Source organism: Rhamphochromis longiceps, linkage group LG1 (assembly GCF_057381845.1).
Source record: "Rhamphochromis longiceps isolate RC_006_pf linkage group LG1, R_longiceps_female_GT1.1, whole genome shotgun sequence".
Taxonomy (NCBI): domain Eukaryota; kingdom Metazoa; phylum Chordata; class Actinopteri; order Cichliformes; family Cichlidae; genus Rhamphochromis; species Rhamphochromis longiceps.
Window position 1 is genome coordinate 30,597,817 of NC_140557.1, and position 144,179 is coordinate 30,741,995.

Sequence of the window (144,179 nt, forward strand, 5' to 3'; positions counted from 1 at the left end):
TTAGAATACAATTTAGATGTATCCTTAAGATATAATTATAAATATTCAATTATTGAAATTGTAACTTTTAATATAATAACTTAATTTATTTGCATCTCTACTGATTTCCATGGATCCACTGTTCTAATTTCTTGAAGTCCATGGTGCCATCTTTACGTTACAAATCAAATATATTCAGTTGTTAATCAAATATGAGGGGAAAAAAATATAAAAGTGTCAGAAATGAAAAGCTACAACCAATAAATGTTTTTATATTTTCTAGAAATCTAGAAACTGATAAATGGCTAAAACCGATCACCATTTATCGACAACTGATTGATAATTGCATAAATCTATAGCTTCATTAGACATATCTATTCTTTATCTATTCTTCATTAGGCTGCTGTGTTCATGTCAAACCTCTGAAAAACAAAACAAATCAGGAATTTAAGAAAAAAAATGCTTTTATTTATTGATTTTTTTTTTTTTTTACATCTTTAAAAAGCAAAACCTTAAAGCACAAAGATTTACTCTGTATATAAACACCTCTCTTCATTGGACTAAAAAAATGGTAGCATTTGCACATTGTGCTTCGGTTGCAAAGTCTGTACAACAACTCTGGGTCTCTCGTAGTGTCACGACCCCAGTAAACATTTTATTGCATAAATCACATTTGACCTCAGTGGCCATTTGCTGACGTGTTGAAACAAGGAGTGTAGAGACAGAGGAGAGGGTACCACTGAAATGAGGAGAAAGAAGCTCTCATACCTGTTACACAGTGAATAACAATAGCAGCTTTCTTAATGAAGGCGTTGCACATTGTCCTGAAAAGGAAAAAAGTAATCCATAAAAGAGAAATACAACTAAACTCATGTGACGATAATCGACAGTTGTGCTTTTGTCTAACTAGAAAAACTCTTATTCCTCTGCAGAGGAAAAAAAGAAATAAAATTAAATAAAATAAAAAAAACTCAAGGAGAACCTGCAGCTATTGGCTCATTTCCCTTTAAACAGTAGCTTACTAAACACTAATCTCTAGTTGCACACAACCCCTTTTACAATAAGCATTTACATATCTACTCAACCTACATCTGAAAAAGTAGCATTTCTCAAAAGGCAGTGTCTCTCCATGACATCTCCAAGGAGACTTTACATCATTAAAATGCTGAATGGAAGTCGGTTTTTGCACAAAAATATACAAATACACCTCGAATCAATGACTTTGGTATAAACAACATGGAGCTCGTTATTCTCACACAAAGACTTCTACTCCTGAACGTTACCCCCCCCCTCCCCACCCCCGGCCCTCAACGGACATATTTCTGCTCGTCGTGTATAAATTATGCAAGTGTTTACAGGAAGAAAAAGCCAACAGGAAGTAAAGAAAACTAGAATCAGCAAAAACAACAACAACAACAAAAAGAAAAACCCTAACAGATTACCCAAAGATCTCAAACATCTTTTATGGTATAAACATTCCCACAACCTATAAAGGAGAAAAATGAATAAAAATGAATATAATCATTAAAAAAAAAAGGATTGATGGAAAATAAATGTTAAAAGTTATAAGGTTTCCTCTTTATTGGACACAGTTGTAATTTTTCAATTATAAAACAAGAGTACAAAAACAATAAATGACAAAGCAGGGTTATATAACAAATAGATTAGAGACATGCTTACACATTAGAACCATTATTTTGAGAACCAAACGTTTTTTTGTGATTAAACTTGATGTTTAAAAATGTGCATTATTGTGTTCTGCTTTTCTACTGAAGTCAGGATTTGTTAATCAGTTTGGAAAAAGGGAACTTGGATGTATTTTTGTCCTGCCAGTGCAAACTCAAACAACCTGAAACGCTGGCTTTGTGGGAAAACGATTTTTGTCTCAAAAAACTGGCGTTATATATATATATATTTTTAAACAGGATTCAGAAGAAACCAATCTGCAGCTTCTTTAAATCTTCAAAGCTGGATCAATGAAAGCCTCATTGCTGCTGAGGGCTCCGCTTTGTGTTGTTTGTGAGTACGACGCCGGTGAACGCTGACTCATCCGTGAGCAGCGACTGTACCGTGAACAGGCTCTCCAGCCTATTAGCCGGGTGAATTGTTAGAGCACAGGCAGGCCTCTTTCTCTGCGCTCGGCGGTCAACAGGGCAGCGCTCAGATTAAAAGCGCCGAGTTCATGCACTCGCAGCGGCTGAGAGGAGCAACGAGAGCCTGCTGGGACCGAGCCTTTGCATGCTCGTCAGGAATTTACCTCCAGCTTTAGTACTTCCTGGCATTGTCTATTTAAATGGTGTGAATTAACATTGTAGTGAGATGCAGCTGTGCTTCTGCTGCCCACGTTCATCTCCTCCAATACACAACAGAGACATCTACACCACCTACGCTTGTATCCTGCAATTATCATGTTCCAAGTATGAGTTACAGAAGAAAGGCTTTTCAGACGAGTTCCCGAGTAAACAACGAGCTGAAAAGGTCAAAAAGGAGGAGGGGAACGAGGGGGGTGGGCACAAGAATGAATTAAAATGTGGCTACGACTGACGGTGCTGATATTCACACCAAGCAAAAAACACAGATCTGAAATTATAACAATGACGTGGGGAGCTGGAGTTTGGCATTTAAAGTTTCACATTAGTATCACCTTTTAACTGATGCCTCTTGGTTAATCTAGTATTAAATGTTTAGCCTCGTTCAGGCCTGCGATCACGCGTGTAAGTAGGAAACACAGTTTTTCCTTTTGAAACAAAACTTTAGATTGTGCAGCTGAAAAGAAGCGAGCATTTATCCTGGTCTTAAATTCAGCCAGCTGGGATTTCTCACATGGGACACACATGTGTTAATAAACACGCTGAACTCAAAGTTAATCATATGTGAAGTTGCAACCTTGAACAAAAACGGTTACACGGTGGTATCACTGCCTGACCATCGGATACAGGTAGCAACATTACAGAAGCTACAGCTAATTATGATAACTTCCTCATTTTTAAGCATTATTGCAGGGCTGCATTGATTTATCTCAGTGAATACCACAGGAACAATCACATTGCTACTGAGAACGAGCTCGATTATTACTCAGAGCAGCTTTCAAGCAGCTTAACAGAAGCCTCACATTTACTTTAGAGGGGAAAAGATAAATCTACTAAAGACATAATACTATAATTATTGGCTAACATTAATCTGTGTTTAGACAGAATCATAAAACGTTTGATTTTCTAGCATTTCCACAAAGGGATGAATTCTCTAATAAACATCTCTAACCAAACATTAAATGTGAGACACTTAAAAAAAAAAGTCCTGCGTTGTAATTTAAAACTGTTTAGTATTGAAGGGTTTGCATTAAAAATGTTGTGGTGAAATATTCGAATGCTTCTTATATATTGAAAAGATGCGCTTTTTTGTTTTTTGGCAACGTTCTCCTTCAAATAATTTATAATATATTCTGTTATATACAGTTTGTTTTAATAAACTTTAATCTGAAATGACGTTAAAAAAAATACAATTGCAGAAGAAAAATGTGCTGGATGCATCGAAGAATGTCTGAAATGTGATTCACAGAGTTTTTAATCTTTCACCAATGTCATATATTCTTTTTAAAAACGCACACACACACGCACGAACACATACACACTTTCTTCCTGAATGCAGACACTCTCACTTTGAAATGAGGTTTGTGCATAACTACAAACACTAACTCAAGAGGTGAAGGAAAAGAAAAGAAACAGGGAGAGGAGAGCTACAGTGGATGTTGCAGAAATTAAAAAACCTGCAACAGAGCACACGAGAGAGTATTGAGAGCTTCAGCTGATTAAACTCATACTTCAGATTTTGGACTTCAACCAGATCGAGGACGTGCACGCGAGCATAGGCCGCTCATTCATTCCTTCAGTCGCACAGAATATATCGATCTTCTTCTCATCTCAGCCTTTATAGTGTGTGGGTTGGAGTTTAGTCTAATTGTGCTTGGCACGAATCCCCTTTAAGTAGGTTTTCCAGCGCTTGACCACATCCTTGAAGATGGGGGAGTTGTCTATGGATGCCAGCAGCTGTAGCTGATTAATGTGTGTGGTGTGATAGTCCCAGCGAGCCAAGTTGGGCGCAGTGCCCAACATGAAGTGACGCAGGTCATAAATGCTCCCAGACCCGGTGTCAAAGAGCGGCAGCATGGCCTTCAGCGACTCCATGCCGCGGCTGAACAGCTGCCCTGCCTCCCTGCCGAGCTTCTCTCCAGCTGTCTCAGTCAAGTCGTAGAGCCCCAGCAGGGAGTAGATGAAGCCGTTGAGCACAAAGGAGCTGGGTGTGGTGGGGTATTCTTCATACCAGTCATACTTGTTCATGAACACAGCTTTGACCCCATGCTGTGCTGAAGGCACCTTATAAGGTCCTACTGCCTTCAGGGCAGCGTTGAGGTACGCCTGGTCCTTGGTGAGGAGGTAGGCTCTCACAAGGGTGGACATGGCCTGGCCCTGAGCCATGGCCGAGTACCAGCCGGGCTCCAGAGGTCTGAAGCCTTCGCCTAGTTTACGGGTGACCATGATAGGCCATCCGCCTCGCTCGTCCTGGTTGCGCAGCAGCCAGTCGCTGGCGGCAAAGAAGGCGGCCATGTGCGCAGTGGTGGAGATGGTGATGTTGTCAACAAATCCACGCCCATGCAGGACTAATCGCACCACACGTCTGGGCATAATCTGAAAAGAGACAGTAGATGAAGGGAGTTAGGACTTGGCATTCATGAGTTCAACACACTGCAGATTTAGTCTTCATAAAGCCAAATAATAACAGTATTTAGTTCACATACATGGAGTTAAATCTAACACAAAGAAACCCTCTGACACAATACAAGTGGCAAAGACTTGTAAGTAGCTTTGATAATGAAAAGCATACATCACCATAAATGTAACTATACTTCCTTAATGGACTGTTTTCTATAAAATGTGAGAAAGTAGTGAAAAATGTACAAAAAGTACATTAAAAGGTTTTTCTGTGGAACTTTTGCTTTTAAAATGAGAGCTGCCAGTTCAACTAATCAACTAATTATCCCAGCTGCAAGTGCATCGTCACTAGACCACAAATATTTGAGCAGAGGTGCTTTTTGAACCAGCGCTTTGAGTTGAACGGACCTTTGTGGCCTTAACAGCCTTTGTGTTGGACAGCCCGACGCCCTTCCTGAGGTCGGTGAGCAGATCCCGGGTCAGAGTGCTCCAAGCGGTTCGCGGTCCAATCCCGTAGGTGATGTCACGCTCTCTGAAGGCGATGAGCTGTGTGCTGGTCACGTAGTGGATTGTGAAGGGAGGGCCCTTCTCTGTGGTTTCAAGGATTACAGACACGCTGCCGTTGGAGATAAACTTGAGGTCCAAGCTGAGGATGAAGTCTTTGGAGTTGCCCATCTGGAGGGACACGCCTTCGGAGGAGTCTGTGGTAATGGGAAGTGAGTGGGGTGGGTGCAGCAGATAAATAAGTCAAAATTGCGGGAGAAAAAACATTTATTCAAAGACACTTGGTCTCATTTGACTGACTTCTTTAAGAACTTGATGATTACTGGCTGATAACGTGCTATTTTTAGTTTACTGGAAGCTTTTTAAATCCGAGTCTGTCTCTTAATACACTCCTCTGGTGGTCTGTTTATATAATGGCTCATCTTTTTTTTCCCTTTTTTAATACTCTCAATGATCAATCACAATGAGCCTACTTTAGAATCAATCACTGGTCAGAAGCTTAACATTTTAACTACCCTGGATTTTGTATTATTACCCATGTGATGTTCCTTGCTGTTTGTGTGTGTGTGAGAGAGAGTGCACACACACACACACACACACACACACACACACACACACACACACACACACACACACACACACACACACACACACTAGGACGAGCTTCTCCTGGGATGTGCAGTACGGCTGTGTCTCTGCACACTGAGCTTAATAAGGAGGACAGAGAGGAGAGAGAAGACAGTGTGGAAAGGAATAGAGGAGCAGTATGAGGGAACAACAGAGTGAAAGAAGAAGTTGATATACTGCAACTTCTCTATTTGCATCCCCGCATCTCCTCCAGTCAGAGCTTAAGTAGAAACTCGGATGATTTTTACTTTCCACACTGCCACCTCTGACACTGGATCACCTTTGTGTCACTATAGTTCAGCTCCGACTTCATTTCAAGACCCCGAAGCAGCGAGCGGTTCAAGAATGATCTCTGCTTTTGCCTTACTCTTTGGTGTGCACAGCAGAAAAACAACAAAAAAAACGAGGAGAATGTTTTCTAATCGAGGCTCCTCCAAGGATAAAGAAGAGAAAGGGTCAAAAAGTCAAGGAAAAGGAGAGTAATGGAGTGATGGCTCACACAAGAGCTCTTAAAGCCAGGCCTAGATGGGAGAGGGTGAAAATGAGCCAATAGTGAGGAGACAATTGAAATCAGAAGACGGAGAGATCTCACATCACATACGCTGAGAAAGCAGAAGCAGATGAGGCCTAGTGAGGCTCAAAGACAGTCGATCAGGAAGAGAATGAAGGAGAGAGACAGTCTGGCAGGGGCCTCTGGATGACTACGGCTATTTAATGCACTCATAAATCCATTACTTAAGGCAATGCAGAGAGTAAGTGGATTTGTACTCTGGCCCTGTGATTACTCTGCCATCAATAAAGGATGGGCAGGGAATATAGACGAGATTCCACCTCCACCGCTCGGGCTCCCTAGCTGTTTAGCAATAAGTCTGGAGACGGGGAAGACACGCGGCTAGAAATATGCCTGTGTAAATCACGCTTGTGTACATGACCGAGTGTGTGAGACGAACACTTGAAAGCGTGCACAGTGCCTGCAGTACATGTGCGGACAACAAAAGACCTGACAAGTGACGAGACAACAGTCGATGGAAGTGTGATTTTTCCATCACTACAGCACACGCACAGCTAAAACAGCAAATTTAATTAAAAAACAATAATAAGTGGTGTTTTTTTTGGAAAGTTTTAATGTATTTAGGACTGCAAAGTGGGGTTTTTTTTTTTCGATATTGATTAATCAGTCAGTTTTTTCCCCCCAAACTGTGAGAAAATTCCTCTTTGGTTACTTCAGTCTTCAGTCTGTGCAGAAAGCTCTTCAGCAGCTTTACACCTAATGCTCTGAAATTCCCCTGCACCATTCTTCTTTGAAACTTTGTGTTATTTTGCACGGGGATTGTGAGCAAACAGCATTTTTCCAAGACCCTAGAAGATCTCGATAAATACTCAGCCACGACAGACACTGTTGACTTTGATATGAAAAGATACAATTCTAAAGACTTTTTTGAAAATCACACCTTTCTCTGCAACACCACCTCAAAGTATTTACATGCAGGATAATCTCTCGGTATAGTTGCATTCTTTTTCCTGTGATGGGTTCAGATTGCTTAATAATCCACAAAGGATTCAAAGAAAGACGTTTCACGCCTGTGACCCGGCGCTACCGCTTTTGATGTCGAATCCACCGTTTACAGTTCAGTCTCCTTCACCTCTATCAGAGCTGTTTTTAAGCTGCTCAAATGCAAACGCCACATCTCTTATCTCTGCAGCCTCACATTCAGCCATCAGACGAGAGGTGGGCGACTTCTCATCAAGAGCGCCCACAAAATAGGACTATAAGAATTAAAATAAAAACAAAAAGCACCAAGATTTGCAAGGATGTAACGGAGCAAAGAGCAGCTGCTGGAAGTTAACCAAACTAAATGATCCCCGCTGATCTGGGAAAAACTACTTGTTCTGTTCGAAGCATGAAATCAGATTGTGGTAGCAGTTATTATTGACTGACATATTTATTAGATCACTGACTGGGTTTGGTTGAAAAAGGAAGAAAAATTCCTGAAAGGATATTTTGTGTTCATACATTAAAAAAAAAGACAAAGTAAGCCGACTGTGGTTCAGTATCATCACTAAACCTCATGTAGCTGATGTTAGCTGTTCTTCCTCTCCATCTACATACATTATTATTAAGTATTTACTAAAGTGAAACCATGGCTCTGTACTAATCTGAGACATGTCAACCATAATGCTTATCCTACAAGCAGTGTAGCTATTAGGGCTGCCATGATTTGTCGACTAGTCACGATTACGTCGACTATCAAAATCGTCGACGACTGATTTAATAGTCGACGCGTCGTTTGAAGCTTTGTAAGATCACAAAAGACGCAGGAATAAGTGGCAGGATTTAAGAGTGTAATAACGGACTGAAACAGAAGATGGCAGCATTGCATGTACAAGGATGTCAGCTACCGTTAAACCCCGAAGAAGAAGAAGAAGCAGCTGTGTCCCAGAATTCATAGCGCGGCCCAGCGCAGTTTCCAACAATGGCGGCAGCTGGTTAGTTTTAATGTTACTCTTATTATTCTTTCTGGGTCACAAAATAAACGTTTAACATATTTTCAGGCGAGAATGTAGCTGTGTAAACCTCAAATATCTGCTCAGTTTATCAGGACACCACATATTTTCAAAAGGGCTCCGACGTTTTCGGAGACATCTGTTACCCACTAGCTCGTTAGCGAGCCGGGGGCTAGGCTCACTAGCGCCGTGAGAACACCGGACTCCCCGCAAATCGTTTTCAAACCCACCGCCGTCTTTCGCTACTCAGGTTAAATATATATGAGTCACTTAGATAACTTAAAATGTTATTGTTTGGCTTTTTTTTTTTAGTATTTTATTTGTTCCTGAGTAAATCAGTTTGTCTGAGATTAAAGTTATAGTTTTTACACAGCTGAATAAACGTCAAGCAGACAGCTGATTATCAGAAGTGTGAGATGCTCCAGAATATACTCCGGTGTCCTGTTATATTTTAGATAGCAAGGAGTTTATTAAACTTCACCGAAACAATCCGCAAATTTCATTAAAATTTAATAAACTATCATCTTGTCTTTATTTTTAGTTAGCACAGACCTTAATCAGAATCAGAATCAGAATACTTTATTGATCCCTGGGGGAAATTATTTTTTGTTACAGTGCTCCATTTTAAACCAACATTAAGACAAGACAGACAATATGCTAACTAAGAATAAACACTTAAAGCTGTAAGCTAATGATAGTTATATAAGAGCAGATGCTGCTGGTGCAATAAGCTGTAGTTTTGCGTCCAGTGGATGATGATCTGATTAGTCGACTAATCGCAAAAATAATCGGTGACTAGTCGACTATCAAAATAATCGTTTGTGGCAGCCCTAGTAGCTATTAGCCATTTCTCATGAGTAACACCGTTTCTGTAGCAAAACTAGTAAGTGTATGTAGTTGCTGCTCTTTTGCCGAGGGACTAGGCTGCTCTTTAACCGGTCTCAACATGACAGTAATGATACAGTACAAGTCTGGAAACTCAGACACAGACACAGGCTAACTCGCTTTTCCTCGATTGAACGAGTGGTGAAGGGTGACTCGTTGCGGTCACAAAGGATGGCACTGTTCATGCCAAAGTTGCCGTGCAGATTGTACCACAGATACCCGCGCAGGGTCGTCTGCACACACCACAAAAGCTATTTTTCTTTGATAGCGTGATTCCACCTTATCAGGGGAACAAAGTGCATTTCTGAACTATCAACCAACCACAAGGGGATTGAGAAAATAAAGGTGCTCAGTGGCAGACAGCGTTTGGGCAGGAAAGTGCAGATGGTGGATGGTAGGTTATTATCAGGGGACTGACGATTGATCCAGTTGTCAGAGGCTTGGAGAGATTGCTCAACACTCGTGCCCTAGATACAGTAAGGAGGAAAGAAAAAAAAAGAAGGACTGCAACAGGAAGAAGGGAGTAGGAGGAGGAAGTGTAGGGAGGCAGAGACAGAAAGGAAAACTGACAGCAGAGGAAGAAAATGAGGAAAGTTTGATGAGAGACAAGAATAAGGCATCAGAATGGATTGGGGAAATATGACTGCAATGTTTAGGAAGCACAGGAGTGCTGAGGGGCGATAAGTGGGTGGAAATAAGTCAACAGAGGTGGAAGACTGACAGAAATCTGGAGTAGACAGGGAAGATAAATTGAGAATGAAGGCTACTTAGTGAGAAATGATCATGATAACATGAAGTCAAGGTAGGAAAGAGCAATAATGGTGAGCTCAGCTTTAAAGCAAAGTGAGCAAGCAGCAGGGAGGAAAAAAGTGGAGGGTGGTGGAAAAAAAGAAATTGGTGATGATGAGAGGTTGAAAGTGGAAGAAGGGGGGGGGGGAGATTACTGTAGAGACAGGAGCTCGGCAGAGGACGGGACGGAGAGTGTGTCCTGGAAACATCAGCAGGAGATCAGAGGAGAATAAAGACAGCTCACAGTCAGCACCGGGTATAAGATGTTGACTTCTTCCGATCCCCAAAATAACTCTGCCAGCTATCTCCTGGCCTCGGTCACTTTAAAGCTCTAAAACTAGGCCAAGATCTCCAATCTTTACTGTAACAACCAATCTGATGAGTAGAGCTTTAATTTACCACTCGAAAGATGCACAGAGGTGCTGCATTTCCTGTTTCACAACATAATAACAGAAAACACTGCACACTGTCTAGAGTCTGATCATGTGTTAACAATAGAGCCTGACCAAGTTTTAAGACCATTACTGATATTAAAGTTTATCTTATCTTATATTTGGTGACTTAAAAATCTCCTATCAGCTGATGTTTTTTCACCGTTTTAGACACATGAAATGAAACATTTATCAAGCTGGTAAGAGTATTTATTTGAGCATCAGTGTGAATCCCAAAGCAAAAGAACACGTTTGGAGTCCCCAGCCTTAGCTGAGACCACCGTTTCATGCTCTGCTACCTTACAGTTAACCTAAATGAACATTAGCCCGTGCAAATCCTGCTTTTCCTGGGAATATTATTTGTGTCAGTGGTTGATGCTTTTATTATAGAGATACTCTGCAAATGTGACTTTTACAACAGCTAGTGCATAGCTGCCGTTTCACACTGTGTATTTTGTACTTGTTGTTAGATCATCGTTGGAATAAGGTATGCTACAGAGTGAACATCTCAGGTGCAGTGCTGTCTTCGATAGTAAAGTATAGTGTCGAGAAAGACGCCCATATTGCAGCATTCCCAAGGGATCCTCTATATTTATCATCCCCTAGGATTCTCAGACTATTCTCACACTTCCAATTTTAAACTATAAACTCTTGCAAAAAAAAAAAAATAACAAACTGAAACAATTTGAAATAAATGTACTAACATATTTGTGACAAGTATTAAATCATAAGATTAATGGTTCTGTGGGAGCATCTGTGCTCACTAGTTTTCTTTACAGTGTTAAATCCAATAACTTTGTGCTACCTGCAAGCTTATCTGAAACAAACATAAGGTCGTTTGTTAATGTTTGTACTTCTACAAAGAATCTAAAACTGAGTGTAAAGCTACACAGAAGAGCACATTAATCAAACACCAGCCGAGTCTCCTTTTTTTTTCTTAATTTGCCGACTCACAGGATTAACACGGACATGACAAGAGTTGAGTAAATACGTCACAGAGAGTTAATAAATCATAATACAAGCTACAGTCTAAGCACTCTTAGATCAACAATTTCAGTCTAAATATGCATATATGAAATTATTCAGGCATACTCTGAAGCAGATGTAACAGCAATTTATTTCTCCCTAAATGGCACCGCGTCTCCTCCAAGTCAACCACACGGTGAGAATAAGAGTCGCCTGCTCAAACTTGCAGTATCTTATCCATACCCACCACATGCTGCAGCCCTCAATACAACTCTGTTTGGAACAATGTAAAAACATGAAGTGGGAGACTTGTTCCTTTTTCTTTTTTACCCCTTTTTATAGATCAATTTTTAGATGCATAAGAGAGAAGGCCATATGAGTGAGTGAGCTGAATGAAATTAGATTCCTCATAGTTGAAACAGTGCGAAATGGCAGCAAGGACAGCCCCATTATTCAGTCTGTTTTATTACAAGTGATGAAATTCTCCATTTTCTGAAGCCCTATTAACTAAGCACTTATGGAGAAATAGGCAGTATATGTTAATATTCATCAGTCTCTGCTGCGGTTCTTACTGCAACATTCAAATCTCACTGAAACCTCGACAACAAACAAAGAAAACGTCTTCGGTAGCCTTCACTTATCACGAGCCTTCATAGATTATTAATAACACATTCTGTTATGATACTGCTAGTACTGTGTTACTAAAATACATTTTAATTAAGCGTTAAAAAACTAATTGTTGATGAATAAACTCTGGGCAACAGTGATAAAATCATTAATACATCACTTCTGACAGTGTGACAGTTATCTGATGACCACTCAGTGACACTAGCTTGCCACTGCAGCATAGTGAACTACCATTAGCTTCACAGCTATTAATGCTTGTACTAGTATACCGTAGTAGGCAAATCAGCATTAAAAACAATTTGCTTTAAAGGGTTAATCTATTCTACATATGTTTATTAACACATGCAATGGAAATACCCACATACAGTCTAGTAGAAATGTACTTTGAATCGGCTAAAACAGATACTTTTTATACTGACTGCTACAACAGGTCCTGGCAGGAAATAGCTCCTTTTTAAATGGTATAAGTACTCTTGTGTTAACAAAAAGTGACATAAAACAAGTCCTTACAAAGAACACAATAACCTATAATGGCTTTATTTTGCCTGCGACTAATAAAGATGGTGAAGTTCCATTTCAACACCTACATTTACATACTTATGTTTTACCAGAGAGGGAAAAAACTGAACTAATCTCATCAAAATGTTTTTGTCTCTAACACCAGCTGCAATTTCAGTGTCTGATTAATAGGACAAAACAGGATGAAATGTGTGCTTCTTTAACCATCACACTGTCTAAGAATATCATTATGTTGTGGGTCCACTGTCAGACCAGACAGCCTGTCAGCGTACTCTTCCTGTGGCGCTGACTCACTGCAGACTATCATCCTGTCCTCAGGGGATGCTTGCTACAGCCACAGTTAACACGAGATAAGCTTCTTGCCCAGAGGCCATCTGGGCTAATGGAAGGCTTAAATACCTGGAGCGCTGAACTGCCGCACGGAGGTAGCCCTGGTCTTGTCATAGACGCGGCTGAGCCCGCAACCTTTCGGTACACTCCAGGTCGCGGCGTTGGCTCGGCTGTCCCTCTCCTCGGCCGTGTCATAGACATCAACGTGGGGAGCGCGCTCGGTCAGGTTTTTGCTGTAATGGCTCAAACCGTACTGGGAAATCTGGATGGCGTAAAAGTAGCCCTGAGGGCCCCACTGAGTGGACAGAGGCACGCCTGGGTGGAAAGAAAGAAGGAAGAAAAGGAGGATATTAATGTTAAATAAATACTGGAAATAGCCTGATATGCAAGAAGTGCAGTCGCTTTAAAACTGGCTGGAACTTTTATGAAGCACAGCGATGGTTCTTAATCTTGGCTGACATGATAAGCTGGGTTTTCTTTTAAGCTCTTTGCAGTTTATTTCAAGCAGATGTTCTTTTTAAGATGACACTTGTCATAACATTGCCTTACTTTTTTTTTTTTAAACTTTGTTGAAGAATGACTAAATCTGTTAAGTGCAGCATGACACCGAGTTCATAACCACAGTATAAAAAGAAACTGGTCCAAAATTAAATATTAATACAAACACTGTACAAAAGGGTTAGGGTTGTGTATGGGATTTCCTATGCCCCCTGAATGCACCATCGGGGTGCATGTCCGCAACTTTAGTTCAGAGACAAACGACAGCCAAACAACGGACAGTGTGTGCGTTCATAAGACCGTAAGTTAATGTTTTGCTTCACTCAGTTATGTTGGTGTTCAGCCATGAGTGTATTTGATGACTTACCAGCAGTTTCTGCTTCTGTTTAAGTGACGTTATGTACAAGTGGCAGTTCGCTAGCATAACAGATTTGTTTGCTAATTAGCTTCTAGCAGAGAGATTCGTTGTTATCGTGTTGTTGATTCTGTGCTCTGTGTAACAGATGATAAACCGATGTAAAGTTGCCTTCAGTGCATAGTTGTATGCGGTGTGTTAATGCATAATGTCTGACTTTAAGTTTATGTAACCAGGCTGAAGTATAATGTCAGCTTATTTAGCTATATACTGTACTTGAGTACACCTCAGTTGTATCTTTATGTTTATTATGTAATCTGATTCCTAATTGATTGTATTATTATGCTTTGTCTGCAGAAACCACACATACACACACACACACACACACACACACTCTATTTCGCCCAGCTGCGGGCACATTCTCAATTGAAAATACAAAGAATGACAACTTTATTCCTGGACTCTGCCTGTTTGTTCCTCTCACATCTGAACATTTGCAAGTGTCCTGACCCGACACTCTGAAGTGATTGCTGCCAGCTCAGATTTCTTTAACCCTTCTGAACAAACACTATAAATTTTAGAACTTCTCATCTCCTGGAGACTAGAGGCCGACTAGGGCAATAAAAAAAAATACCTTTAGTAAAACAAAAACAAAACAAAAAAATTGTTTAAGAGAAGAAGAAAAAGGTTAGAAAATAAATGCCACCAGCTACAATAAATGATTAGACGGTGCGGTGAAATTCAACCTAATCTATTGCATTTCACTGGAGGCGAGCTTCCATGTTCATGCAGCCAAAAATAGCTCAGCCAGGAGAATCACTCTGATTAACAGATAGCTCATTTTAAGACCTTGTGACAGGGAATGCACACGTGCTACCCAAACCCCATCTTTCTAAGAAGAATGTAATAAACTCAGATTAGGGCTGACAATACGCCGCCTCCTTCTAAACTAATCACCACCGCATACATAGCAAGTCCATTTTAGTATCTCCTGTTGTACAGTGTAGAAGTCCAGCTGCCCGACACCAACTCAGGAAGGAAGCTCAATCTTTTTATGACTGAAATGACTTTTTAGGACCCTGTGCACATAAAACTCAGCTCACAAATAAGAAGGAAAAAAAAAAGAGCAGGCAATTTCAACAGCAGTTAAAAAGACAATGGATGATTATTCACACACGTAGAAAGGAAAGAATCCATTTGCACACATACAGGCACACTCTGGTCAAAGTAGGATCATGCAGCAGTCTTTCAGTTCTTACCCCCATTAAATATACAAAGAAACTAATTATTCTCCTTTTATTCAACACACAATTCTTCCTTTTACTTGGCAGCAAGGAGATTTATCGAAACCTCTCCACCTCGATTGATCCTCCGCACGGGGCTCCCAAACACTGCACCAGGAGTTAATGCAGCAACAAGGACTTATTGATGTTCTATTCAAAAACACAGGTATTAGTAACCAATGGCTGCCCATCCATTACGAAGCACACTCGCAGGGGTCTGACCACATGTTCTGTTTACAGTCTACTTCTGCACGCAGAAAACTTGACACAAATAGCTCTTAAGAGATTAATAGCTTACATTTCACGGGCTGCATGTGCGTAAGTGTGAAGAATTATTTCAGAGAGAATTCTTCTTCTTAACTGCAGACTGGCAGTCACACTGACAGGCAGAAAATGTGGCACAATTTTCAGCTGCTCCCCGCAGTGTTTCCAGCGCAGCCTAGCTGCACACATTCACTCCGATCCACAGAGGATTTTCCACGTGCCTGCACTCATGGTTTCCCTTTCAAAAGTCAACGTGACATAGAAGTGGCCATCAATAAGTTGTGTGAGCAGTCCGTCCTTGCTGCAGCAGGTCAAGCAGAGCTAAAGCTCTTCCGCCAACACCCCCACCCATACCACTCAATTACGTGCTTTGAACCCTGTGAGGCACGCTTAAATTAACAGTTATGCTTTATAACAGCTTTATCACGATGCACTTCATTTTTCTTGTGTTAAAAAGTTCACGCATTAGTGGGTCGCAACATGCACGACTAAAATATTTTTAATAGCTAACATTAATCGGGGGCACATGGCTTCAATAAATACGTGCCATCCGACTGCTCCAATTATCCTCCTCCTCTTAATTTTGGATGGCAGTAAAAACAAGTTAGGAGGCACTGAACAAGTTCATGTGGTGTCTTTGACTCAACGATGTTCTGAACTCTGTTAATAACCTGTCAGGAACTTATTTTAGTGTTTAGATTTCAAGAGACAAGCACAAAGGATGCAGTGATGCCCCAAGAACTGATATTTCACTATACTGTCCATAAATAAGAGCCCAGAAAGACAGCTTGCACGCATTTATACATTCCCACACACACACTTCCATGCCTTAACTCCCTGCCTGGCTTGTTACCGGCATCTCCCTTGACAACTTAAGGAAAATGACTGTCAAAATCCTAACGCTGTGCTACCCACTGCATAACACCAAGTAATCCATATGGAAATGACTGTTAAGCCTCCATATATTTTGCTGACTCCAAAGAGCAGACTTTTCTAGAAAAAGATTGGTCTGTAAATTGCAGTAGGCTCTGAGGCTCGATGCCTACTGGAATTTACACGGAGAGGAAAACTGATACAAATTTTTTTTCTCTCATTTAAAAAAAACCAAACAAAAGCTTTGTTTTTGACCTCTACCAGGTCAGGAATATGTAAGCTCCACTGAGCATTTCTTTAATATTAAACAGTGAACCACCGCCGGTAATTTGTAACTTGCTGTTGTGCTGAACTTAGAGGGATTTCAAGCACTTTTGCAGATTTTAGCTTTGTCTAAATGAAATATTTCTTTTCTAAAACACCTCAGAATAACTCACTGTCAAGACAGCCAAAGTACATTGATGGAGAACATTCAGCATGTAGGAGCTAAAGGTAAAGATGTTTTCCTCAGGAGTTGGTGGTTGCCTAAAGCGGAGCTAAAGAAAATAAATATATCTGAATATTCAAGTGCCTTCTTTCTCAGTTTGTCAAAAATATGATGTCAGTGGGATTTTCATGTTGCTCCTTTTCTGCTGGGAGCTAAAATAAAGTAGAAAACAGTTACTAACAACTTAATAAATGAATGATATATTAAGGTTGTGTTTCTGTGAGGTTTTGTTGCAATTCTACTGTATGATAACTAAAAAAAGACTTAATGCAGCTTTAACTTTTGCATCATGGCTGTGTATTTGAGCTAAATACATCAAGAAGCACTTAAGGGAAATGATTTTCTGTTTATTCACATGGACATTACAATTTCTGCAAGTGTGTATAAGAACCTGCTCTAAATGCAGCATATGCTGTAGGTGGAAGGCCGGTGGATAATTATACAGATCAAAAGAATGACTGTATTTTGATTTAATTTGTCAGGACACAGATCAACTTGTTCAGTCTACTTGACTGAATTATATTATGGCTTCTGTGGACTAACTGTCTGATACATCACACTGGTTTGCACCAATATCCTAGATTCTTTTCAGAGAAAATTCATCCAAGTAGTAGAAGTATCTATTAGTGAGTGTGCGCAGGTGCTAGGTAAAATATATCAAGCGTCACGTACGTATGGGCACAGTGTGCAAGTAATAAAATGGCTGTTTGAAAAGGTCATAAAACGTTTAGATATATATATATATATATATATATATATATATATATATATATATATTAGGGGTGCAACGATACACACAATTCACGGTTCGGTTCGATACTTTGGTGTCACGGTTCGATATTTTTTCGATACAAAAAAATGTTCATGCCTTTTTAATTTGTCATTTATTAAAATTATAAATATATATTATAACTCAAAAATACATATTTTAAATTTAATGTTGTTGAAACAACAAAGTAATAAAATAATTAATCTATCTGATCGAGAAATCACTCATCTTTGGAAAAGAGAGTTTATTACAGAGAAATGGCTCTTTCCAAAATAAAAGCTGTACTATACGCTTCTTCTGGGCTATATTCTCAGCAGCATATTAAACATATCAGGTCCCCATAAGGAGAATCATGTGCTAACGGCTGTCTAAATGACTCGGGTAAAGTTTGTAGCATGCGTGCTTGTTGTTTTTGTCTGCTTCCACTTGTCTTTGTACTAGGATGATGTCGGAGTAAATGTGCAGTCATATTCGTTGTGTTCCCACTAGTGCTGTCAGCGTTAATCTGAAATGACGTTAACGCCACAACACTGCAAATCTCCATTAACCAGCTACCCCTGATCGCCCCGTGCGTGGGGCTGGACGGCGTCAACACGTTAACGAGCTAACTGCGCTAACACACTAGTTCCCACCAATGTAATTGAGCATTGCGTGGCACATCCGACATACTGTTTTACTTTAGTCCATGACGTGCTTACCTTCAGGGTCATACGTCACATGAAAACCAAAATAGTTCCAAACGCCAGATCTGAATGAGGGTGGGGGAGGTTCAATTTGCCATGTTGCAACCAGCTTAGCTTCTGCCTTGCTAGCTTGCGCTGCGCTCAGTGGATCTGCGCTCGACAGTGTAGCCTAGGCGGAGTAGTCGAACGCAGATCCACTGAGCGCTCAACACAGACAGCATCGTCAGAAGAAAAGTTGATAATATAAATTAAAAATTTTGTATTGTTCATACATATGAGTACCGAACCGAAAGCACTGTATCGAACGGTTCAATATAGATACGAGTATCGTTGCACCCCTACTATATATATTTTTTTATTTTTTAAGGGCTCTTTTCTTGTGCATATATTGGAGTGACGTTGGTCTGCACCAAAACAATCAACAATCAGAGGATAGTGGAAGGTGGAAAAAATATACCAGACAAAAATTAGACAGAACGTGATTTAAGGTTGTGTTACTGCAGAGTATTATAACTACAGTGGTGTGAAATTTTTTTGCCCCTGTCCTGATTTCCTAGTATATTGAATATTTGCCACACTTACATGTTTGAGATGATCAAACAAATTTTAATATTAGACATCGATGACAAGAGTAAATACATATTGCAGTTTTTAAATGAAGATTTCATTGATTAAGGGAGAAAAGTTATCCAAACCTATCTGGTCTTGTTTGAAAAAGTAATCCCTCCTCTTGTTAAATCATGAATTAACTCTAATTACCCACATTCTTTGGAAAGCTGAGTTTAGTTTCACTAAAGACACTCAAACCTGATTACTGAAAGACCTGCTGAATCAAGAAATCACTTAAACAGAACCTGTCTGACAAAGTGATGATGGCTAAAAGATCTCCGGAAGCAGCACCTCATGCCGCGATCTAAAGAAACACCTGAGAAACAAAGTCACTGACATCTACCAGTTTGGAAAGGGTTACAAAGTCATTTCTAAGGTTTTGGGACTTCAGTGAACCATGGTGAGAGCCGTTATACACAAATGGAGAAAATCTGAAACAGTGGTGAAACGTCCTAGGAGTGAACAGCCAACCAAAATTACTCAAAGAGGACAATGACAACTCATCCAGGAGGTCACAAAAGACCCCAGAACATCATTAAAGAACCACAGGCTTTCAAATGTCTCAGTTAAGGTCAAAGTTCATGAATCAACAATAAGAAAGAGATTAGGAAAAAGGGCATCCATGGGAGAGTTCAAGGAGAACAAGGCCTGTTTTGCTGCCCCAGGACCAAGTAATGGGAAATGGTACCATGAATTCTGGCTGTCTACCAAATCATCTTGAAGGAGAATATCGGCCATCTGTTTGTGACCAAAACACACCAGTAAAGGCTGAATGGCTTTAGAAAAACTAAATGAATACTTTGGAGCGACCTAGTTAAAGTCCTGACCTGAATCCAATTGAAGTGCTGTGGCACAACCTTAAAAAGGCAGATTATGCTTGAAAACCTTCCAATGTGGGCCAAAATTCCTGTGCAGTGGTCCCTCGCTATAACGCGGTTCACCTTTCGCCATTTCACTGATTTTTTTGGGTGGAATTTTACATGCTTTTTTTCCCTTTCTTACAGCGCTTTGTGTTCTGGGTCTTGAGTGGCTGTAGACCATTGTCAATCAATCGCATGCAGTGTCTTCTGTACAGTACAGAATGAGTTCAGCTTGTCAAATTACATAAATCTTCGGTCACTAGCAGTGTGACTCTGAAGTGCTGTACTGTATGTTTGTAAGTTTTCTCCCCAACAAACAACAAAAGTGTCCTTGGTTTCATTCTATAATACTGGACTTATTTTTCCACGAAGGTTTGAACTTTGAGTTTAAACAAGAGAGAAAAGTGTGAAAATGTTCCTGCCTGTCTGAGAAACGTGTATAAAGTGTGTAGTCCGGTGTTTTACAGCCTTAAAACGTCTATAATAATTGAAAAAAATAAAGTTGGTTACTTCGCTTATTCCACCTATTGCGGGTTATTTTTGGAATGTAACTCCCGCGATAAACGAGGGACCGCTGTACAGCGCTGTAAAAGACTCTTTGCTAGTTATCGCAAATGCTTGATTGCGGTTGTTGCTGCTAAGGGTGGACCAACCAGTCATTAGGTTTAGAAGAAGTCAGTTTTTCACACAGGGCCACGTGGGTTTGTATTTTTTCCCCCTTAATTATAAACACCTTATTTTAAAAACTGCATTTTGTGTTTACTATCTGTAAGCAAGGAAGCCAAAAAGAATTTCCACTTGCATGTCAGGATTTATTGACACACAACATTTAAGCAGTCTCTGTATGCAAGCAAGTAAATGTTCAGTCTTGAGTAAAAAAAAAAAAAACAAAGAAGATCAGTTAATGCCTTTTAAAATACGCCTGCATTCATAGTTGGACTGTAAAATTCACCAGCATATGAAACCGGACGTTTTGTCCCAGATAGTCGTTATCTGTCATTGGATGGTCGCAATTGAAGCCCTGAAACACTGGCTTATGCCCCTTGTGGCTAAATCATGAGAAGATAGCCAATGGGTTTTGTGACTGTGTACTCTGACAAATGCATTACTTATCAATATACTCAGCTGCGTCCTCTTTGTCTTGGGCTGCAGCTGGCGACGGCAGTCAGCCATCTCATCACAAGCTGAGGGTGATGTGCTGATCGCAGTAACATCCTCCGGCACTGCAGTTAATCAGCAGAGCGGGTGGGCCAGGTCATAAAAATTAACATGATTAATAGCATCTGATTAGCAGCAGATGAGTTGTGAGTGAGTGAAATAATACAACATTAATGAGGGGGGGAGGGGGGGGGCGATCTACCTTTCTAAAATGCTTTCAATTTGTTTCCATGCACAAATTAGCAAAAGTCTCCTGCTGTGTTGGCTATTTATATTGCTCATAACCAGTCTTAATTATAAAGTTACTATTCTATAACATAACAAACCTCCTATTGATAAATAACGTTAATGTGTGAGGGTCTGTAAATGAAATTTGTTTTGTGTAGGGTGGTGAGCTCGGTGTGGCAAATCAACCAATGTCCTTTGTAATAATTTGCAGTGACTCTCTCCTCTAAGGCACCAAGAGGACCCAAACCATCAAATAGACCCCACACCATAAGAGAACCACTTTATCCCCTCACGTGCCCCCATGTATGTTTAAGGTCAGGTCAAGTTTCTCCTTTAGTTTTTCCACCCGTCTCACCTTTAAATAGTGGGGAAAAAATTCCAGTCAGTACTCCAGTCACCACAGTCAGTGTGGTGAGCTGCCTCAAATAAATCGATATATGGGAAAGACTAGATTGTGGATGGGCTCATTCACTGGGCCAGATTCTAAAATAAGAATTAAAAAAAAGAAAAAAGGCTAAAATAGGCCACTAAATATACTTGGTCAGGCCTGCCTGAGTAAAATCTCTATGAAAACACTGGTGCTGTTAAATAACCTTTTCATGGTTAACAGGGGTGCACTGAGGAAAAATCTTTCATGACCTTGTTTAAGCCCTGCGGTAAATCTAAATGTGACAGGCTAATTAATGAACGCCTATTTTCACCTGTAAAAATGTTTAGTAGAACACTGATGTTTATTCCTTCACATGTAAAAGCACAAACAGTAAGAAGCCTAGAGCTTCATTAAATGACCTTGGTAAATTGTGTGTGCAGTAAGTATGTGCTTGTCCTGCATATATCAACATACATACATACAGCTGAACAACTAACTTCAGGATTAGACAGATCAGACAGTAGCCAACTAAGTACTGCTTCTATAGGAAATGCTGATCAAATGAAGCTGATTAACTGATCAGCAAATGTGAGCCTTCTTTAAAAAAAAAAAAAAAGTATTTAGGTGGTCAACACAATGCCACAATCTACCCAGGGGTGGATATCCCTTCAAATCTAGTGGACAGTTAGACTGTATAACACTCAGAAAAACTGCAAAAACCCAAAAGCTACAACTCTGACTCTACAGGCCTCAATTAGCATGTTCAAAATGATTCAAAATGATTGCTTCTAAAGGTGGTTTTGCAAGCCACTGAATCATTTTTCCTCTCTTTTTTACATGACTGTATATAGGACACATAACCTGATACTGAATGCGCTGAATTATTTTTAGTACTTAAAAATTGGTTTCTATAACCCCCAGCCAGCATCGGTCAGGCTCTCAAAACAAGTGCTTTGAATGCAACTCACTGTGCTTTGTGGACAAACTGAGAAAATAATAAATTATTTAATTTGATAACTAAAATATTGCTAAGTTGCAGAGCTAATAAAAACAAAAGAGAAATTGCTGAAAACCAAATAAACATAACAGAATTATTGCTTTAAATGTGACCTTCTGACCTACCCAAGCCTTTTAATGTCATTATTCTCTACTGTTTTGCTTGAAGCACAATCTCTTAAAGAGTTTATGAAGAATTTGAAATAAGAATTTAAAATAAGTCCCAATGAAATCGTGATGTAAAAAAATTAAATAAAATAAATTGTGGGGATTCGCAATTTCCATTTCAGCAGCTTCAGCCACAAGTTAAAAAACAAACAAAAAACTAATTTGCTGCTGTGACACTGCTCTCACAGACAGTAGCCATCATTATTCATAAAGCTTACCAGACATTTTGCTACTGAACATTTCCTCCTTACATTTACCCGCCACCACAAGAGCTTTCTTCTCAGATGGGTAAAGGACTCAAAACTGTGAATCCTTTACCTCCTGCTTCTGTCATTTCCAATAAGAACACTGATATGTCTGGATTTATAAGATTATGTTTTGGGGGAAAAACAAACACCATATTCTGTGTTCATAGCCGACACAATCTCCTTTCCCCCTTTTTTGTGCCTGTAGCTATTTGACAAAATAAGAAAGATAATAAATATCTATTTTGTAATTTCAAGCAAGTACAAAGAGCCACTTCTTCAAGCAAGCGAGGAACAGACCTATATTGATGACAAAGTGGTTTCAACTAATAGGCTTTTAAAATGAGCTATTGATCTTTCCTGGCCATTATCTTAAAAGGAACCTTCAAAAGAAAACAGCTTTCAGGACAGACCAGAAGCATAGAGGAACATGGACAGATATGGTCACTTAACAGACCCCCAGCTGCTTGTATCAATACAGACTAATACTGACAATGAGTGACGAAAAGAAACATTTTTAATGGATTCGACACAAATCCTATTTAACAGTGTTGGTGTTAAAGAAAGGCAAAAGATGTTTGGAACCGGGTGGCAGAGAGTGAGAAGGTGCTCTGGAAATCTTTTTGAAATCTGGCCCAGCTTGCTAATCAAGTCTCAGCTCACTTTCTCACAGTTTAAACAGGTGATTTACAATGTGCCATTTTACGGCAATATGCTTAATTAAGCAAATTACACATTTCTCTGAGATGTGTGTTTGGGTTTTTTTTTTTTTAAAGAGTTTTTTGTCTGTTTGATTTTTTTCTTATGAGATGAGCTTCTCATTTTGGCTGCACACATCAGACACTACTTGTGCAAAGCCTTAGTTCAGTAGGATCTCAACAACAGAAAGAACATTAATATTCAGATGCATGAGCACTTCTATTAGGAATTGAAAACCTGAAACCTGCGTGCAATCGAAACCTAAACAAACAAGACTTACCTTCCACTCCGCTGATACACTTGACCCGGTCACGGACCTCCACGTTGTATCCCTCAAACGACATGAAGACTCCATTGGGGTGGTAGGGTTCTCGCTGGGCGTAAACCTTTGAATAGCTGTGCTGAAACTCAAAACGATCGTAGCCATCGTACTGCACTATTTTGCCGTACACTTCAAAGTACTTTTCCACCCAAGAGAAGGGCAGGTAGACTTCTCCCCCCTCTCGCCGGCCTTTGACAGTCGATTCATCATTGATTAAGCAGTCAATTTCTTCATACTTGATCCCCCCGACAACTCCGACAACAGGCGGGGGCTCGGGAGGTTGCGGGGGATGCTGCTGGCTGCTGATGCTAGCATCGCCGATCTGAGAACTCGTGGCCACCGGTGCAGCACGGGGCAGGAAGCGTATGGAGGTGTCACTAGAGCAGCGGTTCCACAGCAACACAGTGATGAGTGTGAAGAGGGCGCAGATAACGATGAGGGTCTTGTAGTTCACCCGAGCAGCCAGGCAGCGCATTATCACAACCTGCCTGTACAGCACAAACAAAAACAACTCATTAGAAGACTCTCATTAGAGTCAGAGTAGCCTGCAAATACATTTATGCTTAACGTCTGCTATTATACACCAGCAGCCTGCTCTTTATGCTCTAGGTTAAAAAGCAACCACCTTGCACACACCTAAAATCTGCCTTTATAATAAAGCAGGACTGCATCAGACATTTTTATAAAAAAGGTGTTTTCATCTGAGCAACTGGAGGAAGAAGGAAAGAAACTATAGTGTGAGTTTGTTTTTCTTTTTGCAAGCATCTGTTTGAAATTTATAGACGGTGAAAAGTTTACCACAAGGATCGCACTGCTGTGTGAGCTTTCTTTTTATCCCGTGGTGCCAAACACATGGCCGCGACATCAGCTGTGTGCAGGAGAAATCTGTAATCCCATACCGCCATCACTGAAACCTTGTTCCTCGTTTACAATCGCTTTAATGGAGAGAGCTGACTAAAGTGGTTACTTAAGTGCATGTGAGTAACATAACTGCTCTGATCTTTTACAATGACTTCAATTTTACAAATGAGTAAAGTCAGCTGATTCACATTAATAGCACTTGCACTGAGTAGATAAATGGAATGAGGTCATTATTGCACTAAAAAAAAGTCAGAACATAACCAAGCTTTATGGTGAATGTCACAGTGTGTAAGTGCCTGGAGAGTGTAAAGTGCTACTGTTCTCCAGTGATTCTCTCACCAGATCATCAAACTCCAGATAAACCTGAGTGAAAGCCGCTTGGAACAATTTTCCCTAAATAGATGACATGTTGTAATTTGTGTCAAACACAGAGTTTTGCCTACTTTTGTCTGGTGAGGAGGCCGTGTTGCCGTGGATGAGTCACGAGCACCTGAAGACAGAGCTGGTGCATTCATGTTGTAATTAAGACTGAACAATGTGAAGAAAAAAATAATTTTGTGTAGTCTAACTGATTTTTATTTTTCCCTTCTCTTTTGCATCGAGTCAATTGTGGTCTTCACTGCAACTCAAACTCCTCTAATCAGGACACCTGCATATGAAGGGGTAGTACAATATGTTGAGCTTTCCATGCAGTAAGAGCCAGCTTAAGTCCACATCACGTCTGAAGTAGCTCGCCTGGCTCAGATCACAGAATCCACCAAGCAGAACCTTTAAATCTAACTAATAATAATGTTATAGCTTTTTAACTCCCACAGTAGCTTACATATATGCTGGGCTACTTCTTGGCCAGCAGCAGTTGCCAAGCAACCAGCAGGGACTCTGGAAAGTTATAGCTCCTGCCCAAGAAACACAGTTACTACAATTACGATTATCTTAAATAAAATTTTATAACCAAACTAAAAATAAATCTTGTATTTTAACTCATTCACTGCCAGCCATTTGAAAATGGCTGGCAGTGAAACACAACAAGACTTGCACCACATTTTTGTCTCACTGCGCAATCCCTTACGTGCGCAAACCCTGCACCTCCTTGCAGGTCTACTTTTACTGCTGGTGGGCTTCAGTTCAACTTACGTTGACTGCCATTGACGTCTATAGACGTCAATGGCAGTCAACGTAAGTTTTTCAATTGACGTCTATAGACGACAATGGCAGTGAATGAGTTAAACTGCAAATTTCTTTAATTTCTAAATATAATTGAACTAGTGAAGAGCAGACGGTCATTGGTAGTGGGTTAGTGCCAGGTGGGAGCTTCTTTTTCTTAAGTCCATCTCATAATGACCTGAGCTGAACTAAACCAAAGTCCTTTAGTAAACACCTCCAGGGACTTATCGAGCTTCAAAGGTCACAGAGTTAAAATAGGCTGTGTAAAGATGCCCCAGAGACAATCCAGCACATAACAGCAGGGTGCAAGATGCTAGCAGGCAAGGCATACATGGAACGCCATAACCAAGTGGCCGGCATAGTGTACAGGAACATCTGTGCCGAGTATAACCTAGAAGTCCCGAGGTCAAAATGGGAGATGCCCCCAAGGGTGGTGGAGAATGACCGAGCTAAGATCCTGTGGGACTTCCAGATACAGACGGACAAAATGGTGGTGGCTAACCAACCGGACATAGTGGTGGTAGACAAACAGAAGAAGACGGCCGTAGTGATCGATGTAGCGGTTCCGAATGACAGCAATATCAGGAAGAAGGAACACGAGAAGCTGGAGAAATACCAAGGGCTCAGAGAAGAGCTCGAGAGGATGTGGAGGGTGAAGGTAACGGTGGTCCCCGTGGTAATCGGAGCACTAGGTGCGGTGACTCCCAAGCTAGGCGAGTGGCTCCAGCAGATCCCGGGAATAACATCGGAGATCTCTGTCCAGAAGAGTGCAGTCCTGGGAACAGCTAAGATACTGCGCAGGACCCTCAAGCTCCCAGGCCTCTGGTAGAGGACCCGAGCTTGAAAGGATAAACCGCCCGCAGGGGCGTGCTGGGTGTTTTTTTTTTTTTTATATATATATATATATATATATATATATATATATATATATATATATATATATATATATATATATATATATATATATATATATATATATATATATATATATATATATATATATATATATATATATATAATATTTTATGGATATATATGGATCTGTAGAATAAACAGTCAAATCTGGTGAAGTCAAAAAGTCTACCCCCCTTGAAGTTACACTTGTACAACAATATTTGCTGCAAAGTTCTCCCACAGATTTCACATCATCACTCTTTGACTGTCATACTTCTCCTTAAACGGTGTCTCTGCCTAAGCAGTGAGTGACCTTTAGGACTGGATAAAGAGCACAGATGTAACAGATGTGACTCTGAATTTATAATGAAACAAAATGAGGACGACACTGCAAAAAACTCTTTTAAAAATCAAAGCCACACCTTTATGATCACTTAACCTCAATACATCAGACATGCACTTCCCATCATGACAATGCTCAACTTCTGCTTAGATAAATACTAGAGGCAAAACAAACCATATCCTCCTGATGCTGGCTTACCATCAGTCGCTGCAGACAAAATTTAATTTAAGGTCATTTTGTTTAATTTTAAAGCATTGCATCCTGCTCAGGCCATATTGCAGGTCCCTTAGAGGTTCTCCTCAATTACCCTTTCAAAAGGTTTAAACCATCTCTCATGTCTTAAATTGACATTTTTGATTCCAGTCTTAAGAGATATTTTCCCCCCTAATTGAATCTACATAAAGGTTACTGTCACTATCATTTATATTCTGTATCAAATTATGTGCTCTGTGCATTTCCACCTTATGGATGTTAAATTTATTACAGTAAACTATCTGGGTGCACTTTGGTTGATATGCTGCTTTTCAGATTTTGAATTAAAAAGCAGCATGCAAATCAGACGTGTTACTTTCTGCATCAGTCTTCTGTTTTCATGTCCTCTGTGTGTCTCTGACATTTTCGCCAAGCAAACAAGAAATCAATACACATCCTTAGGCCTCGCCTCTTCCTCCACACTGATTACAGCTTACTGCTGATAGAATTTACTATTACACTGATGACAGCGCCCCGTCCTCTGATGACAGAGGAGGGAGAAAATCACTATTCGCCAAGTTCATTTCACTATCTCAGCTTAAACTAGCCACAACTGAAGGTCAGCTCAATCAATGGGCATTAATTGGACAAAAGTAATCTTCTGTAGCGTTGCAAAGTCAAATAATCACACTAGTGGCCTCTTAAGAAAGTTAAAGTGTTAGATTACTTGCAACGAAAAAATGCTTTGAAATACAAACACAGAAGGAACGCATGCTGTAGCAGATGAAGCTGCGGCTCCGTGCACGACAGGGGGGAGTATTTTCTCCATTACTGGATGGAAAAAGTTTTCAGCTGGATTTTATGAGAAAGAAAAGACTTTGGTGCATCTCTGCAGCTGGTTACTTACTGCCACACGTTAAAAACCATCACTGATATTTAGAGAAATGACAGCGCGGTACAATGATAAAAGATGAGGCTGATGGGAGCTCTGACAATGTTGAAAATGTGAGGCGGAAAGACTGGGGACTGCACCCTGAAAGATAAGTAGAAACAGCCCTGTCAAGGATTCCAACTATAAATAAAAGGCTCTTTTTATAGTGATTCGTTGCTAGCGTTGAGGCTTGGGCTAAAGGTGGATATACATGGGCTTTAAGTGTGGCAGCATGAGGAGTATCCTAAAACCTCTTGCTCACTTGGTTTACCTAAAGGCATGTCCCATTTCTCAAACGTAATTTACATCTTCACGCTAGAACAGTAGGCACACTGGAAGAGAGGTTAATGTCACGGGTGAGCAAATTACAAGATGCGGTTTGTTTACGGATCACAAACCATGAATGTTCTGTCTGAGGAGATTTCGCACTCTGCCACGTCTTACACCCAAATAAGCATTTGCAACGTTTCTGTAAGGTTGGGACTAGCTGTAGAAAGCCAAAATACCCCTAAAAACTGTAAATAACAGCAGAGATGGAGAAAACCGAGAGACTTAAAAACTGTTTATTCTAAGAAACTGGAAAGCATGCCCTCCTTAGAATGTAAAACTTAATTTCCATCAAATTCTTGGCAATAAATATAAGCAGAAAAATGAGACAGTGTTGAAATTTTATCAGTGAAAGAGTGGTGTAGCACTTGCAACATCAAGCATGTTTAAATCAGAAAGTTAACAGTTTTTAAGAATGGGCATCTGTCTTTTCACAACAGGTGAAACAGGGCACCTTCTGAAGCATGCTCTTACCTGAGCACATCAAAACACCTTATGTAAGACACGCCCATATGTTTTCTCTGTTGTCACCATGATTTTTCTTTTGTCACGATCACGGCAGAAATATAAAATGAGCGCATAATTTACAGACCAAATGTTTACCTTTTGCTTTTCTAGTTAATCTTTAAACAAAGAATCTGTTACTTTGTGTCAGAACACAGGACTGCTTTTTGTCCGAATCCCCACTTAGTCAGAAGAAGCGTTATATTTATTGGAAAACACCGTCCAAATGAAAAATGTGAACTGTCTGTATTACAGTATGTAAACCAAGTTGACACAAAAAAAATTAGTTTGATTTATTGTTCCCTCAACTCCGTTTCCACAAATGAACTTCTTTGCAAATCATCTCTGCCGCTATGTTAATTACAAGACAAAAACAACACTTCGTTATGCAGACACTAGCTGCGTTGTCTCTGGTGTATTTTGACCCAAATTCACTTCTATCTATCAGCAATCTGTTTTCATCAGAAAAAACAAATAAACAAAAGACAGCAGTGTTTTTTTAAAATTATCATTGAAAAGACTTGTGTTTATGTCTTCCATATGAATTAATGTAAATGAATGGCTGCTATGACACAGCAGAACAGGCAGTAGTTGTATGGTATTGACGGGGGACAGCTGAGTGAATTCAGCACTATGAACTCCAGTGATTCGATTTGATGGAGTTTATTTATTTAAGCATTACCTTAAAGATATTAAGATTAAACGGTTAAGAAATCCACATTTGTTACTTAGTGGAGGGCATGGAGGTGGAAGATCAGCAAAAGCCGTTCTGAGGACTTGTTTATACGATACACATCTGTGTAATCCACTGGTTATCAGATAAGCTCCGGAGGTTTTGCATAGATGCACTCCCTTGGGTGACAGTACCGCTGTGATCTGGAAGAAAACTACACTGTACACGACACTAAAACATATCTTTACAACAGGCACATATAGCTGGACAGCAGGTGAAAGACAATCCTGTTGGAGGATAAAAGTCTTCCATGCCTGACAGATTAGGGAGAAAGCCACTGCAAAACAAAAGCAGCTTTTCAGCTTACAGGATCCCAGTGTTCTGGTTATGGAAAATGAGAAGCGACTGTAGGTACAGGTGAAGGCTTTTCTTCTATATTCTATAGTATAATACGATGGCACTAGGAACTTACAACAGTAAATTGTTTTTGAAATTATGTTTTGTATTTTTGCCCACATCAACTCTCATGTCAATCTGTATCCTTCATTCCAACAAGACCAAGAACAAAACCTGTAGTTTTACAAAGTAATTTTCCCTTCACTCGACATGACTAGAAGAATGCTGGAATCACAAACACAGCACCCAATTAATGTACCGACAGCCCCCTGCAATACAAATGTGAGCAAACGTGTGGTAGAGACTGAGCAGTGAATCTGCACAGATGCAACTCTCTGCACTTGAGTGCAAGAATATAATTAACTGAATCCTTTTCGTCTTTTTCTGACAGATGTGTCAAACACGCCGGCTTTTTCCAGTGTCAGGCATTGGCACTTTTATTTTTTAACTTGCAAAGATTGGAGTTTTCTGTTGGTGCCACAAAACCTCAAGAAACCTTACAGAAGTCTCTGATACAATCATTGGCTACTGGTGTTTTTTCACTCTTTCCTATTTTTTTTTTCAAACAGAGTCAAAGACTGACAACCCACACGTTGACAGGTATAATTAATATTATTCAGTTGTTATTGTTAATTACCAGAATATTATAAAAAGCCACTGTATATGCAACTACATGTAAAATCAAAAAGCTGCTGGTAAATCACATCTGACTTTACACCCAACTGAAAACTCCTAAATGATACTGCTGACAGTCGTCACTGTAGTCGGCTGAGAAAACATCTGCTTCACAAACACACAGGTCTAGCAAATTCACAGTCACGAGTCCCTGGGGTCACAGGGCACTCGTATGTCTAACAACACACAGATTCTCTGCTGCTAATGCAGATCAGAGGCTTGAAAATCTACCTTAAAAATCCCCATAAAAATCACATCTCTTGAATGGGGACTTCAATTTAAACTAACTACAAATCTCGGTCCAGGTCTCCAGTGCAGAATGTACAACATTTATACCGAGTGAAAACTGTTGTGGCGTTGGGCTTACAGATGGGTGAATGGAGTTGTTTTTCTTCTCCAGCTCCAGGGGTAACAGTCACAAGCAGTCATCACAGCAATAAAAGCTTGAGTGCTCATGAGATATCCTTGGGGAGCTGTTGGAGCAGAAGCCCAGAATGCGTGAGGTGCAGGTTTTTGTAGCCTCAACTAAACTCCTGGCATTTCACAGCCTTCCTCCAGGGGTAAAGTAAGGCAGGGGTTTGAGACTGCCTGTAAATTATCAGCTTATGCTGAAGCTCTGAGGCATGTTAGCTCCTGCAGAGATGTGATGGAGTTTGTGTATGTGTGTGTGTACACTCTGGATGTGTTTTTAAGCCTGATTATGATAGCGTAGGCAACAGAACAATTCAAGGCAACAACTGACAGGAAAAATAAACAACTTACATCTTTATCCATGAACCGCTGAGCATGCAGCAGAACTGCGTGTATCACCCGTTATATGAGGCACAGTCTATACTCCTATAATCCTCAGAATATTATAATGTATAATTGATTTTGCATGCAAACATAAAACAATCTGTCATCAAGATATGTAAATACTCTCTCAGCAATGTAATCAATTGTATATTTAAGACAGGTTAAACTTTAGAGGTGGGAATCACCATACATCCCACGATACGATATTATCACAATACTTAACCCACGATACGATATTATTGCAATTTTAAAAAAAATATTTTGCAATATTCAGATTCTGTACATAAAGTTAAACTTTATCAATATTCATTTTATCTAATATCAAAGTCTCGCACTCAGTCTTTCTCTCATTTCAGTCAGTTTTATTGTTGACAAACTGAACGGTTTGTTTTACAGTCTAGTCCAACTTAACTGAATGCAACCATCTGGTACAATTATAGCTGTTCTGAACTATGCAATTTATGAAAACTATGCAGCCCATTCAGCAACTGAAGAATTTGAAAGTAAATTAAAACAAAATATAAATTTACATTAAATAAAAAAAAGTTTTAAAATTAAAATAAAACATGTCTTAAAGTAAAATAAGTAAACTGTCATGTTTATTGCTGCCAAAAAAAAGTTAAACACATTTGGACAGTGAAGGAATGTCAGGATTCTTCCTCAGAAAAAAGGATCAACATGCTCTGAGCACAAAAACCTTTTTTGTAACAAAATATCGATTTCTGCTGTCCCTGTATCGATACATTATTAGCAAACAAAATATCACGATACTACACAGTATCGATTTTTTCCCCCACCCCTATTAAACTTATACAAGGTCAAAGCACTCATCATGCTACCACAAACGTAAAGGGGCATGAGACAATCCAAATGACTGACTTAGTCGGATCAGACATTAAACAGCCTTTAACATGCCAACTCCCTAGTGCAAAGTCTTTGTTATGTCAGACTGCATCCACGTGAGAATACCCGGGTAGCTTTCATGGTGACCCCAGACGGTTGGTGAAATCCTCAAGCCTCAAGCTCAGACTCATCTTTACATACAGTCTACAGCTTGATTTAAAGAGAGTATTTTTTTTTCGTTACCAAGAACAACAATATTTAACCTCCTAGGACCTGGCGTCCATATATGTGGACATCACATTTTGGGTTATTTAGACCAAAATACTCAATTTTGCTCTACAAGGACCTGATATCCACTTACGAGGACATTATACTGCTACTGTTCTATCAAAATTTTAAATGAATATCCTCATATGTGGCTCTTATTTTTATTAAAAACAAAAATAAGGTGAAAAAAAAAATCTGGTAATTCTTTGTTTTTACATTCATCTGGCCCCAATATTGTCCAAATATCAAAGAGAAATTTAAAATGCATGCTGTGGAAGAGTTCGGCTCTTAGGAGGTTAAGGAAGTAGAAGTATGAAGTCACTTGAGTACAACACTTCATTTCACCTAAACCTATATCAATATCTGTCCAGAAAAGGTATGCCTATCACTGTCGCTTCAAATACTCAGTAATAGTAGATCGCAGCTATCAGTTCTAAACAGACATGAGAAACCTTGAAACCCTCATCACGCAAAATTATTCCGTTTTGTTTGGAGGCAGCGGAAAAGTGAGTGCACTGCTTTGAAGTTAATGCGCCTGTGTGTTTAATCTCTGCTTGGCGGATTAAGCAGGTCATTACTAAAAAGCTTATAACTAAGGTCTGCTGAGATTTTTAGCCAACTCTCAATCAAATGGAGGGGAGACGAGAAAAATACAGGGTCATGCCTGGTGCTACAATACCATAGAAACAAATGCAGGTTTACTAAACACAGAGAAGCAAAGGGATCTAAAATAAGGGAATGAAGTCTAACCTATGGTGTACAGTTGTAGCAGATTATTGGGGTCAAGTAATTTCAACTCAAAGTAAAAAATAAATCATCGCCAGCATTTAAAAAAATAAATAAATCATTTATTTCTGTAATTTTATCCTGTTATTTAATGGTCTTCTTCTTCGAGGAACAAATAACTTGACAGCAGTGATGGGCAGAAATGGCATTGTATGTCTTATATTAAGAAGAGATGCACTGATTGAAGTGTGACCTGCTGATCGCCAACTGTCATTTTCTTTTCTCAGAACTATAATTACCAGCACACAAAAACAAAAAAATCTACTTCTGTTTTACTTTTTCTCTTCTGTTCTGTTACTGATTTATAACTAGGGATGGGTATCGTTTAGGTTTTATCCGATACCGGTGCCAAATCGGTACTTTTGAAACGGTGCCGGTGCTCAAACGGTGCTCAAACCGGTGCTTAAAGAATGGAGAACACAAAATTGGTCCAAAAACCTCTCATGTTCAGCTGTTTTTTGTAAAAATATAACAATGTTAGCCTTTTCTGCAGCTATGGGGCATATATGGTATCACTCTTGGCTGGAAGCAGTGCTTAAACAATGGAAAAAACACAAACTTTGTCCTAAACCTCTCATGTTTAACTGTTTTCCACTTTTTCTTTGGTCATTTTAGCCTTTTTAGCCAGGGTGAAGGGAGTATCTGCCATCAAACAAGAGGACAGCCGCATGTAGCTATGATGATGTTTGCTAGTTCACCTTACATGCATTAATGTAATAACGTGGTTAGCCTACTCAACGTAAATTAGCTACTCATGCAGAGAAGAACGGCTGCTGCTGCCATCATCCGTCATCATTTCTGCTACACTGGCAGGGCTAGGGGCCAGGACTGTCCTCTTCGTGTTTTTGGGGGATGTTGCATAACAGGCAACCCACCCGCAGTAGAGGTCTCGCAGCAAGCTATCAAATACGGCGCATTTCTGGGCTTTTAAAAAAAACGCTATGCGTCGCCAGGTGTTTCATCGGATTTGAGGTGTTACCTCCTTTGACAGTATCACAGTATCAGCTTAAAGCACTTGTTGCAGGCTGCTGAGTTTGCATATTTTGCTATGAAGTACAGCCAGACTTTTGACCGCTTCGCCTTGGACATTTTTAATCTGTAGCTCTGCTCTAACAGAACGTATGTACCTGGCCCCGCCTACTATCCTCGGAAACGTAAAATGATTGGCTAGAATCTAAAGTGTATCACAGCTCAGGAAAAAAAAGCACCGAAATAAAGCACCGAAATGTGCGCTGCTTTTCGGTCTGGTTACTACCGTTTATGTCAGAACCGGTACCCATCCCTATTTATAACTACTACTTTTCTTCAATGCAACATTTTATTTTCATAACAATATTATTAATAATAACAAAACAATAAATTAAACTTTAAATATTCCCTAAAACTGCTATAATTAACAGGATTGGCTCTTGTTGAAACAAATATAAAGCGCTCTGCTCCTGGAAAAAGGCACAAATATCATAGAATTGGGTGGTATAAACGGTATAGAGTAGAAATGATATGAATTTGGCCAACGGTAGAGATTTTTACTATACCGCTGCTATCAAACTGTGCCTGGTCAAAATCATCGCAATCGCTGCAAGCATGGAGCTTACACGTGGGGAGGAGGAGGAGGTGCCCATGAAGAAGAACGTCGGTCACATGCACCTGGGTTTGGGTTTAAGCAGTTTGATGTTAAGCAGAAAAATATCATCTGCAAATTATGCCGGGTGACAGTAATAGTGAAGAGACGAAGCACGTTCTGGAATATGAGAAAAGCCAAAAACTGCGCTCTCCTCAAACGCCCAGTCAGTCAAGTGGAAAGAAAAAAAGGTGGCCCTACACACCGGCAGACTGATCTTTTCCAAAGGCACATTTTATTTTAAACAACTTAGAATTTAGTGTTCTACTGATATTCTACATGTATTTTTTATTCAAAGATTTTTGCGCATTTATCTTCATTTTTATTTGTTATTTAAGAATTTTGTGTTACATTGTTTGGAAAAAGATCTATTACATCTTAAAAATCATTTTAAAAGTTTTATAATTAAAAAACAAACAAACAAAAAAAACGTTTGCACAATAAATGTTCTTAAAATGGCATTCTATACTCTATCTATATACAGAAGAAAAGAATATATCGCAATATAGATCATTACAGCACATGCTTCAAATTATACCGCCCAGCCCTAAAATATCATATAACATATTTTAGCTTACCAAGCAAAAGCAGGTGCAAGAAATGTATGTAATTACACAAATGTGTGTTACTCACATAACCTTCCAGCATGTTTATAACTATAACACCAGATAACAAGACACCGACCCTTTGCCTTTTTTTACTCATCTCCATTATTTCCCTTGTAACCACTTTGATTCCTTGCTCATACCGAGGCTGCTGGCTAGCTTTAGCGTTGCCCACTTTGCCTTTTTTAGTTTGCTTTAGCTGGGTGAGGGTGATTTAACTGTCTGGACAGATTTGTTGTTGTGAACTGTTTTGTGGTGTTCACGTGCCGTTTACTTTGTCGAACTTCGTGCCTTCACTCATAGAATACTTCCATGCTAATGACATGTTAGCATGTGGCTGTGAGAATATGTGCAACTATATTACAAGATGTTCTTCATGTAAGTGTTTCATGTAGGTCTCTCAGTACTTCCTTAAATAACTGATTTAAATGGACACCATGTACTGAATCAATTATTTATTTAGTGTTACTCTAAAGAGAATAATTCAATCTCTAAAGAGAAACACTGCATAACTGGTTTAAAGTTCAAAAGCATACAAAAACATCTTACGCAGCACTACAATGTGATATAAGTTACAGCCTTAAACATCAGCCGTGGATTGAAATGCTGTGCGATTATCTAGCACTTAAAACAGGGCTGCATGGGGGTGTGTTTCAGTATCTCAAGGCCAGCACTTTATCCTCACACAGATGCACAATTACCTGTTACGCAAGCAAATGAACAGTTAGTTCCAAGAGCTCCGTCTTTCCCCATGCTATCAAAAATGTTTCAGAAGAGAAATGCAGCGCTTAAAGGGACTTGTAACAGATATGCCTAATAATTTCATCATACAAGCGAGACCAGGCCATTTTTCACAGTGGATATAAGAGCAGATTTAATTTGCCCATGTAATGCAGTTAAGCACCAATCTGCATGTGGAAGAGGTTTTAGTGCACATCAAGTGTGTTGGTTAATTTCATTATTTATTTATTTTTTTAATATCGACAATGTTAAAACTTGTCACAGTCAAGGAGCGTGCATGAACCAAATATTTACACAAAATGTCATTTAAAGAACAATCTCTCCCCCGTCCGTGCTTCCTGGACCACAAATATAACTGTCTCACTCTAAATCTTGACGGTGACGTCTGTAAGGACAGTGATACTAACCTCTTCTATTCATTTAGAAAGAGATAAACAACTGGCTGAACATCCTGTCACACTTCACCCAGCGTCCTGTCCCGGCTCGCTCTTCTGGTACTTTCTGTCTGCAGTATCTGTAACACCAACAAAGGAGACACAAAACATGAAAAGTCACTATTGTTTCTCAAAGGTGAACTCATATTTTTTTATTTTGCGTGCATGATGAGGACAATGTATGTGTAGGTGTGTAAAAGATAAATACTCCACAAAAAACATCTTTTTTACATGTTAAATGCAAGCTGACAGATTTCATGGGATGTACTGCTTTTTTTAATATAACTGAATTGCTTTTATTTGAACTGAGCTCTTCACTCAATTCTAATCATTTTTCATTAATGTAGCCACAAAAAACCCCACAGCCTCATAAGCAGACCTTGTTACTCAAACATTTTTTTTGAAATTCATTTCCCAAAATCTGTTATTGCTATTGAGGGTCACATGAAAGCAAAAAATGCACCAAGTGAAATGCACTAGGCAGCTGTTGGTTACAAGCCCACTTCAGACAGGTAAAAATACTCACATGTGAATGGGAAAGGTTCAGTTAGCATTAGCTGATAGTAGAGAAGAATGAATTCCTCCTGTGCACTGGTTTAAGCAGGCTCTACATCGCTCAAATGAAATCCTTTAACTGGCTAAACGCTTCCTGGGGTAAATTATGACTGATTGCTCCTAAGCGGCTTTTCAATACCACCTTTTCACAGAGCAGCAAAATTAGCCAGTGTATCTTTTTTTTTTTTTCCCTCAATGTGGCAAATTATAACTTTAAATCAATGCTACAAACACAGATGCACAATAAATTACGATAAGAAAACCGATGCATATTTGTAATTGCAGCTATTGCAGGGTCACTAATGTACGCCAATCTATCAGTCCAAATATGCAGTTACATGGATACTTCACTCTGCAATTAATCTTACTAGTTTATTTCTAGCTGCTGCAGTGGCAAGCTATTAAATTAAAGAAGGTACTAAATCGCTACGTCAAAGAGAATATATTGATCTTTTTTATGAAAAGTGCTTATTGACAGAGCAATTAAATTAGATATCGAAGAAATTAAACCAGCAGAGCTTCATTCTGTCAGTGCACGGCCAACTGCAATGTGACAGACACAGAACGACAAGGCCACTAACAATTTGAAACTGGCAAATCAACAATAATTACAATATTTTAAAATATAATGGTATCCAGTTACACAAGAGTAAAATTGTCCCAGTGATGTTGAGGTATCTACGTAGATCCTTCTAGATCACTCAGTCGGGAACATTTTAAGCAAAACTATCTGATGGCTACCACTCTAGTGCAAGTATATTTTTGCTTTTTTCCTCTTTAGCTTTCATCGTCGAGTATGCTGATGACCTGTGTTGCCACAATTCTGTCTATTCATACAGCTGGTCTATAACAAGTTGCCATAAAAGATGTATCCTGGCTAAGAAACAAAAGAAAATACGTTAATGAAGTATTTCAATGACACTCTTGATTCTTTAAAGGAGGACAGGACATGCGTGTTTGTGGCCTTTTATTTGAAAGAAAGCATACTGCTACCAAGCCTGAGTGAAAAGGAGACAGAAATATCATCAGTCTTAATCAATATTCTCTGGCTATTTTATGAGGATACTGATGTTTTTAGAGGCAGGTGTGCTGCAGGCAGATGGTAAGAAATGAGAGTAAACATCAGCCTGGAGCAGCTCATTTTTCCCAGAGCGAATCCTGCAACAGCCATGCCAGCATTTCATTCTACACACCTCTCTCTGAACATCTGGATAAAATGTTGCTTTGCTTGAATAAGCATCTTTGTAGCTGGCCTAGTGCACATGCACTGTAACCCACACGGACAACCGCACACACGCGCTTGTACTAAATGCTTCAAGATGACTGTGAAGGTGCCATTATGTTTCCCCATCTCTTCTCCGCAACCCTTCTGTCCAAAGTGGATAACCAGTTTCTTAAAAAATAAAAAATAAAACAAACCCACAAACAAACACGTTTCAAGCATCAAATGGAACCAAAAGCACTAGGGCTGAACGATATATCGCATTTGCGATAATATCGCGACATGATCAAGTGCAATTTTCTAACCGCAAAGGCTGCGATTATACTCTGGACATGTCCAAATTCATGGGCTGCATCCTCCTGAGGCCGCATTTGTAGACCGATTACGTCACAGCGACGCGCCGAAGGCTGTCCAAATTACTACCATATCCCAGAATTCATAGCGCGGCCCAGCCAAACTCCAGTTTCCAGCAATGGCGGCCGCTACTAAGTTTTAAAATTACTCATACTAATCTTTCTGGGTCACAAAATAAACTTTTAACATATTTTCAGGCGAGAAAGTAGTTGTGTAAACATCAAATATCTGCTCGGTTTATCAAGATATCCCATATTTGCAAAAGTGCTTCGACGTTTTCAGAGGCGTCTGCTACCCACCAGCTCGACAGCTAGCCGGGAGCTCGAGGGTTACTGATGCGGCCGAGAACGGCACAACTCCCGGCACATCATTTTCAGATCACCGCGGAGTTTCGCTGCTCGGGTTAAACGTAATATATAAGTCACTTAGACAACCTAAAAATGTTATTGTTGGGCTTTTTTCAGTGTTTTGTTTGTTCGTGAGTAAATCGGTTTGGCTGAGATTAAAGTTATTAGATTAGATAAAATAAAACTTTATTAATCCCCCGGGTGGGTTCCTCCTTGGTTTTCACACAGCTGACTAAACGTCAAACAGAAAACTTATTAAACAGAAGTATGAGACAGTCGAGAATTTACACCAGTGTCTGGTTATATTTTAGATAGCAAGAAGCAGACGGCCGAGTTTAATAAACTCCACCGAGACAGCGGTGACGCTAATCAGAAGGCTAGACCGTCCAATTTCACGCCTTTAAATTTTAAAGGCGTGTTTGTGTGTGTGTTTATACAATTGCTATTATGTTTGCACTTTATGTGTAATGTTACTGACTGCAGAGATCAGTAAGATGTGTGTATTTTTTATTTATTAGTTTTATTTATTTAATATTATTTTTTAATTGAATGACTGTCTAGTAGTTCACAGATGTCGAAAAACTGAGTGTGGTAAAGCCACTGATTTTGTTTATGTATATTTCTGCAATCTGCACATTGTACTGACTTTCATTTTAATGTTTACACCAGGGTTCCTTGTCAGCACTTTATGCTCAGATGTTTGTAAGCTAAAAATAAACTATTGTGTATGTTCAAATATACTGTTGTGATTGAAGAAGTTAAATAAAAATGTCAGTCATCAATTCATGCATCACCTCATGTCATCATAACAGAGGTCTGTCTTCCAGGAAAGAACAGTTTAAAATTAATGTAATATAGTATTGGCCATACTATATGATGTATTGCTTGTCTTTGTTTAATAATACAGAAGACAAAGACCTTAAAAAATAATCGCATCGCAATCGCAATATTGGGGCAAAAAAATCGCAATTAGATTATTTTCCATAATCGTTCAGCCCTAAAAAGCACAGTGTAAACTTGAGCTCAGAGGTGCCTTTAGTGGTGTTTTGAGAGTGTATAAACCTTATCTGTCCTTCTCAGATGGTTTATGATTGTGGCAAAAAAGGCTTGGCTGGAGGAAAAAAAAATCCACGTATATCAGATGAAATTAATTAAAACATAATATGAAGGATACTGAGCTTCAAGGAAAATGATCTGTTGCACTGCATCAACAGTAAAGGTCATGTATTTAACAACTGAGTGAGGTGACTACTACACTGAGAGATTAAATACTCTAGATCTGTCTGTTTGGGCTCAGGGGGTGATTGAATACTAACACTAGTGACCGATTTCCTAGGGGAAATCCTGTGTATGCACAGATCTTATAAAACAGGCTTTGAAGGACTTGATGAATGAGTTTATACTGTGTAAGAGAACAGACTGAAGGAGGGACAGATATTTTTCAAGAAACACCAATATTTGAAATTCTAAGAAGTTAAACGCTCAATCAGTATGAGTTCTAAAAATATATATAATCTCTTAAGGATGTGTAATCAAGAGCAGAGGAAGCTGAGCAGCACTCCAACTCCTCTTTAAGGCGGTTTAGCATGTCCCAGCTTTGCTCTGTGCTGACACCGTTTTAACAGCCTTTACATACTGACCCATTCAATCGACCTCTCCTAAGCAAGGGGCTGACACCTTGCATATGAATCACGGACATCAACTTTATGGCTGTCTCCTGTGAATACATTTTGAACATTATCCTGAGGATATTTCTTTTATGATAGTTTGACTGAGAATGATATTGGGCCATTAATTACTCAAGTCGCTACTCATTTGCTGGCGCCACCACACATGCAGCCATCTATCATGACTTGTGAGGGTGAAAAAGAAAAAAAAGAAAGAGAGAGAGATGGAGACCCATCTGTTGGGCATTCATAAATACATTCATTTTCTTTGGGGAGTCAATGGCTGGCCAAACATTGAATGATCGCACCACGGATGCCACCATGAAGCCAGCTATCATTGACCATCTGATGCCCAGAGCAATTTCCAAGAATTCTGCGTCTGCAAAGTGAAGCGCTCAATTAGCTGAGATTTCTGCTTGCAGAGCTGGAGAGCGAACTGATTAAACGCGATTGCTTATCATACAAATAATCTACTCCATTCTGCCCACACATACACACAAACACACACAAGTCTGAAGTATTCTGACGCACAGTTAAAAAAAATAATTAAATAAAATCAGTATGAGCTGGTTCCAAGGTCACTGGATAAAAATAGTCTGCATAGTATAATCTAAATGAATTGCTTGGGAGACGAATCTATATCCCAAAAATAAATAATAGTCTGAACCACTCTGCAATACTGCAGATGATTTAATCTCTGGTTGGACCGGAGTCAAAAGCTTCTCTTTTCAGGCAAATTTACACAATAACCTGTTATATACAAAACACTCCTTGAAAAGATAACTGAGAAAAATAGGACTGTGTACATCCTTATATGGTCTGCTATAACAGAAGAGAATGATTTTACTTGTAGCTGCTGTGAAAATTGAAAAATGAATAAATAAATGAATGAATAACTAAATCTGCATAGAGCAAACCTCAACAAAAAAAGACAAAAATCGTTACTTTTAGGGCTTTTCTATACAATCCTGGAGGCCCATGCTAGCCACCATGTTAGCTGCATTCTCCCAAAGCACCAGTCCCATGCCAACCTCTCCCAACTCTCAAAACATTAGGGTAATTTTCATACTGGATTTAGCAAACAAAGAGGGTTTCAGAAGGCCTTCGTCACATGCTGAGAGATGCGTTGTGGTTGTCACAAGTGTTTAGGGATATAGATAGTAAAATGTGGTGTTATTTAGTGCTGCTTTGCATATATTTATGGGCTGTGTCACTCCCTTTTTTGTGCTTGTAAAGAAATGCAGCTTTGTTGCACCAGCTTATTCCCAGATTGGGTGCAGCTGTTCTCCACTGTTTGCTCTCTCCCTTTTCTCATGCAGAAACAATTTTCCATTTGTGAATCCCCCCCCTAAAAAAACTCCATACTTCTAGATTTCCCTTGGAGCGTCATGAGGTACTTACCCTTTAAATACACCTACACTCTGAGATGCTTTTTGCATTCAGTCGTGGGAATGTCAGTGTCAGAGTGACACAGTTAAAGGTTGAGGCAACAAGAACTTGCAGGCTCTGGGGAGGCAGGTGGAGTCACTGCGCAAGCCATACAAAACAGATACTTGGAAAACTCTGTGAGAGCCACTCCTGATTTGCGTTCCAACTCTAAACTGAAGAAAACAGGATGAGAGGATAAGTCTCAGAGTGGGAGGCAGCAAAAAGCAAGCTTGCATTAGGAAGCCAAGATGAAAGTAAATAAGAGTTGGGAAGTTTTTAGAAGCACAGCAAATACCCTGGCTGCCTGTCAGGACTGTAGTGAACCCCGTTTTTCATGCTAGCAGGCAAACACTGCTTACAGTAAGAGCGGACCATTAGATACCAGCGATATGTTAGGGAATGAGAGAATAAACATACACAAACAACGTTAAGCAGCAGCAATTAACACAACTCAAGTCTTCATTATCTCAGTATCTAGCACAACTGAACTGTTATGGTGTCCACGAGAGGTCACTGCAGATAGTGCTGCTCACTTAGAATCGACATATTCAGATTTATCTTGATTTGGAAAAAAAATGAGCAAGATTGCAGCTAACAACACCTTCCAGTTATTAAATAATTCAGGTCTAAATAGAGGGAGAGATGACAGACAGATGCACCTACAATGCCACAGCGAACAGCCATAGTTAGCATGCAGGCTGTAGTTGTAGGATGGCAAAGCTCTTACTCACAGTCTTCAGGTCATTTTACAGACTCTTTGTAGATTTCTGAGATGTGGTATAAAGACAAATCACATGAGAACATTCCCTTCTGGGCTCTGTACATCTGACGAACAGCTCTGAACTTGTTCGCAGCACAGACACCTCGGTGTGAGCTCTGTAAAAGAGGAGGGCTGTGCCCCAGCTGCCTTTCACATGAAGACAAGACTTGCATCTTCAGAACCTTGTTAGTTCTCTGAAAAGGCCACCGACTAGTTTGGAATATTAAGCAGCTCGTGCTGTCGGAAATCAAAAAGGATTTTGGGAGAGAGTGGGAAGTTTCAAAAAGGCTTTGATGGTATATATCGCTCAATCTCCAGAAGATATGGCAGGATGAAAAAATAAAGACAGGAGAACAAAGAGCCTCTCGGGGAGGAGGGAGGCAGAGGTTATTCTTCCCCCCTCTCTGTTCTGAATATGCATATATCATTATTCCTCAATCAGAGCGTCTTGCCCTTAAAATGTCAAGATTTCTGACTGAAAAGACGAGAAAGCGAGAGACAGAAATAGAAACTAAAATTGGGGAAATGGGACACCAAATGTTTCAGGTCATCAGACACACTCAAGTAATATAGTCTCACTTTAAGGAATATACAAATGCAGAGCACAGTGAAATAATTCATAAATCTAAGGCCTGGTAGCACAGTTTGTTTAAAAATAATTAAAATAATGAAATGATTACTAGATGCCTGAATAATTACAGAAACAGTTACATCTTTCTGAAAATCTTTAAAGACACGAATGTGCACAGCATGCTTCTTGGTGCGCTCTAAGACAAATATGTTGATTTAATAACAGCACCCTTTTGCATTGAGAGAATTGCCATCGCTTTGGGAGGAGATTAGATTAAGCATAATAACACGTCTCCTGCAATATGCCTTTCCTTCAGTCACAGTAAAAATAGGTTGTTGCCAATAAAAAGGGCTTTCTTTCAGGAATATATGCAAAATCTCACTTTTAAATTTTAAGGGAACAAAGTTGTTTGAGAACCGAAGAGAGAGTTAAGACGGTCAAGTCGGTGAGATTTAATATGTAAAGCGCATTGGCTCACACAGCTAAAGAATTTGACAGAAATGCCAAGAGACTGCAAGCCATCCAGCAACGAGGTTGAACGTGTGGCAATGAAGAAAAAAGCTGTTCAGAGGCAAAGTAAAAGCCCTGAGGTGATTTTTAAAAAATGTCTCTTTCGAGCTGACCTTGACTTTACCGTATCCTGCAGGTTTACCTTTAACTGGCCTTACCAAGCAAATTATTACCCCTGTCAAGGCTGCAGTGTCCTGCCAATCTTCTGCTTTCTCTGCCTTGAATGCAATTGCTCGTGGATATTTCTGCTCAATTTTCTTCTGCCGCTTTCAGGCAATTTAAATCTCTTTTAGTTCATTCGCACATGATATATGTGCCTATAGTGGTCCAGAAATATTTAAATTGAATAAGGGAGATAGTAATTCTGTTGGTTTTTAATTATGGGGATTACGGAACGTAGTGTTCGAGCTTTACAGATTGCACAGCAAGGCCATGCCAGTTCTGTTGACACTGCTCAGAAGTCTTTCATGTTGTAACTCAGTTTGTAACCCAGAATGTCCATGTGTGTGGCTATAACACTTCTGTCATGGTCCAAATGTCTACTGGAAGCAGAGTATCTGCAGTGTCTCCACAATGTCTCCTTCTCTCACTGTGTATTTTAACACCAAGACAAGTTACGTATAAACACATGACATGTATGATGACATTACTTTTAATTTAACTGCGAATGCGAGACATGAGCCAAACTGGTATATGTGCAAGTTAGATTGAGATTCATTGAAATGATCAAAGCGTGTGTATGCTTGTTTTTGCTTTTTCCAACTCAGTCAGGGTAACTGTCTGAATGTGTGTGGGGGCATCTTAGAACAGTCAGGTTTACATAAAAGGAAAAACCAAATGTACTAATTGTAGGACATTGGCGAGGCTCTTTGACAATTCCAGAGCAGCTGTCACTACATATGAATGTGGTTATTTATAGCGCTGTTGCATACCATTTCATCCCCTTAGATGTATGCACACAATCAAACCATTCCCTCCTCCATATACAACAGAAGTCCTCCTCAACACAATCTAGAAAAACAACCAAACTTTGCACTTCTTTGTCTCAGAAGGCTCCAAAAATCTCCACCATATTTTATAACCTTAAAATAAACCCACACTGCTTGTGCAGTTACATCTGGGAGAGAAAGCTGTTGACTTTGTGTCTGCAGAGTTATATAAAAGCATGTTAATCAAACATGGTTTTGATGATAATTAAAATGTCAAAAGGCGATACTAACCATCCAGCATAAACAAGGAATTTTACCATGGTAGAAGCAGAAAGCTGTTCCATTTGTAATTACTGCCATTATTATCCACTAACCCTTTAACACTGAATGAAAGCAAAATGAACATTAATGCAATACCACAAATCTTAGTTCTTACCCCCTGAAGAAAAATAATGACTAGTAAGTGTTCAAAAATCTTACAGTGTTGCAAAACTGCAGGTGAACTTGTAAAGAGGTAATCAGGGGAGTTTTTGACTTCTAAAAGCGCTCTACAGCTGCTTTTCTGAATGGTTCTTGTATATGTACGCAAAGTAAAGAGAGACAAAGTTGCAGATAATGACGCAAAAAAAATAATAACAACAAAAAAAACTACACAAAAAAGTCCATTAAACAACCCTTAGTCAACAAACTGTCTATTTATGATCATCCATACATGCAGCATCAATTAATTACACCATCACACACAAACAAGGCTGTTCCCTGGGTACTACTATCAGTGTCCCTTATAGATTAGATCTATACAGTCACTTGAAGATATGACGTTGAAAGAGCCAGGCTCCATCACATCCGTCACTGCTAACAGGGCTGTCAGAGCTGAGCTGAATAGCAAATATGCTAGTCAGGCATGGGGACAGATATAAAGTAGATAGAGGCACCAGAGAAGCAGGAGAGGAGACATGCCTGTACTGTAATGGTAAAGCCAAGCCTATTTATGCAGCTGCACTTCTTCATGTGTAGCTCTAGAGATGCAGTAAGCCTCCCTCTAACGTGCACTAGCCAGCACTGATTTGCAGTGTTCATCTGGGACTCTGTTGCCACAAGAAGGTAAGGTGAACTGCAGCAAACGAGAGGCCCCAGAAGGGTCCCACTCCTGGGGAGTAAAAACAAACTATGCAGAAAGGCCAACATATTTAAAACTTCTCGCTGTGAGGCAACAGTGCTCCGCACTCAGCTATTGTGCTGCCCCGTTGTGTGTTAAATGCCTTCCTAATTTTGTGGTAATATTTGGGGGAAGAGAGAAAAAAAAAAAAAAAAAAAAACTGCCTGTACATGACTAGTTAGCCCAAGCTTAAATCCTTTTTGGCCTGCCAGTTTGAGCAGAAGCTCATTAGTGCAGAGGCTGCTGAAATTAGAAGAAAAATGTCCTGCTCATTTGTATGTGGGAAAATAGCAACAGAAAGTAAATTAGGAAGCCTAAAGCTTTGGTCTGTGCACCAGTGTACAAAGCATCTGGCTCTATCACAGTTCCTGGACATGCTGCCACATGTTATTCCAGCGCTTTCCGAAATTCACTTGTCAGCGTACATACTAGAGATGGCACGATACCACTTTTTTATGTCCGATACCGATACCATAAATTTGGATATCTGCCGATACCGATATGAATCCGATATAGTGTGTTTTGTAATCAATAAAACTGTTTTTTAATATCTTGCTGCATTTTGTATAAGTTCATACTCAAGTTTAAATAAACAACAACACTAAAGCTATTCTGTTATACCTGTATGTAAAAATACACTGCACCCAAAATATTTCATAGTTCAGCAATACTGATCAATCTAATAAACTTAAACCTACTCCATCCTCCCTATTCTGGTATTTTAAAGAGTACTTAGCAGAAATATTAAGCAACCTAACTAATAGGGTTGTAAACTCCAAGCAAAAAAAAAAAAAAAAAAAAAAAAAATAGGGAACCACCCCCCACCTCATGATGCTTAATCGACATAATCAACTTTAATTTGATGCAGTGTGGAAAAAAAAATGCACAGAAATAAATTCTTTTTCAAGAATAATTAAATAGATTCAACATCTTTCTTCAACAGAATTGCAGACTGCACAGATGGTATCTTCCCAAAGGAAAAAGTAGTATAGCTTACTAGGGTATATTAGACTTAACAGTTACTATATACAGTAATGGACTTCTATATATTTTACATAAGATTAAAACTTTGGGTGTAAGATTCAGATAATTATTTATTAAAAGCTAGACATTTTAAATGAGAATAAGAAAGAAGTGTATGTCTTTGTGCCCCCCTTTTCCCTGTTAATGCCCTATCGGCCCCCCTGGTTAAACTTTGCTAGATCCGCCCCTGCACAGTTACCAGCGTCAGCTACGTAGAAAAAGATCCTGGTGTAGAAAGTAATATTAAATAAATTCTAACAACAGCTTATCAAGGTTAAACGTGCTGCTGTTGTTCAGCCGCTGGTTTCCTCTTTCTGGCGCGAAGTGGGCGATGAACGAACAAGAGAGACGGACTGGCGACAGAAAAGCCGATCAGCTGATCATTAATCAGTTTCACGATTGAAGTAGCAGCTGGAGAGGGAGAGAAGAGGCAGTCGCTCCATATATCAGTTGTTAAGCTTAACGCTGGAATGCTTTACAAACATTCAGAGATGAACTTACACACTTGCTTTACTTCTCTCTGGGATAACTTCCTCAGAGATGAAATGCTAGTTTGGTAGCGAGGCTACAAATACACACAGCCACTCTATCACGTGACCACACTGCTCCGACGTGCTACGGTTATGAACCGATTTACGCCATGTCGCAAGTTTTGTGAGGTGCTTTTTTGATATTTAATGGATCAGATTACAATTTTTATTTCTCGTCAATATCCGATCCAGTAATATACGTCAGTATCGGACCGATACCGATACGTAATATCGGATTGGTCCATCTCTAGTACATGCATATAATTGCAGAAAGCTGGAATACATGTTTCGTTTTTTTTTAAGTGAAGAATTTGTGACTGGCATTTCAAATAAAAAACATTAATGGCATTTCATTTAACTACTTTAGTTCTCATATCAAAAATATCTTCAGTGACTGCTCACATTTAAAAACACAGCAAAACTGGTAGATCAGTAGTTTGGAATTTGACTAATTGGGGGTCTTATGATCTTAAGTACTGAGTCTTGATCTGAAGTATTTGGCTGCTACCTGCTACCATGTGTTCAGACATGAGGCTCCAAAAGAGCCATGAAAATATGAAACAAGCGCTGATGAAGCAGGTCCAACTAAATTCTTCTGAGACGTCTTCTGAGCTTAGTATGTCCAGCCAATCCAATAAAGACTTAACAGGTCTCTCGGCCCAAGGTCGTGCTTCCTGCCCTAAAAGAAGGAAAACTTCATTTGCAGGCCTAATCAAGCGTGAACGTCACAGGGGCATAGCGAAGGAAGGTCACGGAAGGCTAATTTTGCTCGGGGAAGATGAGACAGCTTTTGAGTCTCCCAGTTTTGCAATATTGGAGGGTGTCGAGTTGTAAAGATGGCTATTAAAACAATTAACTAAGACATTCTTTATCCACATTGGGTAGTTAGAGTGGATAGCTCTTATGAGAGTGAATGCAAAATGGTAGCCCAGGGAAATTTCACTACTCAAGCTTCATGCACTGAGCCCTTCAATTATCGAGCTGGATGGAAAAGAATTTCTCACAAATACAATTGTAGCCTTAAATTATTCTTGCACCTGCTTTGATAAGAGCCAGTGTAATGCTACACAGACTTTTGCTTGTTACTACAAGAGACAGTGCAAGAACTTGACTGTGAGGTCATTCACTCTGTCCATAAAAATCCTTTAAAAAAGAAGAATAAATTACTCGAGAATATTAAACTACTTAACCACTTTCATTATTAAAAAATAAAATGCTAATATATTTAGTTTACTACTAGGAAACATTTGGCATTTTTGCTTGAAAAATGTCTCAAACTTGTTGCAGTTTATCAGTTTTCTGCGCATAAATAGCAGACCTTAAACAAGTCAAGTATGTTCAACTCTCAATATCAATCAAATACTAACACAAACAACACTTCCTGCAGATGCTTCTTGAGCAAGAGCCAAGTGAATCACTGCTTTATGTGTTGCCAATTATTATTCAAGCCATTTTCCTCAAGCTTGTGCATTTCTTTTATAACAAAATAAGGTAAAAGAATGGGCTATTCAAACTCTGTATGACTGAGTGCACAATTAACACAAAGTTATAAAGAAAGGGGATTTTGAAAAGCACACACACACTGCCCTGGCACAAATACCACCAGCCCAGGGAAGCCTCGACAAACATGCTGTTTGTGCAGCTCGTGCCAAGTTATTTTTTCTCCGTTTGGTTTTTTTTAACCTCGGTTTCATTACAATTATTTGAACAAGTGAATGGCTGTAGTGAGTAAAAGTGAAGTGAGAAGCATTTGGACTGTTAGTATAAAACAAAAGACATTGTTAACTTTTACTGCTCAAAACACAAGCTGAGACACAACACAATGGCATTGCTATGCAGTGCCACTGGAAAGGCACTTGGAGTAAGGCAAGAGACAAGAACAATGCTACATTGCTAGTTTAAATGTGTGATTAACTCATGACTATAAAAAAAAAAAAAAAAAAAGTGGTGGGCAGTGGGTTGTTTGGTTTGAGTATTGATAAAAGATGGGACAGAAGGCGAAGGCACAAGCACACCACACAGGATCATGAGCCAGCCAACCAGAGCAACTCGCTCCCTGTAGAGTGTTACAATTCCTTGGAAAGCCTGATTGAACCCACCATCTTTTAATCCGATCTGCATCTATAATGCTAAATTAATGTTAGACAGTTCAAAAGTAAAGTGCAGAAGATGACCAGACTGTGTCTCTTTTTCAGGCCCACTTTCTTTAGCTCTGCAGGGTGGTACTTGGTGGGACGGAGGGATAGAGCAGAAAGTGCCCAAGGGAGGGTTACGGCTCCAAAGAATGCAAATATAAGCTGTCTGCGTGTTGCCTTTGAAGCAGGCTATGGTTGGGTGTACTGTGGAGGTCACAGGGCAAAGCAACAGCGGTGTCCCACAGAGAGACTGGGCCAACCCAACCCCCTCAACCCACTGTTAAAACGAACAAAGAGCAAAGGCTACAAAAACATAAACATGAATGCTGAAGACTCACAGAAACTGTCATTGTAAAGGTGCAAGCAATTAAAAACAAAACAGTTTAACATAATTTACAGAATTTGCAACAAGGCGTTACACCAAAAAACTTGCACGCCCAAATGGCTTGCCTTTTCTAACAAGGTTCAACAAACTCATCTCAGAGCACTGATCCAGAGGGACAGAGAGCACCAAGTGGCTTCACTGCTCAAGTGTAACTATGGCAAAGCAGTAAAAGGATGAATCTCAGTGCTGTCAGGTGGAGATCAGTCCCTGGCACTTCCGCAACAGTAAACTATGACAGGTAGGGGTCCACTGTGCAGCCTGCCGAGTCTCTTGGCCTGATCACTGCAAGAATTTGTGACTGATTGCTTAATCTGACTGTGCTGATCTGAAAATTGGAGATTATTACATACAATCATATAATCAGGGGGGCTTTCTTTCAACTTTATTGCGCTGAATACCCAAACATGAACTGCACAAAAGAGACAAATGATCCTCCACCTTCCAGCGTGCAATCATCAGTCAGCCGCTTATCAGAGGATTGGATCCCAGTGACGAGGGTAGATTTTACACGTTAGGGATTAGAGTTTTGGAAGCATCAACCATGCATCCAGCACAGAGAAGACCTTTGTGTGTTAGCCCATTATTAAACACTGTGGGAAAACCCAGCTTTGCTTGCATTGGAGACAAAAATCCCAGCGGGAGATAGTAGCTAGAGCAGCAGGAAAGACCCTTTTAGACATGTGCTCCTTGCCATTATTCTGACTGCATATAAACCTCAGCTTTAAAGCCTTTTCTATGAAGGTAATGATGGTGAGCTTACTACACAGTTCTTACACACTTTAACAGCACAGTTTCATGACTATTCTTTAACTATGTCATAGCATCCAAGATTTCCTGACAACACATTCTGAAGTATCTGTAAATGTCAGCAAATAAAACGACCCTCTTCTCCCTTTTCAGGGTAGAAATCATGGTCCACATTCATTATACACATTTATATTTCTAGCTCCTTAGATTAAAATCGAGCTCTTTATTTAATCCTGCTATCTTGGTGAATCCTGGTATTGCAGCTCCACTGAGCATGACTTTTTTCCTCCATTAATGCCATACAAGTTTAGATCACAATCATCATAGTAAGCTGATTAAACTGATTATGGCTAAAATTATTATAATTTTGATCAATACAGAGATCATGATAATCTGTCACAATTGTGATTAACTGATTTTAAATTTAAAAATATATTTTTTTATTGCACTCACACAGAACTCTGCTTTCACATTTGTACAAATCTCTGCATCAAAATAAAATATAATTAAAAAGAAAAACAAATTTAAATCAACAGGGCACCACTTTCCCCTTTACACTATGTTACATTCCTGTAATTTCATCTTTATAAAATAATCTTGACCCAAGCGCATCTCCTAAAAGCAAAATGCAAATTCTTCATTTCCTCCATTTATTGTGCATGAATGAAGGATCTGAATAACACTGGCAGCAAAGTACTCAACAGCCATGACACCCCTCTCCGTTTCCTGTGCGTTGTTTTACATACGGCACAGGTATTTCCACTCTGGAACAGAAACAGTACAAGATGACGACCCCCTTTTGTTTAGTACGCTGACAGTCTTCCTGAAGCTCTTTAAGTTTAGTGAAAACACATCTTTGGCCAAATGAAATGTGTCTGTTTTGGTGATTTCAGTGCATCTTTGCGTGAGCTCAATGTGGATATGAAATGTTGGGACAATTCATCTTAGCAATCATTCCATTGTTTTTCTTGGACTTCATGAATTAATTATATTACAGTTTGAAGTGTGGTTTTTTTTTGTGGATGATGAGTTATTTATGCTTCTTTGCAGCGAGGACACAGCTCTACAGCACTCTTTGCATACGATTTACTCCTGGTTAACATACCTTGTGCTACGTCTAATGCATTTCCAAACAACAGATCGAACGTCATGAAACGATCTGTTCACCTTGTGCTGTGCCAAAAATGAATTTTGTTCCATAAATGTGTCTTTTATTGTAGTGTTACTCTTCCAGAGAAGTCTGTGGAACTTAAAGATGCATGATGCAAGTAACAGCTAGGTATGGATATGCAGACACGCAGTCAGGTGGGACCACTTGATTTCCTTTTGCCTTGTGTTCGACTGGTGGAGCCTGCATTTTTAGCATCACATGATCATGTTCATTTAACTGGGAAACCAAAACCATGACCAAGATTAAAATGTGATTAACTGTGCAGGCCTAACCTAACCTATACTACCGGTAATTAGCTACCTTTAGTGACCAAAGTCACTAAAGGTAGCTAATTATTTCTGTTTCTGGACATAGCACCTAGGGCTGGGCGATATGACCCAAAATTCATATCTCGATATTTTTTAGCTGGATGGCGATATAAGATATATATCTCGATATATTTTTTTTAAAGCAATAAAGTAAGAACAAAAAGAGAGTTCTTAGTCAAAGCTGTGTCCCAGATGTCACACAGGCACTTTTATTAACATAGAGCAGATGTACATAAAATTTACTCAAAAATAAATTATGAGCATTTATTAAATAATAATGCTCCATAAATAAAAGAAAACAATGTTGTTTTTGTGCATAACAAAAAGCTCACAAATGTGCAGTCAAAATGTAAACTAAAAGACGCTGAGCACAATAACAAAGACAGATTTCACAGCTGCTCTGTTCCCAACTTGTACTGCGTGACTTGACAGCCTGGAGTTTGTAATCCGCTTCGCAACCACGTCTCTTAACAGATGACATTTACGGTCCTTATACACAGTAGGGTAATATTACGTTGAAGCACAGTACGTATCGCTCCGCGAGGCTCAGCCGTAATGCTCCGACAATCCATCAAGCGGTGCAGCTCCGTAGCTTACCAAAGTCGTACTAAAACATTTTTTGACAGATTGCTGAGCGCCGTGTACCACATAAAATCGGTTCACGGCCATCAAGCACAACCAGAATTCATACATAAGGCGCGCTGTCAACTTTTGAGAAAATGAAAGGGTTTTAGTCCGTGCATCACCTCTGGGCTGCATGGCGTTAGCGTGGTTAGCTCGTTAGCGTGGTTAGCTAGCTAACACGTTGACGCCGTCCAGCCCCACGCACAGGGCGATGCGCAGTAACTCGTTAACGGAGATTTGCCGTGTCCATCTTGTCGCTTCCTGCAGGTGAAGCGATGGGGGAGGAGGGGGGAGTTGTGTTCAGTGAAGGAGAGGCGAGGCCGAGTAACGTTGCGTAAAGACGAAAGTGGACGAAAGAGAGGCAAACTTGCGGCTCCGCAAGTATAATTATAACGTAACATAGACTATATCGATATAAAGGATATTGTCACATCTTATATCTCGTATAAAAATATATCGATATTTTTTAAAAACTCGATATATCGCCCAGCTCTAATAGCACCTGATGGCAGATGGCAAGAAAACACGGCTAGTGATGAAGACGAGAGTCTGTCTGTGCAGAGCTGCAATATGGGAAAGGCTTCTTGATCATGGCTAGCTGGCCATATTTGATATGTCAAACCTTTTTACTTCCACAATTTACCAATTGTCTATCCTGGAATCAATCCATACCCATGAAGCCAGACATTTTTAAATCTGCATTTCCATGGTCCACATCTCGGGCTACAACTCACATTGAAGTCTGACACACAAGACTACTTAATGTCAAGACAAACAATTAATCTCCACAAAAAGTTATGACTAGTATAAAAATATATAAATATATAATCACTTATACTACTTAAATGCAAATTTCCATGACTTTTTCAGCAATTTATGTTTTTTGAAACAACTATAGTCTGAGTCAAAACTCCATGCAGTTACCTTAACAGATAGACATGTAGATCACAACTACACAAGGCTCATATGTTAGTGGGTGGCTGTGGCTCAGTATTTAAAGGGGGTCATACACTAATCAGGAAGGTCAGCGGTTCAAGCCCCAGCAACTGCTGTAGATATATCCAGTGGTGTGTGGGTAGAACCTGTATGCACAGAATAAAGTGCTATGTGAATGGGTGAATATGGCTTGAGATGTGAAGTGCTTTGAATGGTCAATAAACACCACAGAAGCATGCTCTAAATACTTAAATTTTTTAAAGTTACTAGGCTTAAAAGACAGGACTGTTCTGGAGACAAGTTATCTCACCAACTCAGTTTTTAATTTGCAAAAGAAAAAAAAAGAAAAAAGAAAAAAAAGCACTGCACAAACACTGATTTTACTGGGAATTATAGAGAATTAAATGTTCAAAGTGTGGCTGCACTTCACTAGAGGCTATGCTAACAATGATAGTTGCCATAAGCATAAGAAGTCTTTTATACATGTGGCAAATATTTCCCCATCTGCGCTGGCTTTCCCCATCACTTGTGTTTCTGACAGAAACCATGAGAAACGTGTAAGAGTGACTCATCACACTGACTGTTGCTATAATCAAGCCAAAAGAACAAAAAATTACAATGCCTTGCCATGCTGTAGGGAGGACTTGTGTGGAAGTCTGAAATCAAATGTTGCTCAGACAGCAGAGATTTTTGAAGAAATGCCACACAACCAGCTCTAAATAGTCAGGTTGATGACTGTTATACAGTTAAACACCTAAATATTACATGGATGTGTGGTCTGCGTGAGCTGCATATTTGATGGAAAAATATCACCTTAACACCACACATGCTACAGAGAACTGAATTATTGCTGTTAAGCAGAGCAAGGAATTTTAACAGAGTTTTCCTAACATCTTAAGTTTTATTTTGCTTACACTATTTTGCGCAGAGAAACAAAATTTCACAAAAACCAAAAACTACCAGAGTCAAACTCATAAGCTGATGCTAACAGTCATTCGCGTATCCTTGTTGCTGGATAACAGCCTGCAGTCATCTATTGTAGTTTTTAACAAGTCCTACACACGTCTCATGAGCATTTGCTGCCCATTCAAATCTCTAGCTCCTCCGGATTCGATGGTCTGGCATGGACCTTAGTCTATAGTTCACCTCAAAGATTTTTAATGGGATTCAAATAAGGGTTTTGACAGTCTAGTCAATAACATTTCCTTTGGTCTTCTTGACGTAGTTCTTGACCAGGGCTGACACATGTTTGGGGTTTATGTCGTGTTGGAAGACAAAGTAACAACACAGACCCAGTTTTGTTACTATTTGTGGTTCTCTTTCAAAATCTCACATATCCTTCTTTATTGATTTATTCCTTTCACCTTGACGAGATTCCCAGTTCCAGATGCACTGAAGCACCTCCATATCATAATACTCCCTCCACCATGTTTTACTTTGGGGCCGATGTTCTTTGGATAGTGCACCGCTCCCTTTTCCCCCCTTCAAACATAAGCAGCCTTTCTTTGGGAAAACAGCTCTAGTAGCATCTCATCTGACCAAAGGATGAGCTTCCAGTATGCATAATCTTTCTCCAGGTTGCCCTCAGTATACTTCATTCAGGGTTGAAGGTGTCTCTTCTTGCAGAAGTAGAGTTTTTCTTGGTATGCAACCTCACAGTACATTCCTTTGTAGGATTTTTTGTAACCGTCTTCTTTGAGACTACAACTCCTGTTTGCCGAAGTCTTTCACTCACGTCTTGGCAGTTGTTCTGGTCTCTTTAGACACATCTCTCATTAGTTTTCTCTCCAGAGTATTTGAAATCATTCCTTTCATACCTCAGCCAGGCTTGTTCTGTACTGTGTGGCTTAATTTGAATTTCTTGAGGATACTTCTATCTCTCCAGTTCTTGACATTTTGAAATGATGTGATAACTTTGTATATCTATCTCCTGCTTCGTGAGCATCAACAATTGTTTTTTCTCAAGTCTAAACTGATTTCTTTTGTTTCCACCATGATGCCTTCTCAAGTGACAGCTCAAGTTTTTTACTGTGTGTAAATTGAAAGATAACCCCCAGTTTTAGTTTTAACTTGATATTGTGTGCAAAGACTAATAAATTATGCTTTGTGTTAAAAAAATAAATAAAAATCAGCGCTCTGTTAAAATAAAGAAAGAAATTTGACAGAAACTAGAAATTTTGGAGTGGAGATGAAGAAAAAGCTGCTTGGACCTTTGAATCCAGCCCTCTTTCCTCACTCACCACACCGGCACATATCACACGCATGTTTCTCTAGAGCAACTGCCTGGAAATGCCCACCATCACGGCTGTTTTTGAACAATATCTAATCTCCACAACCCTCCCCCTTCTGTATGACTCACAACTATAAACACTTGATTTTCAATGAGGCTGGACCACATGTCCTAATAACAAGTTCTGGGAGATACTACCCAGCCTTTAGATCTTAGCTGCTGTCGTCTTTCGTAGAGATAGACATGCCTGGACTTGAACTAGTAAAATAATGTGGAATATTATTTATTTACATGCAACAGCAAAATACAAACAGCAGATAGATCGAACACAAGTAGTCTCAGATTGGTCTCAATTTTAAGCATAATAAGCATCATAGATATCTGGTTTCCACTTTACTCCCTCTCTGTGAAACCCCTACCACAAAAAAAAAAGAATGACAAATGAGTAGAGTTCAGTGTAAAACATTGTTATCATTTAACAGCTTTCTGCACTTTTCTACTTCAGCCACAAGGACACTTGACAGTTCCAGGCAGTGTGGTAAAATGTGCTGATTAAGGGCACTCATCAGAGAAGAGATCGAAATGGCTGTGGAAGGACAGACGTCAACAATAAATCAAAGCACAATGACATAAAATTGCAGGGTACCGAATTCAGCAGATAGCCCTAGACGGGACACTGTGTTTAATATTTACTGGAGACAAGGGACTAAATGGTGGAATGTGGGTTCAACAAAGAGTTCAGAAAGAATTTGTTGCAAGTGCAGTAGATTAGCATATGAACAACAGCTCTGGTGTTCTGTGGGCTGGGTGAGTAGGCTCTGTCAGAGGACACCAGAAACTGGAGAAAATGCAAACATGCTAAGAGATCAGAGGGTGCATGCATATCTGAATATTTTAGTGGAAAAGTGGATAAAACACAATCATGCTGGAGAAGTGACTTATGAGAAGGTGCATTTTGCGTTACATCAAGAAAAAGCAATAATGCATCTAAGTGAGCCAGGTAAAGCTGTCTGATCAACACAAGCGACTAAAGGATTATTTTGAAAGTGCTTCATGGATTTTAACCCTTTAAAGCCGGTTGGAGCAGGCACGCTCTGTTTTGCGTAACTATATTTAAATCCCGGTAGAACCAGAACCACATAAGCTAGCGCAATAATTTTTTTGCATATGAAACCAGATGAGTTGTACTTACATCTTATGCCATCAGCTTGTCCTAGGTCACGGTTTTCTTCCACATAAAGCTTTGCAAAAATTGCATAAAAAGCGCTTGCAGGGACAAAAACATATTCCAGAAACGGGCTTTGCCGATCCGATCAGTTGTTCGGAACACTTCCTACATTGAAATAGACGTCAGTGCGAACTATCGCATGTCCGCCATTACCTCCACAAAACCGGAAGTGACGTCATTTTCGCGGAAAATATAATTTTTTACTTGTAGGCCTTATAAGCCTTTACTGGTGTTTTTATAAGTCATGTTTGACTCTATACTTTTCTGAATAGTTTCTAGGATGCTTAGAACTCAAATTGCACTGCTTTAAATAGTTTATTTTGATGCACGTGCTGTTTTCTCTGCAAATTTGCATTATAGGATTGTTTTTCGATTTTTCTGCAGTATATAAAAATTGGTGTATCTCAAAAATAAAACCATGAAGACACTCAAAATAAATTTCCTGTTGTTGTAAACTATTTTTTGCAACTTTTTTGTATTTAAAGTTTTGAGAGATAAACCTCTTAAATTTCTCTAAGTAGAAATATATGTTAACAAAAAAAACGTAGTTTTCTTTTGTAGTTTATTGCACTTTTTGCAATTTATGTAGTTACTATGGACTTAATGCATACATATTATTAAAATTTGGGCTATAATGGTTGTATTGATGTATAGCAACTTGAAATGCTCCCAAAAATGGCTCCACAGCATGTAAAAATATAAAGTAAGCTCTGGCGGACTTGGTTCTATGGTAGGTCATAAAGGGTTAAATAATTACATTGTAAATTTCATTCACAGTGATCACATATTTGCACAAATATTAGTATATACACCATCTCCTGTCTTCTATAGGATTTTTTTTTAAATCAGCTCTCTGTTCTGATTGGCTGACTGTAATCAGCACATTGGCAGTTTCTGCCAGCGTTACTGCAATCTGCCACAGCTCAAAAATAGTATGAATTCACGCTCCACGGAATATGGTTTTATTTCTTTAACCATGTAGGCACATTTCTATACACCCTCGCTGGCTTTTAAACAACAATATACAAACTACTTCTTTTCTATTAATTGGCACCATTTCACATTTGTTTGTTTGCTTACTCCCACCAGCTGGCTGGCACAGACTGAGGCACCGTTAACGTTTAAGCAGCTTTAGTCACTAAATGAGTTTTCACGCATATGCAGCAGCCCTGAAGTTTTCCAGATATCACCCAGAGGTGTACATAAGAACCCAAATGTCTGAATCAGTCAGACTGGACACTAAACACACTTTTAACCCTGCCAGCTTCTGATTGCAGAGTGTGTGTAACGGAGCCTAATAGTGCAGGCAACTATCCAAAAACTTCACAGTGAATCAGTGGGATTCATGTGTTGTACATCCTCGATGCCCCACCAAAGAACCACTGTAATCCAAATGCTCAATTTCCATTCATGAGATTGTGTCTGAGAATAATCTCTTGACACTATCCGGAATTCACGTGGAAAAACTGCCTTTGTAGAAAACATCTATAATTCGGAATAAGCAAGCTTTAATTTCTGTTGAAAATGTACCAACACTAATACTGCTTTACTGTATGTAAAATCAGAGCACCAAGTGGAACCACGTAGCCCCCAAGCTTTAGAAGGGGATGAATGTCAATTGGCAAAGATGACAGAATAGCTGCCACAATAAGGTGATAAAGTTTCTGGATAACTGCACAACGTATTTCAGTTTAGGTTTGAACTATAACTTTGCATTTTCAGGGGCTTCCACTGCATCTGTGTCATGTCAACATTTTCATTGACAGAACTGAAAGTGCACTCAAATCAACAACAACATAAAGGATAAATTTTTACTATGATGAATTTCCTGCTTCTGCAAATGCTTTTAAATGGATTTCCAGCATCTCATTTTTATGTGGCGTCCACACTTTACATTTACTGACTGAAAAAAAGAAGATAAGTCCTCTATGTAGACATTTCAACAAAGTATGAAATTCAAAGATTTTTAACCCATATAAAATGGGTAAGGGCATTCATCACTGAACATGAGCTGCAAATACGGCTGTGCGATATGACAAAATATATCGGATGACAAAATTAAAACATCTATTGTTTGTTTCGTAGTGTTGCAGAATACACCGTTTACTGCAATATTTTTTCATCATTTGGATGGTCACCACGTGGATGCAGCACCAGAGTATAAAAGTATGGCCAGTGATGATGAGGCAGAACCAGGTAGCTCCAAACAGAAGGACCAGTCAAATCAAGGACCTTTCTCCCAAACGAGCAGCTACCTCTGTAGCATGGACAAGGTTTGGTTATGAAAACTCTGACACGGACCAGAAAACTGTGCTATGCAAACTATGCCGCAAACCGGTCCCCAACCTGTTCTACCACAAACACAACAATCACGTGAAAGAGTATGGACAGAGTTTATGGATGAGAAGCAAAAAAGAGCCACCAGGTGCTCAAAATAAACCTTACACTCAAACGTTAGAACAAGCTTTTCCCTCCAGCACGCCGTGTAATAAGCACTCTCAAAGAAAATGACAGCCATTACAACTTCTATCTAAAATATAAGAAAAAAATCAACTCCAGGTACACAACACCCAGCTGAAAACACTTCACACAAGTCTAGTTGCCCAGAATTGTGATATATCTCGTTATCGGGATGAGAAATGTCTTATGTCGGGATATGAGATTATGGTCATATCGCGCAGCCCTAGTTGCAAATCTATCATGTAAAAAAAGAAAAATCGTGCCACACAAATGTCCTCTGATGTGTTCACAACCTCAAACAAACAAACAACACTCATGGGAATAAACACAGTATAGGGGCCATCGATCTAAATGTAAATCAGGTTGTATGCCATAAGTCTGGTTAACATTTAGATAAGTGGATTTTAATTTCCTTTAGAGAAAAATCCTCATTTTCACACAAATGAATCGATATGCAGTATGACTGCATGCTAGATCAATAAGACTAAAGCTAGAGCCATAAATATACTGGCAGGATTTAGTTTAGGAATGATAGTATTGCTGTGTACAACGGAGAATATACAACAGGGTGTAGAGTATACTAGAGAGTTACCTTCACTTTCAGAGGAATAACCACAAGTGACCAGTAATAACAGAGTTTTAAATAGCTATCTACCCCTCCTCCAACAATTACAAAAAAAATGTACAAATCAATATGCATTTTTATTAATTTCTGAAGACAGTAGGTCTCCTTAATATTCATTCTTAATGGATGTGCCATCAGCTCCTATTATTTGTGCCAGGATTCACTTTAAACTGCTTGCAAAGTCGTACTCCCTGCTAACAAGTGACAACTGGTAGTACGAATTCAGTGTCAAACACACATGAGCTAAAACATTATGACATCTCACAGGTGAAGAGAATAATTCTGATTGTTTCAACGCAATAGCGCATGTCAAGGTCTGTGACATGCTAGGCATTAAGTGATCAATTAATCCAGTAGGCCTTGAGGGGCATAACCAGTGACAACTGAAAAGAACCTCCCGGCAGTAGTTCAAGGAGGGATAAATAACCTACACAGTCTGAACCGCTGCAGCTCTCTCTGTAATACTTAAAAACAATGTCCTGCTGTCTCATCACCAAATACCAAATGATGATTTCAAAGATCTTACACTTAGTCTACGCCTAGGTAGCTCAAACTGCTTTGTCAACACAGGACTGACCATGATCATATTTGGAGTGTTGGTTCATAATTCTACACAGTGACCCGGGAGCAGAGAGCAGTACGGCATGAACAAAACACACATGACAACTGCTGTTTCACTTACGATTTTCTCAGAAACATCCTTTTTTGAGTCTACTAAACATCAGTCCCTATTCTAACACTTAGAGTGCAGAAAACTGTTCAAAGTGGAGTAGACTGGTATTGGCTGGCTCTTTCTCGGCATCATATCAAACAGAAAGGAAGAGACACACCCAAAGTGGGCAGAGATTTTTAGTAGGAGATCCTGAATACTGGCACGCACTTGCATAAACACATGCAGTACACCATGTAGGCAGAGTCTGCACACCATTTAAAGAGGCAGCTGGTGCATATGCCAGATTCCATGCTCAGTTCAACAGGCATATGTGCCTTTCTTGACCATATCATGCAAACACAACAGACTAAGTCTTAATGCTAAGCAACAATGCAACCACCATTTAATAAATAAATGCATCTTAAAATTTACTTATTTAAAAATTTTCCTGAACAACCAGACATTTATTACAGGAATAACCGTTCCTCTGGGCAATCACAAAAAACATTTAAAATACAAAAACAAAATATAAGAGATTCTCCTTCCATCCCCTTCATCATTCCGGGATACATGACTAGCACGTCAAGGAGAAAAACAGGCACACCCAGGGTCTTACATATAACACGGTCACTGCTATATTACAGCTTATTTTATGTTAGTGTGTTTGGTTTTACAATGAATGTGTACTTTGTAGAGCCTGTAGAGCCTGGCCAAACCTATAAATTTGGTGACAATGATCTCAAAATCAGCACAGATGAAAATAATGCCCATATAGAAATGTTTTAAGAGTTACATTTTAAAACTGTGGCCAAATAATCTGCAGACCTTTTTCCTTTCCTCCGACAGCTTTATCTGGCTCGTAATTTTTCTTGACTGGAGTAAACACATTTGTAAGAGTATGTAGAAAAACCAACAACATGAACATATCAGTTCCCTAAAATCACCCCATGCCATTTAAAGAAGATCCATAACAAAGGCACACAGTTAACAGCTGTGTAGTTACCACAGCAGAGAGCTCAGGCTGCTTAAGTTCAATCTCTGATTATTCTCTACTCCTCAAAAGGCTTTTTACACATAGCTGGTTTTTTATCTTTAGTGTACAGCAAACTCACAGCTAGAGGTATGTGTGGAGTAAAATCATCTCTGTAGATAAGTTTGTGCACAAAAAGATACCTTCCTTTGAACCTTAAGAGGTACTAGCATTAAAAGTCGCTATTCTGTTGCAAAGACTTGTGGGTTTAAAATTATTCAAGGTACTATAAACCAAGAGCAGAACTGTCGCTTTAAGTATCAATGCCTGCAGGTTAGCTAACCGGTGAACAAGTTAAGTTTGTCAGTTTCATTCACAAAAAGCTTGCCATGGCTCCCTCGCCTCGCCACCTCACCACCGCCTCATCGACAGGACAGTAACCCAGAACTGTGTTGAGTTGGCAAGCGAATTAGCCAGCTAGCTAGTGAGCAAGCCAAGTCACTTTATACTAAGCAGATGTATCGTTAGCATACAAGCTAACAGGGATATCCATTCCAGAGACAGAGTCGACAGTGAGCTTTGAAGTTGCTGCTTGCCCCCCCCCACACACACACACACTCTGGTTCCGTTAACACACGCCGACCAGCTGGAGGCTTTCTTCATGACTTATCGACAAAGTGCTTTACGAGGATAACTTAAAATGTGACAGAAGAGGACGCGAAGACTGGTGGGGGGGGGGGGTTTAAATGTTGCTTTGCTGGTGTAAAACTCAACTGTGAAAATATCAGCTAGCCCTGTATATGAGTGTCTGGACAGCGGGAGCCAACAGGACGATAAAGAGGTAGCAACCTTACCTGGAGGATGAAAGGTGTCGTGCAAAGTCGGAGTTTGGCCAGACACGTCAGTAGCTTCTTTTCGCTTTGTCGGTCAGTTTAAAAGACTCCTGCTTTACCTTTGGCTGGATCACGGTCAACCAAAGATACTGCCTGACTCTGCTGCCTCCCAGCCACAACAGCGACTGAATACAGTTCAGCGTCTGCTTCTCACTGGGAAGAATCCTTGGCATCGCGAGATAGGGCGAGAACTCGGGGGTGTCTACGGACCAATCACAGTAGCCGGCTGGAGCGAAGCGTTTGTTTTTGTTAGGGTTTGTGTGAAAGTCTGAGAGACAGTCTGCTTCTCTATCAAATAAAATAAAATAAAATAAAATAAGCATTTTTATTTTTCTAAAGTTAATATACCTTTTAACTAACTTGAAACCCATTTTACATATTATTATTATTATTATTATTGTTATTATTATTAGCATTGTTATTAGTATTATTAATGCAACTAACATTAGGCAAATCATTTTTTTAAAACTACCTGAAATAAAATACTAAAACAAGAACATAAGTGACCAAGTGATTATTATTATTAAGGCAACACTGCATTAATCAAAAGCCTAACTGCTACAATCTGCACATAGAAAAATGTGGAGAACTGCATCAGTTGATAGCTAAAACAGCCTCAGGTTGCCTATAAGGTGTGTGCAATGCAGAGAAAGGACACAAGAATTATAAAGCAACTGTTCTACATAATGTAAATGACGGAGGAAGAATGCACTGCAGTATTTTTGACTAGAATGAAGAAACACTGATGAAATTCTCAGATGTGTTACATTAGATGAGATTATTTAAGTTTTCTTAGACCTCTAATATCTTTTACAAGAGACTGCATGAGGGTATTTCAGTAAAGCATTAAATAAATGAGAAATCCAGTCATCTTCACTATATCCCATGTCTTATGAAGTACAACGTGAGAAAGAATAAAAGAAGATGATATCATCATAGGCAAAAGGAACCCAGAGTGCAGCACATGCATGATGCAAGACTGCACCACTCTCTGATGGGGAAAAAAAAACAACATCTGAGCATTCTCACATTTTCTCTGTGAGTGTCGCATATCCCCGCAGTTAACTTAACGGGCACTAATGCAGTCTCAGTAGCTTTAGCTGTCCTAGTTGTGGATGCTCATTAAAATCAGGTATAGATTCTCCAGTCCACTGGTGCTTAATAGTTTAGTGGACTCAGAGGAATCCAGATTTCTTTTATTTTAAATTCTTCCTATTTTTTTAAATTTACTTTTAAGATTAGCAAGCCAGCATCTTCAGCCCTTCTTTCATCTAAAAATATGTTTAAAATTCAGTCAGCTCTGTTTTTTTTTGTTTGTTGTTTTTTTAAAAAACATGTAGAAAGATCCTGTATGTTTTTCTTTCATTATGGTTTGAATACTGAAATGATTTTGTTTTGGTGAATTAGAAGTCAATGAACAGGATCATCTAAAGTAAGCAAACCACAACCAGCACATCACATCGCATTATAACATTTTAAGCTGCACAATTAATTAATGGCATTTGCCTTACACTTATTTTAGAATGCAGTGTTATGTGGATATGTGAATAATTCTAAACCAAAACCAGTTATTTATTGTCCTGTAAATAAATTCTTATATTTAAAGAAAGAAATGTGAATGCAAGGTTACTTATAAGCCTCTACACTAACATGGTGATATTACCACTGTTTGGCTGTAAGTGCAGCCATCACAGGTGCATTCATAAAAAAAGAAGCAATCCACCAGTTAGCTCACAAACAGCAAAATTCCTGGGAGCCCACAGAAGACAACTGCAGTGGATGACTGCAGAGTTATTTCACTGGTTTAAAAAGTGTTCATACTTTCTAGTCAAGAAGTCAAGTGTAGTCAAGAACACTCTCAAGGAGATATTGTGAAACTACAATCAAGAGAGACCTTCAAGAATGGAAAAGATTAAGTGTTTACACCAACATGCAAACCACTGACTACACTGAGGATCAAGAAGGCCCGGTTGTTTTTCTGAAAAAAAATATTCTTTGGACAGATAAAGTTGAGATTAATCTATACCATAATGATGGGAAGAGAAAGGAAGAGAACCTCTCGTGATCAAATCCATACCACATCATCTGTCAAACAGGGTGCAGGCAGTGTTATGGCGTAGGCATTTAACTAGATCACTAGCACTGATGATGTGACTGCTGATAGGAACAGCAGAATGTATTCTGAAGTTTACAGGGCTATACTTTCTGCTGAGATTCAGATAAATACTGCTTCACAGTGCAAATGGATAATGATCCTAAACAAACTGCAAAATCAACCCAGCAGTTTCTCTGGGCAAAGAAATGGGAAATTCTTTGTCATTGCAACATTATGGTTGCTGTTCAGGCCAAGTCAGTCATCTGATTTCAACCCAGCAGAGCATGCGTTTCAGTAACTGAAGACAAAACTGGAGGGACCCACAAATAATGGTGTCTACAGTAAAATCCTAGCAGAGCATCTCAAAAGAGGAAAGACAGCATTTGGTGGTGTCTGGTTCTAGACATCAGGCAGTCATTGACTGCAAAGCATATTGTCACAAACCAGCCCAAAGGTCAGACAAAGGGAGGGAGATCACACATATAAATTTGTCTTAGAGGAATAAAAATGTAAATTAAAAGAAATAAAAATGTAGTGGCCAGATCAGTCATGTGAAGAGTGTGAATTCACGTATGTTGCAAAGGTCTCTAAATGAAAAGTGAAGTTAATCCAAAGCCAAACCCAAACCAGCTGTTCTCCTGCCTGCTGGAAAGAAGTGAAAACATTAAACATTAAACCATTAGCCAACCATTAGCCAAGTGCCAACAGATGTGCCGTCTCTCAATATCTGCCTATCACAACCTGCTGCCTTCAACACAAGACCAGAAAGAGGCAGAACAGAGAAGGCTGAGTGGGTAGGGTCATCATAGTATTCATCACATTATTAAAAACAATGATATTTGAAATTATTTTAGGTTGTTTGTTTTATTTTGATCCTCTGAAAACTGTGGACCATGTTGAAAAATGACTGTAACTGCTAAACAGATGATACAACATTTTTGTTGAATCCCTTTAATCAAAGCTGAAAATCTGCACTTCGATCACATATTGACCGCTTGATTTAAATTCCACTGTGGTGGTGTGTGAAGGCAAAGCTACCATTGTCCAAAAACAAATGGACCAAATTATATATGGCAACACCAACATATTTATTTTCCTTCTTTTAAAAAAATTATCTAGGACTGCCATTACTTTAAGAAATGTATCTAATCTAATCTAATAAAATTCTATTGACTATATATTATATAATTTTAGCTATATGATTGTTCTAGTGCTACTTGGAGAATGTTAGCAAAGATAGACCGTTAAACCAAGATAAAATAGCACGGTTGTATTTAGCTACAAGCAAAGGAAATGATAGGTTTTCTATGAGTGAATGTCACATGTCATGATTCCTATTATGTGTTCGAGCTAGTTGCTTTACCCTTGCTAAACTGCTTAAATATAATATCCATTTGCTTTTAAAGTCTAACATTGTGGACAAAGGTAAAACTTTTTATATGTTACATCTCTCAAATAGTTTTAATGGGTTGTTCCAGCCCTTGAATTGAACACATCCTTGGGGGCTATTTCCTGGTCACTAACGTTTAACCTAGCAATTTTTCCAAGTGCAAGGATCAATGAGGAGAGCTACTGTTAGCAGGTGTGGCAGCTGATTGCACTCAAGGTTTGCTAGTAAGTTGCATCATTAGAGTTTTAGTGGGATTGGCATTTAGACACAGGCAGTTAGAGCTAGGCCAGTCTCTTCAACACCGATCTCTATCAGCTTCTATTAACCTATTAGGGAAAAGGACCAGACTCTGACCTTCAGATGGAAAGCCGGTCCAGACTTCCTTTCCTTTCTTCACTTGCTTTAGACTTTCCTTGTAACTGGGATCTAATGATAAATAATAATGATAATAGCAATGATAAACCACGAAACTAAAATATGATAGCTTGGTTGCATTTATTGCTCCAAAGGGCATACTACAGCAACACAGAGCTAGAATCAGTCCGGAAGATGGAGATAATTCTATACTCACAGAGGTATTTATGTGTTTCTTTGAGCACCAATTTTAAGTCCAGAGTTTATTTTCCATTCCTTTTAAAATGTTGTTTTTCTATAAGTTTTCTAATATTCCTTTATTACAAAACCAAAGGAAAAATGCACACACGTGTGTGTACACACACTCACACACACAAATCATTGTGATGTTTCTCCTAAAACGTTATACAAAGCTGCGGGGGAGGGGGCGTTATTGTCATTATGAACAACTTGGCAATAGAAACTTCATATTACATCTTCTTTTATAGTTAATGTAATTACCTCTCAGAGAGGTTTTATGAGAGACAATATTGCCAAATAAATGAAGAAAGAAGATATTTGAGTGTGTCGAAATATATTTAAGCGTGGTACAAAAAAGCTATTTGATTTTGTGCTGTGTATTTGTGTCCCTGTACTGTGATGAGTACTCTGATAAACTTTATTGATTCAAATCAGAAAACAAATTTGGATCAAAAGGGACATTATTAACTGTCAAAACTCAAAAAGACAATAATGGGACTGGTAACGGACTGAAATGTAAAGGAAACGTGGTTTTATAGCCCATTTGTCAGCATGCACAGATGCTATTCAGTCATTCATTCTGTGCAGAGCGATATTGTGCACGTTCACTGCTGAAAAGAAGAGAAACACACGCATGTACACACACACACACACCCAAGAATTTGAATGTGGTATTAAATATAGGCAGTTCAAAAGCGATCGTTTTCTCTTTTCATTTCTTCAACTGTTGAACCCAAGGAGCAGGGCTGAAATGTGAGTTGCTTTTGGTGAACACTCAGCAAGGGTCGTTCAGTCAGCAGAGACTATTTCAGAGCTTAATCATATTTCTGACAAGCAGCAGCAACCTTCTCGATCAAACCCCACTTGCTGAGCACCATTGCCCCATCCCGTGACTAAATTCTATGGAAATTAAAAGCTTTTTTTTGTTCTTTGTTTTTTTTTTTAAAAAAATTCATTCAAAGGCTGATTAAACACATCGCAGCTGAGGAGATTTCTGAGTGTGTTTTTGTGGCTCAAACACTCAAAGTCTAAACTAACCTCACCACTGAAATGTGGACTCACTGAAGCTGCTGAAAAGAACTTCAAACACCAGTCCTACTTTTAATACCTGTCAGGAACCGTTCCAGAGCAACGGCAGCATAAATTGGGGATTAGCAGGCTTAACGCCCTGTCTTAAAAATCAAAATCCTTTCTTACAAATGATGCACAAAGTGAAGTCTCAGGGGCTCAACTTTTCTCTGGATTTCCCAAAAGCAAAGGGAGGCCGAAATATGGCAAAAATATGGTATCAGTAGCAAAAGCACGAGCAGAAAAATAGCTTCTTTGAAGAAACTGTCAAAAATATAATAACAATGTTGAAGGCAAAATTGAATGCGATATGTGTGTAAGATGTCCCTGTTTGCGCTGCAGCCAGAGGGCTTGCTGAGAGAACCTCTGAGCCCATAGTCTCTCCTTTTGGTGTCTGGGCTCCAAAATGACTGACTGAGTGAGATAAGGAGCTCAAAATCCCTACCATTCATTTGATCTGTGGCTATTTGTATTCCAAGTCTGTTTCTCATTTTAACTTTTGGAAAAGGAGGGTAGCGGCATCACTTTAATGCGCTGCTCTCTGTATCTGATATCAACCTCAGGCACTAGAAAGAGATATAAACTGACTGACAGCTCTGTGTGGACAGAGATAGTGGGTGGAGGGGAGGTCTTCCTGTGGATGAAGGCGTTCAAAACACATTTCTTTCTTCAGTCCGACAACATAATTTTCTTTTTCAGAGGTTTTGCCACCAGTTATTTCCCACAATTACTGAACATAATACAATTTGCACAAATGAAGAGTGTTTTCGCCGCCGCATAAAAGATGGCAAAACCCACAGAGACCATTCAGACTGATAACAGTTTGTTAGTTACATAGCTAATTTGCATTGTCAGTCCTTGAGAACAGTAAAGTTGTGTTGCTAATGGAAGAAGAGAGCAAAGGGAAATAATCAAATGCTAATTTTCACACAAGGCACCCTGGGACTTGTCTGATACAGGCCTGGCTGCAGCAAGCTTTACAAATTAATATGCCTGGAAGCTTTTCTGTATTATATTTATAAGATGCACAGAGACAGATTTATCAAGAGCAAGTAAAAAAGAAAGATTGAAGGAGTTGGTTAATGTTGCCGAAAAGGACGTCGGTGGCAGGGTGCAGATGCTCGAGTTAAAATGAAACCGAGCCTGAACAGCAACCATAATGTTGCAACGACAAAACATCTGAAGGTGAAGAACATACAGCTTTGTACTTAACAATATATCAGTCCAATATGAATCGATCCATATATATGTATAAACATGGTATCAGTAGTATTGATTGTGTTAAATAAATAACATTTTTTGGAAATGGCAAAAATATACCACAAATATGGACGATGAAAAATGTCTGAACCATTCGAACTGTGTTGACTGTCACACCTATTTTATTTATAGCAGGGGTGGGGAACTCAAGACCTCAAGGGCTGGTGTCCTGCAGGTATTAGATCTCACCCTGGGTCAACACACCTGAATCAGATGTGAATCAAATGATGAGTTCATTACCCAGCCTCTGGAGAACTTCAAGACATGTTGAGGAGGAATTTAGCCATTTAAATCAGCTGTGTTGGATAAAACCTGCAGCACACCGGCCCTTGAGGCCTGGAGTTCGCCCATCCCTAATTTATAGCTTATAGCACATCAACCAAAGTTGAACCCAGAGTGATTTGGAGACAAGCACATTTACATTCCAGGTCTAGGGGGGAAAAAAATCCAGTTTCAAAATACATGAAAAGCTGAAAGTTGTGTTTTGTTGTGTTAACTATTTATTGTGGAGAGTAAGAATGACACTGATTTAGTGTTGAGATTATGCAAATTGATGACAATTCATCTCATAAATCATGGCACACTGCTCTCCCATGTGTAAGCTGCCTTTATAGGTTAAAAGCACCGGATTGATACCAACGCTATCAGCTACACCTGCTTCTGCAGCTGTAGCTGATTTATCTGAGGGCGCTTTACAAAACACAAAACAATTGGATAAGGGCGCTTTACAAAAACACAAAACAATTGGATTTCCAGTTTGTCTAAAACAATAAGGCTATCTTTCACTGCAGAGATAGCACATGTCAGTTTTACTCTGAGCCTCTTTTTATGTTCCACTCTTCACACCTACCTCCCCTTATCACCCCATCCATCCTCCACATGTTCTGTCCAGTCACATGTCTGTCACACCCACACCCTCAATCATCTGCTGTCTGTGTATACCTGCTCTTTTCATCCAACATCTCATAGCATATTTTGTGCAGGTCTGAACTCTACAGTCTTTCTACTGTGCCTGTTGGCTTAGATTGCTCATGCTATTTTTGGCACATAAGCGCATTCATATTGTCAAGTAGGGCTACGTGAAATGCTCTGTGAGTGCCTGTATGCTTTTACATTCAAAAAGTTAAATGTGAATCACACTATACGTGCTCCTCATTTTCAGCCAGTAGACTTGCGATGTGTCTTCAACATCATTAGTGTTGATCCCAGTGCCGATCCCATCATTAGTGTTGATCCCATACATATGTATATATATATATATATATTTATATATATATATATATATATATATATATATATATATATATATATATATATATATATATATATATATATATATATATATATATATTAGGGGTGCAACGATATTCGTATCGATATTGAACCGTTCGATACAGTGCTTTCGGTTCGGTACGCATATGTATCGAACAATACAACATTTGTAATTTATTTTATCAACTTTCCTTCTGACGATGCTGTCTGTGTTGAGCGCTCAGTGAATCTGCGTTCGACTACTCTGCCTAGGCTGCACTGTCGAGCGCAGATCCACTGAGCGCTCAACACAGACAGCATAGTCAGGAGGAAGAGCGCAGGGCAAGCTAGCGAGACAGAAGTTAAGCTCTCCTTGCAAGATGGACCTCCCCCACTCTCATTCAGATCTGGCGTTTGGAATTATTTTGGTTTTCATGTGACGTATGACCCTGAAGGTAAGCGAGTCATGGACTAAAGTAAAACAGTATGTTGGATGTGCCATGCAATGCTTAATTACATTGGTGTGAACTAGTGTGTTAGCGCAGTTAGCTCGTTAACGTGTTGGCCGTCTAGCCCCATGCACGGGGCGATCGGCGGTAGCTCGTTAACGGAGATTTGCCGTGTTGTGGCGTTAAGGTAATTTCAACGAGATTAACCTGAAAGCACTAGTGGGAACACAACGAATATGACTGCACATTTACGCCGACATCATCCTAGTGCAAAGACAAAAACAACAAGCATGCTACTAACTTTAGCCGAGTCATTTAGACAGCTGTTAGCACGTGATTCTCCTTATGCTGCTGAGAATATAGCCCAGAAGAAGCGGATAGTATAGCTTTTATTTTGGAAAGAGCCATTTCTCTGTAATAAACTCTCTTTTCCAAAGATGAGTGATTCCTCAATCAGATACAGGGCTTGCAAAATCGCTAGCCTGACGTCCTGGAGCTAGCGATCTTTCCAGTCGGGCTACAAAAATCTATCTCTTCCCTGCCCGTCGGGCTATTGTAGGAAAAATATATGTCAATGCTTTTGCATTCTTTCAGAAATGTAGCTGGGTAATTATGTCATTGGCATCGGTGAGCCACTGTCAATATGTGACATATTGAAATCGCGTTTGAATTTGCGCTTGTTTTTTTGCTTTCACTTTGCAATGACAGCACTGATCTGTGAGTGATGATAATTTGTGCACCAATTCCTCTGACATCGTCTTATTAATCGTTAGCTTACTATGCAAACATGACAAGTGAAATCTCCCGCAGCAAGCTTAAACATGTGAGAGGTTGATCGCGCAGAGAATCGCTGAGCTTATGTGAGTCCGTGTGTAAAAGTAGCAGTATATATATTTTAGTTCTGCTGAGCCAAATAAGACAGGTCGGGGTGAAGAAGTGACAGCCAAAGAAAAGCTTACCACAAAACTGAGAAGTTATGACAAATCAGACTATAAGGCAAAAAGAAAGTGCAGCTTTATGGTTTCATGGACAAAAGAATTTCTGTGGCTGCAATATGACGAGCTAAATAACCAGGGCTGCACATAAGTGGTCCGCAGGTGCGCATTCGCTGTCAAAATAAAAAACGCGCACAAGGGTTAGGGTTAAATTTAAAAACTGTACTTTTGAGTTAAAATATATATTTATAATTTTAATAAATGACAAATTAAAAAGGCATGAACATTTTTTTGTATCGAAAAAATATCGAACCGTGACACCAAAGTATCGAACCGAACCGTGAATTTTGTGTATCGTTGCACCCCTAGTATATATATATATATATATATATATATATATAAAAACACCCAGCACGCCCCTGCGGGCAGTTTATCCTTCAAGCTCGGGTCCTCTACCAGAGGCCTGGGAGCTTGAGGGTCCTGCGCAGTATCTTAGCTGTTCCCAGGACTGCGCTCTTCTGGACAGAGATCTCCGATGTTGTTCCCGGGATCTGCTGGAGCCACTCGCCTAGCTTGGGAGTCACCGCACCTAGTGCTCCGATTACCACGGGGACCACCGTTACCTTCACCCTCCACATCCTCTCGAGCTCTTCTCTGAGCCCTTGGTATTTCTCCAGCTTCTCGTGTTCCTTCTTCCTGATATTGCTGTCATTCGGAACCGCTACATCGATCACTACGGCCGTCTTCTTCTGTTTGTCTACCACCACTATGTCCGGTTGGTTAGCCACCACCATTTTGTCCGTCTGTATCTGGAAGTCCCACAGGATCTTAGCTCGGTCATTCTCCACCACCCTTGGGGGCATCTCCCATTTTGACCTCGGGACTTCCAGGTTATACTCGGCACAGATGTTCCTGTACACTATGCCGGCCACTTGGTTATGGCGTTCCATGTATGCCTTCCCTGCTAGCATCTTGCACCCTGCTGTTATGTGCTGGATTGTCTCTGGGGCATCTTTACACAGCCTGCACCTGGGGTCTTGCCTGGTGTGATAGACCCCAGCCTCTATGGATCTTGTGCTCAGAGCTTGTATGTGCTCAGAGCTATATATATATATATATATATATATATATATATATGCGACACATTCCAGTGACCCCAAAGTGCCACTGCACTAAAAAGTGCTTGGCAAAAAGTATGTAACGTACACGTAATGTTTTGAGATCAGCTACTATGGATAATATGTATATAATTTGTAAAGATTTGAGTGTCTAGGAAGAGTTGGGGAACAGACATAGACAGATAGATACACTCACTATGATAATCATTCTGTAAAAATGTACTTTTAGGAGTCAGGTTAGAAATACGAGTACACAAGTACATCAATATAGCAACACTTTGCGCAGTATAAGTGTTAAATCTTCAGTCCAGCAAAACAGCTTCTCACACTGTCATCTGACATAGTTTATATATAGTTTATATCCCTTTGCATAGAACAACAGCTCTTTAAAAGTTGAGGCTCGCCTCAAAGGCACACTCTCTCAGATTAAGATTCCACACAGAGGTGAGTCTGTCTGACTGACATTTGATTGATCTCGGTGTCCGGAGTGCACTGTGAGCAGAGCTTCTTTTGTCTTCCACTTTATCTGCTGTCTCAGGGTCATAAAAGATTCATGTACTATGTCTTCCAATGTTAGTTCACTTATATTAAGTAGCGTAAAACAGAGAGCCACAAAGACAGAACAGAAGCGAGCTGATTTTATATATTATATATTTTTGACACATCCTCCATCCACAAAAAAAGGTCTGTTAAGCTGATTAATGTTAAAGGTAATGTAATAAAGTTGATGAATGAGGAAACACAAGATTTTTGAACTATATTTTCCAAGTAACATTTGCCAGTTTTGAATCTTTATGTGCAAATTGACTCCCACTCGATCAGCTCTAACTTTAAATTATTGCAAACAGGCTCACTTGCTGTGTTGAGGACTGTTTTTCACCAACTCCAGTGGAGTTAATTGTACAACAGATTCAGAGATGAGGCAAAAGAAGTGTAAGCATCTAAATTTAAATTAAATGCAAATTATACATTCTTCAACAAAGACATTGTAAAACGCATCCTTGAGCAGGATGAAATTCTGAAAAGCATCACGGAAAGACTCAACAATTATAATGTGACTGTGCTCTTACCCCACCTGATTTGAATACAACTGATTGCTTTGGCTGAAACACTTGCAACACTTCATTTTTGTTATTTACGACTTTTTTAGCCATTACCATAAAGCCGTTCATTTTTTAAAAGGTTATAGAACTGCTGAAGCTGGCAGCTCCTCCTGACAGCCAAATGAAAGCTCAGCTTTTTCACTTACAATCTATCACGGAGCCAAGGCATACGTTTGACAAATCTGAGTCTGTGCACTTTTCAGAGGGTGCACACATTGTATCTTTCAGAGTTACACTGAAAGCAAACCTGTCGTGACTTTTTAAGAGGTAATCCAAAGTCAGAGACGGCTGGCATAAATCGTGGTCGCTGTTTACATTCTGCCATTTTACTTTTAGTAGTGGATTAAAAATATATCACGTTCTACCAGGACTTGTGGGAAATATTTGGATCACTGAGGTAGAATGGATTGCACCTTTATAAAAAGTTAGCCTTAATATAGTAATAAAAATGTAGCTGGTCATTAATGAGCTTTTGGTTGCCTCCTGGGTTTTAAAAGAAAAGAACTTTAAGCTTCTCTTACTTAATTTCTTATCTAGAACGTAAAGGCATTTTAAGCATAGTAGTTTCAGATAACTATGAAATTTCTGGGAATGGATTTCATAAAACCCTGACTGTAAGCCTATTGCAAATATGTGGGCTGTGCTTAAAAGGTGTCTGTGCAAGGAAACCAAGACACTTGCTAGGGAAAATTTAACCAAATATTAGTGGGAGTGTATGTATATATTTGAGTCTGCATGTATCGTTTTCACACAAAATCCAAAATAAATTCAAAACTGTGGATCCAAGTAATTAAAAATGTACTCTGTACAATCATTCCACCATGGAAAATGAAGAGTTCAAAGCCCCAAATTATCATGACTTTTATGCCCATAACAAGTGGATGGAAAATTTTGACAAGAGCTTTAAATTTCAATACTTTGACTATTGCAAGAGAAAGTGACTAATTGATATTAGTTTTATTGGTAAAGATCACCTAATGGAAGCCTTTATACCAGGGGTCGGCAACCTTTCTGATGATGAGTGCCATCTCAATGTGCCATATCAACCATTGCATTAGCAATACATTTAATAACGCTCTATGTGAACAGTTACACACTATATAGAACAACTTTATAGAACTATATTTGTTCGCAGATGTTGGCATATAGTGCAGTATTGTATTTGTGTGTATGTCCGAGGTGCTGGTCCTGCGCTGAGCGGGCAGCTCCTGAAGCATTTGAAGTAGCGGAACGTGGAAATTTCAACATCACTTAAAAAACTGTCAGCTAGCAACATCTCTCTCACCGGTAGGCTAAATGATTTTTAGCCAATTACAAGTGGAATCCAGTAGTTGGGTTTTTTAGCTAAGATACCGTTTTAAGAAGCGGCACAACTAATGTGTCTATGCGAGCTAATTTGCGATGTGCACCAGTGGCCCAGCCATTTATTTTAATGCACCTTCTCAGATTAATTCCCTGCGTGTCGTGCCATCAGTTAACCCTTCGCGAGCCAGCTGTGGCACACAAGTGATCAGGGTTGCCGACCCCAGCTTTATACTAATGCAGGTCATCATTTCCACAACACGTGACATGTTAGTCTATAACAGGACCTCTGTAAATGTAATTCAATCTAAGCTTGTCTTTATGGTTTATTTCTCAGTTTATTCGAGGGGCCACACTCTGGCCCATGCTTAGTTTACTCAGCATGTTAATGAAACGTGTCCATTGGTTGTTATTCTTATACGGTTGAACAGGCGGTTGGTGACTTTTTGTTCTGTTACTGTGATAATAATTTCCATTTTTCAGTCCAGTTTTCCACCGGTGAGAAAACAGTCATGCTTGCATGTTTATCTACCAACGGCTGCCTGTTTCTTTACCTCCTACAGGCGAGAAGAGACAGCATAAAGTAGATAGGAGGCTACAGCTGTGTCATCAGATCAGCACTGCCATTGTTACAGCTATGCAAACACTCTGGAATAAGTACTGGTAAATTAAAATGGCAATGCTTTAGGACAGATAACGCTTTTCAGACACATAACAATAAAACTGGCTGTTGCTGTGTAGTGTTTTCATTGGCAGCTGGTCATGATTCAGAGAAAATCCACTGCAGTTTTTAAAGTAAAATTCATGTTCGTGTCACGTTCACTGAAGAAAGATGAGGGATATCCACAAGTGAGAGGTATAAAAGATAAAAACATACTGCACAAATAACTACAGATGCATCGGTAAGACTTTCTTGATATGGAATTTTTCCCTCATAAAAACTACAATGCTGATTTTTCTTGTAAAATTAGCCGAGCTGACAAATTTTCTACAACACAGCTAGAACTAACTGCTACAAGCAGGAATGGAGAGCAGCTTTATGAAGCTGGGGCCACTTCTTATGGGATAATGAAAATTATGCAAATGAGGACTAAACTTTGAAAAAACATTAAGAAGTCATGCAAATTACAAAAGTTCTTGATACCGGAAAAATTATAACTGACTAATCGCTCTGCACTGCAGTGATTTTTAAGGAGTAATTTAGCTGAAACCGTTTTATTTTTTTCTTTCTTGGCACACTAAAGAAATTGTGCACGATGCCCTCCTGTTCCTGTCATACAGCCTGTATGACAGGAACAAGTGGCTGTCTTTAAATGTCAATCATATCACAAAGGGTGCTTCAGTGCGAGACTATCACATTTCTGCAAAAAAGTAAAGAGCGTCTGTGAGACAAACTGGTGAAACATCTGTGTGCAAGATACGTAATGATTTATTATGTTGCTTTAAGATGCTTTGCTTCGCAGCTGTGGTTGACAGAGTGCCGTTTTCATACACGGACATTAAATTGGACCAAAACACAGACACTGCTGTCAGAGATGGAAATAATTTTGACATTACTAGCTGCAGTACACTGAAAGTAGCAAAGCTAGATTGTCAAAGCACGGTACACCAGGGTAGGAGCTTGTTATCTATGACTGAGTTATATGGTTGTGATTGTGCTTTTGTCATATTACAAAATGTACTTTCATTAGGAAGCAACAAACTGCCAATCGCAGCTGACCCGAGTCCAGCGTAGCTTTTTTACTTTAGTTCAGTTATATATCTAATTAGTGCAAATGTGCTTCTTCTTCTTGCTTTTCTTCTTTTTTATTTCAGCTGGTCCCTTCAGGTGTCACCACAGCAGATCATCACCCTATCTCTGGCTTCCTCTTCTGTCACTACAACCCTCTGCATGTCCTCCTTCACTGCATCCATGAATCTTCTATGTGCACTTCCTCTTTTCCTCCTGCCTGGCAGCTCCATCTTCAACACCCTTCGTTATCCACTATTCCTCCTCTGCACATGTCCAAACCATCTCAGCCTTGCCTCTCTAACTTTCTTCCCAAATCACTCCACCTGAGCTGTCCCTCTGATATATTCATTTCTAATCTCGTCCATCCTGGTCGCTCCCGGTGAAAATCATAACATCTCCAGCTCTGCCACCTCGAGTATCGGCCTCCTGTCTTTTTGTCAGTGCCACCATCTCCAGTCCACATCTGCTACATCATAGCAGGCCTCACTACCATGTTGCAAATGTTCCTTTTCACTCTCGCTGCTATGCTTCTGTCACAGATTACCCCAGACACTCGTTTCCACCCGCTCAACCCTGCCTGCACTCTCCTCTTCACCACCCTTCTGCACCGTCCATTACTTTTGATGGCTGACCCCTGGTATTTAAACTCGCCTACATTCACTATCTCTGCTCCTTGCAGCTCATCCTGTCCTTGCACCTGTCTCTCTCTCATTCACACATTATGTACTCTGTCTTGCTTCCCACCAACTTTTATTCTTCTTCTCTCCAGCTCCATTTCTTTGCTTACCCGGTCGATACAAGCCCCTTTTCTCCTTCTTTAGTGTCCACCCTCTGAAGCAATTCACTATAAACCTTTTGGCGCGCCTTTGCCACATCTCTTTTTGCCATATGCCTAGCCTCCTCATGTCTACTTTCTTCACCTCCAGACTATCCCACTTTTTCTTTGCTAATCACTTCCTTTTAATACTTACCTGTACTTCCTCCTTCCACCACCAATTCTCCAAGTGTCCAGAGGATATACCAATCACATTCTTGGCAGTTTCCCAGTCATCAGGCTACTCTTCAACACCACCAAGAACCAGAAATCCACACAACAAACTTCCAGCATTTGGTCCTTACCTCCACCTTAACTTGCTTCCTCTTCTTGATTTCCAAAACAATCCTACAGCCAACCATCCAATGCCACCTTGCCACCTTCTCTCCTGACACCACCTTTCAGTCTTGTATCTCTTTCAGATCGCAAAGAACCTCTGCATTTCTCTCCTTAACACCACACCCACCCAACACCTCCTCATCACCCTTATTCCAATCATCACTCTTTCCCCCTGGGAGGACTCTCTGCCACTTCAGCCAGCTTACTCCAGAATTCCTTTTTCTCTTGTACTTGACATCCAACTTTTGGGGCGTGCAAATGTTTAACACCACCCCTCAAACCACAACATTATATAGAAAACCCCAACAGTTAGAGCACTGGGAGACTTGCAACTACAAGTGTTGATTTGTTTCAGGGATGAGAAGACTAAATGCCTGTGCTGTTACTGCTTGCATACAGATAAAAACCAAAAAACTAATACTTGGCAGCATGGCAGCAGTTGCTAATTAGTTTAAAATACAAAGTAAAGCTGAGGCTAATAGGACTGCTATCCTATTTTCTGTTGCTTATTGATGAATGAAAAGCAGTGTGTTGTATTATCGGTGATAGTAAAGCTAGAGGTAATATTATTATCCTGAGGTAAACATGAACACATCGACTGTACCTAAGCTTGATGGAATCCAGCCAGCTAGTTTGCTAAAGGAAAGTTCAGGGTGACCACCAAAGTCACCAAACAGAGACTTGAATGTATGTTCAGAGTGCAGTGGAGTTTGTGTGTGTGTGTGTGTGTGTGTGTGTGTGTGTGTGTGTGTGTGTGTGTGTGTGTGTGTGTGTGTGTGTGTGTGTGTGTGTGTGTGTGTTGGTACTGACCCCTCTGTGTAGTGAAGCCTCACAATTTGTGCCTCAAAGGGTCAGGCTCGTCGAAATCTTCTGTTTTGCCTCCATCAAGGTCTCGAGGACAGCCTGGTTACTTGCTGTCTGTGCTGGGATTTATAGTGCACAACCTCACTGTGTTTCTTATCAGGAGATGAGAGCAGGCACAGGAAGGTGATAAATAAAACTGCTGAATTATAAACTTCAGAGAGAAACCTGGTCTCATAAAACTTCCATCACAAACTGCTTCACAGTCTAAGACTGAAAACAGCGAAAGGACAATGGATGAAAAGAAGAAACAAGAGAGAAAAGAGGAAATGTGTAATCTGTGCAAGTGCTACAAAAGGTTTTATCTGTCTTAAGGTGAGTTTAATTCATCTGCAGTAGAAACTGTCATCCACTGACCCACATTGTGAGCCTCTGAAAGTCATTCCCACAACCTGCACAGATGATAAGATCTGTGTCAAATGCTCCTCTGACACATAATTAGCACGAGGACACTGCTGCACATTAGCACAAGGCAAATATGTAATTATGCATCACTCACCATGTTTAAATACAGGCGGAGATGTTTGATGATCTATATGCGAGGCAGAGATTTAATGTATTCCTATGTATTAGTGTAAGGCGAAACACTGTAGACTAAAACAATGTCATGAAAGCGAGCTACAGGAAACAGAAGCAGGAGTGGATTTGAAAATCATGACGCAGGTGAATGTGAATATTTTTTGCCTTCATTTGTATTCCACATTTTCTCAGTGACTGAGAAATAGGCTGAAAATCTTCCATTACCTGTACTGGATCTCACATTGACAATACAAAAGAAATCTCATCCTACATTAGTCTGATCTATCATGGATGAATTCTTCTTCAATGGGCCTCACATATGGTCTGTTTTGACACTGCACACCAGTGGAAATAAGCTACTGGGTGCTGCGAAGTCATGGAAGGAGGGAGAAGAGAGAGTCTGCACAGTAGCATCTCCAGTTGAGTAGAATGGAGAGGCCTCATTAAAATTTAATTGCGGCACGATGTTGAGTGCATTGCCATCTACATCAAGATGCATGTGACCTTCTTTTTTCACATTTCCCATTTCCAACAAACGAGTGCATGCACTGCGAGTGCTGTCAATTTAGTAGGGTCTGATTATTTGAAATGATCTCACATGAAAAACGTTCTCGTTCATTTTAATAGTTTAGTCCTTTTTTTTTCCAAATTCAAATCAAAAGAAAAAACTCTGTTCAGTTTCTCAGAAAATAAGGATTGCCTTCCAATTCGCTGATAAACATTAATGCATACGCACAGTGACGATGCAAATCACACTCCAATGTTAACAATATACTCCGGCTCACACGGTGCCTCGCAGTTCCAGGTTGATGTGAGAAGAACGAGTCACATGAGAAGGAAGCAGGCTACTCTGTATTCATGCTAGATGAGATTTGTGTGTGTTTATCGTCTTCCTGTCCTGGATGGGTGTTGCATTACAAGGTACTGTCTCCAAACTGCTAGAATCAATTAACATGAATAATGAATGTCTTCTGACGCGGTTGGTCTTGAGTGTTCATTTTGTTCCAGCTCCCATTGTTCCAGCACGTGCAGGAGAACAGTTTAATTTTGCAGCAGGTACAAGAAGCGAACTTTTTTATAGATATGAAGCAGGTCCTAAGATTTTTTTAAAGGCACCAGATGCTCCTAAAAAGCTTCAAACCACAAAAAACCCCTCTGCACTCTCCTTCACCACAACAGCTAAATGTGGCTCTTAAAAGGGATCTAATTCACATGGAGAAGGAATGTAATCCACTACATCAAGAAACACTGATGGCATTAGTTGCCCCACTAATATCACTTTACCCACTGCATCACCCTTAGCTGTAGGGCTTACACATATTACCCAGTCAGCAGGCACTGAGCAGTCGCCACCAAGCTCCAGAAGACACTTTGCTCTTTATAGCGTGCTTCAAAATGATCCTGCGCAGTGAGACCAGTAACAGAGAAAATGTTTATATAATCCATTACTGACAAAGCTTTAGTAAGTGATTAAACAAAAAATTAGTTTTTTACTTCAAATTGGAAATAGTCCAGAGATTAGCATTTCAAAATTAATCCCTTTTATTGAAGCTCTGTTAGCTTTGCATAGCAAATTTAATATCTGTGCTGTGTTTACTGTGTAAACTCAGGCTGGGTGTATAATAAGTGTGCACCGAGTTTCTCACCAGTTTAACCAAACATTATTTAAATATTGAAGTGAAAATAACAGCTGCATGACTCACAGTAACCATAAAGATGTAATCCTTTTGGGAGAAAGGAAAAAAAGCAGGAAGTGACAGTCAACATGCCAAAGTGGACAGTTTTAAAGGACGTGTCCATGGACAGGGCTAACCTAAACCTACAGCAACACTGATAGTGTGAAAGAGCAGTGTTATCACATGACCAATACTGCATATTGCTGTTTGTGAAGTGCACTATTCTCAAGATTCATGTATTTTTCCCAGTTTCTTCAGTGTCATTTTACCTGCAGAAAGACTGCAGCTGTTCTGGCTTCACCCATCTGAGCACATCTGCCTGAGTTCCGCATCTTAACATCAGGTTGCCGCACAGGAAAGCTGCCAAACTCCAACAGAGGAAAACTTTTAGTCTAATCGGGTCTGTTCAGTTTTATTCTGTTGAATTTGCAGGCAGCTGCTGGTGGGAGAGGAGGTAATTAAAACTGAAAAAGAAGAAACATCACGGAGAAGACTTCACGCAGCAGCTACCATGAGCCAGCTTTTGAGTTCGGGGTTACTGCGGGCATAAAGTGCTTCCATGTGGAGAAAAGTGGAAGAGCAGGATTGCTCCTTTAGCAGCTGTTCCTCTCTGCCGTCCGTTTGCCATAAATACAGCAACATACTATTAGCCTCACCTCTTTAAACCACATGTCATTAAACAAGATGAGTTTTGTGATTAATTAAAGACAGATGAAGAAGATGCAAGTTGCTCTTTGTAGTCAGACTAATTCAAACGGATGATTGACGCTTTATTTTAGACATGAGCCTGTTTGTGAGGTTTTAATTCTGTTTTTGCTCTTTAATCCTGTCAATCTTGAAAGTTAATGCCTACTAGCCAATTACATTTCAATGTCCCCTTTACTGACTACTGATGCTCGCTACCTTAACAAATGCCTCCCTCTTGTGGTAAACCTACTCCTACACAACACATATTTCCTTCTGTTCAGTTTTATCTTGTACATTGCATCCCAATCCCATACTATGTGCACCATTACATTTATATTTGTTCAAATATTATTTATTTATTTATTTATTGTAGGGTCTACCTTACAGTATAAAGTGCCTTGAGGTGACTGTTGTTGTGATTTGGCGCTGCATAAATAAAATTGAATTGAATTTTCTGGTTTTAAAAATAATCTATAAAAGTTTATCCTGGTTGGGGAAATTATTTACATTTAATTCGCATGCATGCATTATTATGACCAAGTAACTGAAGTTGGAAAAGTCATGCTAAAGGCCCTGTACAGGATCGCAAAGATGTTTTCGTTATTCTAGTCAAACAGACCCGGCTTTGACAGATGAAGACAAACACTAACATACACCAATAACATTTTCCACTGAGCAGTTATTAAAATTCAGTTCATCATGCACTCTCAGATCTAAAACACTAAAACACCAACAGGATTTCTTATTTATTTAAATTTGAAAAGGCGTACCAGTATATAGGACAACAGAATATAAAACCCTTCTGGGCCACATTATTTGTCACACTTGACTGTAAATCATAATTTAATGAGCCACAAATAACATGGCTAAATGCAAAAATACAGGAATGCAAACCAGAAACCAGAGCAAGGGTTAAAGCCTGAGGTGTAGCCTATGGAGTCTGAATTAGTGTAATATAGAAAGATGGGTGCTTTCAATTCTACAGAGGCCCAAATAGTAACTATAAGCAGTTATTATTATCATTATTATCAGGATCCTTTTGTATTTTTAATTATCCATTTTTATTGTGTTGTAAAAATTCACAGGTTTTTTTTGTTTCAAAGTGATTTTATTAAAATGTCGGGGTATTCAAGAGGAGAAATGTTTAAGAAAGTCAGAGCAGGTGTTCCAGCACATGTTACCTACATGTTTTAGACTCATGTAGACAAGACATTCTTCATAAATGTAAATGTATTTTCACTTGTCTACCTCAAGTTTATTCCGTGGTCATATATTTGACCAAACTGACAAACACTAACTTCCAGGTGTACCTCATGCATGCTATTTTATATAGCTATGGCCCACTAGTACAGGCGCTGCTAGTGTAGTGGCATCATGCAAGATTCCCATTCTTGCGACCCGGGTTCGATTCCTCGGCAGCGCACCCTTTCTGCAGAACTACAAAGCCTGAGGTTTCCTCATTACGGTCACAGGTTTTAAACTTCCACCAGCAAGTCAGCTGAGGATGTGCACCTCTTTGCCCATTACTGTTCACCCTCTTCTCCCATCTGTTCAAGGCTATAATAAAATTTGTGGGTGAGAATAAAATGCTTAAATACAGAAAACCTGACCTGAATCTGTGATCCTTGTCCCTTTTGGATCCATCCAGCCATGCAACTGGACAGTTTGCTGACCCATTACAGAGGCTATGATATTTTCCGGTTGAGCCACTGAGACCGATTTTGGTGATTTTCAGTAGAAAATATGTGGAGCCTCAGACCCTGAATTTCAGCACAATAAATTTCAAAATGTTGACTGATGTTATATGGCTGAGCACATTTCAACATGAATTTCAACTGAATGACTGCAAAACTGTTCAAAGTAGCAAAATAGGATAAATTTGGGGTTTCAGTCTTTCTAAAAATGTAAACTTCTGCAACTTTAATTCACTCGTCTGTGCACTTTGATAGCAACCTAAGGTTCACAGAGTTCGCTACCTCAGTAACGAGCTCAGAGTCCAAGTTAACTCTCTTTCTGAAACAGAGTTGTTAGCTAAACCTGCCTTCTGGAATAGGGCCCTGGTGACTGGCAATGACAAACTGCTCGCAGATGCACTTGGCTGATTGGGAAGAGCAGCCTGGTGCTTAACACCAACAAGACCAAAGTGTTAATCATAGACTTCAGAAGAACAGGAAGCTCAGCCCACCTCCTCCTTTCTATAGACAAAAAAGTAGTAGATAGTGTGAATAAACGAAAGTTCCATGGACTCAACTTGTCCATTCATATGGAGCTCCAAATCTTAAACCTGGTCAAAAAAGCCCAACAAAGACAGTTCCTCCTAAGGAGCTGAAGCTGAAGTAAGTGCAGCTCTCCCAGAAACCTGTGCTGAACTTCTGCTGAACCACCACTGAGAGCATCTGCACAAACAACATCATGATGGGGTGCAGACACTGCACAGCTGCTCAGCTGAAGGAACAACAAAGTATGAAGACTGTACAATGTGTGGTGGCCTTGGAACTCCCACACTTAAAGGATGTCTGAGTAAGAAGGTCAGCAGCGTTATTTCAGACACTTCACACCCAGGGCACTCTCTATTTGACCTTTTGTCATCAGGCAGACTAACACAATCCTGCAAAAACAGTCTAAATTTTATTGTACTTGTATCGACCACAATAAAGATTTTTCTATTTCAAGATTATTCCATATCAGTTTTGCTAATATAATTTTTTATCTTCATTTCAATGTATTAAAAACATTTTCTCAGACGGTGTTTTAGTTATAATCATCCTGCCAGTATGCCATATGATCTCTATTTAATCAATTAGCCTCACTGAATCGACATCTTTTGTAAAGGGAATGAATGAAAAAGCTAAAACATGAAACAAAACCAAATAAAGGCGCTTGCGAATACAAAGATAAGTACATATGGTTTAAAGACAACAAGGCATCATTCTGAAGTCCTGATAGCTTGATGGAGTGTGGGCAACAACAGGACCCTGAAACAATTCGTTGCTTTTTAACACCTTTGATTTTCTGGCTCCGTCGAAATTTAGTTTAGGTCCCAGTCTGTGTAGACCCACACAGGCCTGTAACAAGGTCTCATTCTGAAAATAAAGTTAAAAACATCTGCTGGGAGTGTGTCATGACTGTGGAGTGTATGAAAGACATGCAAAGTCACAGTTTTTGTAAAGATACAGTCCACGCATGCATATTATTTTCATGGATTATCAAATTCACACTTATCAATCGCATGGCTTCATTCTCCCTATGAGTATGCATTGTTTTTGCCATCTGAACTGGAAACAACAAGAAACTAAAGGTATTAATGTAAAAGTGAAATGGACTGCTAAATGACAAAAAATATGTAAACATGCATTTACTGTCCACATACGATATATGTTTATATAAACTTACAAATACATAGTTAAAAAAAACTACATGTTAATGCATAAAGTTATTCACATACAAACAGTCACATACTGACCTACCTATGAGGAAGCATTTGGCGACAGTGGGAAGGAAAATCTCCCCTTTAACAGAAAGAAATCTCTGGCAAAACCAGGCTCAGAGAGGGGCAGCTATCTTCACAGTAAGGGGAGGATAACAGGACAAAAGACAGTGTGGAAGAGAGCCGGAGATTAATAATATATTTATAATATATTAATATATTGTTAGAGATATATAATATATATATTATATTAATAATATATTTAGACAGGGAATAATAATAATATGATTAAATGCAGAGTGGTGTATAAATGCATGGCGAGTGAAAAGAGGTGAGAAAGGATGTCTGTCTCCCAAATCTAATTTGGGAGCTGGTTCCACTGATTCTGGATTTAAGAGGGAGCCAATGAAGAGAAGCCAAGCCAAGAGAAATATATTCTGTCTTTAGTCCCTGTCAGCACTGGATCAGCTGAAAACTTTTCAGGGAGCTTTTAGGACAACCTCATAATAATGAATTACAATAGTCCAACAGATAATAAATGCTTAAACTAGTTTTTAGTATCACTCTGAGACAGGATCTTTGTAACTTTAGTGATATTGTGTATATGCAAGAACAGTCCTGTATTTGTTTATTTGCACATTGAAGGACATATCCCGGGTAAAAATTACTTCAATTAGCTAAATGCTAGATAGTTATAAGTGTCAATGAAGGCATTTAAAGTAATGTTTTAATTACTGCAACCTTAAAGGCGTGTGGTACCCTATTAATAGATTGATCATATTTAAGGTTGAAAATGTTAGTTGATGGTAGGACTTTGTGGAGCAATCTTGTAGGAATGGGATGTTGGGTTTCTTGAAAGGTGCTATAGAAATCTAATGTATTATTATTATTATGTAAAAGACATGTTGATGGTTTGGCAGAAGTAACTATTGAAGTTAACTCCAAAAAACGAATCAGCGAGAAACTGTAAATAAATATCAATGTTATTGAAAGTAGCTGTGGTTATGTTATGTCTGTGAGGTGGTTTCGAGTATTTTTCTCTGTAGAGGTTAAAATTTTATTTGTGAAGAAACTGCCGAAGCCATTACTAGTTAAGGTTAAAGACATGCTTGGCTCTGCAGAACATTGACTCTTTGTCAGCCTGGCTTCAGTTTTCTTCAATCAGTGATTAATTATGGAGGGTTTTTTTTTTTATAGAGCAACAAACTTTTTTTCCAGGTTAAATGATCATTTTGTAAATCAGTGATATGACATTTTCCTCTCCAACTTACGAATGATCTACTGTAAGGTGCACATTTGAGACTTGAAACTATCAAGTCAAGTACTTCTGATTTGAGGTTTTCTATTCCAGAAGAGCTACAGTATCCAGAGTCGTACAGAGTGAAGATGTAAAACTATTAACAAGTTAATCGACCTCTGTGGGAGTAAAGTTCAAGTAGCTGCTCTGCACCGTGTTGGTACATGGCATTGACGATAACAGTGAATGAATTATATCCTAAAAATGAGTTACAGCACTTTCAAAAAGATATTTACTGTAGTGAAATGTGTTCCTCACTAATGTGTAATCCATTATTGTACATATACATCTTATTAAGAAACGATCAGACAAAAGCAACATTCAGAGAATGCTGTTCACTTTCTATCCCGTATGTCAGAGTGTGATTCAAGAGGTGGGTGGGCTCTTTTGCATTTTAAGAGAAGAAAATTGAATCAAATAATAGATTAAATGCTGTGTTGAGGCTGTCATTTTCAGCATCTACATGGCTGTTAAAAGCTCCCCCTATAATTATTTTATCTGAACTGAGCACTAAATCAGATAAAAAAAGCCTGAAATAGAAACTTTTAGTAAGGGCTGGGTGGACAATAGATATCAACAAATTAAACAGGTTTTTGAGTTTTCCAAATAGGGTGGAAAAGGCTAAGAGTCAGGCCTTCAAATTAGTTAAACCTCTGTCTGGATCTATGGTTGATTAATAAGGTGGAGGAGAAGATTGCTGCTACTCCTCCTCCTTGACCTGTCCTTCAAGGATTCTGACGCCTAGTACAACTTGAGGGTGTTAATTAATTTAAATTAATATAATTATCCCGCTGTAACCATTTTTCTGTAAGGCAGAGTAAATTAATTTGTTGAATTAAATTGTTTACTAACAGAGAGTTAGAAGAGAGAGACAAATGTTTAATAATCCACATGTTACTGTTTTACTCTTTAGTGCAGTTGAAGCTGTTAGATTGTTCAAGCACTAAAATTTGATTATAGACAGAAAATTATAGATTTAACTACACTTGGTATTACTTGAATGAGCCATACATTTTTATTAACAATCTAAAAAAGAACTGAAAAGCCTCAGCCTTAGAAAAAAACATTTTAGAAATGACTTCACAAATGCAATTTCTGAAATACCACTGATGCTGGTGAGCAAGCTGATATTACAAATAAACCAATATCAGATACTCAGGAGTAATAAAGTGAAAGCAAAGAGTATTTCTAATGTTTTAGTTGAAGCCAGGGTACTTTAATATGTGTCCTTATAATCTCTTATGCTTGATAACTTGATGAAGAGAGCTGTCATTGATATCATGTTGTGATTTTTCTGGTAAGTTGACCAAGATGTAAAACATCTTGTGTCCATCAGCCAGGGGAATGGAGAAACTCCAGCAGGATATCTCTGCTGGAACAAGCATACAGAGATAAACAGTATTAGGTTCTACTCTGCTTAAATTCACCCATTATCCTGATGTCCACGTGCTTTATACTTATGTGTTTGTCTTTTTCCTCCTTGCAGAAAACCTGTTGATGTGCCTGCCTGAGCCAGTCTTGTTCTGTCTCTTTCAGAGATTTACCGCTCTTAGAAAAACTAGATGCATTAACCCTGTGTTGGATAAATGGAAATACTCACCTGAATGCTGACCTGATCTCTGGAAAACTGGCCTTGAACATTGTCTGTTGTTGTACATTCTGGAAACCACCATTAAAAACTCTTAAACCATTTTTATTTTGGGTAAAACAGCACTAAAACGTTCCTTTCACATCATCATGAATTATCAGTCATTCAAAATCTATCAAGATTTTTAGTCACAACTATTTTCAGCACAAGATACCATTACTTTTGCTTGTTTGTTTACCAGCTGCGTTGTTCCACGCTACTGCAGCACCATATTGGTGAATTTTGACCAGATTTTGAAAATGTCATTCATAGGGAATACTTAGCATTTAATGTTCATTATTCAAGATCATTTTTGAGAATTATTTCTGCCTTTGTGTCTTAATTTGGTTGATTTCACTATGTATTAATAACACACACTCACCAGACACTTCATTGGGAACACCTTGCTAGTAGTGACTCTGGGACCCTCTTTTGCCTACAGAACTGTGCTAATTAGTTGTGGCATTGATTCAACGAGATGCCGGAAACATTCCTCAGAGATTTTGCTCCATATTTATATGACGGCGTCACAGTTTCTACAGATTTTTCAGCTGTGCATTCATGATGTAAATCTCCCGTTCCTCTACATGCTCTATTAGATTGAGATCTGATTACTGTGATGGCCACAACTCATTGTCATGCTGAAGAAACCAGTTTGGGAATATATGACATTTGTGATGTGGTGCATTTTCCTCTGAAAGTAGCCATCAGTGAGATTGACATGCTCAGAAACAATACTCAAATAGGCTGTGTGGTTTAAATGTTGCTCAACTGAGACTAAAGGGGCCAAAAGTGTGCCAAGATTCTCCACACCGTTTCATCACTATCACTATCCTGAAACATTGATACAAGGACGGACCCATACTGACCCTACCATCCAGGGTTGGCAGTAAACCATTGAGCTGGATAGGCAAACAACTATGAAAGGTGGACATTCAACATTCAACTTTGCAGTTTTTGAAAAACCAGGCCAAATGCAAAAAACTAGTTGAACAGATTTGCCTAATAAATTCATTTGAATATTCTGCAGTATGTGACAGGATCTGTTGTTGTTAAGCTCTTATATACTTTTGTAAATACATCCTTTTTATGGTTTTTGTTTCGTTTATAAACCATTTTCACCTATTTGACTTCAATGTGACACCTAAAGGTGGTAAACAGATTGTTTATATGATGTGCACAGAGTTTAAAGTGCCAGGAGAAAAAGCACAGAGTCGCCCTCTAGTAGCAGAGTTCTTACATTCATCTCCTCAATCCTCTCCCAGCTAATTCTTAGACTTGGGCTCACTGTCACACAGAACCATTATAAACCTTTGTAAAGGTGCCAACTTTTCCAAAGAGGCTAATCAAAAACATTTTGATGAGGGAATAATGAATTATATTTCATCTGGAAAAAACTGATGCACAATTCAAAAATCAAAGGCCAACACTTACCCAGAGTACACCCAACACACACAAAAATGCAGCTCTGTTTGTGACAGTTTCAGTTGTTGCCGCATTTTAATCTCTTTTGTGTTTACTTGCATCACAAAACTTGTGTTTTCCTGTCTCTTTGGGTTAATGCTGCATAATAGTTTGTTATTTTGTGCCTCTTTGTGGTTGTATGCTAGCCCCCCCAACACTGAGCAAATATAAGAAGGTAGCTGTACTATATGATTTTACTTGGTAATGGCTTTAATTGACTATCTCATCCTGTATCTTGTTATTAAACTGTAGGGTACATGTGAGTCACAAAATTTCACAACTTTATAATAGAAAGCGGGCTGGTGTCCCCTGTAGTTAAGGTTAGCTCCGTTAACCAGGAGCATTCCTGTTAGACAGCAACTTGTTCACCATTAATGGAGCGAAACAGAGAAGAGAAAGACGATGGTTTTAGGGGCTGCTGAGAGTGCCGTGGGCAATGAAAAGGCAGCAGTTCCGTTATTGGCGGTTACTCTCATTTGCCCTTATCATGAGCATGCAGGTTATTTATCACAGACAAGTTTCATGGATATGGAGTGAGACAGTGGCGCAAAGAGAGACGGACACTCCTCCTTATTGATAACCAGTGACATGTATTTATTTGGCAGAAACAAAGCATTCTTTGTGCTGATATATTTCATCATTTTCTGTTCAAATTACAATTAAATTAACTAACAGGAAGTTTGTGGTATATTAATAGCCATTACTTTTCACCACATTGTGCTAGGATCCGTTCTACCCATTACTTCTGCTAAAAAAACACAAAGAAAAATTTGAATTGAGTTTAACTGAAATTTTTTAAACACCCTCCTGGTGGTCACTGGATATACAGTTGAGGCTTTGCTTCCCCCTTGTGGAAAAGGTGCACACAGCAACACGCAGAGCACTCATGACCTGCCAGCACTTGAGTGAAACTGTGAAGAAGACCCCTAGTGGATCTCAGACTGCCCAAAAAACTCAGCACTGTGCTATTTTATTTGTTTGGAGAAGAATAGTTAAATTAATCTAGCCCTTTATTCCAAAGCATTCATGGCATCAGTCTACATGCTGGCCAACCTGTTATTAGTGGATGACCCACTGTACCTCAAAGCCACACAAGGAGCTCTTAGCATTATTAAAAGACATGAGTAATGCCAGTTATCACATGCGACTTAGAAAAATCAGGTCTTTCAACCCGGTTGGTGTTATTTTACTATTAGGTTATCTATTCTTGCTTCTCCACTCTGGATCAGTAATATTTGAAAAATGGTAAGTTCTAATATCAAAATGTTATTCTTTATATATTATGGGTCATTAAAGTTGTTTTTGCATAGCATACAATAACAATGTCAACTTTTTTTGGCAAATTTTCTAACATTACATGCAATAGCTGTTGTTGTTTTATAGTTGTTAGACGTTTTATGGAGGAAAAAAAATATTTTTTAGTGTGTCATTATTCTATACTTTTTAAAATAATTTATATTTTTTGTTTTGTACAGAGGCAGGATGGAACAGTGTGCATTTTTAAATGATAAAAATTAAAAAGCTGTACAATTAATATGTCAGTTAAATTTAACAATAAATTAAATGTAAAATTAATTAAGCTTCAAAAAACCTCAAAACGTATGGGGCTGGGCTTCGATGTAGGTGGAGGTTTAAGGGTGGTGGTTGTGCATCGACTGCATGTATTCAGTGAAAAACATTACAGTATTACTATTTCCATGTAAACTTAAGTTAACAAACAACCAAACTTAGACAACAAAACCCCACCCAGTTTGATAAGGGCGCCTTCATTGGCCCGCGCGTCTGTAAATCCGTTCCCTCTTTATTTGGCGCGTGCCATTGGTCGGCGGTGACGACAATCCTGAAACGTGCTCCCGCCCACCGAGCGGATCAAGTTTGAATGAACAGCAGCAGCCTGCTCTGGAGGTGGTAGTTGCATTTGCAGTAATTATTAAAAGTGTGTATCGTATCACGGGGTGAGCCTTTCGAGGATGGACATGAAGAAAAGAATTCACCTAGAGTTGCGGAACCGCACTCCGTCAGACGTAAGTTGGCCTCGCGGCTCGCTGTAATAATGCTTCACTCTCGGCTAATGGAGAATATTTCGCGTGATGCCTTGGCGTGGGGATACAAAGTTTCTTCCAAGTTAAAAAGATGATGGGGGACGTCGGGTCACATTGTTGCTTTTGCCGTCGTGTTTACAGCGGGCAGGTGCTCCGCGGGTCCGCTGCTTGAACTTTTTAGTGCGGCTCCAGCTTCACGTTTTAATGTGCAGTTTGAGAATGCACCACAGCTTCTTTTTTAATGCCAGCGGTATAAACAAGGCAAGCAGTGTGAGAAGCCATATTTGTAACTTTTGATCCACGAACCCCGCGTTGTCGGGATTCTTGTTTTTAGTCATTGTCTGAGGCTCAATGTGCATGCTTGGACTGGGAAATACGTTCACCTAAAAAAAAAAAAAACAGTTTAAGCCGTGCACTTGGCGCGTTGAGGATGCGAGCACTCAAAGTCGTGAACATTATCAGTGATGCATAAAGATCACAGCCTCGAATTATCGCCTTACAACTGCAGACCGCTGCTATAGTTGCACAAACCGTCCGGTTCAAGTCGTTTATGTCTGCAGGGAGCAGCTTTTTACGCTGGGGGAGCCTGCAAACCTCCATCCGGAGTCACTGTGCGCACAGATGGCCGAAATAAAAGTGCCGTTACCGTGGACCGTTAGCGGCCACCAAGCTGCGCGAAAAAACCCCACGCAGAGATCAAAAACGAGCTACGCCCGACTCATTATCAACTGTCGTGTGGCTATTCACTCGTTTTCATCGGGATTTCTCGAAGCTTAGGCGTCCCAGCTCCCCCGGTGAAAACAGGGGGGGAAATCGTCGAGCCGCGCTGTTGCTCTAGTTTTCCAGAACTAGGACAAGCCGCCATTTTACCGAGAAACAAAGGCTATTCGAAATACACCGAAATCCCGTTCATTCGACACAAACGACGAACCAGTCATCATACCTTCGTGTTAATAGAGGTCTATACACACCATCAGTCCAATCGGGAAGTGTTTAGCGCGAGCAACAATGAAAACGTTTGCCTGGCAGCTATCTAATCGGCTTTAGCGGCCCCTCCTACTCACAAATGACCCTGTGCACGACTCGTAGGTCTGTTTGGCTCCGGCTTGTTTTGACTAATGTGCATCTGCGTCGCTCATAGCTCACGCGCACGTCTCTTATTGCGCTTTAAACACGGCAGCCGTACTTTATCGCTTTCTTACTAATGTGTCAAAAAAGCGAGATAAATGTCATATTTACGTAATGGAAAGAGTCAACGCATCGCGATATTTACAGTGGTACAATGACCGCTGATGGACAGTGGGGGTTTTTTTTTTTGGTTTTTTTTTTTTTTTTTATAGTTCTGGTCCTCACTGCTGATTGGCTGAGTCACGTTCAAGGCCGAGGTGAAATATCCGATAACAGCCCACCTGTGACCGCATATCACACTATTTAAATATCAGTGCGCAGGGCCAAAATTAACGCTGTTGCTGCTGCTACACTGAAGTGTGGCATCCGCCCAGTGTTGAGCTGGTTTATCTGTAGGAGGACGTTTGTTTATTTTCTTCAGATTTATTTATTTATTTTCTTAAAAAATGGTAAAAGTAAATCAATTTAAATGTTTATATGTGTATATATATATTTTTACAATTAAGAGCTGATTCCAAATATTGTTGATACAATTTAACTAAAGTGTCAAAGACGAATGTAGTAATGAAAATAAAATGTGTCTTGAATTTACAGAAATGTATGGATTGTTGTTTGGTATGTGCTTGCTTTTTGTTAGCATTTTTTCCTGTCATTGCTGACTGCTGTAACAAAGCAACAATGTAATGTGTTGATTGGGATTAACAAATATGATGTTTGCAGTTTGACAAATTCTAACCATTTTAATTTTTTGATTACGCTTCAGGTCAAAGAACTAGTGCTAGACAACTGTCGCTCAAATGAAGGCAAGATCGAGGGTCTAACAGACGAGTTTGAGGAGCTGGAGTTTCTAAGCACAATCAATGTTGGTCTGACGACAGTTGCCCACTTGCCGAAGCTAAATAAACTCAAAAAGGTGGGTGCTTTTCATCACGTGACAAATCTCTGTAGCTTCAGACTGTAAAGTTTTGCAAGGTTTTGATTATTTAATTGACCAACAGCTTGAACTCAGCGATAACAGGATCTCAGGAGGGTTGGAAGTTCTGGCGGAGAAGTGCCCCAATCTCACACATCTAAACCTCAGTGGCAACAAGATTAAAGACCTCAGCACAATAGAACCACTGGTGAGTCCCAGAAATATGAGGGGGGGGGAAAAGCACAACATGCAAAACAGCTCGTTGTTGTTTATCAAACTGGATTGTTTTTGTTTGTTTTTTGTTCTGATAGAAAGAACTGGGGACCCTGAAAAGCCTAGATCTGTTTAACTGTGAAGTGACAAACCTGAACGAATACAGAGACAACGTGTTCAAGCTATTACCCCAGCTCACGTACCTGGATGGGTATGACAAAGATGACAAAGAAGCACCCGATTCTGATGCTGAGGTCTATGCAGAGGGCTTGGATGATGATGAGGAAGATGAAGATGGTATGTCCAAGACTATGTCGGGTCTCATGTATGTCTTTGCGACGCTAATGCTGGCGTTTATATTAACTGACCACTTTCACCCAGATGTAGATGATGAGGAGTATGATGAAGATGCAGCACCGGGAGATGAGGAGGAGGAGGAAGGAGAGGATGAAGAAGAGGAGAATGAAGAAGAAGAAGAGGAAGACCTCAGTGGAGAGGTGAGATGAGAATAAATGAGATATGCTTTTTCTAATAGTTATGTAAAAATGCTCTTGTTAGTAGACTGGTTGCCATGGTGAATCCCGCCTCTCGTCCTCTGGCTTCAACTCCGCGAGACCCGGAAGTGAATCATCTCACTAACTTTGCCTTGTCTTTTAACAAAGGAGGAAGAGGAGGATGATTTGAATGACAGAGAGGTTGACGATGAAGATGACGAAGGTGAGCAACTTCTCCAAATACATAATAAGTGCACACGCTTGATGCTATTCTTTATAGTGGACTGCTTTTGTTTTTCTTAACCTTTATGAATTAGCAAATTTAAATATGCCCTTTGGATATTTTACACATGGCGTTAACATGGAGAGATGCTACAGTTTCTGTGTCCACTATATATACACCATGTATAAACCATAGACGGTATATAAAGGATGGGAGTAGGCACAGTGACAGCACCTTGTAGGTCGTAAACTCATGTTTTGAAGCCTTGATCTTCAGTATTATGGTTTTTGCAAGCTTGTCTTTTGGAGAGCCAGAAATGACTGTGCTTGGGACTGTAGAATGCTAAGTTAATGCTAAAAATGCTTAAACCTTGCCACTATGGCTAGCACGCTTTGTTAGCAAGGTGCATTTCAGAGTGTATTGTTATCTGTGCACAAACAGAGGTATTTTATAGTTAATGGAAAGTAATGTACAAATAAATATGGAGCTGTCCCCCAAAAGCTATTTTATTATTACTTTCTTTAATTGTAATTTCATTATACTGTCGGAAACGGGTCTCTCTTGTAAATGTAGAAATAAAGGTTAAATAAAATAAATATAGGGAGTGAATCCTTTGGGAGTTAGCCTCTAGTGGGCATTCAAATGATTTGCAGTTTTCACCCCTGTGTGCTGGCTTCATATTGAGCCTCAGAGGGAGCTTATGTGTGCGTGATACAAACAAAACAGGGAGACAAGTGTGAAACGAGGACAAGGATAATGTGTTTTGGTCACGTGGAGCTTTCTTCATCTGTAATGCTGTATTTGTCTTATAAATGTGACTTTTATTTCTTACTTATTTCTCAGAAGAAGAGCGAGGTCAGAAGAGAAAAAGGGACCTGGATGAAGAAGGGGAGGAAGATGATGACGATTGAGAGTCTTCTTTAAGCTAAGTTGTGAACTGTTTTTAACTTGTATCTCCCAGTCACTTCCCAACAGCCCCCATGTATTTTTTCCCCTCAGTTTCATATTGCAGTAGGAGTGGGTTTCTTTTGTTATTGGCCAGTTAGGTAGACGGGTTTTCCTGAAGGGAAAGAAAAGGTTACATTTGTGTACCTTTGACACCCCCGTGTTCCAGTCTTTACTGTCCACTTTTAACTGCTTTGTGGACACCAGTTTTGTAATATCAAATAATAGCAAATATAAACCTTTTTGAGAGACGTTTTTGTTTCCTCACTGTTTGTGTAAGACCAATTTCTGATGTATTTTAAGACCGCCCCAAAAAGAGGGGAGGAAAAAAAAATAAAATAAAAAGAGTGCATGTCTAATACATTTTAAAGTCAACTACTGGATTCATGTATGGCTGTCCTCTCCTCGTCTTAAACTTATTGTTATTATTTTTTTAATTGTATTTCTTTTTTTTTTTTCTTTTTAATGTAAGTTATGTGTTTGTAGTGTCACCAGTATGCCAATACTCTCTGCTGTCCTGGTGTGAAACTTCTGTCTGAACATGCGCAGTGTGACCCTCACGGGACATATTTTTAAATCCTAGCAAAAAAATGTCTGCCCTTGTCAAAGCTGCTCCTCCTCCTCTTAAACCCTCAGCTTTGATAGTTCGGAAATTACGTGTTCTTGTAAATAATGACCAAATCTATTTTTTTGTATTCTCTTTGATGACGGCAGACATTGAACAGACAACTGAGGTGAAACTATGAATTGTAATAAGATATTAAATATGTATGCTGCTTTATCTAAGAATACGCAGTGTGAAATTTCTTGAATTTGAACATAACTTTGTATGCATCATCTTTCCATAAGGACAAAACATCAGAGCTCATTGCTTTCTTTGCTTCCCCCCCCCCATGTTCTTTTCTGTGACACACACACAGATGGCAATGTTTGAATTTTGTGCTGGTGGTGTAGAGGAGTGCTTGATTTAAATGGAGGTTACAGCCACAACGTATGTGCATCGAAAATTTATTGTTGCAAAATGTAAACTCTGGAAAACGGTCAGCTGTTTGGACTTTGTTTTCCTCCAGTATACGCAATGGTCAAATTGGCCTACCTCAGTGATTTTTTTTCACTACATGTTAAATCCACTGTCATCAGCTGATTTCTTTCTTTTCCCCTTCCATTCACTTCAATAAATCCCTTTTATATATGTGTTTGACGTTTGTGGTCCTTGTACACAGTTTAATATATTAAAAAAAAAAGTGTATACAGAATTCCAGGGAGTGATGACAGTTGTCATTTTTGATCCTCTACATGGAAAATCAAGAAAAGAATTTACAGAATGCCTTTTTTTTCCCCACAATACTGAACTCGTATGTATACATCTACAGTACACTGCTACCACACTAAGCAAATCTAAGTTGGGGTTTACTGTGAGTCTGCAGCAGTAACTGTTTGGTCAAAAATGTCATGACTAAACAGTTACTCGACCTGTCTCCTGTCTGTCACTGCAGCTCATCGATCTGTCTACTTTCACTGTAGCCTTTTATTTAACACAGATATTTACCATTGTTCATTGTTAAGGGCTCATCTTCTCTAGCTAAAGCTATGAAGCTTTGGCCCTTTATGTGCCTGCGATGATGTTATGAGGAAAGACTTGTGACCTTTAGTCCGTAACTCGCTGTTAACTTACCATTTCCATCCTTGTCATGCATGCAGTGGAATTTCTCCAGCTCGGCTCTTAAAATAGTGCCAATTAAATTCGAATGCTCTCAAATGTAAAGCTGAATGAGGCAGCGCAAATTTCTCCTGTATGTGTTGTCGGTACGGGTGGAGGAGAGGCACATCACCTGACGTCTTGAAAGCAAAAATTACACGGCTACAGACAAACATTTCTCAGTAATAGTAATATACTTGGTTTAAATGTCAAATGGTTGGTTATTATTCCAGTTTGCACTTTTAAAAGTAGGAAATTATATAGCTTCATAACTTATCTGAAGTTACGTTGTTGGAGACAAAGAGCTAATAGGAAATACCTTTTTAAGGTGCTGTTTCACACAAGTCTTGCACCATTTCCACCGGAAACATTCAGCAAAATCTATCAAGCATCACAATCATTACTTGCGCAGTGTGTCATACAAAAACAAAGGGATTAAGAAATATACATGTTATTAGCTAAAAAGGTAAGATGTGACAAATAATAAATAAAAAGCAAATATACATTACCCCATCAAAATTAGCCCTAAAAACCAGTAACAGCCAGCAAAGCTTCCCTCGGATCCATGTCTCCTCAGCTGCGTCCCCATTGTTTAAATAAAGAGATACCTGAACAAAGTGAGCTATGTGCTGTCCTTGGGGAAAGACTGTCTGGAGTAGCTAAGTGTCAGTGTGACAAAGTAAATCTCTAGCCACTGTTTGTAGGTAATGGGATAAGCAGCCCGGTGGGAAAAACATGGTCCATGTCTGCAAAGCTCTCCTCGTCTGCCATTTTGAGATAATGTTGCAGCTCGCTGCAAACTGGGTCTGCAGCAGGGTCTAAGGCCTTGGGGAAGAAAAATAGGAGCAATAATAGTCTTCTCCAGTTTTAACCTCAACATAAAAATTACAATTCGGAGGTGGTTTGGTCAGTACAGGACTTTTTTTTTTTTTTTTGCATGGTGATCAAGGCATTGCCACATGGACAAGAGGGTAGGCAAAGTGAGACGAATACCTAGGCGGCGTGGAATAACACTGCTAGATCAATCATTTACATTTATAAAAACTGAAAATACCAAAATTCTCTGCATTCTATATCAGCGATTTAATGCTTAAGTAGCAATCCCTGATCTGTCATGCCTCATTACTTGTATTTGTCACTACTACAATATTGCAGTATTTGGATCAGTTAACATTATCCAATGGTTACCATGTTATTGTGTGCACTACGTGGAACAGCAGGAAGAATGAAGTTATGATATAATGAAATATATCAAAAAAGCAGGGCGAAGGGCTCAGAAGGTTGTTGGAGGTCAGAAGTGGGGGGGGGGCAAAGGAAGCGAGGCTTTGCCAGTCCAGGAGTCTAAGAGGTCAGGCGTTGTTGGGGCTAACGTTCTTCAGGTTGTTGAGCTCGAGTTCCAGCTGGCGTATTCGGACGTCCTTGGTGGTCAGTTCCTCCTTCAGCCGCCGCAGCTCATCCTGCTGCCGGAAGAACATCCGCAGGAGCTGGGTGGAAAAGGTGGGAAACGCGTGGAAGAACATGAGCGCAACGGCAGCTCTCAAAACAAGGAAAAGAGGACATTGGCAGGATGAAGGACGAAACATTTGGTTTTAATGGCAAGTTGTGTAAGGCTGGGTTCATTCTCAGCTTTTTTCTGAAATCATTTGCACCAGTACATTATGCTCTACTCTTATGATCGAAAGCTGTGGAACAGCTACTACATGGACCCCATGAGCCAAAAGGTCAGACTGCTCTAAAAGCTTAGTTTCTGATTTTTTATTTTATTTTTTTTACTATTCAAACTGTATGACAGTGGATATCCAAAAAATGGTCACCAAAGGCTTTTCAGTCTCACAAAGGGCAGCCAATCAGAAGAAAGCTGACTCAAAGGGCGAGCGCTAAAATAGCACGTTTCACTTTTTTTTTGGTTAATGCATGCATAATGTAATAAAGATGACTTTGAACTATTATACAGAAGAAAAGGAAAGAAATGTATAGAGATCCACTTTAAGTGAATCAGTTGTACAACAAAAACAAGTTGCGGTTCAGTTACAGCGTTATTACACTCCATTAAAGGCTGCAATTATTTTATATTATACTTGTCATCCTTCACACACCTCGTTCTCTGTCCTGGGTGGTACGTTCTCCAGCAGGTCGATCCCATTCACTACCACACTCTTCTTTTCCTTCACCGGGACCTTGAACACCACCTGGTTTGGCCGGTGGTAACCATCCTTCAGGGACATCAAAACTGGGTCTGTTTGAAAAGCAGGGAGAAAATGAACTTTTCCCTGTGAAAACCAACACAAAGCAGCAAGAGGCTTCGGCCGTCCACAGATCAACACCAGAGAATCTACCGTTTATCCATGCACGTCTTCAGCTCTTCAGGACATCCACATATTCAAGTGTTTAGTTATTCTACAACATGATTAGGATATGGATTCAGTGCCTAAAGCAATTTCCAAAGTTACTAAGCTTTTGTTATCCAGACTTCATCAGTATTTCAGTATCAGCATTGGGTTCATTTGTTCTCTTAAAAAAAAAAAAAAAAAAAAAAATTATATATATATATATATATATATATATATATATATATATATATATATATATATATATATATATATATATATATATATATATATATATATATATATATATATATATATATATATATAGTACTATCTCAGCCCATGTCTACACACAAATAATGAAGACAACTTTCTTCAAATACAATTTAAATAGTATAAACTAAACAATATTAGTTATAATAAAAACTCCTGTAGGTCATTATTTGATCTTCCAAAAAGCCCATGAACCAAAAAATCTTCACAAAACTAAAAAACTAAATGTAAATGTCAATAATACAAAATACTGACTGGAAAGCATCTCTTATTTAAAAAAATTTCCTTTACAAAATAGTGACCATACTATAGTTTTAATTGCCGAGCATATTAAAATCACACTCGTGAGAAAAAAAAAAAAAAACCTGTCTATTTACATTGATTCCGATTCAGTGAAATACGCGTGGTTGTAAGAACAAAATTGGCAGGTGTGTGGGTTTTGTGAATCGGATGGTAATTTTTGCAAATGCACATATTTAACCCTAACCCACTGAGAGCAAACACAATGTGAGAAGGAAAGAACGGGACTTTCAAAACATACTTTTAACATCCTGAATTTCATTTCTCTTCACTTGAATAATCAGACCGCATCTTATCTTTAATACCTCTCAGTAGCATACCACCCCAATAGTGCACTTTACCCCCAGACTGCCGGCTTGCTTGTGCTTCCAAGGATATTTAAAAGTAAAATGAGAAGCAGAGCCTTCACTTTTGTCTTTTGTCCTGTATTCCTCCTCTCACCTCTAACTGGTTGCGGCAGATGGCCCCGCCCCTCCCTGAGCCTGGTTCTGCAGGAGGCTTCTTCCTGTTAAAAGGGAGTTTTTCCTTCCCACTTTCCTTCCTACTTGCTCATGCTTGAGAGTGAGTGAGTGAGTGAGTGAGTGAGTGAGTGAGTGAGTGAGTGAGTGAGTGAGTGAGTGAGTGAGTGAGTGAGTGAGTGAGTGAGTGAGTGAGTGTGTGTGTGTGTGTGTGTGTGTGTGTGCGTGCGCTGCTTTAGAGTATAAAGCACCTTGAGGTGATTTGGCAGTATATGAAAAAAACGTAAATTGAAGTGAACTGCATTAGTGTTCACTTGGTTTGAGTTCTTATTTTAAAGCTCCATGAAACATGAACATGAAGAGCTTAGATGTTGTCACAGTTAAAATGGGGGGTAGCACCTTCATCTATCTGACTACTCTCCTGTCGAGCCAGCTTGGGTTCAGGGCAGACACTCTCTTTACTGTTATCAGATCAGATGACCCAGTCCATTAGCCATGCTGCTATAGGCCCGGGTTCTTTGGGGACTGCCCATGAAGCACTGATCACTTCTCCATCACTCCCTTCTCTCTTACTCCCAATGCATTTTTATGCCACTGTTAAGAACAACATTCACTTTGTCATCTCTGTCCTGTAGTTTGTGCTTTATCTTGTTTTTGTTTACCATCTTTCCACATTTCTCTCCTTTCATTTCCCCCACCCCAGCTGATAGCTGAGACCAGCTAAAGTTTCTTCCTGCTAAAATGGAGTTCTACCTCCCTGCTGTTGTTAGTTAGAGGGTTATTGAGGATTTTCTCTCTAATACTCTTACTGTAGAAGCTTGAGATGACTATTGCTGTGAAGTAGTGCTCACAATATAGTAAAGTTGAATGTTAATGAACTGGACTGGATTGCATCAATTAAAATAAATCAACTGTGGGGATTTTTTTTTAACCATGCTGGTGATAACACAAGCTACATGTTGTCAGTGCATGATTCAGCAAAACAAAAACACTCAGTGACTGAAGTTTGCTGTAAATTAATCTACATTAGCTTTGTTTACTTGTTAGAGGCAACCTTGCATGCAAGTCATCATGGAAATCAGTTGCAGCAAATGAATAAGATGCCGCTCCCCTATTAAAATGCTGCTTAACAAGCCAGACAAGTGCGTCTCTGACGGGTTGCTTACCTCTATCAATTCCGCTCAGCCACTCGCTGGCTGACAGGGCCGGTTCTGTTCCTGCCGTCATGGGGTAGATGTCCTCCTGGTACGTGTCTGACTGTAAACAAACAAACATTTTCAGATGTCTCAGCAACCATTTGCTCAGCACTGCTGATTATCTCAACGTTCGGATGTCTTTGGTAAAGAGTTTTTATCTCAAAGAATTACATACGGTTTTGATAATTTTCCACCTTTTGACTTTGAGATGCTCATTCACCAGTCTGCTTTTAAACACACGTCTTAGGTCAAATAAATGGTATTAGATTAATTATTCCTGTTCTTGTTTCTTCTTGCTCTGATTTTGTATTCATCACAAACCAAGGTATTATAAGTCCAGTGTTCCCAAGAGGTGTTGGCTAAAATCTAACAGCTTTTTTGACTTAATAAATGCTGGTTATCATCTGCTGAAGATGAGACTGATAATAACAGAATGGAGTCTAATTTCATTCCCACTCACCCTTCTTGGCACAATCATGGAAATGGGCTCAATCAAACCCTTGAGGGTGACCAGTTTGTAGAAGCGGTACACCTCGCAAGCTGCCACATCCATCCCGTGCTTTGGCATCACACCTGCAGACAGGAAAAGAGGCATGTGGTGACGGCTGTTTTGCCAACATCCCTTTCCTAGAATTCATTGTTTGTCTCATCAACAAGATACAAAAACAACCTGCTGCAGCGTGACAAGTTAGTGAAGCTCTTTAAGCTTTTTTGAGCAAATTTCCAATTCGGACACCTCATTTTTATTTTCTTCAGTAAATACGATCCTTTCAGCTACGCAACACCGTTTTTAGAGGAGTGTTGAGGGCTGAGCTCATTTTCACAGTGATTCATTCCACCTCTCCGTTTCTAAAGACAGTTAATGACTGGGTTAGCATTTCTCTTTCTCCTCTGGCAGGACAGATCAGATACTGCTGTTCAGCAACTGGCTTACCTAGTCCTTTCTGTGGGGCAGGGGATCGGAACTCCATTAGGTACTGGATGTACGGCTTCTCTGTGGTGATTTCAAAGTAACGGATGTTGCCGTCCCCCTGCCAGAGCAACAGAACATGGTCATTACCTCTGAGCAATTGAAGCTACATCTTTTTTGCTGCTGTGCTCAGATTTCCAAGCAATGCTTCTCAGACTTTGACTTCCCTTTATTACTCAAGTTAAATTGAACGAACACGAACACACACACACACACACACACACACACACACACCCCCCTTAAAAATAAATCATCAATTCCAATCACAGTCATCCAAAATGTATTAGATATGCAATAAATGAATGGTAAACACAGTTCAGTTTTTAGACTACTTTTGTACAACTGTAGGGACATCGGGGCTGACCTTGCCTGCCAGATACAACATGTGTGTGTCAGCATCATAGAAGGGAAACAACAGTCCTGAGAGCCCGTCTATGTCCTCCTCCACCATCGGCATGGACAAATCCTCCTAGGAATAACAATGTATACAAACATTGTTTTTAATACACATGCACACTTGATCTACCTGCTGTGGCACTGTATGCATGTATGGAGAAGTGTTGTCTGACCTGATCCCAGAGAGCGATCTGCCGAGTGTTCCAGCGAGAAAACCCTGTGGTGAGCAGCCGCTTCATATTGCCCAAGAACACAACTCTGTTTACGCGGTGGTTCTTGCAGCTGGCTTGCTGATGGAGCAGCACACATAGAGAGAGTGAGGCAACATACACTTGCAAGGAAGTTAACACTCTAATATGTTAACAGAATATTCTTGTGACAGTAGAAAGCAGAGCGTTTTTCAGAAACCACTAAAACATGTCAGTTTATCGTCATCAGCCAGGTCCGCCTCACCTGAAGGACTCTCCCGGAGCGTGGCTCAATGACACGCAGCTTCTTGTCTTTGCAGCTGGTGGCCAGCAGACTGCCGTCTGTATTGAAAGACATGCTGAGGATGACGTCAGTGTGGCAGTCGATCATTTTCACCGGCTCGCCTATCTCCAGGTTCCAGATGAGGATCTAACTCAGTCGGGAAAAATTGTTTTGGTGGAGCTGTTAGAGGGCTGCTGTACTTCAATTAAAGTGATCATAAATAGAGATATAACTGTGGTTGTTGGGGGTGTGGCTGTGTTGTTTTTGTACCTTGTAGTCGTAGCCTGCACTGAAGAGGATGCCGCTGCTGGTGGGGTGCCACTCGATCAGACCCACCCGTCTGCTGTGACCGTACAACTCCAGCACTGCTTCCATCATGTTGCGCCTCAGGCCGCCCTCTGGGATCTCCCATACTCGCACCTGCAACATTTACCAACGCACACCGAGGTTGTTACTGGATACACAAATATACCTACAGGTTTGCTCATTCTCACAAAACATGATAACAAGTGACATTTTTATTATTCTGTTTTTGTTAGCAAATTATCAGGACTACTGCGTGCTTTCACAACACATTAGTATGAACTCTAAACCACAATCAGGAGGACACAGCTAGAAATCGTCTGATCAGAAATAGCACAAGCTATCAATGTAGCCCGTTGCATTAGGATTAGACAGGATTACTGCTATGGATAGAGGCTCTGTGTCAGACCAGATCAGATTATCTTTGAACATGTGAAAGTACTACACAGAGCACAGTGCTACCAATGCTGTGCAGTATTCACTAGAGTAATGTAACAGGTACATGTATCACGAAAAAACAGCCTGTAGGGTAACAGTGATTGCTATTTTATTTTGTGCCTAATGTCATTAATATAGCAAGCTGCTGAAAAGCTAACTGATGTTTGCCTATTTGTCGTTTTCAAACCTCACAGCAGCAACAACAGCACACCGTAGGATCGGATCAGAAGCGCGTGTCCAGTACAAACCGTATGAATCAGTAACCTCTGACCAGAGGTGGGACCAAGTCATTGTTTTGCAAGTCTCAAGTAAGTCTCAAGTCTTTATCCTCAAGTCAAGTCTCAAGTAATGTCAGGCAAGTCAGAGTCGAGTCTCAAGTCACTGGTGTAAAAGTCCGAGTCAAGTCACAAGTCTGAAATTTTGAATTTCAAGTCCTTTCGAGTCTTTAAAAAAAAAAAGAAAAAAAGAAAAAAGTATGTTGCAGTTATGCTAAATGTAAATATTAGACCATGTAATTTTTAAATCTGTGTTTTTCTCAACACATGACAAAATAGTGAACTTAGAAAATATACACAAATTGTGAAATTGCACCTCTTTAAAATGCAGCTCAATTAAACCTAGCTCCAAGAATAATTTTCACCGACAGTTCTGAGATAAGCTGCATGTTATTCTTGGATGCGGTTGTAGGACCGGTGTTGTGCCAAAAAGTGATTGTCTGCCAAAAACTGATTTCCGGTATTTGCCAAAAAGCGATTGCTCATATTTAAAGTGCTATAAGTAACTTGTTGGGCTATAATATGTTAAACATATGTCAAATGCATCCCTTATGGATGACATAAAGTCATCTTGAGCCACAAACAACATTCGTGTAGCAAGATACAAGCCGCAATCAGTTTTTGGCAGCGACTTTTATATAACCTTTATTTATGCAGTAAAAAAAATCTCATTAACATTAAAAATGTATTTTGTAAGAGTAAGTTGCCCAACAGGACAGCAGAAATGGCAGCAAATATTACAATAGTTCTGTAAAAATATTTTAAGTGGGGATAAAGGACCGGATTGGTTATAATGTAAGTACAAGTTGTAAAGATACTTAAAAAACAGATAATTTTTTAATTCTTTATGTAACCCCTTTGTATCCCCTGTTCACCGAAGTCTATTTACGAACATACGTAAATATTACACATAAAAAATACACAGAAACACTGGAAATCACTTTTTGGCAGAAAATCACTTTTTGGCACAACACCGGCTTTAAAATCGCATGACAAAAATATCATATACATTAAAAAAACTGCATCACCAACGTAGCCTGGACAACATTTGCTAGTTAGATGAAGTCAGCTATCTCATCGTAGCATATTTATATGCATATTTATAATTATACGGTTCTTGTGAGTGCATACACTCGTGAAGTTTAGTAACTTCCGGTCACTGCAACAAGCCCAGGTACAGTTTACCGACGGATGGGTACAGGACCTTGAAATGCACCGTGTAGAAAGTAAAGACCATCGTACGTATCATAAGTTTACCAGTCTCACAAATCGTCGTCATAAATACACATTCGTTAACCGTTTATTAATAGGACCTTTGAGCTTAACGGTAATTAATTAGTAGTGGAAATAATTTCTGGTACGCCTTACAGAAATGTAGCAGTGACAATAATATTGTATGCTGTAATCGCACTGGACAATTAGTGATACAAAAAACCTGTTTTATCCTGTGAATAAAAGTATATGTTTTTGTCAATGTACCATAATAACAGAAGCGAAACGCAATATTGTGTCAGGATAATTTACTATTTATGCACAATAAATAAAGGAGCATAGCGCGACCATTTCTGTTCAGCGCCAGACTTGCTTGTAACCTATATCACCAATTATGTTATGAAAATGACGCATTAACTACAACAGCAGACTGACCTTTGTGTAAATGCTTGGAGCAGACTAACCTGTGAGCTGGAGTGTTCTGGGACGTTATATTTGATCTTTGAATGGCTGCAATCCAGTCGCCTCTTTGTTACTTCGGAAACATGGCTCGAACAATTTCTCTTCAACGACGTAATCCGATAACAACCGATTTCTTTACCCGTCGGCTTCCCGTGGCTGTCATGCGACCGGCTATTGTAGTTAATAATACAACAGCTTCTTGACATTTTTGTGTTTCTTTTTATCGCTGTGTGACTGATTTCAATTGAAAGCCTGCGTGCGCTAGTACCTCTTGCCACGAGTTCCCAGAATCCTTTGCGGTTCTACCCGTGAATGACGTCACATTTTCAATCTCTATATAATATGCATGTTAAATTTTATATTTGGGGTAAAATATCAAGTCTTTTCAAGTAAACCGGTTCAAGTCCAATTCAAGTCCCAAGTCATTGGTGTAAAAGTCCAAGTCAAGTCACAAGTCTTAGAACATTTTTTCAAGTCAAGTCTAAAGTCATAAAATTAATGTGACTCGAGTCTGACTCGAGTCCAAGTCATGTGACTCGAGTCCACACCTCTGCCTCTGACCATATTAAACTGACGACCCATTCACCTTCTGGACTAGTGGCTGTCAACCTCAGCATTTAAGCACATACAAGAGAATTTTTTTAGAATCTTAAAAGTCATCAACTCATAAAAATGGGAGTTAAAAAGAATAAAGTGGATCACTTACTGAAGTGTCCTCTGAGCAGGACGCTATGATGTTTTCACAGAAAGGGTTCCACTTGATATCCAGCACGTTGCCATTGTGGCCGCACACTTTCGGGTGATGAGAATCCAGGCGGCCAGACTGAAAGCACGTACAACATGCAGATGAAACGCATACAGTATGTCAATGCATAAATGAAGAGGTATTGTTTGCAATTGCATCACTATAAAGGAATATTACTGGAAAGAATCAGAATCATCACAAATTGCACAAAACTTTAGTCGAAACAAAAGACATTTTAAAGACAATATTAAAGACAATATTAAAGAATAGCATAAATTTTTAGAGAATGTTACTGAGCAGAACTCATCTTTGCTCCTTTTGATGTGAACATGAAAGACTCACATCAGTGAGATGTCTCTATCACTTCTGAACAAAGCAAAGCAAACCCGGTTATTGTACAGGGACAACCGAGGCACATTATTATTATTACTGCAATAACCTACAGAGTCCACAGAGGGGCACTGGCTCATAACAGCAGATGACAGGAAGCTCTTCATATCGGTCATGATGTCATGAATGTTTGATGTCCACTCAATCCACTGACCTCTTTTCTGATTTCCTTAGAGATTTGCTTAAGAGCACTGGGTCATGCATCTGTGAAATCCCATGTGCGTCTGCATGCACGGTCCTTGCTGAACCCTTAAGACTTATTTTGGAGGCATTGCCAAGCTTTAGCAAAATTTTCATAATAAATATCTTTGAGAATGCATTAAATTGAAATTTCAAGCTATTTCCTTGCAAATCTTTCCCACCAAAATGAAAACAATAAATGTAATTTTGTTACAACAGGAGATAAAATATTGAAAAAAATTTTTTAAGATTCACAGTGAAGCTTAGATTTAAAGAATTCTTTGTCTGTGTGAATGCCAAATTTGGTTAGCTGTAGTCAACCAGCTCAAAAAGAGCAAAGCAGGAAGTCAACCCGGGAAATAAAGGTAAGTTTCAAGGTAACACACTGCCAATACAGTGAGGGCTTTGCAAACAAATCAAAGAACAAGAGCCAAAATCAGTCTCCGGCAGAACACAGCCACCGTGAAGCTGAACATCCAATCAGTCAGCATGAGAGAAGAAATGACTAAGCAAGGCAACTCGATTTAATAAACACAGCTAACTCAGGCACATCAGGAGTTCATAATTAATGTAGAGCACTGGGGTAATAAAATCTCCCCTTGAAAAAAAACCCCCCAAAGAACAATGACAAGCTGTGCCAATATAAGTTCTGATGACACATTATTATTAGGGAACTTTCATCATTAATGAAACAGGATCTGAGGGACTCCTTATTTGGGTGGAACTAATTACCTGCACAGAACATAACATCCGTTGGGAATGAGAGGGTTCAGAGGCTCTAAGGGGTATTATAAGGAATTACATTTATAATAGGACATAAAATGAATAAAACAGACTTTTCACAGCTTGGATTTCACCCTCAATTTTTATCTTTCTACCACGCATGAAATTTAATATAACATAAAATAGCCTCGTTAGCTGCAACCACCCGCTAGACTTTATCGGACAGGAAAGCGTTAGGCCTGATGGTCTTTAGTCATTTCCCGAGGCTGTGGCACATATGAGCACTTTCTGAGAAGAGCAGATGTGCTGGCCAGGTACCAGCATCTCCAATACGCCAGCGGCACCACGCTGCGGTTGCTGCAGACATTTATCGAACTGTTATTCCCAATAAATCTTTACTAATGCAACTTACCACTGCTGCTCTGTCACTGCAGCAATACTAACAGCTGACATCGAACAGAGTCATGTTTCCAAAATGTAATATGGTTCCCCCGATGAGAACGAGGAATTATGTTTCAGTAACAGAACAGGACGAACTCAGCCATGGTGACACTGTTCTATAAACCTGATATTTTTATGTATACTCTGTGGCGCATCTCCCATGTGCCTTACGACACCTCAGCCAGCTGAAGTGAACCCGCTGAGTCACGCTTAACTTAGATAGATACCACACCTATCTATCTATGCATCACTATTACGCATATATCTGCTGGTAAAATATTAGCTCAATGACTTTATCAGAGAAATGAATTCCAACCAATTAAAATCCTCCACACGCTGCATCATACAGAGTAAAGCAGTAGTAATAGGAATAATAGTATGTTGATTCACAACGCACCACACCCACTGCAATTGCCTCTTTGTCTGAGGTGATGAAGAGGTGTTTGTGACCTTGTGTGTCATTTTCAGAGCCAGGCTGTGTGCCAGGTGGTGCCAGCAGTAGTCCATCCACTTTCTAGCGACTCTGTCTGAGGGGCAAACATATGGCTGTCTCGCCAGCTGTCATCATAATATGTCTGCCATGCTCATACCTCACCATTAGCCAAACCCCTACAGATTGGTCTGTTTATCTAACAGAGGAGCCAGAGCTTCATTTTGAAATAGCGTGGGTGCCTTTTGTAAAGAAGTAAAAAATAAATAAAAAGTTTATTTTTCCTGTGGTAACCATGTAATGGCCCCTTTCATACAAACAACAGCACGTGCCATCTTATATATGCTGCCTTATTTTAGGTGAAGCCTGTAAAATAAGATTGAAAACACAAAATAAACTTCATGTCTGCCTTCCTGCATTAAACAGCAGCCTCCATCACACAGAAGCTGTGCTGTTGCTGAATATGATAAATGCCACTTGTGAATTTATCCACTCAGCGGAAACCTGAGCAAACGCTCAAGTCCAGTACTTTCATTGTAGGAAGAAATCTATTAAGTTCTAGCTGTTGGCTGGGTTTTTACACACAGCAGCAAAAGTACAGTGGGGAAATACAAGTTTTGGGTTGTTTGATTTTAATAGTTACTGGAGATTCAGATTCAAAAGATTTAGATTATTGCAATTTTCCCCCAGGTTAATAATTAAAAACATTTCTTTCCTGTCACAAAATACAGTTTCTATAAAACTGCTGCCATAATCATTTCATTTTGATGCTCACTGTGTGTGAATTTTCTGACTCACGAGACTTCCTCTTGGACTGACTGGCTGGACTGAAAAACATTCAGCTCTTTCTTTTAGTCACTGAAATCTGTCAGACTCTCTCTTTCCATGTGTGGAAGCAACCTTTTTTCTTTCTGTCTTTTCATTTTATTTTTGTGTTATTGTTTCACTGAATCCTTCCTTGAAAAGCCTAAATAAACAGTGCTGCACAGACTTCTAAGACACCCCTGACTGTTATCTACAGCTTCACCAGTTTTAAAGACTCTAATGAATCTACCTGAAGCAGCATGGATAAACAAAATGATAACATCTTGTCCTAATTAAATTTATTGGAAATAAAATACTTTTATTAACAGACAAAACCAATCACTTGAAAAATGATTCTCTGCACTCATAAAAATGAAGCAATTATTTGGAGTAAAAAGCAGCTGAATTATATACAGTCAAAGGTTTATTTGTTCAAATAATTAAACATTATGGAAAATGTGCTTGGTGTAAACTGATTACCAAAGATTCCATTAAATGTAACATTTCACAGTGTACCTAAAACAAAAAGTGTATACAAACATATTATGTATATATATGGTGTATATAACCCATATTTTTGAGTTTATCTATTTATATAACAGCAGATCTGCAGAACTTTACTGGACAAAAGTCATGAAACGCCTTATTAAGTGTATGTGCACATTATGTACTCGATACATCTGTATATAAAGTTATGCATCCTGGCAACAGGGATTGCTTCAGTTTTCTGTGATAACGCCATCATCAGCTTTGGACTTTCCAAACCTGACGATCAATGGACTTGATTTATTTAGAAATACCACTCTGTGGCTCTGTCTACCAGTTCAGCTGCACTTTACATTCACACATAACCAGGCTCATATAATAGATCTACTTAAATACATTTAATGACAGGTGTTACGTACATTTATGCTTTATTTATGACCAGAAAAGAAGATTCTAATAGGAAACAAAGTTGGAGCCTTGACAGTCATTAAAACAATGTTTCAAATAAATAAACTACACCACTGACCCAAGATTTGTGCGAAACTTGATCACAATCACCCCTTCTCTACCTGTGTTAAGGCACTGAATAATCACCAGAAAAATCAACCTTCGACCTATTTTGTATAAAACATTATCAGTGCATTATTAAACAGAGTTGCCCCTGAGATGTGACCTTCACAAAACCGGCAGCTCAGAAAGCATAATTACCTCTGGCCAGTGCTGTGACGGGTGAGTATGCATAAAAAGCATGACATCATCTGAGAGACTCACACCAAGTATCTAATAAGCTAAACAGCAAACGCCCACATGCACACACAGGCGGTCTTTTTCCATGACTGAACACGTTAGCTCACGATGATGTGACGTAAAATCTAGCTGAAGTCTCTCTGCTTCGGACAGCAAAACTGTTCAGCTTACTGAATGCTTCTACTGCCTGATAACAACCAGACTTGACCCTGCTTGGCAGCCAAGAGCTTTGCAAGCACCTTGGCATGGTCTCTCTTAAAGAGGCAAAGCACTCTGTAAGGCCCACAAAGCCATCTAAAAATGGGAATGACATTCAAACTAAAACATCTCCTTATTGAAAAGTTACACTGAACTCACACAAACACACTATCAATTGATATAAAGCTGGAAACAATTGGGATGTGACTGAAGACCCCAAAATGATCATCAGAAACTTTTTATCAAACCCAAAATAACCAACACACATAATATGTGGGAACAACTTTCAGTAAAATTTACATGAACACATGTTCTTAGCTAACTTTTTCACTTTCTTACTGCTGCTATTTACCGTTGCTACTCAAATCAGGACTAGTGTTGCATCCTGTATATCCTACAAAAAGCAGTGATGCACGGTCTGTTTGCTAAGTGTGAAATGAAATATCATTGAGAACAGGCACAATCCCCTTTCCCATAATAAGAAAAGGAATTTTGAACTTTCCAGCAAACAGAAACCTTTTGCAGTGTTTATAAGCAATATCACTATGCCTTTATATTGTGCTACTGGCAGCACAACCCAGTTACAATGCTGGCCTTAGATTCTGGCTTTGCAGTGGCAGTTAAACTGTGCTTCATTTGTGTGGAAAGAGCTCTACAACTTGCCGATTTCACTGTGCAGTCAAAGAAGATTAAAGTAACAGAAATTTTACAGAGCAAGAGGAAAAAATGCATACGAATGCAGATTTATCCTGCAAGAATTTCTCTTTAATTATGAGTTACTCACGCTATTATTTGTGTTTGACTTTGTAAAATTTACTCATTTTTCTTATTCTGAAGGATATAGGAGCAAAGAGCTAATTCAGTGTTACCTGGGATACAGGTATAACAATGAAAGAGCCTCCGCCGGCACTCTCTGTGACGACTGCCAGGAACTTGGAGTTGACGGCACAGAAGTGGTTGTCATGGACATTCTTGGTGATGGGGATACCGTCGAAGCAGTGCTCCCGGTTGGCTACTTTTCCATAGACATTTCGAAACTTGGAGCTTCGGTACGTCGGACGCCATGACATCTGAAAAAGAGAGATGTGTCACAGATAAACAATCTGAAAAATCAAAGATGTTATAAAACGCAATGATATAAAACAGGGGAGAAAAAGCCTAACATTTCAGGAAACTAGTTCTAGTGAAGGCAGTAATCTGATAAATAACATGATGTGTTTTGCGACTAATTATACTAAACGATTGTCTGATGTCTACACTGGAGTTTTGTTGCGTGAAATACTAGTACTGGTTTGTAAATTAATAATTGGGATGCATCTGTGTTTGTTTATGGCTGCAGTTCTCTGACGAAGTTGGCTAGCATTAGTTGAAAACCTAGCATTTACCCTTGTTGTAGAATATGATCACTTCTAGCTAAAAAAAATAAAAAGATGGTATTGACCCACCACGGAGGCAGTGGAGACTGTCAGAAAACGACTACAAGAAGACAGCTCCTTGGAGGACAGGACCAACTTCACACCCGATCAGATCTGCACACTGTTAGACCTCTGCCTCACCACTACATATTTCAAGTACAACGAAGGCTTCTACAGACAAAAACATGGCTGTGCCATGGGCTCCCCCGTGTCACCTATTGTAGCCAACCTTTACATGGAGGAAGTGGAAAGGAAGGCTCTTGGCTCTTTCAAAGGAAGAGTACCCAGCCACTGGTACAGATATGTGGACGACACCTGGGTCAAAATCAAGACACAAGAAGTGGAATCCTTCACTGCGCACATTAACGCTGTGGATAAAAACATCAAGTTCAACAGGGAAGACACAAAGGACAACTGTTTGCCTTTCCTGGACTGCGCCGTGCACATTGAAGAGAACGGCAAACTCAACATCGAAGTTTACCGGAAGCCCACACACACGGACCAGTACCTCCTCTTTGACTCCCATCACCCTTTGGAACACAAACTTGGAGTAATTAGGACCCTACACCACCGGGCAGAACATGTTCCCTCTAAGCCTGAAGGAAAAAAGAAGGAACACACACATGTAAAGGAAGCACTCAAAACGTGCGGCTATCCTAAATGGGCGTTCTTAAAGTCAGCAAAGAGGCACAGAAAAGAAGACCAGACACCAGCGAGGGAGGATAAGAAGGACAGACGCAACAACATTGTCATCCCCTATGTAGCCGGTGTATCAGAAAAACTCAGGAGAGTTTTCTCCAAGCATGACATCCCAGTGTATTTCAGACCCAGCAACACGCTCAGACAGAAACTGGTTCACCCGAAAGACAAAACGCCAAAACACAAACTTAACAATGTGGTGTATGCTGTACAGTGCAGCGAGGAATGCTCAGACCTCTACATTGGAGAGACCAAACAGCCACTTCACAAGCGCATGGCACAACACAGAAGAGCCACCTCCACAGGACAAGACTCAGCAGTCCATCTGCATCTTAAGGATAAAGGACACTCTTTCGAGGATGCCAACGTTCACATTTTGGACAGAGAGCACAGATGGTTTGAAAGAGGAGTGAAAGAAGCCATCTATGTCCACTGTGAGCGACCATCTTTGAACAGAGGCGGTGGTTTACGACACCAACTCTCTGCCATCTATAATCCAGTTTTGAGATCCCTTCCCAGATGCCTTAACGCCCACTCACATCCTGGGCCATCTGACTGCAGGAATTTGCATGATAAGGTGGGGCCAGGTTTCACAATGAACACACCGAAACTCTGGCTGATTGGGACCCACACCCAGTTTCACACCTTGGCTCAGGCGATTAGAGGATCATCAGGGGGTCCTTTTGTCCCTCTGTGGGGGGTTACTCCCACTAGGGTTATATCTGGGACTCTCCACCATTTGACCTTAGAACTGAAGAAGCTTCTCGGATGAGAGGTGAAACGTCTTCAAGCAACTTAAAGAAGTCCAGACGCTTTTCTTTGCAAGCTCCTTTGACTATTGACCATAATGATAGATGGAGAGGCTTCAAAAAGGACAGCTTACAAGCTAGTTAATCAGGATGATGACATTGTTTATATACAGTCTATATAAAAAGAGAAGACAAATGTAAATAGAAAATGGAAAAAATGTCTTATTTTGGTGATTAGAAGCTAGAAAACATGCACGCATAATCATGATTGTGTTAAAATTCCCCATCTTCCAAGCACAGTTGCAGGGTGGGCTGTCCCATCTGTGCACATATGATAAGAGTCACACATACAGTTGTGGGAAATCATCCAAACTGGTCATGGGTGTGAGACTTTTGAAGGGTGAAAACTGGGTGAAAATGTTTTCATGCTACTCCACGCTGCCACAGAGTCAGTGATTAACGCGTGGAACAAAACAAAACCAAACTGAATCTCAATCAAGAACAAAAATCATTCATTTCTGACAAACACACCATATTCTATTGTTTGTCACTCTATTTTTGGTTCAGATGGATCTTGTACAACAGAATAGCAACCATTGTTTGCAGCTGCTGCTCACAACAAAAGAGAAGTGGTTGGTCTTGACTCAAGATGCTTCTTTTGTTTGCCACTTCACCACAAGAATGCACTGGTGGAGTGCTTGATTTTTGCTATGGTCTGGCTCTGCATAGGGATTTAACAGTTGACTCAGCCACAGGACAAGGATGTTAAATGACCTTTGACCCAACGGGACAGAAGTTGTGGTGAATGAATGTGGCTATAGAATTTCTTCTAAAAAAAATTCTCTGAAGGGAGATCTGTTCAAAGACATATTTTTAGTGACACTTAATCTAGACTATATCAGTTTGCGATGGGGACTGGAGGAAGAGAATTTATGACCGCTGTCAGATCAGTGGCTGCAATTCTGGATGACATCAGGCAATCCTCTATTCAGCATTGTTCTGCGGATAAGGAGGGGAACTGGTGGGAGGGGTGTATGCATGCAAATAGAAACATGCCCTGACCATGCTGCTACCGTTGTCTTTTCCTGTTTCTCACTGGACAGCAGAAGTAGCATCCAGGAGGCTACAGTGTGGCTGACCTCCATCTCCTCACTTCAACACTCAAGATAGTGCATGAATTATACCCCGTATAAATCAAACGTAGGCAGGAAAATACGTTTATTTTATATTACTAGTTTTTCTGTGGGTTACTGTGATTTAGCTGTCTGAGGCGAGCAAATATAAGACAAAGAAAAAATGCTTAATCTTCTCTAAAACCATAAACCGTCCGAGGTGTTTATTGATGCTAGATTAGCTATGTGAATCTGTACCGGCAATACAAACACCCAAAAACCCAAATGGTAATGGTAAATGTAAAGCAGGTGTTTCTCACTATTCATTCTCTCACTCACACACCAGTGGAGGCTGTGCTGCCATGCAAAGTGCTGGCTTGTCATTGGCAGACACTGCAGGACTGTGGCTGTCGTGGGGAACGAGCCACAGGTTTAAAACAACACCTTTAATCACAGAGCAAGCTGAACCACATGCACGGTCTAAAGAAACAGAATATAAAGAAAACTCTAAAGTGCAGGCATGAATTTTGCTCCTATCATATTCAGGAGTATGAAAACTAAAACATTTATTCTTTATTTAACATTCACACGAACATTCAAATCCTTTTAATTCCAGCTCAAAAAAGCAGTTGTCTCCAAGAACTTCACATTGTTAAGTAAAGATCCGACAATATTAGGTCTGTGTAAGCTCAATAGTAGCTGCTTGTTAAAGAATTAATGTGGAACAGAAGAGCAGCAGAAACTGGCCTAAGGGACAGTTAGAGGAGAGTCGTCCGCTTTGAGCTCTCTTTACAAGGATGCTCATTCATCGGTCCCCGGCGTATGGCACAGAGAGGATGTCTGTCTGAGCGTGTTTGTGTCTTTCTTATCTCACGAGGGTTTGCGGCACACCAGCTCACACGCAGATCATGAGCAGAGCATGCACATACACAGAAAGACAGCAAGTCAAGAAATGATTTGGTATCCATCATATCACAAGACTTGTGGGTTGTGAGCATGAGTTCTTCTCGCGGTATGCACTGTGAATCCTTCAGGACTTTGCAGACTTGCAGATTTTCACAATATGAAGGTTTTTGTGCCAAGTTTGAATCATATAAACTTCACTCTCACCACTTTCATATTTCATTAACATCACATATTTTAATTCCACACCTGAAAATGTCGCCTTACCTTACAAGTGTCCTTATAATGACACTCCAGTCACAGTGTTCCTGCTGCTTTCTGAGATTGCAAACATCCACCCTCCTATCTACACAAGCCGCAGGACCTTCTCTCTTCCTTCCTTCCCTTTCGAATGTAAGCTGGCGGCCTGTGTCTACTCTACCTCCTTCTCTCATGTTTTTCTCAGCCCTCCCCTTTAAAATTCACTCTTCCCACCCTCTTCTCCTCCTACGAGCACTGATAGCTGAGGGGCCAGCACCCCCCTCCTCTTCCTCTTACCCTTCTCTTCCATCCTGCCACTCAGTCAGCCCTCTGCATCTCTTTCTGTGTCCACTACAGTTGAAACTCCAGCTCAGGCAGACTAGCAGAGAAGTACCCATTCATCCTCTTTCCTTTCCCACCCACTGCTTGTTTGGAATCAGAAGGCCTTTCTGGCGGATTCCCAGCAACGCTTACAGTTTTTCAGCCCTTATATCTTTTTCCTTTTAATCTCGTTTCTCCCAACTGTGGACTTTGTAGCTAACAGAAACAGTAAAATTCAATCAGGAATTTTGCGTAAAACTTGAAATATTCACAGACAAGAAATGAAGAAGACACCACAATTAAACAAGTCTTCAATTAAACAGTTACATCCAGCTTATCTAGATATTTAAGCTCTAGCTCTCTTCCACAGCATGCCTTTTTTCTGCCACAGCAGATCGCCGCCCCTCCCTGAGCCTGTTTGTGCAGGGGGGAGTTTTTCCTTCCCACTGTCACCAAGTGCTTGCTCATCAGCTTCTGGCAGCCAATCAACATCCAGTCACGAAATACTTATTTTTCCCAAATCCAATATCTTGGGCTGTGTGACTGCTGCCTTATTTCCTTGAACCTACCGTGTCACATGTCCAAAATGGCCAACACGTTAATGTCACATGGTTAAGTGGGCATCTGACTACAAAAACCTGATTGTGATTGAATGTAATATTGTTTTGTTTGGTTTTTGGCTGCAACAAACCAGATTTACTTTCTAAATATGCCATGTCAGCACATAACTGGTAACTTTGCAGAAAAACAAACAGCACTTTCCCACCTTACATAACGAGCAGCTGTACTTTTTGGGGTGCGGGCTGTATTATGGCGTGGATTAATCTTAATTTTTTTTTTTTTTTTTTTTTTTACATACTTTGTTTTTCTGCTGGGTTACTTAATGTACTTATATTATAATTCTTTTTAAAATTTCCTGTAACAAACTTAAAAAAAAAACGTATTATAAAGTGCCATGAATGGATTACTGGGTGGTAGAGTTAGATAAAATGTTGTTGTTGGACAAAGATTATGGATAGGCGGCGGCGAAGGCAAAGAAGAAGAACAGTTGATATACAAAATGAAAACCTGTTAAATTAATTAGTAACTGAAAGTAGAAAGATTATGGCCCATTTAAGTCGACTCTAGCAGGAGAGATGATTACATTTAAAATTACATTTTTTCTTCAAGGGTTTTGTTTTAACAACACTGGTAAACTCAAAAAAATGTCTGCAACCTACAGAATATTTAAGGATTTAATGGAAATAGAGATAACTGTGCAAGCTTCCACTCTTTCACTACATACACCCTCTAAAAGGTCAGTTCGATACTGAAGCAGGTGTTGTAGTGAAAATTGCCTCCCTCGATGATTGTCTGTGTATTTGAAATGTGGACGGGCCCCTTCGGGCTCAGTGTGAAAGAGACATCCAGAGGCTTCTTAGTTTGGTGCGTGTTCGTGTGAGCATGTTGTGCTGGTTTCTGCACCTGCATCCATGCCTGACCATTTGTTGTCTATTTGTACCAGTATACATTCAGTATAGTGTTCATAGCTGCAAGGCAGAGCACTCCAGAGAGAAGAGTGTGTTTATTGAGCTTTTTACATGTTGCCTCAAGACAATGCTGCTGCTCTTTGTGAGCACCAGACCCCTCTTGTCTTTCTGAGGGTTTTTTTTCCCTCATATGCAATAGCAGATTTTTGTTTCTCAGTTAAATAGCTGCCAAAATCTGAAACTACTTGTCTAACTGCTACATAAAAACTCTTTTGAATATTCATTTTGGCCTCAGCAGTAGTGAAACGAGCAGCTCTTTGACTCCTAATAAACCCTAAAAAGGAATCCATACAACACTAAATCAAATGATAGGGTTCAAATATTCCAATCAGGATTTTATCAGCGTTGGTGCCAAATAAGGAAGTAGAACCATCTGCGTTCCCATTCAGGAGACACAAAAGGGAAATCCACGGGGAGATTGCATGTCCTGTCACTCAGAAACACTGAAGCCCTGTCAAGCCACCGTGTCATGTTTGGTCTTTTCTTCCTTTCCCTTGGCACTGACACTGTACAGTCATTTATGATGATTTCCCATCTCTGCGAGGAGCAAACTCCACAAAAAGAGAGCTTTACTATTGGTTATTTCAGCCAAAATGTGTCTCAGCGTGAAGTGGGCTCTGTATTTCTGAGTCACACAGGAAGTATCACAGCTTGGCTGAAAGTGCTAAAATATTTTCTACAGTGCTATGGCGATGCCTGATGGGACAGTTGAGGTTATAAAAAGGCCTTTGTGTGCTGTGAAGCTGCAGATTATTGAAGCAAAGTATTTCCATTTTACACGCTATCATCTGAAAGTCCGCATCATTGGTTGATGTTAATCTTCTTTACAGCAGCAGTGCTGATCCTAACATTGCCTCGTGCAGATTTTCTTACATGTTTACGAGTGAAGCTAAGCTAGTTGCGTAAGTAAAATAATACGTTTGAGTACAAACGCACATCCTCTCCCGCATTCTGATCTAACAGAAATATTTTGGGATCAGTAAACAGTTTTTATGAATACTTCTTCCAGCATAGAGTTAATTCTGATTATTTTGCTGGCATTGCATTGAGTCAAAGGAAGTGGGATTAGCCTGGTTGCAGAGGCTCTATATAAGGAAGGGCATCAAGTAAATCAAGCTGAAAACAATGGCTACATTTACTTAAAGCTTAGCATTGCAATAATAATACTAATTATCGCTGTTTTAAAAGCCAAAACTGGATAAAAGCCCTCCATATAAACGCCTGAATCACAATAAACTGTCCCAAATTTATTTAGTCCAGTTCAGATGGGTGGACTACATCTTTTTATTAACTGAAGAATAAAGAATAAATATACTACCATGTAAATTTAATAGGGCTGTTCGATATAACGATATATATCAGATGACGATATAAAAACGTCTAGTTTCATTTTACGCTATATAGTTTGTTTTGTGGTGTCGCAAAATAAACTGTTTACGGCAATATTTTTTTCATCGTTTTGATGGTCACTGTAGTGGCTAAATTAATTTCTTAAAGTTCTCTCTTTCTCTTATATTTAATATAACCACACTATGGACAGACCATACTTACTTTTGCGAGATCTCGCAATACTTTTGCGTCTTAATTTTTTTTTTCTCCCTAATTTTTTTTTTTTCCTCCGTAATTTTTTTTTCTCCCATGTCCCCTGGGGGGCTCCGTAAGAACAGGCTTTTCCCTGCAGCACGCTGTAATAAATACTCACAAAGAAAACGGTGGCCGTTACAACCTATGTCTAAAAATGTGTAGTTTCATGTATCGGTTAAAACACTCGACTGCAGGTACACGGCGCCCAGCTGGAAACACTTCACCTACCCGAGATTCCCAGAATTTACAGAAAATATTAATTTTTTTGTGATTTATATCGTTATCGGGATGATAGATGTTCTATATCAGGATATGAGATTTTGGTCATATCGCACAGCCCTAAAATCTAATGACCTAAATGCAAAAGGACATCATTTTTCCCTTTTCCCACAAACAGCAGCTTAGAACAGCAGCTAGTGCCAAACAGCCATCTTCAGAGATCTGATCAAACACAATGCAGCGAGAATTCTGGTGTCTGTTGGAGGCCTATGCAAAAATTCACAAGCACCCCTCTAACCAGCTTTCATCACAAATATTTGATGAATAATCTGACAGCAACAAGGTCAAACACAGTCCTATAAAATGACAGGTAAAACTAGAAATTGCAGAGATGACAGGTATTTTAGTAACAATGCCCCAAGGTGAGCTGAGTGGTTATGAAGCGTTAATATTGTAACTACTCGCTTCTAGATTCACGGATCGGTCACATCAGCCAGCAGAGCTCAGACACACTAGACTCTAGCTTAGCTCTGCTAAGTTAACTAATGTTAAACATCAAAGTAAATAAATGAAATAATGTGATGCTAGTGTATTGTTATGTTATTCAAGTGTCTCTCCCCCACATTTAAGGCTAAACTAGCAGCAATTAGTTAGCATCATATTTAACCCTTATTATCTGCTCTATTTGCCACTGTCTTGCTTTTTTTTCCTTTTCGTGTCTTTTCTTTCTTTTTTCCCCTCCCATAAGGATAACGCCTCTTCATTTTGTTTGGATGGCTTTCATTGTTGTTATTAGGTTTGTTTAAATAAAATCATGCGTGCCACTTACAATGAATAGTGGGTCCCCCTTAGGGAAGTCAGCTCTTGTCTAACGTCACTTCAAATTTCGCACATTTCCAGTGCTGTACTTTAAAGTTTGACAGCCCTCGGGGCCCCACACAAGCAGTTGCCTGTCTTGCCTGGTAGCAAGCATTGCTGTTGAGCAGATGGCAACAAGAGCTACGATAAGACAGTCACCGAAGATGAGTGCAGGACTTCTTCATCACTTTTACATGCATGTAAATACCTAACTTTATCATCTATACAGATCCAAAGTAAGCAGTTGAATCAAAATCCCAAATGAAAATATGTGCTGTCAAGAAATGAGAGGTTAGCCCCTCATTCCTTTATGGACTTGCAAGATACTATAAGCACACTGACACGCCAAATGACCTCAAAACTGAATTATAATATATGATGCAGCCAGAAAAAGCGCTGCAAGCACTCTGATTGTTTTCACAGAAGTCATGAATGCAAAGTTAATTTGAAGCCTAACACTTACAGAAGTAAAGGAAGGGCAGAGGCAGCACAGGACAGCAGCTGTGAGCGAGCGGCAAATGGAATAAAATAAAACAGAACAGAATAGATTTAACACACCTGCTCCAGCAGCCTAAAGTGAATCGGCCCATCTGGAGTTTTTGTCAGATTTTCCAGATGGCCTGTTCAGGAATGTTGGAAAGCTAATCTTTTATTTGAGCCTGCATTAATTTCAATCAGTTAAAAAGAAGGGTCACAGGAGCTGTTGGAACTCACTGGCTCCCATTTATCTTGCTCATTAATTTCTATTATATCATTTCTGGAGTTTCTCAGAAAGTGAAGAATACAGATTAAAGCATCAGCAAGACTCGAGGTTTGGGCAAAGGGGCAAAATATTCCCATTTTTCATGTCAGCATTTCAGCCAATAGTAGCTGGTGTATCCATGAGGTGGGGTGTTGTTACATAAACTCCACGTGTGTACCATATAAAGCTACAGTAGACCCCAGCTTTCAAAAGCCTTTAAAGTGGACATACGGCATCTTAAAAAGCCACAGTAGAGAGAAAAACATATCTGTGGAAATATTTGTTGTAACTAATCAGACAGGACCGAATAAATCAGGCACATTCGTTTAAAAGTTCGGCCTGTTCCGTCTCAACCAACGGCCGCGGCAGGCTAAACATGAGGACACAGATGACGCGCAACAATAAACGCATGAAATACACTTCTGTATCATTTGCTCCTTTTATTCCACATGCAACTCAAAATCATTCAAGCTGCGGTCAACAGAAAGTTTTGCCTCATGCTCACCCTACCTTTCTGCTCATCAACATCAGGTGCTGTGAACAGGTGAGTGCAACCACATTTATCAACTACCTCACCCATGAGACACGCCCCACACCCGTGCACCAATACAGTGAGTCCATTTAAACCAACCCACTTAGTCAAAAAAGGAACAACTCATATGGCTCCTACACGGCCAATACCCAGGGATGAACACCTCGCAGTTTCTTTAGTCTTGGCATATAGTAACCAGATCATGAAACTCACTGAATCAATCTCTGTCAATGCCTCAGTAACAACAAGTGCTGTGTGACTCTTGGAGTGTGCTTTCTTGATGATAGGGGATCACTCAGAATAATGACAGGAGATGCAGAAGCCCAGATAATGGTTGCTCTTAGCCAGGCCCATTAAGCAGCTGTAATGCAAAGAGCACGCTGCCCATGGACAGGAAACACTGAAACACAGCTCAAGGGCACTTATCAGAGCACAAGTACACGAAGAAGTGGGTGTCCCGGAATCCATCTATCCCTCCGGAGGGTAAAAGGAGGTTGTTATCAGCAGCAGCGCTATCGTCCAGGTAATGTAATTACTATGGATACACTCTATATTATTTCCTAGATATTCTGATATAGTTTCAGATACAAGTTCTGAGCCTTTTTGCTTATCCTTCTTACTAACGCATGCCATATTTTCCATACAAACACAAACCAGAGACACATTTTACCCTGCACCACTTATAAGGTCAGTCATCCAAAACCAAGAAGAAAGGTCTAAATTAATAATCTCCCTCTGTGCTTGCCTTTCTTTTTCCCCCAGGAGTTTCTGCCACATGCTTTTTGGAGCATAATGATGCGATCTGGGCCTCACACCCTGAATAACAGAAGGGGGCTGCAGATTTAAGGTGAAGGAAAAGTCTAGAGAGAGAACCAGAGATAAAAGCTAACTAAAAGAGAGAGAATAAGGTATTTGAGGTGAAAGGGAAGACCAGAAAAGGAGAGAATAAAGAGAAAGAAAAGGGCAGGCTGGGCGACAGAGACTGATGAAATATTTAAAGAAAAAAAGAAAAAGCAGACAGAGAGGAGGAGCAGAGGAGGCTCTTACCAGACAGAGATTAACTCCCCTCTGTCAGACCACCTGCCTGCTCTGCAGCACACGCGCATACACAGCGAGCGTGATTCTATTGTACCATCAAATGATTAAAATATTATCACCCAAAAAGCACTTAAGCTTCATTATTTAATGAACAACATCCTGACAGCAATCCAGCAAAAGGACAAATGTCTAGTAATACTAACCTAATAAATCCATAAAACATTTTAGGCCAGTGCAAAAGTGCTTTAATCCTGTATTCTTTCTAATGGCCAGCAGGGGGCGACTCCTTTGGTTACTGATTTGTTAAAAGAAATATACCATATAAACCATATAACCACCATATAAAGAAAATTGATGGATGGAAAAAGTCTCAGGTCAGTGCTTCATAACAGGACTTAACAAACCAATGGCTGACATTACAGCGACTACTCCCAGCCTATATACAGTCTGTTTGAATACATACACAGTTTCCATCCTTTATCATTAATATGGCCCAAAAAAAATCATTGGACATCCTCTTCTCTCCCAGAAGAACCTGTACAGCACGCGCTGCCTCAACAGGGCACCAATAACAATAATAATATTTATATTTATAAGAAGGTGCAATAATACTGAATGTGCTATAATAACAGTGTGCAATACACGTACACTTATTCTTCATTTTATCAATAAGTTAAGTTACCGTGTCGTGTTGTTGTACGTAGTGCTGACTTGGGACAGTTTTCCAATTTCATTGTACTATTGTACTATGTATGACTGTGCAATGACAATAAAGAGTTATCTCATCTTACACGGTGAACATCTGTTTGTGTAAAGCTAACAGATAAACCAATTCATCCTGTGTGTTTAAAGAACTTTGACAGAAGCAGTATGGGCAAAAGTTATTTTATGTCACGCTGCACGAATCGCATCAGCTCTGAAATGAAAGCCGTCTGGCAGCGATACAAAACGGGGAGGAAAAAATAAAAATGGCACAGAGTCTGAGACAGAAGATGAAGGAACACTTTCATCAGATTATTGAAACCCATCGCTGAAGCAAGAGCACAGGAACAGCTCTGTGGAGTGATTAATCAGTGAGTGAGTTATGATTTCAGATCTGTTAAGGTATTGCTTTTGGTGAATGCTGATGGGGAATATTGACTTGCAGAAGGTTTGGATCACCAGGCATTTATAACAGCGCTTGGAGAGTGCCAAGAACCTGACACCACAATCAAGGGAAGATGAAAGTTGCTATTCATGCCTAGATTTGCTACAGTGAAATGTTTTTCTCTGCGTTAAATCAATCATATTCATTAGGAGCAGTGGGCAGCCACTGTGCAGGCATGCCACCTAGGTCTTTTGGAGATGTAACCTAGGTTTTTTGGGGTGGTGGGAGAAGCTGGAGCTCCTGCAGAAAAGTTGTGTTTAGTGGAGATCATTTAAATTCCACAGTGAACCCCTCGCTGTGAGGCAGCGGTGCTAATCACAGAGCCACCCTCCTCTGAGTCAGATACAAACAGCAGTTCTGTCTGATGCTAAAGAGTTAAGAGACTGTAGGTGGATGAGCTGTTTTGTTGGTGTTCTGTTTCTTTGCTAGTTGTGGAGTGCAAAACAAAGCATTTTCACACTGGGGGATTGAAGAAAATTAGTTGCACACCATACACATTTCTGGATTACCCACTGAAGAAACACAAAGAAGAGCTTGTCTGGTTTCCTATCAGTTTAAATAAGTCGTAGTCAAAACTTGGCAGAAAACAACTCTATAACCAGGATTTGCCATAGGAGACATTTCGACATGAGAAACCAGCGTTAATGATGTGAATTAATAGAAGCTGCTTCAGTTTTAGAATTACAAATTACAGAGACAAAAAAAGGGCGTGAATATTATGAGTAAAACGTGCTTTATTAGAATGTCAAGCCAAAAAGTCTCCTGTGAAGAAAGGCCTAACCTGGCCTATTATTGTGCATTGCAACATTTCTTAAGCAAATATAAAAAACAGAAGGCAAAAATAACCAGATGCTACAACATGGGCAGACTGAAACAGATGGCCAGCCACCAGTTTTCATAAAAACATCAATCCATCAACTGCTTCGTCTGATTTTTCCTTCTCACACAAGGCCTACAGTGTATTTATTATTTTTTTCACATGTCTGAGAAAAGCTACTCACTCCAAATTGGATGAAGCGCTCAGCTTTGAGGTTCAGAAGTGCAGAGCTTTAGTATGCTCGGCACTCCTGCCCGACTGTGTCAGCACCCAGCACCAGACGGACTCAACACCCTTTTGGTATTACTGCCTCTTCGATCTTTCCCTGTCTGTCTCGCTCTCTCTTTTCTCTCCTATGTCCTTTCACTAGCTCGTTCTCTCACTCCGTCTCTCTTCACAGGATTGGAGAGATGGACAGCGTGAAAAAGCAAACCTAGACAGAGAAGTGCCAGACCATCTGCCGAGCCAAGGACTTCTCCATTGCAGACAGTGACTGTCTGAACCTTGGCGAGACTAGTTCACGCTGTAGGAATACTGAAGATAATGCTAAAGATAATGAATGCAAGAAGGGAGAGAGTGAGAAAGCTCTAATATCCATCAGACCCAATAACAAATAAGTCATCTTAATGTTTGAATGTCAGTCAGTACTTTGTCCATTAACAGATAAGCCAATCACACTGCAAATTGAAAGGTCACATTTAGGTTATTAAATAAAGGAGCACCCACAAAGCTGCAATGTATATTTAACACTTAGGCAATCACATGTTAATTACATGGTCGGCCTTTAGGCAAAAAATGTGTTTATCTCCCTGTGCTGACGTGTGCGGTTATGTCCTACATTGAATCACAATTCATAAAAAATGATAATTGCTTTTGATTTGTTTATCTTCTGTAAAAGTGAATATTCCCATCTAATGATGGCTACACAAGAAGACAGGTAATTGCTAAATATCTGAGGAATCATGAGGTCACCTTGAATTGCCTCAACATTTCCTTTCCACTCTGTATGGCAGTTGTTGAGATATCTTGCTTTAGATCAGAGTGATGGCGACACTAACTCTGTATTAGTGACAGTACAGATACCAGAAGCTAATGCTGCTATTTGTGTGATATAGTTATCCAGAGCAATGAGATAACATTGTCCTTGTACAGGAGCCTCTCGCATAGTAGTTCATCATGTTGATTCTTCTTAATCAGTTTATGCCTACTTCCAGGGTTTAATTTGTTCTGCATCCTGTTGAGACAGGATGCAGACCCTCCCAGAGTGCACCACGTACCTCCGTCATCACTATCAATAACGTCTGTAATATTTAATGTTATCCATCCATGCTTTGGTCTGTGAAGGTTCTCAGTCATCCAGGTCATCGTAGTCTAAGGAGCTTGGAAAGAAAAGCGCCTCCATGCTTTTGTTTGAAATTGAAGTTAACTGTAAATCGCTTGTTTCCCTATTCTCGATATATTAGAAGCCTGATGTTGACAAAGATAGACGTCAGTTTTTCAGATCACACAGTGCTGGCTCAAATGTGTGATGTTCTGCTAAGGGCAAAGTTCTGCTAGGAAACCTTGGGTCCTGCCTGATGTTACTTTGACACGTACCACCTATCTAAGCATTGCTGTAGACTGTGTACAACCTTTCATAGAAATGGTATTCCCTAGGAAAAGACTGTACCTTTTTCAGCCAGACAATGCTACCTGCCACAAAGCAAAAAGAGTTCAGGATGGTTTGAGGAGGACAGCAATGAGTTAGCGGTCTTAACCTGTCCTCCCCAGATCTCAATCCAATCAAGCATCTGTGGGATGTGCTGAAAAAAAACCCATCCAGTCCATGGGTGCCATAGGAATTAAAGGATCAGTTGATAATATCTTGGGACTAGATACCATAGCACACCTTCAGGGGTCTAGTGCAGTCCATACCTCAGCAGGTCAGGACTGTTTTTGCAGCAAAAGGGGGACCAGCAGGCCAACAGTTAAGGCAGGTGGTCTTCATGTCTGGTTGGTGTAGTTTGGTTTCTTTTCCTATATGAATGCAAAGTCAACTTTTGGCCCCAATTCCATTTACCTCTAATGAAGCAGTTCATGCAAGACATTGTTTTTTTTTTCTCCACCTGCTGATCTTAAGTTCATATCAGAATTCTGTGATCATTAAATTTGAATAACTGTTTGTTTTGTTTTTGTTTACAGGGATGCTGTGTAATGTGTTTCAGTCACTTTTTGATGTGTTTCATGACTTCCTCTGTTTCCGGCTGTGCTTGAACAGCACCTTCAGTGGATGGCTAAATTTGCATATTAAGCACTGGTTACATCAAATTGAATAAAATAGTTAATACACAGGGAGGGCAGATCCACAAATTAATGACAGCTACTAGGAAACTAGGAAAGGATATAAATATAAAAAGAAATTTAGCTCAGGACCAAAAAAATTACTGTCTTTCCTTTTAAACTATCGCCAGGAAAAGGTGAGCTGTGGTTTGCCAGTGCTGGAGAAATTGAACCGAGTCACTTCAGAAGAGAACAGTAATAAACGAGAGCATATCAATATAGAGGATTTTCTTTTATGGGACTTTAAAATAAATTCAAATTAGGCATTCAACAGTCTGTTAAGCAGCATACAAAGAAGTTGCAAGCTGCAAAGAGACAGACAGATTTCAGCAATTCTGGCACCAATGTGGGGGAAGGGAAGTTCCAGATGTTACGACTTATCCAGGGCAGCAGTCATGAGGAAGGACGTCTAATGAGTTTTTCTACTAAAGTGAGCATGTTGAAATATAGCTGACTCAAAGTCATATCCCCAGTCCAAATAGACAAGGATACAAATCAAGCCAACGTAGATTATTGCGTACTGCTCCATCTCCTCAGTTTTCTGACTCTCACATACAGAATCTCAACCTGTATGTACTTCTGCATATCCGGGATCATTTCTCCATTGCCTCCAAAATAATGTCTTCTTCAGTTTTAGGTTTTAAGAAAAGGAGAAAAAGAAGAAAGAAAGACAGAAATAAAGGAAAATGAGCCAAGTGACCTTTTCTTACAAAAAAAAAGAGCACGCTCATGCAGAAACAGCCATCAGTAATCGCCTTTGGATCTATGTGTGAGCTTCATAAGCTACATTGAAACGACAGTATCCCCATATGAGGGTGAAGGTTAATGTGTTGTGAATTTGACCTAATTCTGAGCCTCCACTGTGCTGAAGAGATCACCAACAGAAAACCAACCACAGGGTTATAGCACTCATGCTGCTGTCATTCTGCATAAGCAAACCTCCATATGTCCAATACAGGTTTTCCCGTGCTGACGAATTTTATTATGAGGTTTATGTAAGACCACGGACTGTGTTAGCTATCCATTAAAAGCTCAGTCACTCATGCACATATTTCCAGTCTGTTTCATCGATCCTTCTATTGCCAGTCTGTTAATTAGGTTTCTACGCTACAGTATGTGTCCCAGTTTAAAGGCCATATGTAAAGCACAGACCTAATTTCACCATGCTCTATGGAGAATAATATTTAATTTTGGATGTTATTCCATAAGGAAGTCTCTATTAGCAACATGCTAAATTTGGTTGCTTCCCAAGTCATACTTTAGCCAAGTTTATCCCCCTTTATTTCCACATATCTTAATCTATTTACACAATTATGAGGTTGTATATGTCTGACACCAACCTCATTCAAGAACTCACCATGAATTAGAAAGTGAGTCCATCTTCCACGGAAGTTCAAAATAATAAACTTCAGTGTTCTTGCATAGAAATGCACATTAGTTTATGCTTGTAATACTAAAATTAGACTAAAAAAATGTGCCTGAAAAACTTCTGCAGTAGATAGAAAGTACATTTAGGTCAAAAATCATTGCCAGGCATTGCCTGTAGTAGTTAGGCCTGAGTTATTTTTCTTTGTCATTTTGTGCACCTGTTTTGCACCAAAATAACCGAAGCCAAAATACTGCACCTAATTTGTCAGCACAAGAGCAAGGCAGCTGATATCAGCAGCAGTCCTGGTAAGCTCTCTGTCCCTCCAAGTTGTGTCATTTAAATGTTGATGTTATCTGCTATGGTTTCAATTGTGTAAGGGCACAGTAGCTTCTATTGCCAAACCATTAAGAGTTTTGCAGTGATGTGATTTTATTGATTGATAGATGGGAACTTCAACCAGCAAATACCTTACTTTTTCCTGTGGTAGCAGAGAAATAAGGCTGTAGGGATGAGGGTTAATTGAGCTATATGTGATATCCTAAATTAAGATAAACTTCAAGGCTTATAATTCTATTATGTTCTGTTTCCTATATGCTGTGAAGGCTTGGAATCATTGCTTCATTGCTATTTAGTAATCCCACTTTTCATTGTCAGGGGCATTGGAAAGGTTGTTATATTGTAAAATATAAATTTTTACAGCCAAAAACATAGGTGTGGTGGTGCTCTTAATGGCTTAATAGAATTACAATTGCAGGTTTAATTCAAATATAACGAGACAGTATGTTAACCATGCGTCATTCTTTTAACTTGAGGATTATCTATATTAACCATGGCTATCAGTGGGGATTTCTGGTGTCCCAGAAGAGGTTTAATCCTGAGTTAAAGGGAAATAATCAATAATAAACCTAAAACAATAAAACTGGTTCTTTTATTATTTTAGGTTTAATTCACTAAAGAATAATTTATGTTTATTTTTCAGAAAATGCAAAATAACCAAAACAAATCCACAGATTTCTGTTTAATAGGTTCCCAGACTCAAAGGTAATGACGCATCAATGTATGAACCATGTATCAAAATAAAGAAACTACAAACATAATTGGAGATAAAGTATCTGAATTTCAGGAGCGGGACCACGCCTCCAAACACGCTCCTTCCGGTTCTCATCTATATATGTTCCCCCAGTTCTACAAGCTGTTCATTCTCGTTTTCGTGCCCCACCGTGCTCCCTCCTCTTTTTAATTCTTTAAGTTCTTCACTTCTATTTAATACATGGGGATCTGCCAGGTCTTCCGGCCTTCCCCAAACTGCAGCTCAATTCAAGTCTCAAGCCTCAAATAGGACGTGGGCCCAGCAAGTGAAACTTTAAGTAGCCATTTTTTTTTCTTTTGTTTCTCTCCTACGCTCTACTTCATCTCTCTCCACGAACCAACTACATAAATAAATGGCATCAGCACAGACCCAGTGAATCCTCCCAGCTGCAGTCACCACCCACGGAGAAAAAACTAGCAGCTGAAATGCAGACACAGCTGGCTCTCAGCTGGCGAATCCATCTGATAAACAATAAGAGACGAGGAAAATTCATACAGTAAGTCAACATATGGTGCCCATAGGAATTCTGTTAGCTACAGTCTATGTGTCGTCTAGTGCAAAGTATATAGATCTTATTATTAAAAAGTGAGAACAACATTATAAATGTGTCTAGCAAAAAAGATTTTTCGTTCCTTAAAACTTTAAATTAAGATCAATGTTGGGCTTTCTGTAGAAACTGCATAAAGATAATAACTTCTTAAAAATATGTTGATTGCCAGAAAAATGTGTCTAACGTGTTACAGTAATCATAAATGATTCCAGAGCTATCAACGATTGCAGCAGTTCATATTTGACATAACTATGAATTCTAAAGCCCAATCGTTTCCAAAAGCTCTTTGTTTCCCGCCTCAATTGTTGTACTGTTCCTTTTTAGACTGGCATGCCCACTGAGTTGCTATAGTGACAGCAAGTGAAACCCAGACACTTGGAGTTAAAAAAAACCATTTTTCCAAACATAAGAGCCAATTGACATTAATACCAACGTTTCTCAGCTGTGACCAAAAATATCTGGCAAAAAAAAAAAAAAATCTGGGATGATCTTCTGTGAAACAAATCCCAGTAGGCTATAAATCAAACCAGTGGTACAGTGTCATGTTGCGGACCACAAATATATTACTCAGAAGAAAAAAAAATCCGGTTTGTAGAGTACGCTTGGGGAGTGTGATCGTGTGTACAGCGTCTCTTTATGTCTGTCTCCACGTTGGTTGAGTGTGGAGTAAGTGCATATGAGAGCATGAGGGTGGGAATGGATGTTTGTATATGTGTGTGCCTGTATGTCTGTGTCTATATGTCAGGTTGGGTGTCAGGCGCCACCTCTCTGGGGACATCTCAGGCCCTCCAAGGTTTGGAGGCCTATCTCCCCCTACCACCACTTCCCCTGCCAGTGGCGGACCCCTCAGACATCGGTGCGTTGGTGGTTCTTTGTGTCCGGGGATGGGCGTCCAGGTACACACCGGCTCACTCCTTGGCGGCCGCTTATCGGGGCCTGGAGCCTGGGGCTCGCTCGGGCCACTTCGGAGGTGGGGTGCCCCCGGCCTCTCGGCCTGGGGCTCGGTCACTCAGGCGCGGCTGGCTGCCGGCGGAGCTCACGGGCGCGTCACTGCAACTCCCCCTGGCTTCTGCTCCGCGGCTGCTGAGTGAGCCCTCATCTGGGACTCTCCTCAGCTCTTTCTGGGACAGTGGCGCGGCTGCCCCTCTGTTGGTCTTCCTTGGTCTCTTGTGTTCTGGGGGCCTCTGGATGTCTGGAGTTTTGATCTCCTCCATACCTGCTTCATGCCCTGGAGGACGGGGCTGTGGCCCCCCCACACCCTCTAGCAGATTATTACATGAAGGAACCTTTTAAAAAAACAAGCGTGTCCATGCTCACAGGTGTACACACGGGTGATCACACCCACAAACTACACCCTTTTTGGCTCCTACCTCAAAGCACACTGTGTTCTGTTGATCTTATGTGCTGCACAATAATGTTTAACATTTAGTATTTACTGTCATATTCCCATATATCATTGTGATGTTGTTTATTCTATTACTCTTGTTCTCTTCTGCTTGTTTTCTTTTTTCTTTCTCAGCAGGTGACCCAGGTGATTGATATATGCATTTTTTTTTCTCTGCCCGTTCTGTTGGTTTTTGTCTTTTGCCCTTCTCCCCCGTCCCTCTTCTCAGCTGTTTCTCTTTCCCTCTTTCTTTCTCCCCTTCTTTCCCCCAGTCAAGTCTGTCCCGTATTCAGTAAGTGAAAATAAAAAGAAAAAAAAGAAAAAGAAAAAAAAAGAAGAAAAAAAAAAGAAGAAAAAAAAATCTTAACCTAGTGCACCAACTAGTGGTTTTTTGAGATCATTAAATCATAAAATTAATGATTTTTTATAAATGTATTTCCTTGATTTTTATACGGAGGAGCTACTAACTTCTCTGGCCGCCTGTTGCAGGGTGTAATCATCCATATGATTCTTATTTTCATATTTTTATACCTGCCAACCTTTCAGAAGATAATACTCTGTTTAAACCACCTGTCTGTAAACCTAAAACACCAATTCCAAAAAGGGACACCAAATTTAAGTACAAACACAGCTGATTTTCATAAACAGAAAACCTGGAACTGTGGAACAACTTCATAACAACGTTCTTCAAAGTAAATCTATGAAGACCTCATTATGTCATCATCTGCAGTACACAAAATCATGCAAGAGTCCAGGAATCTGAAGAAATCTCTATGTGCACAGGACAAGGTAGACTGGATACTGGTGATCTTCAGGCCCTGCATTAAAAAGATGTAAAAATTCTGTCATGGAAATCACTGCACGTGTGCAATCACTGTCCATCAACACAGCTTGCCATCCACAAATGCAGGTTAAAGTTCTGTCACCGAAAGAAGCTGTATGTGAACGTGATCTAAAAATGGCACGTTCTTCTCTGGCCTAAAGCTAATTTAAAATGAATGAACTTTGCCTATGAAATGGGCAGTTTGAACATCTGGAAAAGGACCATCTATGCTGAACGATATATAGAAGTCTTAGATAAGTACACCCTCCCATCCAGGCAACAACTTTCTCAGGGACGGTCTTTCATATTTCAGCAAGACACTGTTAAGACATACTGCATCTATTACAATAACATGGCTTTGTAGGAGAAGAATCTAGGCACTGAGTTTACCTGCCTCATTGTAGATTTTTACTTTGAACGGGGGTTGTATTTGTCTAAATACAACACCAACCACAAAAAGTCACTTGTATAGCATAAAAAACCCAACAACTTTTACCTCATGTTTCAAATGACACAAATGTGACCAAAAAAGCAACACTACCACTCCATAGTCAGAGAGACTGCTGAAATTGAACTCAGGTTTCTGCTACGCTGTTTTCTTTCTCCTCCACCTCCTGATTCCTGATCTTTCCAAATTACAACTGAGCTCTAACAAGCCCTACTATTAAAATGTGTTGCTTTGGCTAAACTCATGTAACAAACTGCTGACACACAAGGCTTTACGTGTGCCTTAAAGTTGACGCTTTCATCATGAATTGCAGCCTTTATAAGGAGCTTATAGGAAGCTGCAACTATTCTCATCCCTCTCATCCCATTTTCATGAGAGCAGGCTGTACCACATTCTTAACCCAGGGGGGTGAAAGACTGCCATTCAATAATGGTTCCTTTTGGCACCGTTTGGCTGAGGCTCTAGCAATATTGGATTTTGTGTCTTAATGGTTTTCATTCAAGGATCAAAAAGTCAGCAGTAGGATATTTTGGGCTTTGATTTGTTACGTTTTGAGTCACTCTTCAGGGTTGAGCGGTAAAAACTACCGTGTTACTTTTAGAAGAAGGTAGTAGTTTGGGTCAAAATATGCTGGATACTAAAATAGTCCATGTGAGATGAGCTGGAAGGCACAGATCTATCTCAGTATTCTCTAAACCCAGCACATCAGGCAGGAACGCAAGTATGTGACAGCAGTATTTGACACTCTGAGATCGATGCGCTCGCTCATCAGTTTGTACAGACCTAACTAAAATCCATTTGAATACTTTCGATGTGTCTTATTTGTAACAGCACTGAGCAGACTGTGACACAGATTGTTATGAGAGGAAAACGAGTGGGAATAGTAGAAACATGTGGTAAGAAACTGGCACAAAAAAAAAAGAACTAAGTTTTCTTTGTTTCAGAAATGAATCTCTATATTTACACTGTGATTAGTGCCCATGGGCAAAATACAGAGCTGAATTTGACCCCGATGAACTCTAATGGGGAATGTCTGAGTGTTTGTGTGTGTGTGAGCGCGAGTGTGGGTGGAAGTATCATCCTCCATGGATGTGCTCTCCCTAGCTGCCCTACTCCTCACTCACTGCTCTCTTATGTTCACTCAGCTTTTTAGTGCCGCCATATTCAGCGTAGAATACCTGAAGTATGAAGCATGTTTGCAGGAATGCATAATGTGCATGTTTAAATGTAACATACACAAGACAGTCCCAGTGCATCATACCTGAATCACAAAACATTATGCATCTGCATTGTGTGTTGTCCCTGCACAAGCATGCTAGAAAGAATAACACAGCACAGCCATTGTCAGCCTCACACCTGAGAATGTGATAGCATTGTGCAAAATGTTTCCATGATACTTCCATGACAGCTTGGTCTCACAGGCAGCTGCTGTTTCAGCAAGAAAATGGACCACCCTGAGTCTGCAGTGCCACTGCAAAGCCCTGCATGGGCATGCATGCACTGCTGCAGGTGCAATCACAGTGATGCATCAGAGAAAAGTGAGTTATTCTTCAAAGCACAAAGCCACCAATGGTCAAAATGCCAAAGTCAAGCCTTCAAACATTAGTCCACAAACCAGTTATTTTATTTTATAAAGCCAAAATCTATCTTCATATGAATGCCTGACAGCATCTCCTAAGTCATCAAGTCAGAATCCAGTATTGCAGGGTGAAAAACAAGCCCAAATCATGTGTAAACCCTAGAAATGGCTGTGTGGGAAAATTCCAGTAGATCAGCAGTTTCTGAAATAATCAGACGAGCCAGCCTGAGACCAGGAACCATGCCACCTTCAGTCACTTAAATCCCCTTTCTGCTCAGAACCTTAACGTGACCATACTGACACGCCTAAATGCACTGGGTTGCAGCTACAGTATGTAATGAGCAGTTGGCCCAATAAAGCTGCCCATAAAGTGGCCATGTTTATACTTTGCTCAAACCACTTACTATCAGTTTCTCCATGCACGCAAAAAATAAATAAATACATACACCATAAATGCTAAACATTTTACTTTGAAACTGAAATATTTCATCTTACATCTGACAAAAAGGCTGCACACACTGGACAGTGTTGAGAATAGTTTTTGCTACCAATCTCCCACTTACACTCGACAATACACACTTGCACTTACAAAGTAAAGCCCCCTTCTCTCTGGAGTTACTTATTTCTTTGTCCGCAGGCCTACAAACAGGAAGCACATCCTATGTGTTGATTCTACAGACTACACAAACACACACGGGATGTACATTCAATCTCAGCTGCTGTGGAATAGGAATGCTCATAATGGTCAGCCTCTACTCTGTTTTTATCTCCCTCCGGAGGATGTTCACAAATAATTTCACATGATTTTGGCTTTTTTCATTTCAGCAGCTTCCCAAAGGGGAATCTAAAAATGAACACTCATATCCAACTTAGCCACACCAAAGCTTTCTCCTGCACACTTTGCCCAATTTATTCAAGTCATATTTTGAGAAGAAGGTCATCTGCTGTAAAGGAGCCTGCGCTGTGTGAAAGCGTTTGAAGTTGAGGAATGATTTATGCAGTGACACAAGGAAAGAAGAGTTTCCCAACTTTTGGAAATCTACTTCAGGTTTTTCACACAGAATTGAAAAGCACAGATTTCACTTGCACGTACCGACACGTACACACAGAGCAGCGTAAGGAAGCTTTCTGACAGGCAATGAGCTCATGAGATCTGAATGTCTTCCTGTGGTGAATGCTTTTCTGTGGCTTTCTCACAACTATTCCCCTATTTTCCTCTATTTTCTCACACTTTTTTGTCAGCTCCTGCTCCTCATGCAACTTGCTCCCCTATGTTAATTCTTTTATCTGCTCCATTTAGAGTGAATATTTAAAGAAAAAAGCCTAATTCTGGATTTAGCATTCTTAATCCACTAAGCTGTTGTGTATTTTTCCTGCTTCAGGAAAAGCAGGTTTTGGTGTTGCTAGGTTAGTGATTTAGCATTTAGTTTAATGTTCCAGTCTGTGTGTCAAGGTGTGTGTGTTAGTTAGTGAGCGTGCAGGGTAAACATTACCCCTGACAAATGGCCAGTGGTCTAAATCAGACTCAATTAAGATTTATGGTGGGCGAGGTGCCGCTACTTAAGAATTTAGGCAGTTTGAGTGTGGATTTCTGTGTGTGCGTGTGTCAGCCTTCTCTGCAGCAAGTGTTTATTTTCTCTTTCACTTGGACATGTTAAGTCCCTATTATCAGCATGTCTACTGAGAAAAAAAAATATCTAGCTTCCATACCTTGAAATAGATCTGGAATTGCTTTCTGCTATAAGAGACTTAACTGCCGTACAGTTAAAAGCAGAAGCTGTACCATAAACACTCTGAAAATGGCTTTCAGACGTCTTTCCCACCACATGTGTGCTTGACATTAGAGCAGCGTGGGCCTCCTTCATAATTGGGGTGTTTGCAGATATGTAATTGCAAACACACTCAACACAGCTGGAATGCTGCTTTGAATTATATTCGATTCGTGTCAGGAAGTTAGATGTAAAGCCTTCGCTTGAGACTAAAGTGCATTTATATGCGTGCGCTCGCGTACTTTATGAGGACTGAGATTTAGATGTAAGCGTATTTGTGTGCCCTGTTGGGCCAGACATCATTTATCACCACATGGTGTTAGCTGAGGATCATTTTTACTGGTCTGTAAAGGAACGAAAAAACAAAACAGGGGGTACACCAGGGGCCGCTCTTGCCCCTCCCTATCTTGGTCACTCATCTCTTCCCTCAGCGTCCCTCTGTCCTTCTTCCCGCCCCCTCACCAGTCCTGGCAGACTGCCCTTTCTGTGGTAACTTACCAAAAACAAGTGGACCATTTAAGGGATTTCAGCTTTTTAATCAAGCGGGTATTCAAGAGAACAGTGCTAATGGTCTGTGGAAAAAATTTCTAAAGTGGCACCTTTCTTTAATGCACTGTGGCACATTTGGATAGTCTGATAAATGCTCAGAAATTGCTTAAAATTTGAAACAGAATTCTTTCCATCTGTGCTTTTACTGCCCAGCGTCTCTAGCTGGAGGTCATTTGGCAGATCAAGGGCTGGGTGACCTCAGTCTTCTGAAGAGGTTTGTTTCTTTCACAGAGAATTCCCGTTGTGGCTAATATGACTCTCCCATGTGTCCTATGGACAGAGAGTAAAACTAAAACTGACAGGAAGGTAACTCTGGGCAACGATCAATGCTGAAGCGAGCGTCTGTTGCCCCCTGCATTGCTGGAGGACTCTGAAGAGGTCTTTTATGAAGCAAACCAAAGGCCGAGTGGTTTCACTGTCTGAGCACGGAGTAGCTGTGAACCACAGGGTTTTTTTTGGCTAAAGCCTTAATTTTGAGGTAAAAACACAGCAGGTAAACTGTTTAATTTTTTTTTTCATTTGCTGGTATTACCAGATCTCTAATATTCTATGCTCATGATAGTAATTTGTGTTTCCCATCAGCCTACGCATATCACGTCTGCCAGTTCACATTTGTGCCATCCCATCTATGTCCACGGGCTCATCACACACACAGACGGACACGTAATCACATAGCAAATGAGAACATAGTGTCCAGATATAGTAATGATAATTTCAAGCTGTTCCCTGATGTGGTAGCAAGCGCAAGTATGCTTTCTGCACTGCCTGCTGAGAGCAGCATGCTGTGTGCAGAACGAAGCAGCTCGCTCAAGAAAAGCATTGTTTTAATTTTGTATGTCTTTTCTAATCTGTGGATAAAATGTGAAATAACTCATCACAGCATTTATGATTTGGTATGCTGACCTCTAATGGATTACCCACAAAATATCTTTAAGGTGATTTCTGGTGGAAGATAAAAGATACAACTCCTAAACTGAATAAACTTCTATAATTGAATGCTGTATAATTGTAAGTGTATTAATTACTCTGTGAGAAGCACATGTTTTGCTTTACTTATTTATTCTTTCTTTTTCTCTTTTTTTGGGGGTAAAACACACTAAAACACTAGTTTCCTGTTAGGGATCCATCAGAAAGTGTTTCATAACAATGAGGCTTTTCTGTGTGGATTTTGCATGTTTTCCCTGTACTTGTTTGGGTTTTCTCCCAGTCCTTCCTTTTACGCCAAAAGCCCATAGATGCAAACGTGATAGATTAATCTGTGATTCTAAATTAGCCTGGTCAATAGTGAATGGTCAGTCTCTGTGTGCTTGACCTGCAACAGAGTGGTCACATGTCCACAGTGAGCACTGCAACTCACGCAATGTGGTCTGAATACGACCAAAGTTGCGAGGATGACTAAAACTGCTTCACACTGGAAGCAATTTGCTTGTTGTATTGCTTTGAAGATGACAGCTGGTCACATGTGGGTATTTTTCATATGTCAGTCAACGGTACTCTATGCTCTCACAATAACTAACGCGTTATTAAGTAACGCGTTACAGTAACGCGTTACAGTAACTACGTTATTGTTGTAGTAACGAGCACGGTAACTAGTTATTATGCCAAAATCAGGAACGCGTTAAACGTTACTGGGATTTAGATAGGGTCGTTATTTGTTACTTCGTGTGGTGGCTATCGCGGAGCTTCCACAGATTCAGTAACATTAGCAAGTGGTGGAGGCCAGCAGGTGGGAAAGGGGATGCAGGAGGAGCAGAGACCCGAGGCGACCGCTGGTCCGAGTGTCAGGAGAACTGAACTTCAGGTAAGAAGTTATGACCTGCAGTCTATCTGGGTCAGATATAAACCAAGTTTAGGTGCAGTTTATTTTCGTTATGCTGACTTTTTCGTACTGCGTACTAGCTAGCATGACAGAGTTTTATACAGCTGGGTGGGTGCTATGATGTTACTGATGTTGAACTTTATTTTGTTCATAGGGTTAATTATTAGAGTTGCCAACCATCCCCTAAAAAATGGAATCGTCTCGTATTCAGAGAAAATATTACGCGTTTCGTGTTGAGGTGAAAAGGAACACAGTTTGTCCCGGACTTCAGCTACAATGAAAAAGACACAAAGCTGGAGTTATTCTGTGTCTTTGCTGCACAGCTGCCTCTTCTTCTCTCATTCTCTCCCCTCTCTCGCCTGTTTCTACTTCAATCATGAAACTGATCAATGATCAGCTGATCGGCTTTCCTCTCTTGTTTGTTTATCGCTCACTTTGCGCCAGAAAGAAGAAACCAGCGGATGTCGCGCTAAACAACAGCAGCACGTTTAAGCTTGATCAGCTGTTGTTAGAATTTATTTAATATTAATTTCTAGTATCAGCTGATGTTTGCTGAAGCCACAGCTGTAAAGCTGTTGGTCATGATATCGGTTTGGTTATGTGGTGAGAGGGAAACATGAAGATGAAACCAGGAGATGTCCTTACTGAATCATCAGAGCTGAACAGGTGATGGAGAAACAGGTTTACCTTTTAGGTGACATGAATGAGTTGAAGGGAAGTTATGAACTGTTTCTGAGAGACAAATAACACCAGGATCCTTTTTTATGTAGCTGACAGCTGGTAACTGTGCAGGGGCGGGTCTAGCAAAGTGTTGCCAGGGGGGCCAGGTAGGGCATTAACAGGGAGAGGGGGACACAAAGAAGTACTTTTCTTTCTTATTCCCATTTAAAATGTATAGCTTTTAAAAAATTATTATCTGAATCTTACAACAAACGATTGATAGATTGATGCATATATTCCATCAAAACTGTGTACATCACTGTCACAACAGCGTTTGTTTTCATTCAAAGGCTTTATGATTATTGCTATAATGGTGGGTCAGTCTCTAGTCAAAAGGTTTTTTGTCCCAGGCCAGCCCTGTATGCAGCTCATCTGCAGTCTGGTGTTATCTACATCTTCCTATTCGGAAGGCAGAATTTCCGAGTTCTGAGTACAATCGAAAGCACTACGACTGCAGTTTTCGTTTTGTATGTAAAAAGCGCACATGACGCTGTGACGTAGGCTAGAATCATGGCAGCAGTCAACGACGGTCCAGGTGTGGGATTTCTCTCGTGGAAATATGCACATTATTTTTTCCTTTGTATTGGTAGGTGGCACAGTGCACTTGTGGCAAGTAAGCAAGCTAGAAGACTGGCAATCTTGCTGGGTATCCAGTTACGGATGCAACACATTAACAAGAGAATTCTGAGTAAAACCAAAGTTACTTCCCCTAGTAACTAGTTACTTTGAAAGTAACAAGTAACTTGAAGTAACTGAGTTACTTTTGATAGAAGGAACTAGTAATGTAACTAAGTTACTAATTTAAAGTAACTTACCCAACACTGGTGGTCTGCTGTTTGGACTTAAAGTAAGTATCCACCAGAGCTTAAATACATTTTTGAAGATATTTTGGAATCTCAGTGGACACAAATTGATATCAAGGCAACTCTCAAAAACTAGTTGAACAAGACTAATGGGAGCCAGCACCCTTTAGTATTAGATTAGAGATAGTTATATTAAAAAAAACTCCAAGAAAGTTTTCCAAAAGTCTGGAAAACTATTGCTGAGTTCAAGATAAAAATAAAAATAAAAATCAGAAAAATTAAAAGAAAGTCTTGATCCTTGGTTTCAAAACATAAAGGAATGACGTTTGACTCAAGATTTTTGCACAGTACTGTACATACTTACTTGTTGTATGTGTTTATTTTCACAGCACTGATTTTTAGACTCAGCTTCTGAGTCTTCTGACTCACTTACATGTGGTTGCAAAAGTACTTCCGGTCCTATAAAAGTCTATTGGACCTCTGTAAACACTATTATTGACGGCATGGCCTCAGTCACTTATTTTAGGTTATATTGAATAAAAATTTGAGTCCATTTTGCAAATGTTGTACATATGTTTCAGAAAGGAGGATTATCTGGGATATTATTGGCTAATGACTGATGATTAACAAGTTAAGCATACAGTTTTGCAGCCAGAACAACAAAATAGCAACGCCCATAAAAATCGAGTTTTCAAAGTGGGACTTCACAAACCTAATGTTTGCCTTTTACTGTTTAATTCATTTTAAATATGTTAAAAAATATCTGTTATTTTTAAACGGTATGTTTTAATATTGACTGTCAAAAAATGAATATAATTAATTTCGCAGTGCTGCATGGTATGTCTGTATAACAGCTGCTACACTTAGGATTTTTATAACATTCATAAAAGTAAAGCATTGAGGCAGGAAAAATAAATTTTGTGTCTGTTACAATAGAGTACAGGTTGAGATTGATTTAATGGGACACTGAGTCGAAGATCGATTTTAACTGGTGGTTTCAACAGAGCTTTCAAATGGAGTGAGTGAAACCTACATTTGGCGATTTTGACAAACTCAACATTTCTCTACACATTTTGTGTGCTCGCAAAACTGAAATGTTCTTATTTAATTCTGATTCACCCCTTTAGCAATTCAATTCACCTCTCCACAGAAATAACACGTTAAGCAGACTTAACAGATGGTTTCCTCTTCCTGAGCCCGGATCTGCTGGAGAGTTCTTCCTGTTAAAAGGGAGTTTTTCCTTCCTACTGTCTCCAAGTGTTTGCTCATAGAAGATCATCTGAGTGTTTTCTCTGTATTACTGTAAGAGCTTTACCTCAAAATATAAAGCACCTTGAGTGACAGTTGCTGTGATTTGGAGCTATATAAATAAAATTAAATTGATTAGAAAAGTTTATGTTGGGTCCCACCCACTTAATTTTGTCAGCGTTGTGTCGCCTTTATTTGCTTGAAGTTTCTGAAAATCTTCACTATCTATGGTCTTTAGTCTCCACATTGCTGCAAGTTGCTTCCAGTGTGTACATACCTCTTAAAAACTCAGGGATGGATCGATTTCAAATGAAAACAAACATGAAGGGGAGACGAGTAGATATTTCTAAAATAATTCTTTTGCATTTTGAGAAAAAACTCTACTAAGTTGTAGATCACTTGCTCCTTAGCAACTCTGTAGCGTAAAAATATTGCTGTAGAATAGTTGCACACAGGGCATTAATTCTGCTCGTAAACCAACAGCATAATAAAGTCATACAGTTTAGGGATGCCCTCAGGTATTTACAAATCATATCAATCTGAGGTATTATGCTATTTGGTAGCATAATAGCTGGTAGCATTTGGCCCAAAGAAATTATTCTAAAGTGTCAGTCTTTGAAAGCTAAAGAGCTTATGGCTCTGTCTCACAGAGAACTCAGTCCATGTTTGAAAGCAAAGGCTGTGGATTTAAACGTGCAATGACCTATTTTCTCTGTCAGCATTTTAAAAGACTGAACGGTAGCTTCTCACTCTGTCAGCTCAATGTGAAAGCAACGCACTTCTTTGACCTTTACAATGATCATTTTCTGGTTGGTGGACCTTCTTCATAGCAACCGCTGTTTCTCAATTACATCCAGGAGTTCCTGTAGTTCCGGCAACTTTCATTACCCTCAAATCAAATACATACTTTTTATGGAATGAACAATAACAAGTATAGCTATTTTTGGTTGTTAGATAAATCTAAAGTCATATATAACCACTGTATTTCTTCTTTTGTCCTACTTAATAGGATAAGGATTAAAATGTTTATAATGTACTAAAATAGAGAAAATAGATTTTAACAGCCCTTGCGGTGTTGATTAATATTTTTAATAATCAAATATGCAGATGTGCTCGTTGATGTTTAGAAATGATCCACATTCTGTTGTGTTTTTGACATGCTGGTGCTCAGGAGGCAGCATAAGTGAGCTGTGCTTCACTGCTGTTTAAAGAGAGCATTACTGCAACTGTGTAAATATCTACACTCTTATTTCAGCTCCACACTTTTTAAATAAACAGCGAGGAAAGGCAATGCAGATCTTGGTCTGATACTAAAGAGGAATCTCAAGGCTTTCCTGTCCACAATATTGTCAGTCTGCATCTATGCGCTGAGGGGAAGAAGGGTGTTTAGCCCCGTCAGCATAGAGGCCCTTGTCCTGTATCCTTCCCAAGGTGACTTCTCTGCTGTTGGCAGGCAGAGCCATGAACACAGCTCCCAAGACTCTCCCTCTCTCTTCTCTTTCTCTCCCTTCTTCTCCCACACACCCATCAGCGTTTAGATACCACCGGGTAAAACGCTTTCATACCTTTTTTTTTTTTTTAACAAAGATGTCAAAGCATGTTTTTTTTTTCAATTTTTTTCTCTCACTTCCTCCTCCTCACATCATTTCCATAATTACAGGTAAGAAAAAAGCGTCATATTCATTACATTTCTTTTCAGTGCTTT

At 39.7% G+C, this 144,179-nt stretch overlaps 3 protein-coding genes across 5 annotated transcripts in view; 1 reads left to right on the plus strand and 2 right to left on the minus strand.

The window, feature by feature from the left end:
• Window positions 1-425: 425 nt before the first annotated feature.
• On the minus strand, window positions 426-63,351 carry glceb (glucuronic acid epimerase b). Its single transcript, XM_085405697.1, has 6 exons — window positions 63,171-63,351; window positions 36,764-36,870; window positions 23,697-24,226; window positions 12,941-13,186; window positions 5,097-5,389; window positions 426-4,664 (listed from the first exon to the last, which is right to left on the minus strand). Exons 3-6 carry the CDS (start codon window positions 24,211-24,213, stop codon window positions 3,933-3,935), a joined length of 1,788 nt encoding a protein of 595 aa, XP_085261823.1. The 5' UTR covers window positions 24,214-24,226; window positions 36,764-36,870; window positions 63,171-63,351; the 3' UTR covers window positions 426-3,932.
• Window positions 63,352-92,070: 28,719 nt separating this feature from the next.
• anp32a (acidic (leucine-rich) nuclear phosphoprotein 32 family, member A) lies at window positions 92,071-97,367 on the plus strand. Of its 2 annotated transcripts, none has more exons than XM_085405862.1 (7): window positions 92,071-92,241; window positions 94,151-94,300; window positions 94,386-94,508; window positions 94,612-94,810; window positions 94,895-95,010; window positions 95,176-95,230; window positions 96,077-97,367. In XM_085405862.1, exons 1-7 carry the CDS (start codon window positions 92,188-92,190, stop codon window positions 96,139-96,141), a joined length of 762 nt encoding a protein of 253 aa, XP_085261988.1. In that variant the 5' UTR covers window positions 92,071-92,187; the 3' UTR covers window positions 96,142-97,367. The 2 variants fall into 2 exon arrangements, with proteins under 2 accessions (XP_085261988.1, XP_085261979.1); XM_085405853.1 differs by having other exon boundaries at window positions 92,072-92,241; window positions 96,074-97,367.
• The window catches only part of coro2ba (coronin, actin binding protein, 2Ba), a 48,714-nt gene continuing 1,721 nt past the window's right edge, over window positions 97,187-144,179 (minus strand). Inside the window, exons 1-12 of one of the 2 annotated variants that reach the window (XM_085405840.1) lie at window positions 117,245-117,408; window positions 112,969-113,169; window positions 107,662-107,778; window positions 104,536-104,685; window positions 104,248-104,412; window positions 103,968-104,084; window positions 103,763-103,867; window positions 103,363-103,459; window positions 102,889-103,001; window positions 102,399-102,489; window positions 99,971-100,110; window positions 97,187-99,358 (exon numbers count right to left, since the gene is read on the minus strand). In XM_085405840.1, coding sequence (XP_085261966.1) covers window positions 99,224-99,358; window positions 99,971-100,110; window positions 102,399-102,489; window positions 102,889-103,001; window positions 103,363-103,459; window positions 103,763-103,867; window positions 103,968-104,084; window positions 104,248-104,412; window positions 104,536-104,685; window positions 107,662-107,778; window positions 112,969-113,169 — 1,431 coding nt within the window. In that variant the 5' untranslated portion in view covers window positions 117,245-117,408 and the 3' untranslated portion in view covers window positions 97,187-99,223. Of the gene's footprint in view, window positions 99,359-99,970; window positions 100,111-102,398; window positions 102,490-102,888; window positions 103,002-103,362; window positions 103,460-103,762; window positions 103,868-103,967; window positions 104,085-104,247; window positions 104,413-104,535; window positions 104,686-107,661; window positions 107,779-112,968; window positions 113,170-117,244; window positions 117,409-144,179 lie in introns of those variants that run through there. The other variant, XM_085405830.1, reaches the window with a different exon arrangement.

Excerpts from the sequence above, each read along its gene's own strand:
- glceb (XM_085405697.1), bottom strand. The coding sequence starts at position 24,213 with ATGCGCTGCCTGGCTGCTCGGGTGAACTACAAGACCCTCATCGTTATC. Across the intron at positions 13,187-23,696 it reads GTGTATCAGCGGAGTGGAAG|GCGTGCCTCTGTCCACTCAG; the intron begins GTAAGTCTTGTT and ends CTTTCCACCCAG. Across the intron at positions 5,390-12,940 it reads GCGGCAGTTCAGCGCTCCAG|ACTCCTCCGAAGGCGTGTCC; the intron begins GTATTTAAGCCT and ends CCATTACCACAG.
- anp32a (XM_085405853.1), top strand. The coding sequence starts at position 92,188 with ATGGACATGAAGAAAAGAATTCACCTAGAGTTGCGGAACCGCACTCCG. Across the intron at positions 92,242-94,150 it reads GGAACCGCACTCCGTCAGAC|GTCAAAGAACTAGTGCTAGA; the intron begins GTAAGTTGGCCT and ends ATTACGCTTCAG. Across the intron at positions 95,231-96,073 it reads TGACGATGAAGATGACGAAG|AAGAAGAGCGAGGTCAGAAG; the intron begins GTGAGCAACTTC and ends CTTATTTCTCAG.